The sequence below is a fragment of the Gouania willdenowi genome, chromosome 14, assembly GCF_900634775.1.
Source record: "Gouania willdenowi chromosome 14, fGouWil2.1, whole genome shotgun sequence".
In the NCBI taxonomy this organism is placed as follows: domain Eukaryota; kingdom Metazoa; phylum Chordata; class Actinopteri; order Blenniiformes; family Gobiesocidae; genus Gouania; species Gouania willdenowi.
Genome location: NC_041057.1, coordinates 11,116,406 through 11,260,584, shown reverse-complemented (window position 1 = coordinate 11,260,584; position 144,179 = coordinate 11,116,406). Strand labels below are relative to the sequence as shown.

General features: G+C 37.2%; 8 protein-coding genes across 14 annotated transcripts in view; 3 read left to right on the top strand and 5 right to left on the bottom strand.

Moving 5' to 3' along the window:
- LOC114476026 (ras-related protein Rab-32-like) overlaps window positions 1–1,572 on the bottom strand; it is a 2,762-nt gene extending 1,190 nt beyond the window's left edge. The window contains exon 1 of the mRNA XM_028467267.1: window positions 1,222–1,572. Coding sequence (XP_028323068.1) covers window positions 1,222–1,414 — 193 coding nt within the window. The 5' untranslated portion in view covers window positions 1,415–1,572. The remainder of the gene's footprint in view (window positions 1–1,221) is intronic.
- Window positions 1,573–5,635: 4,063 nt separating this feature from the next.
- On the bottom strand, window positions 5,636–20,184 carry slc7a3a (solute carrier family 7 member 3a). 2 transcript variants are annotated; one of them, XM_028467242.1, is made up of 12 exons: window positions 19,955–20,184; window positions 11,998–12,515; window positions 11,536–11,697; window positions 10,570–10,753; window positions 10,366–10,481; window positions 9,757–9,979; window positions 9,539–9,678; window positions 9,352–9,454; window positions 8,172–8,386; window positions 7,915–8,081; window positions 6,999–7,107; window positions 6,753–6,907 (listed from the first exon to the last, which is right to left on the bottom strand). In XM_028467242.1, exons 2-12 carry the CDS (start codon window positions 12,362–12,364, stop codon window positions 6,753–6,755), a joined length of 1,941 nt encoding a protein of 646 aa, XP_028323043.1. In that variant the 5' UTR covers window positions 12,365–12,515; window positions 19,955–20,184. The 2 variants fall into 2 exon arrangements, with proteins under 2 accessions (XP_028323044.1, XP_028323043.1); XM_028467243.1 differs by lacking the exon at window positions 19,955–20,184 and having other exon boundaries at window positions 5,636–6,907; window positions 11,998–12,364.
- Window positions 20,185–24,364: 4,180 nt separating this feature from the next.
- LOC114475966 (sorting nexin-12) lies at window positions 24,365–36,624 on the bottom strand. 3 transcript variants are annotated; one of them, XM_028467196.1, is made up of 6 exons: window positions 36,233–36,623; window positions 30,155–30,250; window positions 29,857–29,981; window positions 28,143–28,233; window positions 27,699–27,709; window positions 24,365–25,131 (listed from the first exon to the last, which is right to left on the bottom strand). In XM_028467196.1, the coding sequence occupies exons 1-5, from the start codon at window positions 36,395–36,397 to the stop codon at window positions 27,704–27,706; spliced, it is 483 nt and encodes a 160-aa protein (XP_028322997.1). In that variant the 5' UTR covers window positions 36,398–36,623; the 3' UTR covers window positions 24,365–25,131; window positions 27,699–27,703. The 3 variants fall into 3 exon arrangements, with proteins under 3 accessions (XP_028322997.1, XP_028322996.1, XP_028322995.1); XM_028467195.1 differs by having other exon boundaries at window positions 24,365–25,135; window positions 36,233–36,622; XM_028467194.1 differs by lacking the exons at window positions 24,365–25,131; window positions 27,699–27,709 and having other exon boundaries at window positions 28,131–28,233; window positions 36,233–36,624.
- Window positions 36,625–41,594: 4,970 nt separating this feature from the next.
- Window positions 41,595–51,768, bottom strand: LOC114475459 (cytokine receptor common subunit gamma-like). Of its 2 annotated transcripts, none has more exons than XM_028466262.1 (9): window positions 51,620–51,768; window positions 49,311–49,415; window positions 48,264–48,354; window positions 46,277–46,446; window positions 46,006–46,139; window positions 45,770–45,935; window positions 43,771–43,876; window positions 43,437–43,497; window positions 41,595–42,080 (listed from the first exon to the last, which is right to left on the bottom strand). In XM_028466262.1, the coding sequence occupies exons 2-9, from the start codon at window positions 49,375–49,377 to the stop codon at window positions 41,859–41,861; spliced, it is 1,017 nt and encodes a 338-aa protein (XP_028322063.1). In that variant the 5' UTR covers window positions 49,378–49,415; window positions 51,620–51,768; the 3' UTR covers window positions 41,595–41,858. The 2 variants fall into 2 exon arrangements, with proteins under 2 accessions (XP_028322063.1, XP_028322062.1); XM_028466261.1 differs by having other exon boundaries at window positions 45,758–45,935; window positions 51,620–51,767.
- Window positions 51,769–52,078: 310 nt separating this feature from the next.
- On the top strand, window positions 52,079–61,763 carry LOC114475458 (sodium/hydrogen exchanger 6-like). The gene is made up of 16 exons (XM_028466260.1): window positions 52,079–52,355; window positions 53,320–53,519; window positions 53,735–53,812; window positions 54,002–54,078; window positions 54,203–54,315; window positions 54,430–54,535; window positions 56,020–56,161; window positions 56,270–56,375; window positions 56,967–57,055; window positions 57,322–57,435; window positions 57,705–57,816; window positions 58,348–58,501; window positions 58,583–58,613; window positions 58,686–58,774; window positions 59,636–59,741; window positions 59,843–61,763. Exons 1-16 carry the CDS (start codon window positions 52,079–52,081, stop codon window positions 60,155–60,157), a joined length of 2,109 nt encoding a protein of 702 aa, XP_028322061.1. The 3' UTR covers window positions 60,158–61,763.
- Window positions 61,764–65,317: 3,554 nt separating this feature from the next.
- On the top strand, window positions 65,318–81,769 carry LOC114476138 (four and a half LIM domains protein 1-like). Its single transcript, XM_028467436.1, has 6 exons — window positions 65,318–65,550; window positions 76,426–76,588; window positions 76,670–76,844; window positions 79,084–79,253; window positions 80,029–80,215; window positions 81,277–81,769. The coding sequence occupies exons 2-6, from the start codon at window positions 76,433–76,435 to the stop codon at window positions 81,429–81,431; spliced, it is 843 nt and encodes a 280-aa protein (XP_028323237.1). The 5' UTR covers window positions 65,318–65,550; window positions 76,426–76,432; the 3' UTR covers window positions 81,432–81,769.
- A 1,566-nt stretch (window positions 81,770–83,335) lies between these two features.
- On the top strand, window positions 83,336–101,986 carry LOC114475855 (adhesion G-protein coupled receptor G4-like). 3 transcript variants are annotated; one of them, XM_028466997.1, is made up of 32 exons: window positions 83,336–83,448; window positions 83,614–83,699; window positions 84,189–84,319; window positions 85,954–86,191; window positions 86,459–86,731; window positions 87,420–87,517; window positions 87,814–87,875; window positions 87,990–88,035; window positions 88,567–88,595; window positions 88,714–88,862; window positions 88,955–89,116; window positions 89,189–89,262; window positions 89,367–89,434; window positions 89,524–89,566; window positions 90,833–90,855; window positions 90,958–91,103; window positions 91,216–91,345; window positions 91,466–91,566; window positions 92,867–93,071; window positions 93,142–93,307; window positions 94,381–94,527; window positions 94,614–94,739; window positions 94,817–94,862; window positions 94,935–95,038; window positions 97,163–97,284; window positions 97,548–97,816; window positions 97,892–98,003; window positions 98,776–98,854; window positions 99,046–99,247; window positions 100,392–100,493; window positions 100,625–100,771; window positions 101,667–101,986. In XM_028466997.1, the coding sequence occupies exons 2-32, from the start codon at window positions 83,621–83,623 to the stop codon at window positions 101,849–101,851; spliced, it is 3,864 nt and encodes a 1,287-aa protein (XP_028322798.1). In that variant the 5' UTR covers window positions 83,336–83,448; window positions 83,614–83,620; the 3' UTR covers window positions 101,852–101,986. The 3 variants fall into 3 exon arrangements, with proteins under 3 accessions (XP_028322798.1, XP_028322799.1, XP_028322800.1); XM_028466998.1 differs by lacking the exon at window positions 100,392–100,493; XM_028466999.1 differs by lacking the exons at window positions 83,614–83,699; window positions 84,189–84,319; window positions 85,954–86,191 and having other exon boundaries at window positions 83,434–83,448.
- Window positions 101,987–103,936: 1,950 nt separating this feature from the next.
- adad2 (adenosine deaminase domain containing 2) lies at window positions 103,937–113,898 on the bottom strand. Its single transcript, XM_028467192.1, has 11 exons — window positions 113,847–113,898; window positions 111,871–112,036; window positions 110,606–110,714; window positions 110,029–110,164; window positions 108,990–109,118; window positions 108,526–108,676; window positions 108,169–108,339; window positions 107,326–107,540; window positions 105,372–105,609; window positions 104,422–104,554; window positions 103,937–104,318 (listed from the first exon to the last, which is right to left on the bottom strand). Exons 2-11 carry the CDS (start codon window positions 112,020–112,022, stop codon window positions 104,154–104,156), a joined length of 1,599 nt encoding a protein of 532 aa, XP_028322993.1. The 5' UTR covers window positions 112,023–112,036; window positions 113,847–113,898; the 3' UTR covers window positions 103,937–104,153.
- Between the last annotated feature and the right edge of the window lie 30,281 nt (window positions 113,899–144,179).

Below are 144,179 nucleotides of genomic sequence, written 5' to 3'. Positions count from 1 at the left end.
GGACTCAAAGCACTGGTGTGTTAGTAACACCACCGTGTGTGTGTGTGTGTGTGTGTGTGTGTGTGTGTGTGTGTGTGTGTGTGTGTGTGTGTGTGTGGTGCTCATCATGTGACTAATATTACGAGCACGGGATCAGTTGAGTCACATCCAGGCACAAGATCGACATTCCTCATTCAGGCTTGAAATGACAGGGAAGGACTCAGTCGGGCAGAAGACACACATCAAATGTCCAAACAGATACAAATCTAAAACATAATAACATGTTACAATAATGTGTTACTCGAAGATCTCATCTATCTGAACATATGCTCATTTAAACCCACAACAAATCCAGATGTTGCAGTAAAATTCTCTAACTTAATTTACCTAAAGGCCTTTGTTTCAGGATTCCAATAGTTTTTGGCGATTGTTCCTAATTCTGTTGTTCTTTATTTATACTAGAAAATGGTAAATTCATTTTGCAGTGAGTCTGATTTCTGTTTCACACTTTCGACAACAAAAAGTGTCAGTACGCCAATGAAAAACCTCTATATGGTGGAAATGTGTTCAGTGCAGATTTCTGATGTTTCTAATGTTGTAAATCACTGGATCATCCATCCCTGAAACTGCTTTATTCTCAAATGAAAACATGATGGAAATAATCTGATACTCTTCACGGCACTGTGTGTTTCCATAGCGACAACGTTGATCAATCATATACATCATCACTAAAAATAATGAACTTTTAGTGTGAAATTACAATGTACACATATATCGGTGTCTTGATTGTCTTGAATATTAAAATTATCACCAATAAATCCAGATTTGATGCTTTTTCGTTCTATCAGTAAATCAGGATTTTGGCCAGAAATTAAAGTATCAAAATTAGCGATTAAATATATGTAAAATAAATAAATATATGCTGTTAAAAGTGTTCAGAAAAAGCCTTAAACAACAAACAGAAAGTTTAATGAACATAAAGACGCGTCCCTGGTTGGTGTTGATGGTAGTATGGAGGTAGAATTGTGTCTTTATTATAAAGTTAAAAAAAAAAAAAAAAAAAAAAAAAAAAAATTTTTCAATCAAAAGAAAAATCACTTTAATCAAAAAATAAAAACAAAATAAAATTTAATTATAAAAAAAGTTTACTTTTTTTTTATTTTGATTTTTTATTTTCATTGAATAATAAAGAGCCAGATCTACCTCCATATGCCAGCAGTGCTTAGTGTGTGTCAGTCAGACCTGCTATGTCCCACAGCTGCAGTCTGATCACCGTGTCGTGGTCCCACTGCAGCACCTTCAGGGCGAAGTCCACCCCGATGGTGGCCCTGTAATGCTGGGAGAAGATGTGATGAACGTAGCGCTTAATGATGGACGTCTTCCCCACTCCCAGCTCTCCGATGAGCAGCACTTTGTAGAGCAGCTCCTGCTGCATGTCTGCACCGTAGGAGACATTCACCTGTCTGTGAGCACAGGACAGACGACCACTGACCCCACGGACAACAGTCACTGTCCCAGTTTACACCACTTTCACCAGCTCAGTCTGACTCTGAGCCCTGTTTAGGGTCCAGTCTGCCACACGGTGGTGGTGCGTTTACATGAAATCGTAAATTTAGCCTCTGGTGGCCACAGTATGTAGACACATGCTTCTACTCTCAGTGGTTCCCAACCTACTTTGGATTAGGGCCACAAAAAAAAAACAGAGCCAGTAGCGAGAAAAAACGGGGTGGGTAGCGGAATTTTTGTCTTAATTATTTTTAGTCTTAATCTTAATTTATTATTATTGATATTATTATTATTATTATTATTATTACTTTTTTCCCCTTGATTTTTTAGTCTTAATTTATTTATTTTTTTCTTCAGCCACTCAGAAACACATTACCTGTCTTCACCTGCGTTTTGTGTGAGCTTGAAGGCGTCCCAAAAAAAAAAAAAAAAAAAAAAAAAAGGACTAGGAAAAAAATGAAAATTATGCAATCATTTAAAAACAAGAAGAAGAAAAAATTAAGACAAAACAAAAAGATTACTTCCAATAATAATAATAATTAGACTTATATTGGACAAAGTGAAAGTATAGAATACAGTTTTTTTGTGTGTGTGTGTGTGTGTTTTAATTTGTAAAAGAACAATAATGTAAACATTTCAAAAAATAAAAATTTAATCAGCAATTTATTAAAGTTTTTATTAATTACTATACATTTCAGGTGACCCCCATTTTACTTCCAGGCGACCCCTCATGGGGTCCCGATCCCAAAGTTGAAAAAACACTGGCTTAAATGGTTCTTTATTTCAGTGGTTCTCATCTGATCACTGTTCATTTTGACAGCAAATTATGATTTAGTTTTAGTCTCTTGACTAAGATGAAACTTGGTTTTAGTCAGAATTTAGTCACCTGTCTGTTATTGTTTGGTTATAGTCTAGTTTTAGTCAACTAAATGACACAAAGATTTTAGTCGACAAAATCTGTTACAGATGTATAACCGGTATGATATATACATTATGTACACAAATTATGTAAAGAAAGTGTATGAGATGGCAATTTGATGTAACAGAATGTAAGTAGAGGAATAGGGTGATGATGAAATTGTGGGAAAAATAAAAACAAAGTAAAGTTTAGCAATTTGAGATTTATTAATCATTAATTTTTTCCGAAGTAGGCACATTTTAATCCTTTATTATGGTCTGGTAGTGCAATTTTAAGCGATAATATTATTATAATCTTGCTATTGAAGACATTAAAGCAAATGTAATAAACCTCTGCCTGTAATAATAATTGTGGGGGCTTGTAATGTGAAAAAAAAATGCAATTTCCCTGCAATTTCTGACTAATCGCACACCATCAATTGAACAATAATAAACAGCCGAATGCTTATAAGCCATCCCTGGGATAGCCTTACCTTAATTTTCCCCCTTTATCTTCCCGTTGTTATGGAGATTGATGGAAACTAGCCACTAGGTGGCATTAAAGTCAACTTAAAAATGTTAATAAAAAGGTTTGATAAGGAACTGAAATCACAAAATATTGAGTTTTTATCCCTCGCCTCCTCCCAGTTTACCTTCAACTCTAAACCATCATCTACCATCACATTCAGACCTTCTCAGAGCTGTTTTCTGCTGTAAGTCCTTTTAGAAAAACAGAGGAGGCGTGAGCTTATTAATGTTAAATGATCACAAAACGTTTTGGTCAGATTTCCACTGATGTAAACGTGACCTGAAACAAATGTTTCAACATATTGTGATGCCTCTATTGTGCAACCAACTATAAGATCTTCAGCAGTTTGGAAAATGATGACTTTTTTTCTTTTGCAAGTGTATGTTGTGCAATTGTTTCAAAATAAAGCTTACAGACACCCAAAAACATGTCAAACTCAATAAGGGAAGGCACCATATACTGTAGTTCAGTCACAGATATCCAACATTATTAAAAATATTTAAGTGCAATCATTCATATTTAGCATTTTCTGCACTTTCCTTGATTTAAAAAGAAAGTTTTTTTTTTTTTTTTAACATTGTGTGGCCCCTGATCTAAAAACATGTTAAACACTCCTTATGTAACACATTGTTGGAATATACTTTTGCTGTTTTCATATTCAGTTTTTCTTCTTTGAATTTTCTTTGTGACTAATACAGAGCGATCTGATCAACCCTGAAAACCAATCCATCCCTTCTTGAATGTTGATTTTTTTTTTTTTTGCATCTTCTAGTATTTTATCACATAATTACAATGTTACCAATATCTAAGTTTCCCAGGTGTGTCTGCTGCATGGATAAACCCTGACATTGATACATTATGGACTTTGTTGATTTTTTCTTTTTTGCATGTATGCATTTGCTATTAAGTGTCAAAAAATTCACAAAACTATTACTTTATTTTGCCTTTTAAAATAAAGCATTTTCACTTGGTTGTGGTTAGTATAAAAGTCCATTTCTGCCAGTAAAAAAAAAAACCAAGTAAAATATAAGAGTAAAATTCTTAAGTCATCATTATGAGATACTATCTCAATTATGAGTCCTAATTAGAACTTAGTATCTGATCATGAGCATGAATAAACCCTGATTAATACGTTAAATATTTTGTGATTTGTTTTTTTGCATGCGTTTACTTATAGGTGTCAAATTTCACAAAACTAATAGGCTAAAAAATATTTGCACCCGTTTGCGGTTAGTATGGAAGCCCAGTAAAAAAAAAAAAAGCAAACAAACAAACTAGGAAAAGTAAAATAATAGTAAAAAAAAATTATTAACTCACATTTATGAGATTTCAATGAGATACTAAGTCATAATTAGAGGACGCTATCTCAAAATTATGACTCAGTATCGCATAGTAAGAAGTTGGCAATACCTACACAATAAACATGTTTCTTGAATCATTGTTGATGTAAATCAGGGGTGGCTTTCAGGTGTGTTGGAGCAGGGACACATCTAAAAGTCACAGGAACCCAGCCTTCGAGGACTGAAGTTCTCCACCCCTAATGTAAATTATAAAGCTGGTAGTGCAACTTTAGAAAAGCTGAAGCTAAATGACGCAACTTTAAAAACAACATCTAATGCTGAAATACCTGTCATTAAGGCGAGTCATAGCAGGCTTTGTTTGACGTGTTTCACTGCCCACAGGTGGAAACAGAGTTGATATCAAACATGCCTGTAGTCATGGAAAAACCTGATATGTGACTTTAGGCCTTGAACACGCACTCTGATAACAAATGCACTCAGAGACTCGACCTGAAGAATGAATCATGATTTTATTTTATTATTTTTTAAAAAACATTGACAACAGCTAATTTTATACCTGACAGTTATATTTACAAGATATAAACCCAGGGCTAGAATAGATTCTATTGTGCCAAAAAAGACAGCAGAGATGAGAGCTGGTGGGATGGAAAAAGACACGAGGGCTGACGTTTGTCCACAAATCCCATCAGCTCTCTGCTCTGAGGGACACACATCGTCCCTAAAATTTAGCTTCCACTAAAACCGTTTATTCCAAGAGATATGAAGACCTTCATGTGGATTTATGCAGCATTTTATAGCTAATGACAATAGAAAAAACCCTGATCATATTATACTTATTAAAAAGAAAGGACATTTATATAATTTACAGCATCATACAGTTTTAAACAAATACTGTACACTCTACAGTAAAGCACTAAAAACAACAACAAATGTTTGCTAGTAATAATAATAATAATAATAATAATAATAACTTACGTCTAGTCCAGAAGCTTGGGTTAAAAACAGGTTTAAAATATTGATTTAGAGACCAACTGTTAGTGGTCCTTCTTTGTTTCGGAGAGATTCCAAAAAAGAAAGTTCATTTGGCATCAAAAGATCTCAAAGAATCACAGAAGATGAGACTTTTCCAGGAAAAATGCAGAAAGCGATATCTGTAAAAGAAAACATAAAAACCAGACCAAAAATAAAACAGGAAGATAAAAAGACACGTGGAAAGACGTCAAAGGCAAAAGCAGACATCTAAATTACAGAAATCTTTGACAAAACATTTAAATATGTCCAGTAGCTCTAATGGATGAAGAGTAAATACAAAAATAAAAATCATGGGGACTCAACAGACAAAGCTGCCAAGAGTACATGAAACTAAAAAAAAGAACATTTGTAAAAACCAATACTGTATCACAATGAAGTACAGAGAACACAGTGAAGGGAGGACAATTTATTGGTTTGAGGCCCAAATTGGATTAAAACCAGTGTAACAGACTGAGATTCCACTCTCTTCTGTCACCGCTCAAGGTTTCAGTTACGATCGACGTTGCTATAACGTCTCCTCAGACTAAACACGGATAAGATACGATAACGACTTCACATCACACTGTCGCCCTTCGATGGTTCTCAAATGTTTTCAGACTTTTTAGAAGACGGAACAAGCCCAACAACGCCCCCATGTGGCTACATTGTGCGTCTAATGTCATCTTTGTTCATGTGAGACTATTTTAACCAACACATGACCATTACTGTGAATCCACCTGATCCCAGGAGGTGCTGCATTTGATGATGTATGGGCACAACTTCCTGTGTGATAGAAGATGTAGCACTGATGAAACAACAGCTACTCTATAGAGTATAGTCTGCAACACATACTGTAACTGAATCCAAGTGTTGTGGGAAGCTAGAAGTGGAAGTGGCACACTCATGAAGCTATTCTATCCATTTATCACACAGGAAGTTGAACATCCATGAACAGGAAGCAGCGAAGAAGATTGAAATCTTCTTGATAAGTGCGATTTGTTGAAGAATAATTAAATTAGATGTTTATCTAGGTTGGGGATCCCAGTTGTACACTAGCTGTACTGTTCTTCCATCATTGCCTGAAGCTGGGGCGACAGACAACAGATACACAGCTCTACTCAATGGGTTGTAAACTATCAGGTTTTATAGTTCGGAACAGAGGCAGAAGATTTAAAATATTGGGATGATAAAAAATTAAAAGGTTCATCTGATCCCGTTTGTGGCCACGTGGTTTCAAGCGCGGAAAGGGAGCAAAAAAGCAGCTGCAGCGTAACATTCTTCCAGTAATTATGAAATAACTTCATAATTCATCAGTGTTAGTCCATTTGAAGCACAGCAAATAGGCAGGTAAACGTCTGTGTGTGGCTAAGGCTAAACACAAATGGGTTTATAATGGTGTGTTCCTGCCTCTTCTCCCTTTAAACCCAGGGCAGCCTTTGAGCTCTAAACGTATTCTTCTGTAACCATGGCCACATTCTGCAGTGTAGCTGAGATTAAAGTTGCTCTCCAGGTAAATATCAGTGTCTGTATCAAGGGCTGTTGCCCGCCTCCAGGTCGCTGCCGCCACTAGCGCCCGTGTAAATGGGCGTCTTGTTCTGCAGTGTGTGCTCGTATTTGCAGGAGGGCGACCGGCTGCCGGCCTCGTTGCTGTTCCTGATACCATAGAAGAAGTAGATGGCAAAACCTAGAGGTGTAAATGTAGAGCGAGAAGAGAGTGAAAGTTAGGAAACCGATGTCTGCGGGAAAAAGAAAGAGGACGTGCGGTCAGAACTTACCGATGGCCATCCAGACGGCGAAGCGGCACCACGTGCCCCAGTCCAGCTGCATCATGAGGTAGATGTTGACGAAAATACTGAAAAGTGGCAACCAGGGAAGCAACGGGACCTGAGGACGCAGACAACATCAACACACTTATTTAATTATGTAAAAAAATAAAATAAAAAATTCTCAGGCTAAAATTCATTTGTTTTAATACATTTTCATTATTTTAATTTTTGGATCCCACAAGAGTTTTTCATCAAAAGGTTGTGGAATTTTACTCACTGCTATCATATTGATTTTACTGGTTTTCATGCCGCTGTCTCAGCATCTTTTGACTGTGTTTAAATATGTGTTTTACAAATAATGTCATTTGTTTTAATATTGTTCCAATAGGCTTAAGCTAATAAAGCCTCCAGGAAGTAGAATCATTAGTTTTGGCAGTGAGAAACAAACAACTGTGTGTCATCTTAGGGTTTTAATAAGCATTCAAACTAGTGTTCTGGGGCTGTTCGATGATAGGAAAAATCATAATCACAATTATTTTAGTCACAATTTAAATCACGATTATTCAAAACAATTATTCGTCAACCAAAAAGTTACTTATTTTTTGTACAAATCAATGTAAAATAGAATCCTTCGACCACTAAAATCAAGTATGTTCACTTTTGCACAAAACACTTTTGAGCAAAAGTGAGCAATCGAATTTTGATTAATTGCACAGCCTTAATTCCTAATGAAGTTGCAATAATGTCAGCTGGATATATTTTGAAATAACTTATTACATTTTTTAAAACGACAAACACAAATTCATGCCGTGGTTGCTCAAAATTCTATTTTCCTGTAGCTAAAAGGGCGAACCACACAGATACATGTGGATAGATTACGAAGAAACAAACTGTGAAGTGTTTGCTCTCAGGGAACAGTGGTTACCTTGAAAGTCAGAGCCTCTTTGCTCTCTGGCTGCCTCCAGATGATGATAACGCAGACGATACAGAGCAGAGTCAGGATGACACATGGCACAATCACCGCTACACGCAGTAGCAGCAGCTCCGGTAAACAATTAGCCAGGATCGCACACAGGATGACGATAAAAACAGCTGCCGACACACAAGGACAAGCTCACAATCTTTACTTCGGCCATGACGGAGAACGTCGCTTGTTGGTGATTATCTCTGTGACACACTTACAGATAATGGCGGTGGTGGCGTAGACGATGTTCCCTGAGGTCAGTGTGGGCGTGTTTCCACTTGGACAGAAAAGCAGCTTGGCGGTGAAGTGCTCGCGGAGCGGCCTATCCTCCGCCTCCGTGTATTCATCGCCGCTGTCCACTGCCTTCTCCCTCTCCACCTGCTCCACCAGCTTCTCCATCTGACTGGAGGAGTTCAGGTTTCCTGGCTGATACCTGAGGAGGAACAACAACTATGTTTACTACAATAAAACAAATATATAAACAAATAAACCACGAGTGAGAATGAAATCCTTTGTTCCTTCACTCCACACAACTTATGACAGGAATGGGCAACTCTGTCACCGCGGGGGCCACAAAATGGGCTTGTATCTGATTCGATAGCCACATCATCAACATTCATGTCAGCCTTTAGAATAATGACCATTCTGAGCATTAATACAGGGAGAAAAAAGTGCTTTGTCTTTTTCATGTCTTTATCTGGTTTTGTTGTTTTGTCAGTTTTTACTCATTATGTGTGGTTTTTGTTTGTGTCCTTGTTGTAATTGTGTGCATTTTTCTGTCATTTTGTTTGTGTATCTTTGGAGGTATTCTGTAATGTGTTGCTGTTTTTCTAGTTTTTTGTTTGTTTAAGTGGTTGCTGTGTCTGTCTTTGTTGTCATATAGTTATTTTGTGTATTTTTGTGTACTTTATGCATTCTGCAGTCGATTTGTGTGTTTTTGGGGTCACCTTCTGTACATTTGTTGTTGTTTTCTGTATTTTCCTGTCATTCTGTGTAATTTAGTTGACAGTTTGTGTGTCTTTGGAACTATTCTGTATTGTGTTCTTATAGTAATTTTCTTTGTTTAAGTGGTTGCTGAGTCTGTCTTTGTTTTCATTTTGTCTTTTTACATGTCATTTTGTGTATTTTTTGTGTGCTTTTGTGTACTTTGTGCATTTTGCGGTTGATTTGTGTGTTTTGGAAGTTATTTTGTGTATTATGTTGGGCTTTATATTCCTTCCAACTTCTTAAATTACAATTTTAGGAGATTTGCTTTGGGGGCCACAAATACATTAGACCCAGGCTGCCAGTAGCATATGATATAACATTGCTTTCAAAATGGCAAACAGTAGAAGTCCATCAGCTGCTTTGGAGAATGCACTGCATGAGGAGACGTCGGTAGAGAGAGACGCTGCATACCTGAGAATAAGGACGCAGATTGCCACCAAGGAATAAGCCAGAAGAGTCCCAATAGACATGAGGTTGACCAGAGCTCCCAGGTCAAACAGAAACGCCATCAGAGCTGAAAAAAAACAGAAATGTGAATGATCTGTGAACTCTTCCTGCAGTAAAGCTAACCACTGACTGGCAGTACAAACTGGCTCACCTGCTACAATCCCAGAGACAATGGTTGCCAGGAGGGGAGTCTTGGTGCGAGAATGCATCATAGACAGCGACCGAAAGAGCAGGCCGTCCTCTGCCATGGCATAAATTACTCGTGGCATGGGGAACATGGAGCCAAGGAGGCTAAAAAGAAAGGTCTGGGGTTTAACTCAACAAATCTATCACTCCAAGGTGCAAACAGAAACATTTTCTCTCTCCCACCTGGTGGACAGCGCGCACAGAGACCCAACCGCCACAATGTATCTGGCAGGAGCCCAGCCCACGTAGTTGAAGGCCTCGGGCAGAGGACTCTGCGTATCCAGCTGGTAGTACGGCATCATCATGGTCAAAGCGGCGGACACGCCGAAATACGCGAAGAAACAAATGAGAAGAGAGGCTACGATGCCGATGGGAATGGACCGCATGGGGTTCTTCGCCTCTTCGCCTGGACGCAGCAGATGAAACGAGAGAAGATGAGAGGGTGCATGAGAACCTCAACACAGCAGGGGAGCGCCTTCATTTCACTCAAACACGGAGCAGAGAAAGTACAGCAGATGAATTTCATTGAGCTGCGTCCACAACCACGAGCTGTCCGTGTCTTTAAAACAGTGGTTCTCAAACTTTTTTGGTTCAAGAACCCCCTTCCTCTTATTTCTAAATCTAAGTACCCCCTTTGAATCTCGATATATTGCACAGCTCTACTTTAGACCATTCAGGACGCCAGTGTTACATAAAACTTAACGTCATTTACAAAAGACAAGTAATAATGTATATATATATATTTTTTTTAAAACACACTCTGAAGATGTTTCTTTACATAAAGACACTCACTTGTTGTTGCGATGCAGTCAAAGCCCACAAAGGCGTAGAAGCAGGTGGCTGCACCAGACAAGACTCCAGAGAGGCCAAAAGGAGCGAAACCACCCACGCCGAACTCACTCTCCACACTGAGTGATAGATAGCAGAGAAAGCCACACAATGTTTAACACTTACACCAAAGTGAAACTTAAGCAGAACCTGCTGTTTAACACTGACTTCAAAGGCTTAGTGCTGTTGGTGTTGTTGGTGTATTCGATGTAGTCTTCCACCGTCAGGTTCCAGTTGGTCGTGTCTCCTTTGACAAAGCCTGAGATGATGACGAAGCCCAGAACCACCAGGTTGATGCCAGTAAAGATCTTATTGACGAGCGCAGATTCACTCACGCCAAAGGCCAGGAGCCCTGATGACAGGAAGAGGAAGGAGAGAGGAAGAGGCATTATGATCGGAATCAATGAACAGCATGAGTTGTTTTCTATGTGTGCTTCATTAGATCATACATTACACTGGCATGCTACGCACGCTGTAACGCTGGAATAACAACTGTTGTCAGTTCAGTTATTAATATTTACACCACATTAAACAAGTTACATAACACCTTGTTTAGCTTGGAGCTCAAAATTATATAATACCATTCAAAACACTTGTTAGCTAAGCTTAGTTATTCTGATTTTTAAGCATTTCAAAAGAAAATGTACAATCAGGGATTTTTGCAAATAAATATGTTTATAATTTTCTACAAAGTGGGCAGAACTTGTCAAAATTTTGTCGAACTCAAATACTGGATTTTTCCAGCCTGGTGCTCTAATGTGCAGGGCCTACGATTTTCTGTGATCGCGGAAGGAAAAAAAACAAAATTTGCGCTCTGAAACTGAAAAATCCATTTTACCCTTTTTTCTCTTCATTGGAAATACCGCACATGCATGTTTCGGGAATCTATTAACCCTATTTTGCATGTTTGGGACAATTTTAGAAGTTTCATAGCCAGTAATATAATCCACATAGGGAAAGACGATGTAAAGTGTAAGGTGACACATATGGGTATACCCCGAAATGGAGTTTTGCAAATTTTGAAATAGAAAATTTGAGGCCCTGCAGTAAAACCTTGTTTTCGCCTTCCTTATTAAGAAATATTACATTAAACATCTAAAGAACTCTTCATTTTCCTCTGCGTCTCTAACTCACCTGTGAGCAGCAGGACCAGGATGAGAGCAAACAGGTCCGGGTACTCTGCTAGAACATTTCCTGGAACCTTCATTGCCATCGAGGCCCGAAAGAAACCAGAGATCTTCTGTTCCACCAGGTTGTCGAATGTGGAGCTCCACGCCCTGGCCACACTGGCCGTTCCTAGGAGGAAACAAATAAACAAACAAACAAACTAAATGATTATTTCATTTTAGATGTTCCTTAGATTCAGTCTTTGCAGGCACAGTAACACATACTGACATTATACAGTACCTCCAGTAACACATACTGACATTATACAGTACCTCCAGTATTACACCCGCCTCTTTCAGGAATTATGAAACATTTGGTGATTATTTGACTCTAATCATTGTCATTATTCTAAAATCAGAAGCATTAAAGCAGTCCTGATGTTTGAGGTCAGAATATGGCTTCAAAGGAGAACATTGGCTCTGTGCTCACCTATGACATATGAGAGGATGAGGTTCCACCCTGTGATGAACGCCCAGATTTCTCCAACAGTCACGTAGCTGTACAAGTAGGCGGAGCCTGTCTTGGGGACACGGGCGCCAAACTCTGCGTAACACAAACCAGCCAACATGGACGACAAGGCAGCGATGAGGAAACAGAGGACAATGGCGGGCCCCGCCTTCTCCCGGGCGACTTCACCGGCCAGGACGTAAACACCAGCCCCTAATGTGGAGCCCACCCCTAAGGCAATGAGGTCCAGGGTGGACAAGCAGCGGGCGAAGCGGGTCTCTTCATTAGAACAGTCCAATGCCCGGCGACGGAGGAGGGACTTTCCGATGCTGGACAGCTTGCTGGCCATGTTTGCTGTGAGTATGCGTGGGTGCTGGACCAAGCTGTGTTCAAGTCTTCACGAGGAGATATTAAGGCTCTTCCGGTGTGGATATGCGAGGATAAGCGTCACAGGAAGCAGCGGGTCTGTGATCACAGTATTTTCTGCAGCCAATTAGGACCTGTGAGGCAACAAGAGCACAAAACATGGCACTATTCAGTAAAAACCCAAAGCTCACAGATCTCTTTATTGTACGCTGTGGGCGGCATCTTGTCTTTCCTTTAGTATTTGTCCTTTAAACATTTTAAAAATGCAGAATATTCACTGAAAATGTAAACTAAACGAATTAATAGATACAAAGCCTGAGACAGCTACAGGTCCATGTAAAGCAAATTTACCGTAGTTATCACAAGACAAATTGGAAACTTTCCCGGGATCAAACTCTAATAAAATAGTCAGCAGGAGTTTAAAAAAAAGAAAAAAGAAAAAGGCTGAAATGTTATCAGAATGCATGGGAACCTGTGTCGACTAATACCAGTTATGTAACTTCCAAGAATTCATACCTACTCCTTTAATGCTGAGTAACACGGCGTGCGACCCAGCAGGGCGTGAGTAGGGTGGTTTAGAGAAAAGATCATCCAAAGGTGTCATGCTACGCTTATAGCTGGTCTTCATTAAATCTTAAATAATAAACCTGGAGCAGTGAACACCCTGTCAAAACAAAAAAGGAACGCTCCGTCTAATTCCTACTACTCCCTCACTGGGAAAGCAGGTGCTCTACCAGTGCTGTTGTGTTGTTTCAGCAGATATGAGAAGCCTGGGAAAGGCAGAGACTGTGAGGAAACGATGGTTGGCTGAATTCAAGCTAATATCAACAGCAGGAGCCTGATAAATAGACACACGTGCACTACCTTTAGAAAACAGCTACCAACCAAATGAACTGTGTATATATTTTGGAATTTCGCTGAAAATCCGGCCTCCCACAAGTGCATTTTTGACCCAAATACTTTTCTCACCAAAAAAGCCGACTGAAAAAAATGGACCGAAACAGAAAAAAAAAAAAACCTGGGGTCAAGCGCGCACTTGGAAACCAGAAGGAATTTTAAAGAATATAATCTAAAGAAACCCCTATTATCATATATGATCTTTGATGGAGCTTGCGAGTAAAATTCACTACAGGTACGTTTAAAACAATAGCAGAGGGCATTATTGTTGGATTTTGCACCCCCGGTGGCATTTCATCACCTTGTTATTCAGTTTACCTTACAACTTCATTGTTTTCTGTGTGTGTGTGTGTGTAATTATTAGTTCTGTTTTTTTGTTTTGTTTGTTTTTTAAGATGCCACTCTTTGCCTTTTTAATTAAGGTAAGTTTTCTCTGATTCTGATTTACACACAAAATTTACAAATCAGAACACGTGACAACAGTATATGTAGCAAAAGTCACAAATATTCCTTCATTGAGAAGATTCTTAAGGGAGAAGTACTATTTATTTTGAGATATACATTTTTTTAAGTTTATTTTTATATAAAATTTATAGCAATTTTCCATTCATTTCATGTAATTTTGAGGATGGAATCCGATATTGGCATATATATTATCAGGATATAAATCTACCTATATCATGATATAAAATTTTCTCCATTATAGCACAGCACTATCCTAAAGTGACCATTAACGCAGTTTAAAGGTTTTGTTAACATTTTATTTCAAATTATTTCCCCCACACTTCACACAAAAACCTATTTATTCTCATTTTGCTAACTCACCAGTAAAAGTGTTTGATCATGTACGTTCCACATTTCAGACCAGAAGAATCCTTGAATGCAACACATTAAATTGTTCAATGCACAACCTGTAAAAAAAAAGTCAGCAAAAAAACAAAAGAAGTACTTGTATCAATTTTATAAAGTTTTTTTTTCTTCATTCTTTTAAAACCTCTGTATTTTTTCGTTTGATGACATTTACCAATCTGGGGTTTTTTTCCTCAGTCTTTTTTCCATATACCGGTACATTGTTACTGATTGGAGTTTTATTTGGGTATTATTAAGCACTGCCTTCCAGATAGCCATTTGGCCTTTTGTTATCTAAAGTATGAGAAAGAGAAAGCCGACTCACTACTAGTGCAAAGTGCAAACTCAATCCACCTCACGGTACGTATGAAACAACCATGACCCAGACCTTTTTCTGCACGTTTTTCACCTTGAAACCAACTCATGATAAGAAAAGAAAGTCAAAGACCTCTGAAGTAGTTTTTAGATAAAAGTGCATGTGTAGCAACAATAAAACATAATGCAAAATGGTGCACACCCAACACACAAACTTCTACTTTTAAAATAAAAACTATCAACACAGGCTATGCATGTGTACTCCTGTTTTCTGTTAACATTTAATAACGTGTTTATCCTACACTTTGAGAATGAAATACAAGAGAATTATCTTATATGGTCATTTTCCCACAAAACCAATCCAAGTTTTAAACAGATAAATTGTTTCTGCCCCTGAAAAAAGATTTATGCCACGTGTCATGCATGCTGCTAATTAACACTTAAGACGACAATAGGTACAAAAAGTGAACACATCCCAACACTCCTCACAAAAGATGCCATTTCACAGTTTTCTACTACTGCATTGGTGGTACAGTGACATGGATCTATGCAAAGCATGCACAAGCATATCATTTCCAGGGTGTGATAGGTTTGTGTTTATCTTATCTTCAAATACTACACTGGTTGGAATTTACTAAAGCCACAAATGCTATTACCAACCAATGGCCTTTGGAGTTTATTACAATGTTAACTTACACGTTTGTATGGCTCAACTGCTTAGGAAGTCCATAAAACGTATGGTCATGAGTTGTAAGGTCATATGGTCACGGTGTTGGAGTGTTGTATGACTGAACCTGCTGACATGTTTTACTCTGACTCAGTGAACAAATACCAACTTAAATAGTCTAGTAAAATGGAAAAACGTGTATTGTATTACATGCAGTTCATTCAGAAAAGGAAGTGCAATAGGTGAGTATTAGGCAGGGAAGTTACTTGGAAAGTGTCTCTGTGCAGATGGAGTGACACATGATTCCCTTAAAGACGAGTGAAACACTAACCCAGCAGCTACGCCTGGACCAACTGTATTTGGAACAGTATATTATGAGATCAGAGCTCACATTAAAGGCTCTATATTTACATCTATTATACTTGTTAAAATGTTTAGTTTAAACGTGAATTTCACTTGCACCGACTTAGTTTAGTCCATTTATGGTCCACAGCGTTTTGGACAAACCTTGTTAATGACACGTTCCGCTTTTATTTTATTTATTTGAAAATCACATATTTTAATCACACATCATTCAGTGCAGTCAGTGTGCAAAAAAAAAGAAAAGAAAATTATATCCTAAGGTTTAACAAATTCACTTTGTTCAAAACAACATTGAACAATGTAAAGAATTTGGGAAAAATAAACAGCTATTTCAGATAGAGGACATGTGGCGATCCAAATTGGGCCCTTTTTCACAGCACACAGGATACACTACTCTATACAGTCTGCTTTGGTATCTTGGCTAATATCCTATTATTAGCACTAAACACAAAAGAAACTGGATATCAAAGCAAAATATGCGATACTTCTAAACAGGCAACCCCTTCCGGACAGTTTAATAGAACAGAGCAACAATGAACCAGAAACAGCACAACATAATAAACATTCAACCCTCTGAGGGCTGATGGGAAACTTGTATATCACAGAAACCCTAAAAATCTCTGATTGGTGAGACATTCCACAAGAGTTTTCTAATCGTATACCAAGCCCTGAGATCTGAGGGTGTCCCTGCCATGTCCAAAACCCAAACAATATAATCAGCAGGCTGTGGTCCAATGAAGTGATGCTGATCAAACTGAAAACCCAGTTCCAGGAAAACTCTATGGTTTATCCCACATTCCCACGTAAAAAGGTGGCTAAATCTCTGATCCGAGTCCATTATGACCTCATTAAAGGTGGTTTCATTAATCTTTGCCTTGTGCTTTTCACGAGGCTGCCCGTTTGTGCAAGTGGGGCAGCTTGTGTGGAGGATGTGACGCACAGGGTCACACACATCATCATGGAAAGCCTAGTGAACCACCTGTAGTTGCGAGCATGAATAATTCAGACACCACTGAGAAGGATGCCACTCGTCCTCGCCACATTGGAAGTGACATTTACTCGTTTGGTTGTTTCTTTGTTCACAGCTCAGTCGGGACTGAATCTGTCGTGAGCAGTGGGAGCGATGGTGTTCCGGTTACAACAGGCTTTGGGAATAAGTGGCCGGTGGCTTGACTTAACACTGCTGACACAAACTAAGAGGCTTATTGTAGAAGTGGCAAACCTTCTAACATCATTACTGTGTGTTGCCGTTCCTGGTTCTTCTTATATAATGGACTAACGTGGCTTTGTTTTGATGAAAACTGTTGAACAACAACACTTCTGATTGGACACTGGACATTAGTTAATCATTTGATTACACAGTCACATTAATTTGATCAAAACTCTCAACAAACTAGGGTAACCTAAACCAAATAAACACAATCATTCCGTGATGTAGATTTAGTTTTTCACCGTGTCTGTAATCTGTGACACCAACAGAATAACAAAGTGTTCAGCAATCTGCACTCCATGAAAGGAGTAAATATGACCTTGCACAACCCTGGAAAGAACACCATGACTGGTCATTCTAGTCAGTGAACCGTAATTTTGACCACGGCTTTCCATGAGATTGTGAGTTGTGTGTTTCCACACTAAAACTGAGTCGTGGGAGAGAAGAGAACCGAGTGACTTGCAAAGTGACCTGAGTGGACTTCGCCGAGCCGCTCCTGCCAAAAAGTGCTCACACTGTGAAATGGAATGTGACAAACGGAGAGGCTGCTCCGTTTCCCAGGACCAGCATGACTACCTTTCTCTGGCACGAGAACAGGCCACCTACAACACTAAACTACACCAACCTAAACCAAGACCAGACTAGATTGTCTTCCACGTCCATGTTTAACTGCATTTCGATATTTCATCAAATCAAAAACTTTTCAGTTCACTCAAAGATTACAATAGCACAAAATACCTCATTAGACCCAACCCCAGGCTTTAACACAAACAATGAAAGCAGGAAACGCCAGAATGTTCCAGGTGTGAGTAAACGCATGCAGGTAGAACAGCAAGCCTTGGCCTATCCAGCTATAAAACAAGAAACCTCTGTCTGTGTGTGTGTCTGTTCCTCAAATATCTCTGCGAATCAGGCTCAGATTGACCTGAGACTTTCAACATGGCTGCTGCTTGGTTCAAGGGTGTGCAACGTCAGCTTTTTTTGGACTGCAATGATACCATTCACAAGTTATTTCATAAAATTGTCTTAAATGCTTGCTTTGCAGAACAGCTCAATGTTAACAGGTAGTCATAGTCACTCAGGATAAGTTGAAAGCTGCACAGAATGACTGCACAAAGGGCTTTTAAAAATGGCTACAGTGGGTCTAATATCCTTAAAAAAACACCCTGTAAAGGTGTCCTTATTGAGCAACATTTGTAACTAAGGTGAATAATAATAATAAAAAAATAAAAATAGTTCACTATATATGTGTAGCCTATATTACAGTGCTAAATATTTAGTCTGCACAGCACTAATATTTAGTCAAACACAGACACACCTTTTCTACAGAAATACGTAGTTCATTTGGGCGCAGCACTAGTATGACAAACACAAGAAAGGGAAATGCATTACGTTCATGTACAACTGCACGGTTACACATTTCCGACACTGGCATTAAGCTGCTATTCATGACAGGTATAAGACAAACCAGTTTGGGAAACATTCATCTGGTTTCACGCATTAGCTCTGTGAGCGAAATGCTCAACATCTTTTTGAAGATTAATCTTTTAGTAAAAGGACGGTTCAGAAAAAAGTTGAACTGTAACTATGACATTAAAACTGAAGTATAAGAAAATAGTATGTTCAACAACAACAAAAAGTTAAGATTTTTCTTCATTGCTTTACAACTACTGAGCACAAATAATTCCTAGAATGTGCACCTTATTCTTTAATTACTGTATTCTGTTACATTAAAGAATAGGCCTTAGGCTTATAAAAATTGATTAGTTAACAAAAAGCTAGACAAGGAATAGAAATTGAAAACATGCTAAATCCAATAAACATTTCATGTTAAAATATCATATTGAATAGGAAATGAGGGTATTTTACTGAAATATATAATTTACATATTAATGGCATGGTGGCACCTTTTTTTTTTTTTTTTTAACTTCCGATACGATACTGAAATTGCGATCTTGAGTAAATACTGATCCGATATCTGCACCAAATATACATACATTTATGACTTATTTTGTAGCGTGGAGTGTAAGAAAAGGCTTGTCAAAACAGAACAATTGTCAGCAACAGTAAGACATTGGTTAAAACCATTAATAAATGTCTCAAACATAATATCTTACAATTGAATAAAAGAGTTGCATAATTAAAGATTAACCCATCCTGTTAAGAATTTTTGGTGACTTCAGGTTTTAATCAATCGGCTGATGCAATATAAGCTCAGTTCAGTCAGCCAATGACAGTGCAGGGAGTGTGTAGGAATTAATATTTGGACGAAACCACGAGTTAAAGCTGCCACGATGGGCGCGGTGAGACGTTCAGGGGCAGGTCTCTGTGTATCTACACATGTGTCACAGCTCAAACATTCGCTAAGCTACGTGGCCGAGGATGGCTAGCGTGGAGCCCGTGATGCCTTCACAACTCAAGAAATGTAGTAAATCCGAAGTGCACGCATATTGCTGACGCGAAAAACACAGCTCGCGTCGTTTAAACCTGTGTATTCTGCTTAATTCATGTCGTCTATAATACCATTATAAATATTAGTATATCTACAATTAAAAAAAAAAAAAAAAGGTTACACGTAGTGTTAAATTGCCACACTGAAAAACGATATCACCATTAAATCTACAGCATCCCATTATAAGGTGTATTGCATCAGCTATGAAGCACCATTGAAGTGAATGACATGCAATAACCCAAAAAAAATAGCTTATTTTGCAGAGACGGACCTGTTTTAAGGCAGAAGTAGAATCGAATTGAAGTTGAGGGAAAAATCTGTATTTTTGTGTTTATGTCTTTGAACGCATCACTCACACGCCTTGATATCTTTAGCGTGGCGCGTTTTCGAATCAAACAATGAATTCTAAACACACGACGATTGTAAAAGCGAGTGTGAAAACTCCGTTTTTTGTATTCAAAACCACGTTGCTGTAATAATATTACTAATATAAATCAAACATCTACTTGATGTAGAAGGGGAAACCGGTGAAACATCGTCTTTGAACATTCGCTCAAATCACAAATTACAGCCACTTCAAAATAAAGTATTGTATTTTACACAACAACGCACTAAAACAAATGTATTTCGGTGTGTGTGCGTTAAAGCTGGAGTGTATATTGATGCTAATTTTAAACAGAGAGCCAGCCTTTAAAAACGCACACGGATTATTGCATCAGTTCACCTCAGCGTCTTGAACGTCACACGCTGACGGAAAAGCCGCTAACGCACGACTCACTTATAATAAAACAGTATTTCAACGAAGACCTCGAGTATTTACCTTTGAAATGTTCAGGAAACAGATGAATAATGGAGCTGGTGGAAGGCTGATGAAATATCCCGCCCGGTTGTGATGGTGACCGGTTAAGAGAGCCGCGAGGGGGTGTGTATAAACATAAGATGACGTAGACGGGGGCGGGGCTGAGCTGGTTGGTGAATGGAGACCCGAAGACGATAAAGTTCACTGTTTTGAAAATGGAACCACGTACAGATCGTTCACAGTTCACACATACACACACATGCGGACTGAAGCAACACAGTAGAGCACCGGTTTAAAAAGAAGAGAAACAGAGCCGCTGTAGTGAAAAATAATTTAACGTTTGAGAGCCTCCTACAAGCGCATGCGCACTAGTAGCGTAGTAAAGGCAATTCCAATCCAATAACTCTTCTGTGTTTTGTCATCAATAACTGCATTGAACATTATTTATACACTACGCTGTCATATGTATGTGTATATACAATATATGTTTATGCAGTTTCATAAATACTATTTTTTTTTTCCCCTAACGTAAATTTGTTTTAAAGATGAGTGTAAACAGCCAGCTTACCTGCTTTTTTGACGTAATTAAGGCCAACATTACTTTAGTTAAAAACCGTGTTGGTATGTATTGTATACAGGTTGTATTGCTTTGAATTTCCTTTAATGTATTTAAACTTGTATATTATGACGAGCAATCACTTACTAATCTCTAAACGGCACTGATTTGGTCTTCTTTTAAATTTCAAAGTAAAATGTTCTGAAAAAAAAAAGCTATCTGAATAAATGAAACCATAACATATTAATAGTAATGCCTATATATGGAAATCAGGCATCGCCCCAGCTTTGGATGCTATGTTTAGATCAACCATACGGTCCGTGGGCCTAAAAAGGCCTTTTAGTTGAGCCCATTGGACGACTTTACAACAAACTCACATTTCTACTTTGTAACTTTTAAATTGTTTACTGGGATCTCAAGTAGCATTAGTGCATGTCCACAGCTATTCCTCCTGGGATCCAGAACATCAAATAGTTTACATGCAAAAATAGTACAAATACACTATTCAGTGAGCAAAGTAAAACATGCAGACACCACTCCCACTCAGTACAGCAAAAAACACATAAGTAGATAGCAGAGGTGGGACGATATTCAAAGTTCACAAGACGAGACGAAATACGATACTGGGCTCACGATAACGATACAGGACGTCGAGGAGGTCATATCTTCCTCAACCAATTATTTTTAGGTCATTTTTTTTAAAGACACTCAGTTGTTTCATGCAGAGGACTTGGTCAAAGATGGCGCACAAAGTTTTAATCGATTAAAGATGTATTTTAAGGGGCTGTGGGGTAAAGTCTGACTCATCTACAGACCTGTTTGAGAATTAAAGTCTGCAGTTTATTTAACAAAGTGTAGCGAAATGTTGTAGCAGCACCTGGGGAGCTTTTAGACCTTTTATACTTTAATTATACTTGTATGTGTACAGTACAACTGCTTGGATTACATTTAGGTACTTTATCATATTAGATTAGAATAAGATTGCTTGGGGGAATAGGATTGCTTTCTTAAATTTGTCCGCAACTACTCAAACAAACTGGGAGATTAGGTTGCACACACACACACACATGTACAGGGGGGGACTAACAATTCCACTTTAAAAAGTCTTGCTGTACCCAATCTTTTTTGATATTTTTAGAAAATAAAACGTTTTCAATGTAAAAAGTGTTTAACGTATATAATGTAGCTGCATCAGATTTCAAAAACCATTACTGTGTGTCACATCATGAGTTAAATTGACTAATGGTTTTATCTACAACCTTCTTTGACCTTTTTGTCACTGTGATAAAGGTCACCCAGTTCACTCTACTGTGTGGTTTTAATGGGTTGAAGACGGCCATTCAAGGTTTGTTGTACATATACTTTCATACATATACAAACTGTTACTTACAACTTGCTGCTATGGCTCCAGATGTAGCTTACCTCCACCAGTGTGACTGGGGTTTCAGTGAATAACATCTAAGGTCTTCATTTATTACTATTCTAGTTGCAGTTAGGGATTATACAGTAATAATGATAATCTATTTCTGGAAATGAATCATCTAATTTTCTTACAGTTCTTTACACCAACAATTTTTGTAATTTATTCTATTTTAATGGGTATATGTAAACTTATTGGGGTTCAAATACTGTACAAAAATGACAAATGAATTAAATCTTATCCTATACGTATATACTGAATATGTTAGGTTTATAAAAGGAGATTCAAGACATATTTGCACATTACTGAGGTGAAATTATTTGTGTATATACAGTATATCAGACTTTTAAATTGTGGCCCCCTCTGTTCAGGGATCTGCCCCCCCTCACCTTTTGTCCCTGCCCGCTCACACTGCTTTGAGATGCTCTTTTCATTTACTTCCACTTTGTCGAGCAAACCCCACTATGTGTCTCTATAAACACAACAAACGTCACGGTTGCTCCACAGTTCAAATTTTAACAAAACACATCCTAATCTACTGTGGCCCTACCTGCTATAGCCTGTCTGCCTGCTGTCTGCACTCCGGGCAAGGCTTAAACATCAAAGTTCACAAGTGTACAAAGGTCACAGGCAACAAGGTCAAAGTGGGTGACGAACAGTTCCTGCTATAGAGTTTTCTACAAGTATCTAAAAATTAAAAAAAAATGAAAGATCATTGACTTCTGCAAGAAATGCAGGGATCATCGATCAGGTAAATTGAAATTACATAAGAAACTAAAGATTCCTGATGTGACAATAAACAGCTCTCTAAAGTTGAACCACTATTCAGAAAAAAAACCCAAGAGTTTCCCGTGATTTTTAAAGCACTGTCTTTCTGTGCAATAACAGAGTGGTTTGATAGTTTGTCTCCAAGGACAGACCCAGCTATAGAAAACAGTGCATATCCACTATAATTACTGGATGTGATCTAAAATCTACAGGATTCATTTGTAGAGAAACAACCATGGTATCTTCTTTATGAAAGATCTCATCAGTTTTACTTTTTCCTCTCACTAAAGACAGAGAAACACATCAACACAGCACAAACCCTGAGGCTGTTTGACTTCTCAGCTTTTTATGCATCTGACTAAAAACAATCAGTAAATGTTTGTGTCTTCATACTTCACATTATTCCCAGGTCTTAGATTTTGAGCATTTTAAATAATTTGTAACACAAATGTTTTAGCACCTTTTATTAAATTGTTCTGTGTGTTTTGAGCAAGTTTAACAAAATAAATCAATAGGCACATGAAAAAAAAAAAATCAACTAATTTACCTGATTTAACTATGTCATATGCAGAACTGCAGTTTTCATATATTCTAAGCACAATAGATGCTCAAGTTTCACACTTAAACCTTTGCAATAGAAAATCTTTTTGACTTAAAAGGGTTTACCCAACATATTTAGGCAGCATTCAGTTTATTTGGATTTAAAAAAATATTTTACAATAAAATCAAGACCCTTTTAAATATTCATTTATAAAGTAATAAAAAGTCAGTTTGTAGGATTACAGACATTGATCCAATGATTTTTTTTTTTGTTTCATTCACAATATCTTTAGCTAAATCTTGTAAATTAGATTATTTTACGAATGAATGCATTCTCAGTAATAATGGAATATAGAATACTGCTTCTTATTGACATTTTCAAACAATAATAATAAACTCACAAGTTAGTGATACCTGAAATGAGTTTGAACCCTTTGGTTTAAAAGATTCTTAACCTATTCCAGCAATATTGTTTTTGTATAGTACATTAAGGATTTTTTTTATTCAGACAACTGTTACTTAGGAAATCCAATTTGAACTCCTGATGTATTTCGACTGTTAACTGCCAGTCTTCTTTTGAGGCGTTTTCTGATCGCTTTGATGTTTCCTTTAAAGTTTCCTAGACTTCCGCATAGTAATTCCAACAGCATTTCCAGTAACATCTGAAAAAAATGAACCATAACATACAGGTACTATTCAAAATGAATCTTGCTGGAATTACTACAGATAAGTCAAGGAAACATCAGTGATCAGCAGACACTGACGAAAACTGGCAGTTGACAATAAAAACACGTCACAAGATCAAAGCTAATTTCTGAAGTAAAGGTTGTCTGAATAAATTCAACCTTAACATACTAATCAAAAGGAATCTTGCTAGAATTACTACGCAGAAGGAAAGTTCAAAGAAAAAATCAAAGCCTCAGCAGACGCCTCTGACAAAGACTGGCAATATATCAGATCAAAGTGGATTTCCTAGGTAACAGTTGTCTGAATAAATTAAACCTTACATACAAGTTGTAACTTTCATTTTTAAGTTTTCATGTACAACCATTCAACCTGTTTGTCTTCGTCATTCACAACCTGCAGAATAAGTTTTAACTCGTCTTTCACTGATTCGGTCGAACTACAACAAGAAACTGACACAACACAGCAGGCAGCAGGAAATTTAATTGATGGACAGAACAAATAGGAAATTTCCTCATCACCCATAGTGGAACTGCAATGATAAATGTTACACATCACAATAATATTGATAGAAAAAATCAAACTGCTGGAAATAAACAGAAAATGCCTAATCATATAGATCTATAAACCAGATGCTGATGCACGATTAAAACAATGAGTTCTTGTTCATATAACGAACCTCTTCACAGTGCTTAGATATGCTTATTATTTGCCTAATGTAACATTCTCAATAGCTGATTTGAAAAGATACAGCCAGAGTGAAGGCAGGATGATGCTGTGGAGTTAAACATGAGCCGAAATCAAACCTTTTCAGAGGAATGGAATGGTGTGTCGCTGTCTCAATGATGCTACATGGTGCTAGACTTTGGGAGGTTTTCATCCACAATTAGAAGCAATTAAGCTGTTTTTAGAAATTAACTAATTAAATCAGCAAAGACAAGTTGAGAAACATATATAAAAAAAAAATCTCTTAGATGGCTGAAAGAAACAGATATACGATTCTTTTTAACAGACCCTTTGATGAAATCATAATAAAAAAAAAAGATGCAGCGTTTGGAATGGCTGAACAAACACTGAACATCAAAGAATTTGTACATTAGTTTGTGTTTTGTCCAGAAGCGATTAGCTGGGTTTTACAACGATGACATCAGCGCTCTCTCAATCCCATCAGCTTTACAAAGAGGTGATGTAGAAATAAATGTACATGAGGGGCAGGTGCAGCTGTCGGGCCTGTCTTTGCAGGAAAACAGAGAGAACACAGGATAAAATAATGCAGTCATATTTAGATTACAGGTCGACTTGGTTAGCATTACTTTAACAGAAGATGTGAGTGGATGATGATGAAGTTATACAGAAAGTTACAGAAAACATCACATTTAGGGGGGTATCAAACTCATTTTGGTTCAGGGGCCAAATTCGAACCAGTCTGATCTCAAGTGGGCCGCAGATTTGAGGTCGGGGAAAAAGAGCAATTTTATCTCATTGTGCCCTAGTTTTCAATATCAGTCCTTGTGGGATCTTCACAACTTGTTGACTTTGTAAACCAACTTTTGTGTAATTTAGAGGAATTTTGTGGAGTTGTTTGTGAGAAATTCCAAGATTTATGGAAATAGTTAAAGTTCTTTCCACAATTTGCAATTAAAAAGGGGAAAATTGTGAGCTCCTCAAAATATTGTAGAGTTACATTAAAATTGTGAAGTGAGGTATCTACAACTGATTTATTTGGTAATTTACATAATAATAAATGTTTACTCAAATCTCCCCTCGGGTAGACGTTACAAAGTGCCAAGGGCAAATCGTAATATTTTTAAAAATTCCTTTATCCCTAAAGCAATTTGGGTACTGAACACCATGTCCCGTTGATGTGTTGTATACTGCCACTGCTGTCCTGCTTCTTGCCCTGAAGATGTCTGTGTGTAAGCGTTGTTGTTGTTGCTGTTGTTGTTGTTGTTGTTGTAGTGCTGTTCTGCTGTTGTTTTTATATGAGACCAAAGATAAATCTCCACAGTGTGGACAATAAATTAATTAACAAACTAACTAACTACTGTCTCCTGCAGGCCAAATTGGACACCCTAAATGGCTGAATTATGCCCTCCTGGCTTTGAGTTTGACATGTGTATTAATATAATAATATATTTATTATTTCTTTGCAACTGTTTTATTTAGATGCTGCCATGTAGACTGAAAACATTACTGTTCATTCTATCAGATCTGAAAGCACAATAGAAAAAAAAACCGATCTGTAACGCATGACTGACTTTCTGCATTAACTCACCTGCAGTCTTTGAATAAAGGTTAAGTAACAAAAAAAATAAAAAATGCCCACCCTGTTCCTTGTGTTTAACATTAATGTTTGCATATTCTTCTTTAGTGTGTGAGTGGTCCAATTTGATAACAACAATGTTCCAGTAATAATTATTATTTCTTCCAGTAATTAATTACCTCGACAGTGACTGTCCTGCTAGTTTTGAAAGTCACCTTTCACCATAAATGTGAAAATAAGTCCTTCTGCAGAGCTGGGGCCAATAGACTGGAGTGTGCTGGCTGTCTTTGAGGTGCCCTGCTTTTAATTCTGAGTCAATTAAGAAAGGCTTCTACACAGATACACTACATTTTAGCTAAATAACATATGCACTGTTGACACTATGCTATTGCTAGCATTGTATGCTAACTTTTTTTTTTTTTTTTTTAAAGTAAAAGTTTACCATTATGATTGAAATGGGTACTAGGATTATTCTATCCAGAGAGGTTAGTTTTACCCTACAAAGGCACTCTTTTCTCCACTGCGTATGACAGAGATTGTTTTTTTTATCATATTGTTGATTTAAAGTTTTTACTGCTAATTTTAATGTTCTTATTGATTTTTAAACTGTTGTTTTCTGTAGCACTTTTTATTCATGTAACTTGAATTGCCTTGTGTATATAATGCCTTGCCTACAGATGATATGTTGTTGCCTTTCTTAGAATAACAGATCCTTGCATTTCTCAATGTGTCATTGGAACAAGCCAACACATTACTGAGCTTCTAATCAGTGGAACTGGTGGTTGTATTTATTTAACTATTTTAAACACAGAATATGAATTCTCTTTGCCTCCAAGAACTTCAGTACCACAGGTTTGGCAAATTTTACGCAACACTGAGTAACACTGGTCGAACGAGTGTGTCAAAGGTGTGGTCACAAGTTACCGGGATGTTGTGCCTCCATTCTTAATGACGCTTCCATTAAACAATGGTGTTCTTTTCTAATCACAAAAGGAGATTAAAGATGCGGATGAAAGTGCAAATTATCGATCAAAGATGTGAAAAATATCTGAGAGATGGAACACATTATTGGCAAAAAATCTTACAAAGTATGTCATGCAGCTGATGGTTAGTGCAGCTGATAATGACAATGTGTTAGAGTAGAAATGTCCCCGAAGCACTAGAATTATGGCTGAGGTACAGTACGTATTCTCCTTTAAACAATGGTTCACAAAACCTAGAACATGACTGATTTGACTTTTTATTAACTTGATTCTAACAAAATGAGAAATTTTGTACACCTTGTGTTACCTAAAGTAAATTTTGGCTTTCCATGTTTAAAGTGGGTGAACTAATACTAGCAACACTTTTCCTCTGTCATTCCACTGCAAAGGTCAATTATGTTGTTTAAAGTAGAACAGAGACCATCTGTGATCCAGTGATGTCCAACGTCAAATCTCTATCATTCAAGTGTTTTGTGAACTGCATCCTTTGGTTTTTACAATTACCAGGTTGTGAAACAAAGTGTGTGGAGGAGAAAATAAAGCAAACTTACTTCATTCATACCTAAGAAAAACAACAGAAACACAAAGAACAAAACAGGGTCAGTACTCTCATTTGCAATCTACATGCATCACAATTGTACACATTAGCACACACATTTAGAGGTTATTCTACTTTATTCACATTATTTTACAATCACAAATATAAGACACCAAGGAAATACTTTGTTTAAAGCTGAAAACTCTTGATATCGAGTCAAAAAGTAATAATACGATAACATACTAGCAACATCGCATTGACTTCCTTATAGTACACACAAAGAAACAGAATAAGATTACATCATGTATATAATGAGAGATTAAAAAACAGAGAAAGACAAGACAGACAGAAAGACTCATGAGGAGAGGTTGTGAGGAAAAAAAAACGCTACAGGCAGTTGGTTCTACAATCCCTGCTGTTAGACCCGCCACCTCCCCCAGAAACCCTAGTGCCGTACTTTTCCAGGAATGTAGTTGCGGTCGATGCTTTCGTCTTGCAGGAACATGTGAAGACAGCGCTCGTTTTGGGCCAATGGGTGGCCTGCAATTCTGTGTGAATAGACAAATAGTTCAAAAAGCACAGCATTAGGATGAAGTGACAGGAATGGCTCATCAAAAACATGTCAGGTTACACACCTGCTCAAACAGTCCTAGTCATTTAGGATTGAAAGAATAAAAACTAGCTCCCTGGTAGGCTTTCCTAAAGCAAATTGTTCCTAGGGGAAGAGGTAAAAAAAAAGCCTGATGATCTGGACCAAAACGTTAAGACTAGGGATAATACAAATTGATACAAATAAGAGCACAGTATGAGCTTTGATATTCGGCTTAAACAACAGGGGGTGCTGTGACTGTTTTAGTCACTAAATAGGAATTTAGGCACTAATAGTGCTGCTTGTTTTACCAAAGCAGCAACGGGAGAAGATATTTAATCAGGCCAAAAAAAAAGAAAATCCGACCCGAGCCCGACTGAACACAGCACGAATGAAGTCGGTGTCTCTTTAAGCCTGAACCCGTTTAAACTCACTACTCACATCTGTGCACGTGCATGTAGAGATGAGTCAACACCCATTTATGCGTCGTTCTCGCACGAATAGTAACACATCACCTATTTTATCGCACAACGTTCCAACCTGGTCTGCGCCCGTTGTATAACAATCGAAATTAAGCCCAAACCCAACCCGGCTCGTTGAGGCAATTTAGTATGAAGTCAGAGCAGATGTGGCAGCGTTTTGTCTTTCTGAAGTCGGAAAATAAAAAAGGTGAGAAATTGACAGTTATGACAAAGACTGTATGCAAGTATTGCCAAAAAAAAAAAAAAAAAACAGATCTGCACACGGATACTATTTTTTCACTATATTTATGATATGAAAACTTTTTTACATTTTTATTTTTTATGTTTTAAAAAATATAAGCTACACAGAGCCATTGCAAAAGAGTCAAAGAGCCACATGTGGCTCCTGAGCTGCAGGTTGCAGTAAACCCGAGCTAGCCAATCTGTTGCATTCCTGTGTAAATGCAAAACTGTGCCTTTTAAATCTGGTGTTAAAGCTTAAGTTCAACATTTTGTCTGCAAACACGACTTGTTATGAGCTTAACATTAAACAGAAAGTCAGCGGACACTGAGTTGAAGTGTAGGCATAGCTCATATGTTGTCACACGTTGAATCGCAACAGCGTTTGCTAAGAGGAAAGGCTGCTGTCATCATCTATGATGATGCCCGCCACACGAGCAGCGCTGGGAGCGGGACTCACTTCAATTTGTCCAGGGGGGCCGACGCTGGCTGCTGCTGTTGCTGACGTGCTTGGCTACGGGTCATGTAGGTTATCAAACACGGTGCATGGGTCGGCTTTTAAGTAAAATCCATGTGGTCTTTAATCCTCTTGCTATCAGTGTGCTGAATCTGATGGGTAGCGGCAGTGATGTCACGATTCACAACCGGAGGTGGGGGAGTGCACCGAAATGTTCGTTCTTATTCGGTCTGGTTACTACCTATATGTCAGAACCAGTGCCATATTGGTACCGCGTTTCGGTACCCAACCCTAAATAGGGGACCCAATTTCAGGATTTGAACTGTTGGTTGAGTGTATCCTCACACTCCTAGTTATGACAGATTAAATACATTTAATAATGTAAGTAATAAAAATATATGTTCGATATTTTCACATCTCTAACCTGTTAATGAACTGCTCCAGGCCTGATCGCCGCTGTTCAATGAAGGCCTCGTCAAAAAGGCCATCGTCTGCACGGAATGGCAGCTGTCTCTTTAATGCTTTGCCTGGCAGAGGTGGTACTACAATCTGAAGGAGGAAAAGAGATAAAAGTAGAAAAACACAATGACCAAGCAAAGCTGTGGAGTAAAAACATTTAGAAGGGTAGTGAAGACGTATGTGAATACATTTCAAGACAATAATATGAAGAACATATACACAATTTACAGGTAGACTCCACTCTTCACATAGGTTGGACGTACCTTGCTGTCTCTTTCCAGCTCTGTCTTTAACCACTCAAAGTCGCTGTATCTTCTCCTCACAACGGAGTCCTTCAATTTGAAAATGGGAAGGTTTGTCTAAACAGATAAAAGATTATCTTTCAGTTTAGTTCCATTTTTGAGTACTTTACTGCACTAAGCAGATAACATCTATGTCTGCAGCAAGATTTAATATCTATGATATCTGTCCTAGAAAAATGTTATCACACGATCAGTTTGTACTAATCAAATTAGTTGCATAACTCTGCATGCATGCAGTCAGGGCTGCAGAAACACTTTGTCTTGTAAAGTTTTTTAACCTCTGAATCAAAGTTACTTGAAAATAACCAAGGACTGCAGAAGCTCCAAAGAATAAAAGCTTGATGCTGGTGGCTATGCAGTTTATTGTGAAAGAGGAAACATAACAAGTAAAATCAGATAAAAATGAAAAAAGATCATTTTAATGGAAAACAAGCAGCACCAGCAACAAAAGTTAGACGACAGCCAAGTCTTAACTCTGAGTGAGATTTATTTGTGGAATAAAAAAATATAGGATATCATGTTTATCATAATGGAGAATTCGAATCTATGTCTACAACTGTTGATGATTTATATAGAAGTAGTGAGAAATCCAAAGTTGAGACTTCCAGGACAGTGTAAAAATCCCTGATGGTGAGAATTGGTTTGATCCAGTAAATATTTTATTTATTTTTTATTTAACATGACGTTTTGATTATTTCAATTAGGGATGCACCGAAATGAAAACTCTTGACCGAAACCAAAAATGAGAAAACCAAGGATGAAAACTGAAACACCGGAAGAATTTATTACGCAAATTAAAAGTCCCATTGTACTAACCTCACTAAAACATTGCAAATGCAATTGTATAAACTGATATGAATGCTTCAACTGATCGACATTTTTGCCATTTGCGCATGGGTTTTCACCTTTGTGCACAAATGTGAGTGAAATAAAGCCGTGTCACGTAAAGCAAACAGCTCTTTGGTGTAAGTGAGATGATAAAACAATGCAATGGAAGCCTCAACAGAAAGTTTCATCATGGCAATGACGTCACTGATCAGATTGCTGAATTAAGATTACAGCCGATCACATTAATTGCATAAAATGCTAAATATCGGCAGATCCGATATAGCCGATCAGATCGATGTAAAGCCTAATTAAAACACAAAGCGCATTGAAGTTCTTGATGAAAATCAGCTTCTTAGCTTTATTTATTATCTAAGCATGTTCTAAGTGATGCACACAGTTTAATTTTAATCCCATCTAAGTAATGATCTTTATAACGCAGACCAAGTACAGGTGTGATAAAGTAAAAAATAAAGGAATTTCGGTGGATCACTAATTTCAATCAATAAGTCATCAATCCATCCTCTCTCTGCTCCATCCTTCATTCAGGGTCACAAAGGTCTACTGGTGCCCGACTCCAGCTCACACTGGGCTCACCCTGTGTATAGTATACATTAGAGGTGGGAGAAAAAAAATCGATTCTTAGATGCATCGAGATTCGGAGGTGGACGATTCTGAATCGATTCTTTAATTTCCAGTTATAGAAAATCTAAATTTTAGAGGCCGTTTAAAAGTCTGAACAAAAAGGCAGCGGAACTGTGGCGAGCGGTGCGTTTCCAGAGGGACACTTTAAAGAGAACACCACAAAAATGAAGCATGGACATGCGGGAGTTAAGACCAGCCCCGTGCAGCTTAAAATCTGATGTTTCTTTAATGTCCACGGTGGAAATGAAGTGGACAAGAGCAACACTGTATGTAAGCTCTGTTACACTAAAATTAAGTACTTTGGGAACACGACGAAGATGAGAAGCCCTATAGCACGTTTTCACCCGGAGGATGAGTCAAAGTCGGCTACTGCTGTGGCTAAAAGTTCCTCTGCTAACCAGAGAACAATCGAATAAGTCACAACAAAGCTTCCAACCTCTTCGAAAAAGGTAAAGTGGATTACCAAGTCGATTGCAAAGGATTTACGTCCTTACTCGGTCGTGGAAAACCAGGGCTTTCGTTCGCTGCTGCATACTTTGGAGCCTAGATATGCCATCTCTTCTCTACGATATGTTACTGATACGACCATCCCGAAACTTTACAACCAACCAAAACAGAAGTCATAGCATCGCTTCTGCAGAAAGCGGGTAGGATAGCAGTGACGTGTGATGCATGGACATCTTATTTCTCTCTAATGACTGGAAGCTAATGTCATACGTTATTTTTATTTATTTTTTTTTCAATTGAAGTTATGTTACAAGGAAGGCTGCTACTACCTTTGTTTCAAAAACTTGTACATTTTCAGTTCACATACTTTTTCCATTAGTGTAATAAAGGATACTGAACTAACTACAATTAATATATATATAATATATATATTTTATACAGTGCGTGGACACAGTGAATACAACAGATATTTTGTGAATAAAACATGCATCAAAATACATTAAAGGGGACATATCATGCTAAATCCACTTTTTTAGCCCTTAAATGCATTTAGTTGTATATTTAGAGTGCTTAGAAGTACAGAAAAAATCAAATTAGTCTCTTCAGGTGCTCCGTAGATATCTTTATATTCTGTTTTGCTCATATTTTTCAATCTGTTTCGATTTTTCTATTCTCTATTACGTTTTTTGAACTACTACATCACAGTATTTGCAGCGGAACTGCCAAATTAGGACATCAACTCCAGGTCCAACACTTCGAGCAATCCGCCATTTTTATTTCTCGCTTTTATTTTGTAGTCAAAGCTCAAGGATGCTGAAGTTACGAGAGGATAAGTCAAAATGTTCGGTTGTTGGATGTAGTAACCCACACGCTTCATTACACCGTCTCCCAGCATCAGAACCTTTTCAAAGTGCCTGGTTGAGTTTTATTTTTCACGGAAATGTACCCACATCTGTGGGTAAGGTCATTTATGTGTGTGCGCAGCACTTCAAGGATGACTGCTTCAGCAACCTCCGCCAGTGTAAAGAAGGATTTGCCGAAAGACTTTGTCTGATTGAGGGTTCAATTCCTTCTATCTTTGGAGACGGTGAACAGAGCACTTCGGTAAGCTGTAAATAACGCTAAAAAGTGTGATAAGACGTCCCTGTCATTGTTTTGTTAGCATTAGCAGTTGCACCGTCTTCAGACTTCATATGTTAACGCTGTGTGCTCGTTTTAGATCCTTGATGATATGGCCTACGCGATTTAATTTAAGTCTAAAGTTTTCATTAGTCATTTCATTTTGCCGTTTTTGTCTTTGAAAAGACTGTATTAAAATGCATTTCGTGACGTTAGCTTGGCGCTAGCATTAGCTCGGTGCTTGTGTTAGCTCACTTGTTAGGGTTCTGCAGGTTCATCATCTTCATTTTCATCTCGCTCCGCTGGGTCCGACTCTGGCTGTAACATGTAAGGCTGGATGGACAAGTCTTCCGTTGTTGACATTTTGTAAATAACCTCTGAATAAAAAGTTAATGCGCCGCTACATAGCCGTATCTCTTCTATCAAACTACAAAAATAGCCGAGCACGGTGGAGTTGAACCGAGTGTCACCTGAAGAGGGGGCGGGGTATGGAGTGTCTCATTTGCATTTAAAGAGACCGCACCAAAACGAGTTGCTCTCAGAAGCACATCAGAAAAGGGGTAGAAAAGGGGCCTGTGGAGCTATAATAATGAGGAATTCAGACCCAAGCATTGCAGTTCCGCTTTATATAGACCACAACTGTATGATTTATATGTAAAAAGGAAGGATTTAAAGCCATGATATGTCCCCTTTAGTAATCGATTTAGAATCGAATTGAAGCCCCTTGAATCAAAAACGAATCGTGAGGTGCCTAAAGATTCCCACCCCGAGTATACATGTAAACAAACAACTATTCAATCCTACAGGAGACTCCAATAAACCTGATGGTCTTAGCAGAACATGCAAACTCCACAGAAAAAGGTCCCACCAAAAACATCCCGCCTGAAGAGAATAATATTGATATAAAAGAAAAACCATAATCAAACGCGACGCTGAGGTTAAGGTCTGTTAACAAGTTTGGGTTTCTTTGATGATGCAGACATGACTTGCTTCATATACTACAGTAAATATTGAAAAACAAAAAAAGAAACCAAAAGGTAACAATGTGATATTATGCAGAATAAAAGTCAATCCTTCTCTTTCTAAACAAATGCTTTACAAATCTGGAAGCCTTAAAGATCAAGCAGCCCAAGCAAGTGGAAAATTACACAATTCCTGTTAGTATCAGCATTTGTTTACAAAAAATGTTTCTTTTGAATGAGGGAGTAAGGCGAACTTTAAGTCTACTAAACGAGGAAGCAGACCCTAATAGAACAAGTACGTCAGCTGATGCACACCAGTTGCACAATCAGAATTCTACCTAAAATATAAAATGTAACCACGTGAGTTCTTGTGTTTGTAATAAACTATTTTATTACTTTAACTGTGAAGTTGATAAAACTCATACCAGGAGTATTGTAGAGAAAGGTTTGCAGCATCTCAATTAAACTACTATTACAGATTATCATCATTAATTATCATGTGGGTGGTTTTTAATGTCACTCTTATTTACTGCGGCAGTGAAACCTTCAACGATGTACAAAGTGTAAAGGAAAACAATATTTTTTATACTTTAAAAAGGGTTTGCTTTACATTATAATAAACATGATAGGATAATAAAATAAGGAAGTAAGAAGAAGAAGAGGGAAAAGAAAGTAAAAACTGCAAAAGAGGAACTTGAGGATGTAGAGCAGAGATTTATAAGTAGTAACACGTTTATTTGGTATTTAACAGGTGCAGCACACAGTTATGATCTGACTGATGGAGATTATGTTGAAAGCCTAGTAATGATTTTATACTGTGAACTAACTAGATTTTTAGATGTAATCATGTGCAGCAGAGAGAATAAGATATGATGTGAAGTTAAGCTGGTATTTCTGATTAAAAAAAGTAATTACACTTTAAAGTAGGCCCAACTGTAAAAGGAAGGCTCACATTCAGATGTGTACTCATTCTTATTGCTTATTTATTGCATTTGGATAATTGTTGCAATGACAATAAAGATATTTTCTATACTCTACTATTATCTGAAGATTAACCTGAATCAACTTTATGACTACACAGAAAGTAATGCAAGAACAACACAACTGGTGTTACACCTTAAATGCTGACTGGGTTTGGTTTACTCATCAGGTATGTCCAAATAGGATTGCAACATCAGCAAGAACGAGTTAAGACAGTAACCAATCATAGCAGGGAGAAGTTTTTTTGTTTTTTTTTAACTTAATAAAATGTAAGTGAATACTGATACTACTGTGACACCAAATACACAGTGCATTAATAGGGTCAACATAAAAGTACTTAAAAAATAAAATAAAAAAACAATACAATACAATGTGTAACCACAAGAAAGAAAAACTTCGTGCATGTGAAACTAAATTAAAATGTAAATAAAGCCAAAATATGAATAGATTTGAACTATGATAATACCATTAATGTAATTATTAAACTCGTATAACACACGAAAGCTCGTTTATAGTCACATAAATATAACATCTGCACTCCAATGAGTAAACATGACTTTAACCAGTAACGAAGGTGGGGGAAAAAAATCAACACAAAAAAAACAAAAAAACAATTAGACTTCTAATAAAGACAAAGAAACTACATGACTTGAATGAAATCCACACATTATTTTACAATGGAAAAGTGGGACTCATGAAAGAAGTAATTATGTTATGTAAGAAAACGAATAAAATGTAAATAATTAAAACAGCAAAAGTATGAATTTAACTACTTCGGGGACTGTGGAGTTCAATCATGTTTTACTGCTATAATTCTTTGTCCTACATCTCCACTGGAGAGTATTACATAGAAACTTATACATGCTAACTTGCTAATAACACTGCGGCCCGCTAACAATCCTCGGACCTCGAATTTTACACGCCCGCCAAAACAAGCAACCTCGTCGGCCTACCATCGATCCCAACCGTAGGGCCCCGTGTGCTAATCAGCTAACTGACCGTCATTAGTAGTTAGCTTAGCTAGCACAAGCCAGCATAGAAGCTTGGCGTAAACACTTACCCTCATGCGAACTTCGTAAGTTGTGTAACGGTTCCGTCCAACTCCGGTGACTTGTGGGTCGTAGACGTCGATTTCCAGAAAGTTGCTGGGTGGCCCATAGGCGTCATTCAGGTCCTGAGGCCTGGAGAGCAACCGGCGAGTGTCTGCCACCACAGGATCTGACATTTTGTCGGATTATGTTAGGTTTCGGACTGCCAACGTTGAACCAGAGCAACTCAGTACACCCCCGGGCCCCTGCTCTCCTCCGAAGGCATCAATCAGTCGCAGTCACCGTGAGGTTCCACCGGAGGGAAGGCGACTCGATTCGTGCGGTGATGCGGGGGCCAGCCGCCCTGCCCTTCGGGAAGCTGGAGAATGTTGACTCGCTTCAGTGTGTGCGGGACATCGCGCTCCCTCTAACGGACACGGAGGTAAATGAACAAGCACAGGAACAGGAACGGACTGAGTTTTACGTTAATTTATTTTATTTTATTTTATTTTATTAGACATTTTATAAGAAAAAAATATTTTTTCAAAATTACGTTTCTGTATTAATAGACACTTCTTATTTTTCCGATAGAAAGTTTAAACCATTTTTTATTTTATTTTTTAAATGTTATATATTATTTTTACAGTCTATGGTTATCCCAGGTAACCCCTTCTTCAATATGTATTTTTTTTTCTTTTCAAATAATAAATGTTAAATCTGTTTATCACAGGCAGGGGCGGATCTAGAAAAAAATCAATGGGGTGGCAAGAGGGGGGCAACATAATAGCAGACGTACATAAATACTGAACTATAGGGCTGGGTATCGCCAGGTACCTTGCAATGCAATATATCACGATGTTTTTTGTCCGCGATCACGGTATTATTGCGATAATCAATATATCGCGGGAAAATTAATCCACAATACATCACAATAACTGTCACTGAATAAATTCTGAATTAACTGCTGCACTGAATCCATTTCACAGGAATTACAAAACATTGTCAATCAATTTCACATGAATGAAAGCTAAAGTGTATACAACACAGTGGCTCTTCTTAACACACACTGACCACAACTAGTCACATGTGCTTGTTATGTTGAAGTCTTTAAGGGAAGCCTGATAGAAAATATTGTTTCACCAAAAATATTGTTATTGTTTGTGCAAATTAACTTTAAACCATTAAAAACAACATGAATGCAGAAAATCCTCATTTCAGTGCTAATATTATCAACTTCTTTGTAAACATGGACACATATCAGTGCTGCTTAACAAGCACAATGATTATATCCTTTTCATTTCTGTAAGATTTTTTATATTTATGAATCCCAGACAGTGCTCACCAAATATGTAAACAAATAAATTAATCAATTAACATTATTAATGCACACTTTAAATTAGTTCTTTCCTTACTTTTACGAGCAAATATTAGTTTTATGGGCTTAAATATGATTCATATTTTTGCTTAGTTAGAAAATGCTAGAAGGCTGCTCACTAGGGGTGGGAACTACGAGTGTGACGATATCTCGATACGTCGATATATCGCAATATATTTTCGCACGATCAGTTATCGATATGCTCACTCTAAGTATCGATTATTTGTTTTTTGATTTTTTTCAAAACCTTTTCTGCTTTTTCACTAAAATGTGCAGGTAGGTTTTCACAGAACTGTTGTCACTGTTTGTTGAAGTATGAAGTAGTTGTATTTTTTACTGAAATATTGCATAAGGTACCCAGAGGTTCCCACCCTGGGTACCTCACAATACGATACAATACGCGATACAAAGCGCACAAAAACGATTATCTCACAATATGACGATACTGCGATTATTGATATATTTGTCAAAAATCAATCTACGATAATCTACGTCATAAGAAAAAAAAGATTAAGTGAAAAAATACAATTTTTATTTTATATCTCTGAAAGACAATAAATAGAAAAAGTGTCCTATGAACAGTGACACTATTTTAGTGCAACATTTCTGTAAATAAGTGTCAACATACCAATGTAAACGAATAAGTATCTCAAATAGTGCTTTCTGTAAACCAAAAATAGGGTATTTCTTACCAGTGACACCATTATAGTGCAATATTCCAGTAAACAATGTATTGGTTCCTTCAACAAACAGTGACAACTTTTCTGTGAAGACCTACCTGCACATTTTAGTGAAAAAGCAGAAAAGGTTTTGAAAATAAATATATATATTTAAAAAAATAACACTTAGTGTGAGCATATCGATAATCAATCGTGCAAATAATATCGCGATATATCGCTGTATCGAGATATTGTCACACTCCTACTGCTCAACTATTGGAACAATAGGAAATCAAAAAAAAAAAAAAAAAAAAAAACTGTACTAATCTTTATTATAATTTTTAGTAAAGTTTAACGAGCACTTAATTTATTTATGTTTCAGAACATTAGTAAATTGAACAAATGTCTCCTCAGCCTCCCCAAACGTGTGCACATTCAGCACACACTGGACACACCCACATCAGTGCACACTGCCTCACACACACTCAAACTAGCAAAACATGTGCACAAACACTCACCGATGTCTAAAGGCAGTGGTACGTCAGTCACGAAGGGAGGGAGCCGTTACTCTGTTTTGGAACGACTTTTTTTCTTTTTGGAGTGATACAAATGCGTGAGGGTTGGCAGCTATGTTTTTAATCTCTTTCCTCTCGTGCGCCAATGTAAACAACTCACTTCCGTGCCGCTCTCGCGATATTTCCGCGTCTTCTTTGTTGGTGTTTTACAACGTTGGCTCCGCAGTCAGGAAGCGGCATCGGGGCGTTAATGGTCGGCGGCCGCCTAGGCCCGTGTGTACAAATTGGGGTGGCAAGGCTTTGTTGTCGGGGGGCATTTGCCACCCTATGACACCCTGGTAGATCCGCCCCTGATCAGAGGCATTAATATGATAGATTGTGATGTTTTTGGCAAATGAGAGATTTTCCCCTTAGAAGCAAATCATTATCTCCCACTTTTGGGTAATAGTGAATTCCCCATTGTACCATGGTATATTCTTTTTGAACAACCAAACAGCATTTATTTGTTGTATGAAAGTTTTTTTTTTTTTTTTTTTTTACAAACAAGAAACGACGACTGATGTATAATCAAATTAAAATCATATAGATTATTAAATAATAATAAAATGCCACATTACCACTAGCTATTAAATGCCTGCCTAATTAATTAATATTTGCTTCAATATTATTGATTTGCAATGGATATGCAGTATGTGTTTATTTGTTTATAAATGCATTTCTATCAATACGGTATGTTCATTATCAATGCTGTATGTATTTTTATTTTTGATTGTGGCAGTTTGTGGGGCAGTTTTTTCTCCTGACACATTTTAAAAGCATGTCTCTGTTTTTTGTGATGTAACTGTATTGAAGTCGTTTTTGAATAATTAATTGGTCATTATGCATCATCTTTGTTGGATGTTAACACTTAGTAGGTCTAATTGTTTATCATAGGCAGGGGTGGATCTAGAAAAAATTCAATGGGGTGGCAGGGATTTTTTTTTAGAGGTGGCAACATATAGCAGATGTACATAAAGCATATTGAATTTTAAAGCTGGGTATCGCCACGTACCTCGCGATGCGATATGCATCTTTGTTGTAGGTCTAATTATTGTGTTGCTGTGTCTCATCTTAGCACAACAACACACAACTTTCAGCTTAGATGTGTGTCACATCTGTTCATGGTCATGTGTCTCAGTGGTTATGTCATGAAACAGTATTTTACGCTTTGTGGTTGTCTGGCATGTCTGTGTGGTGGTTTTGAATTCATAATTTTCAAAATTGTTACAGGTAAAAAAAAGGGGGAAACTATAGAGAGAAGCAATTTTATTCCTTACACAAAATACAAGTTTGTTTTCTTTTTCTTCTCCACAAGTTTTCATTACAGGTAGGCAAAGGTGGTTTTAAAGCAAAAGTCCATTTTATGATCATACAAAACTAAAACCAAACAAACTTGATCTACTGACAGAAAAAATAAAGTATAACCTTAATCAGACACTAACCATATAACCGAACAAAATCATAACCAATAGAATCTCCTCGACCAAAATTCAAACCTTAAATGTAAGCTTAATGTACAGTATGCATTGTACGATTATGTTTGACTTGTTAAATCAGTAGCTTCTAATAACAGAGGTTACAAAAGTCAGAGTGCAGGTTCAGATAACATAAAACTCATCCTTAATAATGTCCTATTGATGGAGACAAAGGCATAGAAAAAAGACATTGATACGCTTTTACAAGCACAGAATGAAGCGATCAGGATCATGCCTTCTTTGGCCCCCAATTCCCCCTCCCTCCCAGCAGGAGGGGCACTACACGTGTTCGCCCCCAGCGGCCGTCTGCAATCCTCCCCTCCACAAGTCCCCTCCCCCCGACCATACATGCTGTGTCCTCGAATTTTGTTGTAACTAATACAGAGCCCGTTGGAAGTATGCATTCATGTTGCAGCATAAGTACAGTTGTCAATTATGGCCAAATGAGAATATGTTTGAAGGTTGGATGTACAAAGAGATGTACATAGTCTGTACTCTGTACTGTTATAAAGTGGTTATTTACGGGTGCAAAGCAAAATAGCGTGTGCAATTTCCCAGGTTTAATTTTATGGGAAATGCGCATGACAAATGTTTGTTGTTTTTTTATACTCATTTTCATATTTTTTTTCTTTGATGTATTTTTCTGTAATATATGTTTTTGAGTCATTATGTGTATTTTTGTATCTTTCTGTTGTCTTTTTGTGCATTTTTTGTATAATTATTGTTTTATTTGTTGCCATTGTAGTGATTCTGGAATCATTTTGTGTATTTTTGTGCATTTCTATTGTTATTTTGCATAAATATTTAGTTTTGTGTATTTTTGTATAAATATTTAGTTTTGTGTATTTTCAGTCATTTTCATATGTTTGTTGTTGTTTGGTGTATTTTTCTGTAATGTTAGTTTTTTGGAGTAATTTTGTGTGTTTCTGGAGCCTTTTTGTATATTTTTATGCATTTCTGCTGTTATTTTGTGTACTTTTTGTATAAATATTGTTGAGTTTTTTGTTTTATTTTACTCATTTAGTATATATTTATTATGAATACTGTGTGTGTGTCTACATCCATCTCCTCCGTGCGTTATCTCTCACACACGCGCGTGTCTTGCACATAATTCGTCGCAGGTTGTTAGGAGAGACACGGAAGTGCCACGAAAAATAAACGTTTTGCAACATCAAAGTAGCAACTCTCTCTAAACGGCTCTGTGTGAGTTCAGCATTTTTATCCTGGTGTAGTGCACGCACGCGCATCAACTGTGTGAGTGTGTGTGTTTACGTTGTAGCTGCGACCCACAGTTCTCTCTGCTCCTGTACTCCCATGTTATAATGTGATAGTCTTTTTATGTTTCTTGAACAGGGATGTAAACGAAATGCAAATTTCCCCTTGTGGGACAAATAAAGGATATCTCATCTCAATAGGATTTCATGACAAAAATATAACAATTGTTTGATATTTTTGTGCAGCTTGTAAACAAGAAGATAACCCCTAAATTATATCAAAGTCTTAATCTTTTTAATTAAACAAAGCTTTGTCAAGAAAACAAAGTTGGATTCTTACGATTCAACAAATGCTGCAGATTCCTCCAAAACTGGAACATGCTACTTATTCTCTTTATATGAAGCAGTAGAAGCAGAGGAGGATGAAGCATCCAGAGGCTCATTCTCAGACATGGAGACGTGGCGCTCGGTTGGGTTGAGGCTGACGGAGGAGGCCGTGCTGTTTGAGCGTGAGACCGGGAAGTATTCACACACGGGGCAGGCGTGCTCGTTGTAGTTAGTTTTAAAACTCTCCTTCAGGCCTTTGGAGATTTTAAACCAGTCCTTTGAAAAAAAACAAAAAAAAAAACATGAACATTTTTTTGGTCACCTTTACCTCCTTAATTCAAAGAAGCTGCAGGAGTGTCCTTATTTTAACTTGTGTGTCTGCGTGTGGTGGACGAGGTTTGTATGGGTGGGTGTAGTTTTTTAACTATGTAAAAGCACTTTGAGCTGCATCTCTTTGTATGAAAAGCACTATTTATAAATAAACATTGCTTTACTGATTTGCTTATTCAGTGATTTGAATAGTTGGTATTGAATTTTAAAGTAACAACCACTTGATATTGAATTTACCATTTTGAAACTGCATTAGGAACTTGAAACTGTATTTTGGCCTGTTGAAAAAAAAAAAAATCTAAATATTTCTGCTTCTCAAATTCAATTCCACTACACAGAGACACACTTCTGGTCCACAAGGTTGAGCAATTAATCACTAATTCATGGAATTCCTTTATGTCTACAAAAACTCTTTAATGGCCCGTTGAGGGTGTGACCATATATATATATATGTACACAGTCCATTTGCATACAAGTAATGTTTAGACTTTGCTAATAATTTATTGTTTTAATTTTAGGTGTGTGTTTATGTCCACCTGTGTATGTATGTATTAATGTCCAATCGCCCCAGATTTGCTAGTTTTTGTTTACATGCTGACCATTTGTTGATATATTAAACCCTGATCTCCTCCTGATGTGCCCATGCTCTGATTTATATTTTTATATTCATACTGTATATGTTTTGTATGCCCAACTAATATGGGAGCCCTGGTGCACCTTATTTGTTGCTTTGCAATGTTTAGTTTTTTTATTTTCCTTTATTGTATCTCATTTTGTTCAGTTTTTTGCTTTTGAAGAAGTTAGAAGTTGAGTTTATTATTCTCTTTGAGAGTTTGTATTTTTGAAAATGTTTAATAAAAAAAAAAAAAAAAAACATATCTATATATCACACCCTCAACGGCCTGTAAAGGAGTTTTTGTAGACGTAAACAGGAGTTCCATTGATTGCTCAACCTCGCTGACCGGAAGTGTGTCTCCGTGTAGTGAAATTGAATTGCTGCTGTGATTCTGAATTTGAGAAGCAGAAATATAATAAAACAATTGTTTTTCAACAGGAAAAAATACAATTTCAAGTTACTAATTCAGTTTCAAAACATTCAATTAATTTTCAAGTTGACTTTCATATTCAATACCAACTATTCAAATTCAGTTTCTAGTGGCACAAATCTCAGCCCATACCAAAACATGACCTTAGAAACTTATAAGCAAGACTGTACAGTACATTAATATTCGTGACATTTGTTCATTCAGTATTAGAATCTTTGGTGTATCATCATGCGAGGGATCTCTGAATGTCACTTACCTCGATGTCATTAGGAATAAGAGATGGTTTGGGAACCACAGGGATGAGGATGACTCTGAGCCTGTGTGAAGATATAAAAGATGTACATTTTATAAATGAATGACTGTGTCAAAGCTTCCTGGAAGAATTGAATGGGGGATATGACACAGAGAGTCACCAATGACCAATGGGTGAAACAAAAAAAAACAAAAAAACAACTGGTACCATGCTTTACCAATGTAAAATAATAATCGCTGTGCAAAAATACAAAACAAACTTTTTGAGAATATTTAACAAAGACAGCTAAAACCTAAATGTAACAAACCATATCTATACAACACAGAGAAGTACTTACCTTTCGTGCTGCAGTAACATCATCAACAGCAGGATGAAGGCGATGGCGCCAACAATGTACAGCACAGGTGTCCACACAGGTATTGAATCCATCTTTTGGTAAGCTTCTAGCAGTAGAAAAAAGGTAGATGTGGTTCAAAAATTATTTTTTTTCCCCTAATGACTAGGGGCAGATTCTGGGTCAGTAGGTCCTACTTTCTAAAAGCAAAAGTCTATTTATGTATACACGAAGTGGAGATTGATCTCACGGTACAGCGCCAACAATTTAGTCGTGCTGGGAAAGGACAATTCCCATCCTTGATTACTAGGATTTTATGCCTATTTGCTGCACCAAAGTGCATTTGTTATGAACAGACACACTTTATTGTTTACAGGAGTTAATAATATTTGCTATTTTTCACACAAGTATAATATAAATGACATGATGCAGTGTTCATAGAGTGAAGAATAATCTAGCTAGAATGTTTTTTACACGTCATGCATCTGAGCCTTCGTATAAAAAATTAGAAAAAAAGAGTTTGACATCTGCTATTGACCTTCTACTACTTCATGCCAGACCAATCACCAATACACACTGTAATGCACAATTCACTGTTTTGGCAAATGGCTGGAGTTCTTTCAGGGGAAAGAAAAAAAAGCTATATTATGGATGATAATTTGACCATTTTTGAGGCCAATATATATATATATATATATATATATATATATATATGTATCGTGAAGTAATTAGATAAAAAAAATATTTACAGGTGATTGACACTGATTGACACTGTTGACACTGTTAAAATCAGTCAAACTCTACGGAAGCAGATTAGGGCTAATTTTGATTGAGAAAATAATTTTGGGCAAATCATGAATAAAGTCGAAATGTCAAGATTAAAGTAGAAATTTCGAGAATAAAATTGAAATTTAATGTCGAGATTAAAATTTAAAAAATGAGAATAAACTAGAAATTTTGAAAATAAACTCAAAATACAATATCGTGATAAAAGTTGACGACTGTACGGAGATGTGTCCGTGGTGCGTGTAGCTGTGTTTACTGTAAGTGATATGTATGTATGATTGCACATGTATAGATATTTATATGGTACCATTCAGGGTTGCGATCAATCATAATTGTAATCGCGAAATTGATAATTAAATAAAATTATGACAATTATAATTGTAACTGTAAAAATCTGTTGCTCATCATAATTGAATTGTAATTGAGTTCAGATAATTGACTTTGTAACTGTAATGGCAATTATATAAAAACTAATTTAAAATTTAATTAATTCAAAACCGGGGAACCATGTTATAGTTCTATAGCTTACACATACGTAGTTAACAGTTATTAAACAAGTTTACCTGTCAGTTCTCTTGAGGAACTATTTACCATTTAAAAAAAATGAAGTCTAGGGGTATACTGACAGAAAAATGGCTCAGACACCCACACCAAAAATATTAAAACCAATATTTTCAAGGATACAGAAGGTAACCAAGGGATGAAAAACTATTTGATGATAGATAATATTTATAGTGTATTTTACAGCTGATTTAAGACATGGGTCAAACTGACCCGTTATCATAAGAGATGCTAACAGAACGCTAACACAGGAGGAAGGTTACGTTTTATAGGCTCAGTAATTGTGTTTAATTGTAAGTGAACATTAGTAATTCAGAATGTAATTGTAATTGACTTTTAGGGTAAAAATAATTGTAACTGGAAAAAAACTGTGGTCACTGTCATCATAAATGAGTTGTAATTGAACATGGATAATTGAAGATGTATTTGAAATTGAAATATGTAGTTGACCCCAACCCTGGTACCATTGTTCCCTCACTGTACCAAATATTGTTTTAAAGTATCTGTGGTCACAGTGGTTGAGTTTGTAATGTTACAGATTGTTCTCTGACATACAGAGACTTGTTGAATTAAAGGTCACATGTCGCTGTGGCTTGACAGTCACCTTTACTTTCCTTTTACTCAGAACAAGATAAAGACTTACTGCTTTTCCTACCAGTGCCGTTGTTGGAGCCCCAAATCACAGGTTCACTCCAGTCACTCCAGAATTCAGACTCTCCACAGTAGTCTCCCAATTTGCTGCGAACCTGCAGCTCGTACAGGTTACTTCTAGAAGGTAAGTTGATGCTGTAATTCTGTCTCCCCCTGCTAACTTGGTGGGACTAGAAGAACACAGAAATCAGAAAAAACATGGGGAAAAAAGGAGAACAGGTGTGCGTTTGCTCTCTTTACCGTCCAATTGCTGTGATTTATTCGGTAGCGGACCTGGCTTTTCACACAATCTCTTTTGGTCTGGTTCCAGTAATACCACAGATTTAAGTCCGATCCATACGTGACAGTCAGGTTTGTTGGTGGGTTTAAAAGCACTAAAATCACCCCAAAAAAGACATGGGTTCAACAATGCAACGACCCAGTGAAAAGTTAAAACAAAGATGTTTTCATTTCTAATGACCACTTAAGCCTGTGTCAGAAAGTTTGAGTTTTCTCACTCCAAACTGCATACCTCGTGATTTTAGACTCTGATTGCTAAATGAACGTTGGCCGTCGTGTTCCAGTATGGTGTAGAATGTGTAGAAACGATCTATGCTCTTGTAGGGACGTCTACATCCTGTGATCACACTGTTCTCTGACAGATAGGTGGGGCATTCACTTTCAGCTTTTTCACTGCCAAACCTGATATAAAAAAACAAAATAAAAACCCAACATTTTTTTTTTGACATGGAGCAAAGTAAACCACAGCTGTAAAGATTGTCTGAAAAATACTGAATCTGTCGACTGAATATCGAACGACCAGACTTTTAAAACTTAACAGAACATTTATCAATTCTCACTTTGTAATAAAGACTTCTTGTATTGTATTTTTATAAGGAGTGAATGCAGTTTGGACATCTGCTACAAATTATTGTGTCAGTGTATTAGCCCTGAGGAGGACCAGTATCCGGCCTTGTGGAGAACAAACGTTGTTAGGAATTACCGTAACTCTGGTTGGGCTGGAACATTTTTAATTATAATTGAGGAAGTAAATAAATTCGAGTAAAAAACAAAGTGACAAAGATAAAAATGTGGAAAGCTCTTGAATCACTTCAATTGCTACAACTCTTAGAAGTGCAGAACATGGGACTTGTGTTGTTCTTGTGTATAACGTTACACCGAGTTGGCTCATACACAATCAACTGACTCCTTACTATAGTAGCAACACCCATATAATATGTAGGTCCTCCCTTTGATGTCAAAACGGCTCTGAGCTGTGGACAAATAAAATCCATTAGACTAAAGGTGTGCTGTGATGTAAGATGTGCTTTTACTTTGCATTGTTTTCTATAGAATGACTAGTGCAGTGCCCGTAAGAAGTATGTATTGCTATAGAAATGTGGGAGGTTAAGTAGCTTTTTCATGGATGTCCAAATGAGGTTGTGTTTGAAGGTGGGACGTCAGCGACATTTAGGTTTGTAGTGAAATGTGTCCAGTGAAAACAATCATTTGCCAAGCAGATATTAGAGCCACTTTAGTCATTTTTAAAAGCCCTTTGTGTGTCACTCCTGTAGATTCTACACAGCTGTCAAATTATCATGACTATCTGTCAACATTTGAGCTGTGTTACCATGACTACCTGTCAACCCTCCTCCTTTATCCAGTCTTGGGACTCTGAGATAACCTATGACATCATCATCAGCATAAGAACTTGCTTTATTTGAGAGAACCTGTGACAACACATTTGTTAACATTGAGCTATTCTGCAAAGCTGCATTTATGAAATCATGTATTAACGGTATCATTGCAGTCTAAACAAATCTAACATTGCACACCTTTGAACCAGGCAGCAGCCATGTTGAAAGTCTCAGCTCTGTCTGTCCCTGAACTGCAGAGACATTTGAGCCACACACAGACAGAGACTCCTTGCTTTATAGACAGATGTAACTTCCCTCAGAATATTGCTTTCAAGAAAGGCTGTAAATCTATGTAAAGTCAAACAAAATCTACGACTAAAAATCTGCCATTTTTGCATTCCTTTTGCAGTGCATGTTGGTTTTGTTGTGTAGTTCTCAGGTAAACTGCATGCTCATTTGCCGATTGTGGAGGTTTTTTTTTTTCTTGTGGTGGGCACACTGGGCAGTGGTCAGGCTTTCCAGTGGGTAGTAATATCAAACTCACTCAAATCCTCAGTCTTGATTGTTGTTACTTCTAAAATAAAATCCACTTTGAGTGCAAAATGTTCACTTTCTGCTTTATACTGTATATACAATCTATTGACAAGTGTAAGAGATAATCAGATTTAACCTACAGTATTTCATCTGTCAATTTTATTATGAATGTTCCAGATAGAGTCGTCTGACCCAAGTGTTTAAGTATCCCTCCTCAGACCTAAGCGTAAAGAGCACATTTGACTTTTAAATTCAGTCTGAAATGATAAGTACAAATGAAAGAATGTATATATTTTGAATCACTTTGTGCTGTGTCCAAGCTTCATAATAAGTGTGGCCTTTACAAACCTGCTGTAGAAGGTGTAGTTGACGTCAGGAGTCCCACCTTTAGCCCATGAACAGGAGACATGTTCCAGGTTCAGCACCAGACAGTCGATAACTGACACAAACACAAAGGCAGACTTTACAACATGAGATGAATCAAAACGTACAGCACACGCCTATATGTGCCATGTGGGTTCAGACACACAGACACCATTATAATTGAGCGGTGCTTTTACACAGAAAAGGGAAGTGCTCTGATGTCACAAACCAAGCAATCACTGTGGGGTGTTAAGAAAGTCCCTTAACCCTGACTGCTCGTGTTCTGAATCGCTTTGAAAAAAGCATCTGGTAAATGAAACTGTAATCTTGTAAAAAAAAATGAGGAGCGATAATAAAAGGCCTCGACATTTAAGTGAAGTGGCAAACTTTTCATTCTTTTAACTCAGTGGTTCCCAACCTCTTTTGGGTCGTGACCCCATTTTCATATTTTCAAATTTCTGGCGACCGCAGGGACATTTTCTCTAGAATCAGTTTTAGATCATGTTTATTATATTGTGTTACAGATACACAGTCGCTGTGATTAGTGCACAAAGATGTGCCCGCTCAGATATTTCTATACTAAAATGTATTTGAACTAATTACTGTATATTTGAGAAAGTGAAAGTATAGAATACTATTCTTTAACATTGTGTGTGGTAAAGAATAACATTTCAATAATAGTAAAATAATAATTAAAAAAGTACAAAAATATTATTTTAATCAGCAATTTCTTATCAATTACTAGACATTTCAGGCGACCCCATTTTAATACCAGGCGACACCACACGGGGTCGCAACCCCAAGGTTGAAAAACCCTGTTTTAACCCAAACTGTACCAAATATCTAAATAAAATCCTCTTCATAAATATTTTGGTGTTTTTTTCTTTGACATACATTATTGCGGAATATGCAATATAATATTAACAGATCTGCTTAAGTGATTCAAGCTAAATTTTCACCCAAGTAAAATAATTATAAATGATTAATGTTGGGAGGGATTTCAGTCAAGAAAAGTATAGGTATTCGTCTTACCTGGAGGTGATTTAGTAAACACGTATCTGAACACACAGAAGAGACACAGCAGTCTAGCGGTCATCATGGCTCACAGAAACAGGAGTTTTGTTTCCTGTTTGATGACTAGATATGAGAGAGAGAGAGAGAGGGAGAGAGAGAGAGAGAGAGAGAGAGAGAGAGAGAGAGAGAGGTGTTTAAGTTTCCCTTCATGTTCCTATTCTGTATTTCTTGTCTTACAGGCTATAAATGCTTCATATAGTGTTCACATAAAACATGGGGGGGAAGTGTTCATCCACTCAAGCTTAGTATCTGGACGGTGGATAAATACCACCTAGTGTTCAAACAATTGGCAGATTGTAGATGATAATACATGTCAAAATTAAATGCAATCTTTTCCAGTCATTTTCAATATGCTCTAAATTTGCTGTCCTTGTCGTTATAAAAGAAGCAAAACCATAGAGAGGTGTTCCCACACCATAGCAAAAAATGTAGTTGCTTTAAACGCCAGTGCACCTTATGTGTGCAATGTGCATGTTCTCCCTACAGGATTGTATGTGAAATTTCTCCAGGAAAATCGGGTTTTTCCCAGTCAAAAATGCTATCTAACTGAAACACAACACCAGTCATTAAAGAAGTTTACTGTGTTTACTATGATAAAAATGTTTTAGATTTCAGATCTACAGTGATAAGTCACAGATGAACCTAAATCCATCTGGTAATACTGCATGACTTAATGAGGTCTTTGTATTTCATAGAATAATGGAAGTAATTCTGATCATAAAGGAGAACTGTCGCTGGTGATGTTTTTAATGCAGACAATAGGTCACATGTCAGTGTCACTTTCTGTGTGTGCAGCTCAGAAAACATCATACTGGTCTATATCCTGTCAGAGGAAGTGGTTTGAAAGTTGTACCAGTTCGTCTGATAAACAACATATATATGAACATATTACGGAGCCCCAGATATGACATGGTAAAAAAAGAAATACTAATTTGTGCGCACAAAATAAGTACAACATGTGCACAAAATACTAATTTGTGGCCACAAAGTATTAATTTGTTGCCAGAAAATAATACCGTGGCTGTTGTAAACAGGAAGTTACATGTTTCTGCCCGTTGTCAACCCTGTTTTTATTGTATCTTGTACATTTCTACAACCGCCCCGTTGACTGAGTGGTTAATGTAGTGGTTGTTGCTTATTTTCTTTCTCAATCGAGGAGGATGGATCGGTACCATGTCCTGACCAGGTTAAACAGACAGTGTAGGACCCAGACACAGAAGGTTTGATGCAGGTTTTATTCAAACAATAGTTCGTAGGTTGACTGGTATGAAGAAAATTCCCAGAGTTGAGCCTCCTGAGCGCACCAACATGGGATACGAATCCATGGATCCATGAATCCACTGTAGTCAAGAAGTAGTTCACCCATACTTAATATTCAACCCACAAATTACATCAAACAAGGAACTGGGGCACACAGCAGACACCGTCCACCGTCCTGGTCCCCCAAGGAAAACGAGCGCTCCTCCAACCACACCAACAGGTCCTCCCTTTTCTCCTGCTGATGGACTCAAACGTTCATACAACACACGATCACTCTCTAATCTACCGATCACTCACACCCAAACGACCCATAAAGAACACAAGATGCACACAGACCAGCAGGGACACGTGTAGGGGTGGGAACCTCTGGGTACCTCAAGATACAAAGCTCACAATAACGATTATCTCACGATATGACGATACTGTGATTATCGATATATTGGTCAAAAATCAATCTGCGATAATCTATGACATAACAAGAAAAAAAAAAGATTAAGTGAAAAAATACAATTTTTATTTTATATCTCTGAAAGACAATAAATGGAAAAAGTGTCCTATGAACAGTGACACTATTTTAGTGCAATATTTCTGTAAATAAGTGTCAACATACCAATGTAAACAAATAAGTATCTCCAATAGTGCTTTCTGTAAACAAAAATAGGGTCTTTCTTACCAGTGACTCCATTATAGTGCAATATTCCAGTAAACAATATATTGGTTCCTTCAACAAACAGTGACAACATTTCTGTGAAGACCTACCTGCACATTTTAGTGAAAAAGCAGAAAAGGTTTTTTTTTTAAAAAAAAAAAAAAATCAATACTTAGCGAGACTATATCGATAATCGATCATGTGAAAAAAATATTGCGATACATCGCCGTATCGAGATATCGTCACACTCCTAGACACTTGCACACACAGGCACTGATAGTGACACGCACGGAGACAGACGGATGACACCCACACATACAGACTATATATCCAGTTGAGTATTTTATGTATTACTTACTTGTACTTGAGTACATCTTCAATCAAGTAACAGTTCTTCTACCTGAGTAGGACATATTACACCCCTGCTGACATGGAGAATATAAAAACTGGCCTTTGTAAGAGCTCATTTCCAGAGGGTGGCGGTAGTGTAAGTATAAGTGTGCAAACAAACAAACTCCAACAGCACAGGTTAAGCAGCACTTCAGACATGGTCTACATGTGGGGAAACACGGGACCTGTGGAGGGCAGCAATACGCCATCGATGAGACTCGTCTGCCAGAAATTAAAACGAAGAAGAAGGCAGAAAAAAAAAAAAAAAAAGAAAGAAAAAAAAAAATCCGTAGAAGAAGAACTGCCCAGTGTTTTGATAGCGGCTAAGGAAGTAGCTGTCATTTGTATGAGCAGCTTATCGGCAGTTTTTTTCGGCGTAAGCCGCCATCATTTACCAGCAAATGTAAAACCGAAAATTTAATCCAACATGGGAACCCCACTGAGACGCTGTCTTAGTGCCAGGCCATCGAAAAGCGCCCTGCTGCTGCCGTTTATGCTCACAGTGCTGCTCGTTGGGAGCCGAGGCGACGGCAACGCAATGAACAACGTCGCCACGGAGCGGATGGCCGAGGAGAGCCACCGACAGGACAGCGCCAACCTGCTCATCTTCATCATGCTGCTGACCCTCACCATCCTCACCATATGGCTCTTTAAGCATCGCCGCTTCAGGTTCCTGCACGAAACCGGACTGGCCATGATTTACGGTCAGAATGCGAGCGCTAAATTGAGCCGGTGTTATAGATCCACTGGTGTCCGTGGTAACCGTTGACCAACCTCCTTTGTATCAAATACTAATCAATATGTTTTTAAGCTTGATTACAACAAAGAAGCCAGTGAATGCCCATTATAATGTTTCTGCGTACTTAAATTAGCTATAAACAGCAAATTCACAACCTCTCAGTTACTCTTTAGTTACTGATATTAGCCATTTGTGAGACATTCGCACAATATTTATTGATAGAGAAAAAAAACTTCAGTTTTTAGTTATGGTATAGATTATTAGTTAATACAAATAGTTTGACATGCTTCTGACCTTTGCTGTTCTTTGTATCCGCATTAACTTGTTGAGTCCCCAGGTAACGGGGCAACCAGTGCATTTGTTACACCAGTGCTCAGTGACTTATTTAGCTTCCTGCATGTATCCAACTAAGTGATTTGTCTTATCATTGCCCTAATCTGTGTTAGTTTGAGATTTTCGCCTTTTCTTGTCATATATTGACTATTCGATCACACTTTGACAACTTCACACTAGCACAGTTTGTTGATTTCAATTCATTTGTTAAGTTACAACCAAGATTCTATGGGTTTGTTCATTGTCTTTTGTTTGTCAATAGCAGATGTGACGGATGTGCTAACTTTTATTTTAATTAATATTGTATTAGAGTTGACAGATTGTGTGGTTTTTACACAATAGCAGCACAAATTAGAATTTTCTATTGTTAACGGTGCACATGTCTAGGCAATATAAAGGATTTTGTTGTAAAGAATTTGTGAAATTACTGAATAGTGTCACACAATATATTTAGAATTTAAATACAGCATGCATAATTCCTCATTTGTGCCTTATTCCTCTCGTCTTTATACGCTATGCATGACCTTAAATCGATTTCAGAGTCTCTACTTACCAACTGTTCCTCCATCTCTTTTGTTTTCACCTCCATCCTAAAGGCCTGTTGGTAGGTGTGATCTTGCGGTTCGGGGTCCACGTTCCTCAAAACATGAGCGACGTAACTCTCAGTTGTGTTGTGAACGCCAGCCCGGCCACGCTGCTGGTCAATGTCAGCGGGCGATACTACGAGTACACCCTGAAGGGAGAGGTCAGCCGTGGGAAAGGACCCCAAATGCAGGATGATGAGATGCTGAGAAAGGCATGTTGGAGAGCAGGGGGAGGTCTTAAAAACATACATGTACAGATGTTTTCTGTCACAATATGCATCTCAATATAGTTTCATCTGGAAGACCTGCTAAAAACCTCTTCCATCTATGTTAACTCTTTACACATAACTACTACCTTGATACTTTTTACAATCATTTAGTTAAACTGTGTAACATCTAGTAACGACAAATGTACCTCTTTCTGCAGGTGACCTTTGACCCTGAGGTGTTCTTCAACATCTTGCTCCCTCCAATCATCTTCCATGCAGGATACAGTCTGAAAAGGGTGAGCAAATAAAGCAAAGCTTTTAAAAGAAGCCTAAAATAATTACCGTACACATTTCCTAAGCTTGGCTTCACTTCAGTAGATAAGAGAATTTCACACACTTCTATAGAACACTTCTTTTTAAAAACACGCCTGAACTCCAGTAAAATCCCCTTTCCCTCAGTTTTGACAGATCTTTTTATTTCACAGAGGCATTTTTTCAGAAACATTGGCTCCATCCTGGCGTACGCTTTTGTGGGAACTGTTATATCTTGCTTTGTTATCGGGTAAGCTATTAAATCTTCCCTGGAATCAAAGTGTGTGTGTGTTTCTGCCTTAATTTGATTCCCTAACAGATTTGATTGATTGTTTATGTTTAACTGTGTGTTATCCATGCATTCTCTCTCCCAGGCTGATCATGTACGGCTTTGTCTCCTTCATGAAAGTCGTGGGGCAGCTTGGAGGGGATTTTTACTTCACCGACTGCCTCTTCTTTGGTGCAATCGTCTCGGCAACAGACCCTGGTGAGTGGTGCTTCTTTGAATCTCTGCAGCCTAGTTTACATTAAATGCTTTAAAGTCTGTCTTTAACCAGCGCTTGTGTCTGTTCCTGATTCGATTTGTCTTTTTTTGTTTCAGTGACAGTTTTGGCTATATTCAATGAGCTAAAGGTCGATGTGGACTTATATGCGTTGCTGTTTGGTGAGAGCGTCCTTAACGATGCTGTGGCTATCGTTCTCTCCTCGTAAGTACACATACACACGCACGTTTAAGTATCTGCTGTACTACCTCACACTTATAGTCCAATAAGTACCTTTTGCTGGATATTGTTTCATCTATTGGTCCATCCATTCATTGGTAATTCTTATTATAGTAAAAGCATGATGCTTTCACATGTTCTGTCATAGCAAAAGTAGTCACAGCTCTCAGCAGTGCTTTTCAATCTTGGGGTCGTAACCACATGTGCGGCCACGCGAAATTCACATGGGGTCGCCTAAAATGTCTAGTAATTGATTAGCAAAAAGAAACAAAAATACTGATTCCATTATATTTTTGTAATTTTTTAGATGATTTTTTTCAAATTAAAACACCACACACAAACTACTGTTTTCTATACTTTCACTTCCTCAAATATAAATCTAGTTTAAAAAAATACAGTAGGCATTTATTTATTATTATCTAGTTAATTAAATAATAAAAATTATATTTTGTTAATTTTTAAAAATAATTTTTTATCACACAATCTCAAACAACTGCACTCTATACTTTCACTTCCTCAAATATAAATCTAGTTTAAAAAACACAGTATAGAAATATCTGAGCTGGGGCATCTCGTCGCTATAGTGCTACTCATTACACCATTTCAAACATGATCAAAAAGTCATTAAAAAAAGTCTCTGGGATCGCCAGAAATGTGTGATATCAAAATGGGGGTCACGACCCAAAAAAGGTTGGGGACCACTGTGTTACAGATTCCTGAGTGTTTGTTTTTTTATGAACAAAGTGTTTGATTTGTACCACATGCAGAGATTTGTGTTGTAATGAATGGACATTAACCGTACTAACATCAGTCCCTGTCATTTCACTGCCTGCCTTCCTCCATTCACCTGTGTCACTCATCGCCTGCCTAATACGTATGTATGTAGCGTCCTCCTCCGCCTGGAAAAGCAGGGCTTACAAAGAGCCGAGCGCTCCTCAGGGAATAGAAGTGTGACGTGGCCTGAGGGCGTGAACGAAAGGCTTGGGAATAACCAGACAGTAGCCCAGCGGTGGGTGGACTGCTGTTGTAGTATTGATTGATATTTTTAGCCCATGTCAATCACCTTTGCCTTCCCTTCATCACTGCAGCTCCTTTCCATCCTTCCTTTGTGTATTAGTCAGTTTAGGTTCTTTAGTTGGAGCAAAAATGATATTTTATGTGATTTAAATTAAGACAATTTCTTTAAGCATGCAAGTCCTCCCTAACTTTAAAAGACTGTAAAACCCAACTCCACTCCTTTGGTGTTAAGTCCTAGTAACTCTCTTGTTCCAACATAATCCTCTAAATGTGCCTAAAACGCAGCACACTGAGTTCACAAACCATTGTTGGATTTGGGTTATTTCAGATTTGATTTGTTGCTTGAATAAAATCCACATTTTTTTTGGTTTCTATTGGTTTGCAAGCATGAGTTTGACAACTTGGTTTACAGAAACAAGGTTCATTACTCTTCTTCTCTCCGTGGCTTTAAGCTCCATCGTGGCATACCAGCCTGCAGGTGATAACAGCCACAGCTTTGAGGCCATGGCCATGCTCAAGTCCTTCGGCGTCTTTCTGGGGGTCTTCAGCGGCTCATTTGCTCTCGGAGTGGCCACCGGAGTGATGACAGCGTTCATATCCTGAGAAATAATGTTTACAAATATGCATCAAATTTGGGAATTAATGTCATTTATCGCAGAGTTTTGTTGTTTGTTTATCCTTGACTTTATTTTCTCCTCTCACGTGACTAAATTCACTAAGCTGAGGGACTTCCCTTTGCTGGAGACAGCTCTGTTTTTCCTCATGTCCTGGAGCACGTTCCTATTGGCTGAGGCCTGTGGGTTTACAGGTATAGCTCAACGCAGCTCCGTGCACTGTTTGATTAAATAAACAGTGCTTTCTGTTTTTGCATTTAAGATGAAATCTTAACTAGTCTTTAGTCTGACACTGCAAAGTAAGGGTGTAAGAAAATAGATTTTGCAATATAACGCAATATTTCACAGCGCGATTATCGTATTGATCCAGAAAATGTCCAAATACATTTTTTAACCATGTTTTTAATGAAAACATTTAATTGCGCTAACATGCATTACACATAAATGCCCGGTCACTAGGTGTCAGTGAACCACATCAGCCCTTGTTAAACTACGTCACTCCTCAATGTATTTTAGCTTAAAAGTTGATTGCACTTTATTTTCATTAAACATTCGGGGCACTTTAATAGATGTGGTTCCTTTTTTAATTTTTTTTTTAAAGAACTTAACAGAATTACCATCTGTCGTTGAAGCAAAATGTAAACTTTTTTGAAAAATGTAATTTGACAGTTTGATAAACTTACCACTTGTTTTTGATATTGGTGATTGTCCTACAGTTAATCATTTACTTGTTCTTGTTTTTAGATATTGAGATTAAGTCTAATTATTGTGTCTTTTGAATGTAGGCGTCGTAGCTGTGCTGTTCTGTGGGATCACTCAGGCTCACTACACATATAATAACCTCTCTCCTGAATCCCAGGAGAGGAGCAAACAGGTGAGATGCACTCATGCAGTTCTACCGCTTCCTTCCATTCTGGTTAAATTGCTTGTTTTCAAGGTGAAATGTGTCGCTATTTTGTTCAGTTTCTTTGTGTTGTCAAAGCTAAGGTTGATTTAGCAGAACATTAAAATATGAGAAACAGAAACTCTACCTTTTACTCACATAGGTCTGCTCCTTCATGGGTTTAGATAATGTTTCCAGTGACTGTATTCCATCCATTCAAACTGACTTGTGGCTTTTTTTTTTTTTTTACCTTTCAGTTGTTTGAGTTGCTCAATTTCCTGGCTGAGAACTTTATCTTCTCCTACATGGGTCTGACTCTCTTCTCTTTCCAATCCCACGTCTTCAATCCATTGTTCATCATTGGAGCTTTTGTATCCTTCACTGGGAACCAGTTAAAGAACTGTCCCCTAAATGTTTACAGGTTCAGCTCTGAAGACTTGTTGCGGGACAACTTTAAATAATCCAAAAAACCCAAATTTAGATCATGGTAATGTTGTAATTATTGAGGCATTGACTCAAACAGATTAAAAATATCAGATTATGGATGCAGCAAACATTTTGGATCATGAAGGGGCTTAAAAAAAATATAAATCATCTATTATTATGAATGTGTTGATCCTTAACCCTGTGCTGTGTGTAGCTCGCAGTGTTTCTGGGCCGAGCAGCAAACATCTACCCACTGTCGTTCCTTCTCAACCTGGGCCGAAGGAACAAGATCGGATCTAACTTTCAGCACGTGATGATGTTTGCAGGTACTGAGTTATAGTAGTTACTGTAATGATGTTAAATCTAGATTTAAAAACCTGCTGTAGGGTGAACTCCCTGTTCATGGTCTTGCAGGTCAGCAATGTCCGCCGTAGCGTGATGTTGCACTCTGAAAATATTTTTTTTTTGTATTGGATGTTGGACATCAAACTAGCTAACAAAGTCAAACCAGTTACACAAAAACTCAAACTTTGCACAACAATTTTCACCTACTTAGTTTGTTTTCTCTACTTTCTGTATAGTTAATATATTTGTATTTTATATTTTATAGCATGCCACTGTTAGTTATTATAGTTCTTATACCTTTTGATTTTATTCTTTTATTACGTAGGCATTCACTGGCGGTCGGCAAAGTAAGAATTTCATTGTACAGGGAAACGTGTTTCTAACTGCACATATGACAAACACTTTGAATCTTGAATCTTCATCTTATACAGAATGTGGGATGCGTTGCCTGTTGTTTTTAACTGTAACTTCATTTAGTTTTTTCTCACACTTTCCATCATCTTCTGCTGCAGGTCTACGCGGGGCGATGACCTTCGCTCTTTCCATCAGAGACACGGCGACGTACGCCCGTCAGATGATGTTTACCACCACACTGTTGATCGTTTTCTTCACTGTCTGGATCTGTGGAGGCGGCACCATGCCCATGCTAACCTTTATGAGCATACCGTACGTCTGTGTGTTGGTAGTTAATGGGATTCTATATCATCCATTCTTTTGGGTAACCATAACTGCTCCTTTATTCCACAGGGTGGGTGTGGACTCTGATCAGGAAAACTCGGTAAGTGAAGAGGATAAACTGAGATCTTGAGCGTCTTCTTTTTTTTTTAACCAAACACCTCCTCTTTGACAGAGTTCAGCAGTGTTAGAAGGTTCTCAGCGGAGGAACACCAAACATGAGAGCGCCTGGCCCTTCAGGATCTGGTACAACTTTGACCACAAGTATCCTTTCAGTCCTGAAAGCCCACAATACACCAGCACTAAGGATGGATTAATTCTACAAAGGATAGGAAGGTTGCTACAGACAGAGTAGGGTGACCATATTTTGATTTCCAAAAAAAGAGGACATGGGCCGACCTCGGCATACTCAAAAAGTACTCAACGTTTTTCTTGAATCTACTTTGTAATGCAAAATACAATATAATAAATAAATAAGTTATTGTCCATAAGGTTTAAACATGTATTTCTCTTCAACAAAGACTTAAAAAAAATCTGAAATCAGTGGTGACTCAAGTTAATCACCTTTATTATGCACTTTAACAATATCTCAAACTTTCAATCATTGAAACATCTCCTAGAAATTACAACAACAACAAAATCTCATTGCTTACAGAACAGTAAATAATAATTAAATATACAATTCAATCCACTGCTATTTGGTCTCTTTCATTCTCTTTTTTCCTCATGTGACGATTTTGTCAAAACAAAGTTCCATCTTTAATGATTATGTCACGTGTGAGTAAAACTACCGCAATGAACCATATTGGCTCTAAAAAGCAACTCTTTAGCTTTCCGAAACTGCTGGAATTTCTTAGAGCAAATATTAGTGGAGTTACAGTCTTTTATATAAAAACGCGTTCCCCGAAATGCGTTCAGGGTCCCTGGTAAAATATCCTTGGAGCGTGTAAAAAGGACATGTCTGGGTAAAACCGGACGTATGGTCACCGTGCTCCAGAATTCAGGGGAATTTATATACATTTTAAAAGAATTGTTGGGGTTGAGTCCTGATATTTTTAGAGTTTTTCACTTTTTTTAAACTAGAGTGAGAGAGTCTTTTCCTCCTTGACTGAATGCGTTCCCAAGCTACCTGAAACCCCTCCTCACCCACAGCGGCCCCCCTCTCACAGCCACACTGCCTGCGTGTTGTGGTCCGTTGGCGCGTTGCCTCACCAGCCCACAGGCCTATGAGGTCTGGACACACGTCACCGTTTGTTACCAGAAGATGTCAAACTATAGTTTTCCTTTAGCTCTTCCATTATTCACTCAATTTCCTGTTTATTCCACACACAGAATGAAGGTCAGCTCCACAATGAAGATTCCGACTTCATCCTGAACGACGCTAACGTCAGCTCCATGTACGCCGACGTCACCATCAGCACGGACGCGTCCGGATCCCGCACCGTCAACCCGAAGCGTCCCTCTACAGGTGGAGGCCCGTTCGACGAAGGTCTGGATCACGAGCTCGCCATGGCCGAACAGGAAGTGGCCATCAGAGGAACACGCCTGGTGCTGCCCATGGACGACCCGATGGAGCCTCCGACCACCGTCACCCTGCCTCCGCCTCCTTCTCCACCTCGAACCGAACCACGCAGGCACAGACTGTAAGCTAGCTCCAGATGTTTGTGTTCTATTTCCTTTTATTTCAGATTGAGGCAACAAAATCCTTTTTGTGGTACAAATCACATACTCGAGTGTACGAGGTCTCCTCTCTGTCCAACGTGGAGTTGTAAGAATTCCAGATGCTTGTGTCTGTACTCGTTGGTAATCAAACAATCTTTAAAAGATATTTAAAGACCCTAATAATAAAAAGTTGAAGTATCAGTCCTGGAGGGATGCAGTCCTGCATGTCGCAGATGTTTCTCAGCTCCAAACAGAGTTTATGCATGACGCCATGTTTATTAAATCCAGGTTTGGGGAAGTAAGGAGATGATGAAAACTTTAGAACCCTTCCAGATGTTACTGACATCAGTGAATAGAGGGTTGTTGTTAACGGTGGTGCAAGTGTCACTAATTTCATGGCCCATTTCTGTATAGTGATAAAAAGTTGCATTCTTTTATCCAAACATACAAACAATAATAATATTAATTTTGTCCATATAAGAATCAACTACGTCTTTATTTAAAGGGCCTTTAAAAGTGTGTTTGTGTGTTGTTAACGTACATTTACACAACAGATTTTTCTTTTTCTAACAAAATGGATCAGAAAACGTGTGTGTAAAGACTTTGATGAAGTACTGTCACCAACACGTCAAACTGAACTTCTCGTATCTTGCTTAGAGCTGATTGGAGAAGAAGGTTGGAAGAGGAGGGACATGAGGTTTTGATTGATATTACAGGGAGACGTGATGTTTGACTACTGAAAGCACTGCCTGTCGTCTTTATTTTTTTCGAATCAAATTATTTATGAAGGAGTAATTTATTTATTATTTAATGTTATTGTTTTTTTTAATAGATTGAAGCACCATTAATAATTAGTTAAACTGTGTTTACTGATTTTGTTAGATTTAAAGGAGTTTGTGTACATTTAACAAAATTCCTCCATCCTGCTTTACACTTACACATGGACATTAGTGCTTCCCTGTATGTGCGTGTGTGTGTGTGGGTGTGTGTGTGCATGTTAGGCCTGATGTTCTGATGCGGTTTTTCAGGGTTCAGGTTTGTTTGTGACTTCTGAGAGCATCTTTCCTGAAAATAAGTCAATGGTGTCCTTTGCGCTGACCGAGGGCTGGCTGAACTGTTTTGAAGTTAAAGTGCCTATTCAAAAAAAAGAAAAAGATCTCATGTATATGTGAATATTTTATTCATGTGCAGTCGGATGATTTTTGTAAATGGATGTGGAATAACGACAGAATCCGACTAATGAACTGCGAGTAATAGTTTTGTTGCGGTCGTTAAAAATGAAAGTGATATTTTGGCTGCGTTTGAAAATGTTATTGAGATGATGGGAGTGAGTGAGCACAGTGGATGTGCTTGTTTTCTGTCTGAAAACTTTTCTTTTTAAATGAAAAAAAAAAACTCTTATTTTTGGCTGCCTAACCCAACCAGTTCAAAATTGCATTTTCATGTATGTCATGTACGTTTCAAGCTGCTCACATGTTGTCGTTTGGACTTTCAAACAGTGTTTATTTTGTTCTAATGCTTGAGTTTTGCATATTCATGTTGGAACATGAGGAGCAGATCTATGTAAAAAAAAAAAAAAGAAAAGAAAAAACTCTAAACACTGAAATCCACATTGAAACATGCAAACTTAGTATTTTCCTGAGGAAGTTCCTGACATTTCCTCTGATGGCAGAAATGTTTAGTGCAACCTGCGATACGTTAGTCTGTGAATGTTATTTGTGAAAATGTCAAGAGGGAAACAATCACATTTTCCTCCTTGTGTTGTTCTGAAGTGATTTAACTGTGTCTACACTCTGACAGTTTTGCAAGTGTGTTAAAATATAATAAAAGAACAATTTTGGAAACTGATTGTGTAACATCAGTCAATCATTGTTTGCACACATCAGATCTGAGAGACAAAGCTTCATGAATCCTCTGAGCACCTCATACCTGGAGATATTTTACTTTGAGGTTGAAAGAAAACCTGTAGACTTAAATCACCTGGAATATTCTTACAATAGTTTTCAAAGTTTGCTTTTTAAGATTAAATTTACACATAGGCCATAACAATAACTGGGTTCTCATCCCCGTTAGTGGTAGGAATACATTCAACACAATGTTAATATAGAGCTTCTTCTGATATTTTAGTAAAAATACACCATGACATCATAAATAACGTGACATTTTACAGTGAGCTTCAAAACAACTTGGATTATTTCTTCACTTATATTGATTTTTTTAATAAACCACATTGTCTTACGGTACTTTTATTTTTCACTCACATAAAAACTATTTAGATTTTTTTTTTAACTAATATAAATAGCACTCCTATTAGTAATGACTGATAAAGAGAGATTAGATCAGTGGTTCTCATTGTGACGCTATTTTGAAATCAAGAATTTCTGGCGATACTAAAGACTTTTTTTTCCCTTGATCAGTTTTTCAAGTTTGTTATACTGCATTATAAATGGAATTGTGCCACCTCTGGTATTTTTATGCTGCATTTTATTATTATTAATAATAATAACTACATTTATCTTTGAGAAAGTGATGGTAAAAAAATAGTTTGTGTATTAATTTGTTATAATAATATAAAAAAATAAAGATTTAATCACTAATTAATTACATTTTTCAATAATTACTTGATTCTTCAGGCGACCCCACATGGGGCCCGACCCCAAGGTTGAAAAACCCTAGATTAGATGGTTCCACAGCGTTCAGGTCAGAGATATACTGTATATATGGTCTCATTCATGAATGGATGATGGGTTGCATTTGGCCCGTGGACCACAGTTTGGACACACTATGTGTAGACTGGGAATTAAAATGATTTTTTAAAAAGGATATAATAATGACTAAACATTATCTGTGTGGTCCTACCTTTAGACTGGCATGAATTGTCAGTGTTTAGATGGATCATCCCACACCTCGAGTCAATACCAAATGCATTGGATGATTATGAGTTAAGTTGTGTCCCCAGTACCCACATGTACCAGTACAGTAAACTTGTATAATATAATGCAGTTTTGCACATACCTGTCCTTGAAGGTGTCGTACTATGGCAAGCCCTTTTAACATTTAATAAGTCTGGCGGACATGTAGCAATTTAGTTTTCACTAGTGGAAATTACATTTGAACATGTAATTTTGACATGTTGAAATGTTAATTCAAGATATCTGTAAAGCCATTTTCACACGTAACAAATATATTTCAACATGTCAAAATGTCATTTCGACATGTAGAAACTGAATTACAGATATCTGCAATTCAATTGTTACATGTAAAAATGTGCCATTGACTTCCATTCAAATTGAATTGCAGATATCTGCAATTCAATTGTTACATGTAACAATTAGATTACAGATATCTGCAATGTGAGAACAATTGCAGATATCTGAAATTCAATTGTTACATGTAACAACTGAATTGTAGATATCATGAATTAGAATTGCCACATGTCAAAATTGAATTGCAGATATCTGCAATTACATTGTTACATGTAACAATTGAATTGCAGATATCAGCAATTGAATTTCAGATATCTTATTAAATGTTAAAAGGGCTTGCCATAGTCGTACAGGTGTGTTGGCTGGGCTCACGTGTTCGTCCAATGAATGGTTGAAACTCCAGCATCCAGCAGAGACCACCATTCCTCTGAAGTTACAGTTACCTGCTTACTAATGCAGCATAAAAACAGCTCTGTAATAGACACCATTATACTGTACATTACAGACACAACACGACACGATCTGAACCTGTTGATTTGCTCCAATCAGCAACACCTGTGAGTCTCACCTGGATAATCATGTGATGAGCTCACAACAGGGACGCCCTCTAGTGGCGGGAAGCTCACAGCACACATAAAATAAACATTAAAAACATGTATAAAATGGATCTGACAGTCAGATTATTGCGTAAAAAAAAAATTAATAACCACGTTTTTAGGACTGTGTTGTAGACTATTTTTGGTTTATTTATGCTAAGATGAGAAAAGATAAGATGATATATATGATGACAATACAGAAGGTTGACAAGACGAGACGATATACGATAATGGTACGAAGTGATATTTTTGGAAAGGGGGGAAAAAGACAAAAGAAGTTGCAGTTTGAAAAATAACCATGCTTTTATTTGACTAACTCTGTGCATACTTACATATATTAACCTTTTCAACTCAAGTGAATAAGTAATAACATAAATTAAACTAAATTGTTCCTATTTAAAGTGTAAAACAAGCCACTTTGCATATATAGAACACAAAACAGGGACGAATCATGTTGTCGATACCAATTTTTTTTTTCAAATAAAAGTATTCCTGTATGTTAACTTTGAAAAACACATATTTTAAAAACATTAAATCACACAATGTATCATCCCACTCTTATACTTTATGCAGCAGCAGTAGAACAGTTACCACCAATGTGTGATTAAAAACAAAATATAAGAAAGCACATTAAATAGAATTAACCATTTTTACAGATATAAATACAGCTTTACAAATCTAATATTTTTTTCTTTTATTTGTTGCCCCATTTTAATAACATTCTGTACCATTTAATTTTTAAACTGCTCCTTTCCCCCTTAACCCTTAGACCTCAACACACCTTTAAAACATCAAAACAAGCCCTTTTGGCTTGTGACCATATTAGTATTATGAGTGGTGTATAACAGTGTAACACCAAAAATACTGACAAATAAGCCTGTTACCTATGGAGGTAAATTTCCCTCTTTATTATTCAATAATATTTTTTTTTTTTACTATTATCCAATAATAATAATAATAAAAAAAAACAAACAAAAAAAAACACTTAAATTCCCAAAAAATAATCACATCAATAAAAAACAACCTTTTCAATCAAAAATAAATATTTTCAATCAAACAAACAAAAAAATTGTTCAAATGAAAACAACATATATATTTCAAACCCAAATAATTACATTTGAACACTTTTTTCTTTGATTGAAAATATTTATTTTTGATTGAGGTAAACTTTTATTTTTTGTTGAAAACTTCATTTTTATTAATTAATAGACACAAATATACTTCCATAAATACCGCTTCATTTTAAATCTCCCCCTCAGAGCTTTATTTTGAAGGTCTAGATGGAGTTGCCAAATATTTAAATTCCCGCCTATTTGACGACTCTTTAACATGCTCGTAACTCCTTTTCGGAAGTATCTGAGCGGGAAATCACACTGTGTATCTGGCAACGCTGCCTCCGGCTGTGCACATGTCAGTATTCCTAAGGTAAGAGAACCGTCAGTTCAGCGGAGCTCCGTCAGTCCTCAGCCGGAGAGCGTTCACTGTGAGCCGGGCAGACAGGCTGCCGAGCACCGCTCCTCTTCCACCTCCACCTCCACCTCCTCCTCCTCATCATCATCATCATCCAAAACGCACCGTGAGTTACCTGAACTAATAATGACTGATGCTCTTACTGTTTGTATGAAGGAAGACAACTTGTGACATGTTTATTTATCATGCAGCACAAGCTTTTATTATTATTATTATTAATAATAATAAGGTTTTGCAGAACACAATGTTGTAAAGTTCCTCTGGGGCGTTGGCTGCCAGTGTGCGCGCGTGTGCTAGAGTTACACGATCCAGACAGAAACTGTAAAACGATCCAGACTTGTAAAATCTGTTTCCAGTTAGGAAGTCTTTTTTTTTTCTTCCTTTCTTCTAATGATGGAACCAATGAGGCTCAAAATGCATCACAGAGGTCCATTAAAATTCCTGCAGCTTTTCTTGCATTTATGTGTGTTTTTCAGGATTTAAACACAAACAGATGACGTGTATAGTGTCAGTACAGACAGTAACATTTGCTTTTTTTGACTCTGACCTCCTTTCATGTATTTATTATTATTTATTTTTTTTTATCACAGATTAATTAAAGCACAACATTTTCCACAGAATTTCATGCTTAAATTAGTTTTTTTCTTGCAATACTACTATTTTATATTTAAAATGTAATTTGGTGAAAGCTTGTGTTATAAATATTAAATAGTATATTATTAATATCATGTACATGCATGTGTGTGTGTAAATATGTTTGATGTGCATCATGGACAAACCATGTATCACTGTAATAAATCATTCTGTGCACTGACATGTGGAAAAAGTTATTACACTGTAAAATGCTTAGAGACAGACGGTACGTAGCACAATGTCTGACCAACACACACACACACACTTAGTGGGAGTCTGAGCCGGTCCGTGCATGTTAAAGAAATTACCATGAGCTCATCCCTATAAACTATAATATGGCCTCATAAAACTTAATTTCTCTGCTCTGACTTCATGTCAGGCGAAGCCTCTGTTGTGATTTTCACTTTTTATTTCAAAGCACTGCATGTAAAAAGATACAGACTAAGGTTTATTTCCCCTTTCTGTCGATGCTGCTGCTGAAGTTTAAACAGAAAGATGAATAGTCTGTTTTAGGATTTCTGGAGGTTAAACGTCAGGTTCTTTCACTGCAGCTCGTCACACAAACTGAACTTTGTTGAACAAGTCGTAAAGACTATTTTAAACGTTTCTGACGGCCTGTTTCCTACAGCTTTCACGTTGGATTTGACACAAATATAGGTTAATTGTGTGAATGTGAGGAAGGAGTTTAACACAGCAGCAGCTTCTGGCTGAACTCGTGATGTTTTTGTTTCTGTGACTTTCGTTCACATCTTCTCTATCAGCTCCTGGAATGAGGACAACCTGCCAAATAAAACTGTTCTCTTCCAGTAATCTGAGCGAGAGACGAAAACGATTAGGCTGAACTCGATCTGTTGTGTGTATTTGTGTGTCTTCATAGCAGAATTAAAAAAAAAAAAAAAAAAAGAACTTTAATGTTACTGAAGTCAAATGTGAGCCTGATGTTTGTCGACTCATTTACGCACTAAAGTAGTGTTTCTCAAAACGAGGTATGTGTACCTCCAGGGGTACTTGAAAGAGAGTGGATAATAAATAAAAGCCTTAAAAACCTGGAGTTTTATATTGTTTATTTTTAGTTGAAAATTAGGGGTGTCACGATCCAATATTGATATCAGATATCAGTTCGATATCAGCCTGAAAACGAATATCGGATTCAAATTTCCATAATAATGACGATGCAAATGATCTTGATTAGAGCGGAACTGAAATTCAAGGGTCAGTTTTAGTCCCAAATCTATAGAAATAAATCTATTCTTTCCACTCTTTTATATTAAAAAAACGTGTCATCATTCCATCATTATGGTCTATAGGTGGTATTCTGAGTAAGAGAAAGGGGGTACTTGAGCAAAAAAGGATAGAGAACCACTGATATAAAGTACTACAGATGACAAGAAACTACTTTTGATTTATTTAAAACTATAATTTTGCTGCTATTTAAAAAAAAAAAAAAAAAAAAAAACAAATAATCACTGTGAAATGTACAAAACTGTCTGTACATGATTAAGAATTTATCCACCATTCATTACATGTTTGAAATATTTTTTTTTTTATTTTTTTTTTTTTTTTACTGGACACATGATGAGATATTTTCCTCCAATCAGAATCAGAAATACTTTATTTATCCCAGGGGGAAATTACTTGTGTTACAGATGCTCAAGAAATATTACAAATAAAAAGAATAAACACGAAAGAAAGAAAGAGAAAAACATACCTAGTGAAGTACAAGACTGTTAATTAAATAAGGATTGACTACAAGGGCACAAATTACAGTAGAAAAAAAATAAGACAAGATAAATAATAATAATTATTATACAAATGTAATAGATATATACAACAATCAAAGCAGTGTGACAGAACTTCACAGAAGGGGTTGATCTACAGTTGGGAGCAACATAGGGTTCTACTGGGACTTTGATTTACCTAAAAAATGTGCAATTTCTTTAAGCCCGTGCTTGTACTCTTTATTTTTCCTGCACTTTAGTTTTTAATTCTGTTTGGCAGAATTTTGCTCCGTCGTCGCGGGTAATGCTCATAAGACTGCACGTCAAAGTATTTAAGTTTACGACTGTAATCGAAGTAGATAAACTGTCTTTAATATGAATTCATGCTTCATTTTCCTTTATCTTAACATATGCATAGCCTATAAGAAATAACTATTGATGTATAATACATCCGATTGTTTATTAGAACACATTACATTGATTATGTTTGTTGAAAAATACATGAGAGAAGAGGATCTTGAAAGAAATAATCGCAAATTCAATCGCAATCGCAATATCGAGGAAGAAGAAGAAGAAAAAAAGAAGGAAATTAGATTTTTTTTCCCAAAATTGTTCAGCCCTAGTTAAGCGTCTTGCTCAAGGGCACTCCAACACACAGATGATTCAGCCATAGGATTAAAACCATAACGTTTTAAACATATGACGACCCCTATAGTCGCCAATGTTTAAGCACAAGTACAAAGTGCTTTCATTTTCTTCAGGCACAGGTTTTTCCCGGCAGTCGTAGAAGTAATGTATGTTCAGCTGCATGTGATTGGACGTGATGGATTTGTGAGTTGATTCACCTTAATCTAGATAAATCTGTTATAGAGAAGGAATGACTTCCTAAGCTTCTACAACCTTTGAAAGAAGCTTTGCCTAAACGCTGAGCTCAGCTTTTCATATTTGCAGAAGTGATTTTTTTGTTCCTTAGTAAAAAATCCAGCTTCCTGTTGAAGTATCGTTTTCTGTCGGTGATTTCCACTGAGCTCTAGTGATCTCACACCTGCAGTCTACGTGACGACGAGCGCTCGGGCAGGTTTTGCAGCTTTTACGACTCTTTTTGGGTTGTGCGAGTCTCAGTGTTCCTATCCCTCTATTCTTCATCACATTCTTCAGCGATAAGCTCATGCCAACGCAGTGGAACTCACACATGGCTCAGATATTCAAAAACAATTCAGTCGCTGATTTCTCACCTTTTCACCTGCTTTTTGTTTTTCTCTTTTTAATCAAACCACTAATGTGTGGCTGACCTTATTGTTTTTCACCTTCTTACCCAATCCATGTGCTGCACACAATGTGGGGAAACCTACTATGGGAGATACAAATCATGTGGCTCACACTTTAACAAAGAATGTACTTTAGAATTAACATATAAAGAGTTATTCAGTTACATCTCGTCACAAAACTATTAACCTTTGCAATAAACAGGTCAGAACCAACCAGTGGTGCCAAAAAAGAAAGAAATAGGTGCCAAACTGAACCAAACAAGTTGGATTTTAAGTTGGTCAGACTAGAACAGCCCTAGCATCTTTGTAAAATGTTAATAATACTAATACTAATAATAAAAACAACTGAACAATGGGATTTTATACTTGTAATCTATAGCTTTGTTTACATTACACTGTTCAGAGAAATACCTGGATTTCGAAAAAACACACAAATCACCTAAAAAGTTGTTAACGCTTTCATGAGGAGGAATGACAGATGTTTCAAAAGTGCCATGGAAACACTTTTTCAGCAAATACACGTCACAGAGCGTGACGTACCTGGTCACATGACCACTTCTCACTGAAAAAATATGGTGCGGTACATGGAAACATTTCTTAGCATTAGACTTAAAAGTTAGGCAGTGGCTATCCGTACGCAGCGCCCCTCATTGGCCAGTTTAGGTCACGTGACTAACCCTGACCCTAAAAATTGTTGCGATATAGGGTCATAACGCTACGTACGTGTACTTTGGTAAACATACCAATAGCCCCGCGGATTGTCCGTATGGCAACTGTACGAATAGAAACTTTCTAAAAAATATTACTGCCACATTAGACGTAAAAACAACAAAGAAGGGTTGGAGCGTCCATCTTCCTGCGGCCAAGTCTCAGGAGTTACAAGGCTCCTGCCCAAAACAACCTTCAATGGAGACGTTCAAATCGCAATTATACTTTGTCGATATATAGAAATATCAATTATTTTGCGAAAATCTGTAATGGAAACCCAGCTTATGTCTTCTGTCATTATTTACTCTACAAAGTCATGCCAGGGGCCTGATTGGATGTGAGCCTGAAGGTGCGTACGCACCGAAAGCAACTTCACATCTCTGGCAACTATATTACATTCAAAATCAATGTAAACTACGCAACGTCAAGCGACCTCCTTTTAAATGACGCGACTCACGCAATTCCAGAGACACGATCACGTGATCTGAGTTGCTGGAAGTTGAAAATGTCAAACTTTTCAAGCGACTTCGAGTGACGCTGTGTTGCAACATCCAATCGGTAATGACTTTCTCCCTATGTCACGTAACTGGAGACACATGGAGGAAAGAGTTTCTGGATTTTGTACAAGTACATTGTGGTAGGATCAGCCATGTTTTTTGTGAAAATTAAAATTGAGCTAGAAATTGCTGGGGTAGAGTGAGCAAAAAGCAACTATAGTCAGTTAAGTGGAGGTTTCGTTTAGACAAGTACTTTTTAGGCAACTATAGTCGTGTTGCGTGTGAACGTACCTTCAAGTGGAACCTTTCTTCTAATGATGATGATAATTGTGTAATTGGATGCATGGTGAGTTGTTAAAAATGGGTGTATCATTGGTAAAGTGTTAGTTCCAATTCTTTGTTTCAATGTTTTTTTTATAGATCTACAATCATATGAACCGTATGTATACGATAATATAAGAGTCACTGCTGCATCATTATAGTCAAAGCTGGCTCCTGTTTATCAATAATAGTTTGGAAAACTGGGACAAATGTAAAATTGACTTCAACTATTTGCCTTGTTTACTGCATGCATTAATGCTTGACTATGTACTAAACAGAGTCATGCTCTCATTCTGCACTTTGACATAGAAATCCGTTCTAAGGAAAGACAATGGGCTCTTGTTCAAGTGAGAAATGAGAAACATCTTTATCTGTAAGTTTTATCCTGACGTTAACTATTAGTCTCGGGCGAAAACGACAGGTTTAGCCTGGAATGGTCAGATTCTCTTTCACCATCACATGTGAAGGTTGGGTTTTTTTTTTGGTCTTCATTGGCGCCAGTGTTGCCATGTTGAGACATCACTGTTGCCATGGTGATCAAACATGTCTTTTGAGAGAGAGAGAGAGAGAGAGAGGATTATTAGGCCGAAACATTTTTTAGCAGGAAAACATGCAGCGACAAAGTCGTTGGAACCACTTTTGTTTTGCTCTGACCTGCACGGATACTGGCAGGCTTCCTGTCCACCATTGTTCCGCTACCATCAGATAGCGCTTTACGTGACAGCGCTCGCATTTCAGTGTTGTACTAAGTATCCATGCTTGGTGTAGTTGTGATCTGTGTTTGGAATAAAGGCCCAGGCCTTATTTTGGAATCCTCAGACTCTTATCTGAAATAGTTTTCTGTTTCCCTAAGGAGGCTGATGATGGCTCTCATTCAGTTCTTCCATAAATACATCATAAATTATCAGGTGACTAACAGGAAGTGTTGCTTGTACTCTACATGACATCAGCCCCTGTTTGCAGCCTTATTGTCCTCAGAGGAGACACGAGCACAAAAGATGTTGTTTGATTCATTTTATAAGAAGGAGGACTTTGACCTTTTGTTCGCCAACACTTGGCAACCTCTAAAGTTCAAGTAGGTCATTTAAAAAAACCTCAACTGTGCCGTTACACCTTTTAAATTAGTATGTACATTTATACAAGCATAGAATAAATACGCTTTACAAGACGTGTCAAACTCATGGCCCAGGGGCCAAATCTGGCACTTTGGAGCATCCAATTCGGCCCCGCAGGAGCAAGTAAAAATAACAGGAAAAACATGAATCATTGTGTAAATGATACTCAATGATATTTGCAGGGCTCACAGTTTTTCCTGTGCTTATATCGCATGGTTGTATTCATTTTTAACGTTAACGTAAAATTCTTACAAAATCCTTCAATTTTTTTGGGGGGAATTATTACATATTTCCCTTAATTAAATAGAAATCTAGAAAATTTAAAGTGAAGAAAGATCCTATTGGGACTGATATGTATCACTTTTTGCTTGGTTTTTGTTGATATTTTGCATTTTATGTATACACAGAAGTGAAACTAGGGCACAATTATGTTGAAATTACTCATTTTTCCACATAAATTCCGAGGCCCTCTTGAGATTAAACTGCTCCGTATTCCATTTCTAAATAAGGAGTTCAGTTACAGTACATTCAAAAGATTAACTTGTTAAGATCCAGATCAACAATGGGTCAGGAATTGGAAGTATTTTTCTCAAGATATGAATGTTTTCCTTGGTGGTGATCTCTAAAAATAGAGAGTTGAGCAGGAACCGTTTAAAGAGCGACACTCCTAAAGTCGGGAGCGTTCAACCAAAAGCCAACACAAACCATTTCTACATTTACATGTAGAAAAATATCCTTTAAAACTATCTGCAACTTCCATTAAAAGTTGAGGCAGATTTCAGTTTCTGCCAAAACTGGAAACTTCCTCTAGAATGTGTGCCAGCATGCCTCAGTAACCAGGAGGCCAGCCATAGTTTGTGGTTTCCTGGGGAGTGGTTCTTGTAGGGTAGTGTGTGTGTGTGTGTGTGTGTGTGTGTGTGTGTGGGCAGGTTCTGTCAAAAAAAGTTGTCGAACTTCCAGATCTCACCACAGTACTCATTCCTGGCATTCCTGTATGTGCTGGCTGTGCGCACACACACGTACAGAGAAGTTTGAGAGAATTTCTTGTGGTCAGTTATCGTGAACCTGATATTCATGAGTGCATGAATCTGATCCACATCTGTAGAAATACTGTGCTAAATAAATGTGATATTTACTGCTAAAATGCTGCCTATAATCCCACTAGTTCTGTTTGTTTGGATTCAAGTTCCTTAAGTTTTAGTGCAAGTCATTATTGTAAAACAGCCATTAACGCAGTAACTGGTCGGCAGAGCCTTAACTTCTGTGCAAGCTGATAGTGACGCACCAAAACTTTCCTCCTCGGAATGGCTATAATATCTGTGCAGTTGAGTGCAGGTTGTAGCAGCCTCCAACAGATATAAAAGTGCCTCCACATCCATATAATAGTAAATAAAATAATCACAAGGCCCGTAAGTAGAAACAGCATTTGAAAGAAATGTGATGAAAACCACAGTATCTAAATAAAGATGAAAATCAGTGAAAAAAAAAAAAGATTGAAGCAAACGACGTAAAACACTGTCACAGAAATCAGTTGTATTTCAACTTAAAACACGGTGTTTATTTATTAAACAAATACGCAAACTTTTAGTTTTTTTTAAAACAATCAAGTGAAGAATGTTCTTTAGGAACTTTTTGTATTTAATTTTGGTGCAAAAAGAATAAAAAGGCCAGTGGCATACAGTATTTCAGGAAAAAAGTAAAACCAGCAACAGAACCACTTCACTATATGCCAGGGTTTTTCCAACTTTGGGGTCATGACCCCATGTGGGGTCGCCTGGAATTCAAATGGGGTCCCCTGAAAGGTCTAGTAATTGATTAAAAAAAAAAAAAAAAGACGAATTAAAAGCATATTTGAAACACAATCACAATCTTAAACAACTGTATTCTATACTTTCACTTTCTCAAATATAAATCTAGTTAAAACAAGAACACAGTCATCGACATCTCCTGCCATATTGGTTCTCATTATAACTCGCAACCTTTTCCTAAATGTCCTAAATCTAAGAACTTAGATGTATACATAAGAGAACAGACCTCAAACCTTTATCCCCATTCCACTTTGTGGTAGTGAGATGATACATTGCAGTATAATAATATCTGCGCTGGTGCATCTTCTCACTTGTCACTTTGTGAACTAATTCTGGCTAATGTGTATTTTTAACAGTGAAATAAACATCAAAAGCTAAATTCTAGAAAAAAAATCCTCTGTGGTCACCAGTAATGTGATGTCAAAATAAGGTCACAACCCAATAAAGGTAGGGAAGTGAACCACTGCTATAGGCTCAATGTCCATTTAAAAACAACTGTTGTGATGCCAGCAAAGCATGGCAATGACTGAACTCTTTATTCCTTTACACCAGTTCAGTCCAACTGGTTTCCAGCAATAAAAGTTACACATTAATCAGAGCAATGTAAATAAGGGCTTGTCTGTGATTGCTGAATAGAAAAATGATCTGAGGCTGTTTGCCCAGAGGCAGAGTGTGTGAGTGAGTCTCAGAGAACAGAACGCTTATTAAACACAAACACGTGAAAACTCACATCGGAGCTCAAATATGTACGATTGATTTCAGCTTTTACACTGAGAAAATGTAAACCATTGCTTTGAACTCAGAGGTTAAACCAAAGCATCAAAGCAGGAGTTCTCAACATCTGGTCACAGACATGTTCTCAATGGGTCCTGAAAAGTTAAACTCTACGTGTGGTTGTTTATATCCATGTGTTTAGAAGCCCTGGTTTCAATATTCTGAGTGAAATATCCAGGAAAAACTACAAACATCTACCAACGTGGCTTTAATTGGTGCTTAGATGATCTAAAACAACAATGTGATAACTGATATTATTGAAAAAAAAAATCATTAATAGCAGTTTTTGTAAATAATAAAATAAAATTGTAGGGTATCTAATGGACTATTTGACGATTTCTCCTTTTAGGAGAATATAAACAACAGCGCCCTCATGTGGCCTGTATAATAAACTTAAATGTCATTCAGGATGAACATAAAGAATTAATGTTACCAATACTAAGGTTACCTATAAAATACAGGTCATTTTTTTATTACAATGTGAACATTTTTAAATCCAATTTAAAGGCTCTCTTTTCCTCTACTGTGTATGACTGAGAGGGAGATTTTTATTGATATTGTTAATTTTAATGTTTTTACTGCAGATTTTAATGTTCTTATTGATTTTTAAACTGTTAAATGTTTTCTGTTGCACTTTTTGCTCATGTTAAGCACTTTGAATTGCCTTGTGTATGAAATGTGCTATACAAATACATTTCCTTTGCCTTACAACCAGCAGTCAGAGTGACAGTGGTTAAATTACGTGTTAATAATAATAATAATAATAACTCTTTAATAGTACGTATTTCCTCCATCATTATGTAAAAAAGATCTAGAAGTATAATGAGAGGACTTTGTTGGTGCTGTAACAAATATAATTGAAGTTAAGGTGCGTTCACACCAAACGCGACTATAGCGACTCACCAGGGAACAATGTGTGTGTGTGTGTGTGTGTGTTCAGCCGGTGACAGGGTAGTGAGAAAGAGAGAGAGGGTTGATCACTTCTTTTGCTTCTTGCTCCGCTTTTACGGTTTAAATGATCAACTTACGGAGATACTAAAGGTTAAGTTCACTCAGAATCTGTTATGATCAGTAGTTACTGTGGTTTTCAAGAAGTTAACCACTTGAATTTTGCCCCGATAAATTGAGGAAGTTGTACAGCCTCTGCTGCAGCCGTCTGCACTGTAATGGAGGGACCAGGGTGGGGCAGCAGCCTCCGCTCTACAGACAGTGAAGGACGAGAGAGTTGTTGTTGCTTGAAGTCGCTTAAAAAGTTCATATTTTTCAACTTTGAGCGACGAGGTCACGCTCGACCTCATTGTTGAAATTACACAAGTCACATCGCTTGAGGTCACGTCATTTACATTGATTTTAATGTAATCGAGTCGCTTCAGTCACTTTTGGTGTGAAAGCACCTTTAGGCTTATTAATATAAGGTGCCAAGTCTATTTTATTCAAGCTGTTCAAACATTTTTCAATAATTCCCAATTACTTTTATTTTTTAGGGGCGTACCGGTCCGATATCAGCCAGAAAACAAGTATCGGGTTTTATCGGACTGCATGTGAAATCTCTGATATATATTATATTTATTCAATTGTAGAATACTGTGGATATTAAGTTGAAGGTTAAAATGTATGTAACCAATCAGTTAATAATAAATGGGTCAGTTTTTCCTCACACCTACTGTTGCTGACTATTGTTCTCTGCCACTTGATGAAGCCTTTTCTAACATTTCACACTACAAAATAAGTACTGGTAATAAAAAGTATGCATGATTCATGCTGATATCGTATCAGGTCGATGACGGTATTGGCCAATGCTCAAGGCTGCAATATTGGTATTGAATCGGAAGTGAAAAAGTTGTATCCTGACATCGCTATTATTTTTTCTGCATGCTAATGAGATTTATCGATGTTACTCAACTTCTAAACCCCAAATATGGCCCTTTATATCAAATTTTTTGACTTGTGCGATTGCGAAACTTAGCCAACAAATCAACTCCTCAGCTGCTTATAAATTGATCCCTTTTATATATTTTAATACCATTTCAGGTTGAGGTTATTCTCTGTCACTGTCCTGGATAACTGCAGGTATAGATGCATTTGTTCCCACAGGCAAACATGAGGCTTATCTTTCTACTCTCTGGTTTCTCCTCACAGTGAAACCATGGCTGACAGCGCAAACTGTTTCTACTGCCGTGAGGACCTCGGAGGGAAGAGGTTCGTCCGCAGCGAGGGACGGCCCGTGTGCGTTCGCTGCCACACTAAGTTCTGTGCCAACTCTTGCGCCGAGTGCCATCGTCCCATCTCCGTGGAAACAAAGGTAGAACTACATCATTGTCGGCCATTGTTCTCTTTAAACACATTATAATTACGTAAATAAAACCCTGTGTTTTTCCTTCAGGAGCTCAGTCATAAAGGCAAGCACTGGCATGAAGAGTGTTTCCGCTGCGTAAAGTGCTACAAGCCTCTGGCCAAGGAGCCCTTCAACATGAAGGATGAGCGCGTCATGTGTGGGAAGTGTTGCTCCAGAGAGGACGCTCCACGCTGCCACGGCTGCTACAAACCCATCCTGCCAGGTCTAATCACCTCCACATGAATACATACTTGCATCTCTAAACCAGGGGTCACCAACCTTTCTGAAACCATGAGCTACTTCAAAGATACTAATAATCCATAGGGCTACCAGTTTGATGCTCAGAAATACTACGACAATTTCCCAGTTTCACTTTAATTAGAGGAAAAGATCATGAAGAAAGACTTTACATCTACTTAAAAAAGTTAGGAAATATTCATTGTTTCATTTTGTAATTACCACTTCTGAAACATTTAATAGGGAATCATCATGTTTTACTAGCCACTAACTAGTCCTCCTAACCGAAACATGTTCTTACAATGCAACAATAATGTAAGATTTTATAAAACTTCCACTCATTTATTTCATTTTATTATCATCATTATTTATTTTTATTCTATTTAAAGGTACACTGTGTACTTTTTGACCTAAAGAGTTTCCTCAGGCCAATATACAGCGCTTGACAGTCTCAATGCTCCGAGCGGAGCTTCCCTCTTGAAACAGCGCCATGTAAGTTTGGAGAGACAGAACGTCTTTCACCAGGTCGTGACCTGGAAAACATTTCACTTTACGGCAGTCACGTGACCACAGGCTCGGGTACTGTATATATAGTTCCCACGTGACGGCAATTGCTGTGGGTAGCTGAAACAAGTTTAGCCTCTGTCTGGAGGGCGGAGGTGGCGGCTGCTTCTCCAGCCCATAGACTGTAGCTGCAGTGGGAGCCCAGCTCCGCTTCACACCCCAGCCCTTAGAGCCAGTCCTTATCCCAAAATTACAGGTCAACTTCTGTCTGCATACACAATCATAAGACAAGGGAGGCTGGCCCGACTGACTGACCGTTGAATTTTGCGACAGTGCTGCGGTGCTTGTGGCCACTTGCGTGAAAGTTACCAGTCTAGCGCCCCCAGTGGCCAAAAGTTACACAGTGTGCCTTTAAAGAAAATAAAACTTCACAAGCTAAACACCAAATCTGCAGCATCATTAATTAAATCCTATCTGTGGTTCTTGAACACATTTGTCTCAATGTTTCAGTGAAAATAAACATTTAAAGATGGTTAATTTCAAAAAGAAAAAAACTTATCAAGTCCAACGGTTTTCAACTCAAGTAAGACTCTGACTACATTTGTCATCTGAATTGATCTTTGTGAGTTTGAAGCCTGGTAAATCAGATTTTAGATGGAGTTACTGTAACTGGTGACTAGAGCTGCTGTTAGAACAGGCCTGAGGGCCCCTCACATGTAAGTAAGTATATTTTATTTATAAAGTGCTTTTCACAGATACAAACCACAAAGTGCTGTACAAATATTAAAGTTACATCCCGTCCAAAGAAACATGAAAAGACAATCACATAACATGGGAGGACAAGAATGTGGGTCGCCATGGGCATGATAGGCGCCCCGTACTTAGAAGAATAGAAGAAAAATGGGAAAACAACAGATGGATAGGGGAGGGGAAAAGGCAGGTTTTAGACGGTGAAGGCGTAGACAAAATAAACCCTTTCTTTTCCTCTGATACAGTCAGATGATGGTTCAGAAGACAGAAAGTCCAGATGGTGATGGGGTGAGAGGAGGGGGACGGAGCGTCACTCTGTACACAGCCATGGTGAAAATAGAGACAACCTTGAGCTGGCGTGTGGGGGTCCATGAGGGCACCGTGTTGGTGACCCCTGCTCTAAATTATCATGTCAAACTCATTTTAGTACAGGGGAAAAATACGGAGCAGCTTGATCTCAAGTGGGCCACAGATTTTATGCTGGAAAACAAGTAATTTCAACAGTATTGTGCCCTAGTTCACATTTCTACATATGCATAAAATACAAAATATGTAAGAAATTGGCCATATCCAAGCAACAAGTGATAAATAGTCCAAACAAGATCTTTAAATTTCCTAGATTTTGTGACCAATTTTTATTTAATTAAGGGAAATATGTCAAAATTTAAGATTAAATTGTAGGATTTTTTAGTTTTTTCATCTGTTTAAAATTAAAAATGACTGTAATTATGAGATATAAGCACCGGGAAAACTGTGAGCCCTGCAAATGTTGAGTTTTATTACTGTAAAAATTTTTTCTGCTGCGGGCCGTATTTGGCCCCCAGGCCATGCATTTGACACGTGATGTAGAAGGCGATCACAGATATGTGTAATTATGGCTGGTCCATTAGGTTTCTATGATATAAACATTTCCAAACAGGCGTCTATAGCTCTATAACCTACAGCATCTGTCCCTTCCTGCTGCCCCACAGGTACAGAGAGTGTGGAATACAAAGGAAACTCATGGCATGAGGAGTGCTTCACCTGCTACAACTGTAAACGTCCAATAGGATCGCAGAGTTTCATCACCAAAGGAAGTGACACGTACTGCAGCCCCTGCTACGACAAGAAGTTCGCCAAACACTGCTTCAGCTGCAAAAAGGTAAAGGTTTTTAATTAGTGATCCTGATCAACTTTAGAGTAAACGTGTGTCAGAGTTAATCTGGGATCTAGTGCTTGGACAATAGGAGCCCTGCTGGTTAGTAGTACATCTGTTTTTCATTGTGTTGGAGGAGCAATAATCGCCATGGCAACAGTGGTAGAAAATTATTATTGTAATGTAACAATTTGTTTATTTATTTTTTACAATTGTTTGGTCTCTAAATATGATGCAGATCAATTAGTTTTGCTATAATTGCAAAAAGATAAATTATCTACGACCTGACGTTCAAATTTGTTTAGATACATGTTAAATAAAAAACTATTTTTAAATTTAAAAAAAATTATGAAATATTGATATGTTTGACATTGTCTTGCTTTAATCTGAAATAGTGTCATCTGTTCACTTACATTTGGATTTAAAAACCACTTTGCATACATTAAGCCAGTTCTGCTCATTTATTTTCATTACATTTATTCATTTATTAGGGCAGCATACAAATACATGAAGTTATAAAAACAGAGATGTTTGTACCACTCTAGCTTAAAAGCTCATTTCCATCTCTAGTCCTTGGGGCGAGGGGTCAAGAATCAATATATACCGTGCAAGTTATGTACAAGAAATACAATAACACTTCATGTTGAAATTCAACTTGAATCATTTGTGAATAAATATCATTCATACATACAATTAGAGGTGACTGATTGAAAGAAACTTCACGTATTATTCCTGGAGCCTGTATATGATAAAACACAGTCGTTAATCCTCCCGTCTGCAGCCGATCACCTCTGGAGGCGTGAACTACCAGGACCAGCCGTGGCACGGCCACTGCTTCGTGTGCAGCTGCTGCTCCAAACCTCTGGCTGGGACCAGCTTCACCAAACACGAGGAGCAGGTGTTCTGTGTCGACTGCTACAAGACGTCTGTGGCAAAGAAATGCAGAGGCTGCCAAAACCCCATCACAGGTAGCCTCAAATGTTATTATTTACACCTCACAATAACAATAGGCTGTGGAAAGATTACTGGGCGGAGCTTCTGATAACAAAACACGGCGTTACCAAGACAACCGCAGTGACTTTTTCACGTGTAATAAAAACTGAGGATTTTATGCTTTTGGGATGTTGACATTTTAAAAAGTATCGTTGTCAACTCCTAAAGATAGAAGAATATTAAAGTCAAAGAACCAGTCCTATAAGACTCCAATAGAAAAATGGTAAAAACCCTAAGGCAAAGATGGGCAACTTTTATCACAGCGGGGCCACAAAAATGTGTTTGTTTGATCGAAGAGCCACATTATCAACATTAATGTCAGCATTCAAAAATAATGACCAATCTGAGCATTAACACAGGAAAGAACAAAGTTTTTATAGTAATTTTGTGTGTTTTTCTGTCATTCTGCGTTTGTTTTCTGTTGTTGTCTTGCTCTTCATGAGACATTTTGCACATTTCTGTTGTGCTTTTGTGTATTTTTCTTGTAAAATCTATGTTTTTTGGAGTCAAATTATGTATTCTTGTTCTCATTTTGCGCTTTTTGGAGTAATTTCTGTGAATTTCTGTTGCTTTGCTTGTTCGTTAGTACTGTGGGTTTGCGGAATCATTTTTTGTGTTTTTCTTGTCATTTTGTGTTATTTGGAGTAATTTTGTGCAGATTACTGTTTTGTTAATTTTTATTCCAGTTGTTTGTGTTATTGGAGTATTTTCTGAGTGTTTCTTGTCTTTTACTGTATTTTCCTGCAATGTTGTAATTCTTTGTATTTTTTAAAAATGTTTTCTTGCTTTTGTTTTGTGTTTTTTTTCTGTCATTTTATACGTTTACTTTGGGGGCTGCATGAAAATAGACCGAGGGACTCATGTGGCCATATCTGCCCTAAAGAATGAACCATCACATAAGCATTGAGCGATTCTTTGTCTGCAGATGGATACAGGGTTTAATTTGCTCAAAGATATGCTGGATGTAAAGTTTAACCCCACTGTCTGAGCCATGCATGATGTTACCAGATGTGTCTCTCCCATCGTTAACTCACAGGTTTTGGAAAAGGAGTGAACATTGTCAACTATGAGGGAAGCTCCTGGCACGAATACTGCTTCACCTGCAAGAAGTGTTCCCTCAATCTGTCCAACAAACGCTTCGTAGCCAAGGGAAGAGACATCCTGTGCAGCGACTGCGCCGACAAACAGTGATGGAATCCTGTTAATGGTTGTCCGACATCATTTTCATAATTCTAGGAGATTACACACAGGACGTGATGTAAACTTTGTATATTTGCTCTGATGCCAACTGCGATGCTAAAAGTATAAACTGTACATTTTTACTGCTTTTTTTGTTGCTGCAAAAACTGTAAAAATATCATTAGAACCTTTCATTAAGTACCTAATAGATAATAATTCAAGTTGTAGAAACCAAGTACGTGGTTTTGTATCAGTCAGAAGCACTTTCGACTTTATCTGAAATGTAAAACAAAAATTAAGTATATGATTTGATATGTTGCTTATGTGAAATAAAGTTTCTACAAACCTCATTGCTTCTTTTGTTTTAATATAATAAGCTTAAAGTGGTGCCCCAACTTTTACAAATATTTAGGACCACCCTGCAGGAAGTATTATTCTTATGGAATTATTTATTTAAATGTTCAGTAGGGTTGCTTTAGCAGGCTAAAGAAGCGCTCACAGCCTCTATTTATACATTTGCTGTTAATTATATTTGTGGGCAACCCCTTTAGTTTTAATTTTATTTTAAAATAATGCTTCATTAGTCTCATAATGAGAAGATTTGGGGTCACAAAAGCATATAATGGTACAAGGATAGAGAAGTCTGTGTATGTGTTAATGTCAATAAACATTCTGATGAAGGACCAGATGAAACCCTCATACGGAGGTGGGGGTTCACCTTAGCCCACTTACACCTCTCACTTTCACCCCACCACACATCTGGATCCTGGAATCCAGTAAATCCATCCTTTCCCTCTCTGTGACTCAAACAATAAATGTGCTTTTACAGTTGTTTTGATAATTTAATACAGCAGTGACATTTAAAGAAGAAAAGTAATTTTCCATGTTGCAATTTACATAAGAAGTCAAAGTGTGTCATAAATGTTGAATTCTGTGTTTTTATGTGTTTGAATGTAGCTCTGTTATTGTTGCAAATGAGCCAAATGTGTTTTTATCATTTCGATTTTATAGAATTTAATTATTACATCTAATGAGTCTATTAGTTTTTGTACTTATTGCTACTATGGCTAGAGTTACGGGAACACAGAAAGAGGAATCATTTCCATCTGTCCTGTACAGTTCCAAATGTCATGGGATTGTCTGTATTATTAGCTTTGTGATGTTATGGAAAGAAAGTATTTGGAATCGAACATAAAAGTGTTTTTCCTGTTGAATAAAACTATTTAAGATCCATAGATTATTTTACAATTACCAAAAGTTCAACTTATGTGTAAAAGAGACTCTACAACTAAACTAAACTAAACTCTGTTGTTCTGAAGCTGCAGACTGAAAGGAAGCACGCTGATTTATCTTCCCTTTTCCAAAAAAAAAAAAAAAGAAAATAATTGTCATTGTTTAACACTGCACTCAATGTCTGACAAAAAAAATAAAATAAAAATGCCTTTAACAGCAGTTCTTCCCGGACAGACATCAGTGCTGTTTTGCTGCCATCTGCTGTTAAGTTTTCCTTTTTCAAACTTGTGTATAATTTGTTATTTGTTTTGATTTTCTCGTATTTAAAAAAATAATATTCATGTTCGGAAAAAAGAAATAAAAAGTTAATTGATTCAAGTTCTCTATTAAGTTACTCTAACACAGTGGAGCCCTCAGTGGTCATATCAGTTACTTTTATTAAATAATTGCATGTAATAAGCAAACTGTAATTTTAACACAAGAGAAATCAAGCATGAGAGTAAAATTAATCACGTCAAACAAATGACAAAAATCCACGATGATGGATTATTCACACATTTAAGTTTCAGAGATTCAGTTTAGTTTCACCTTTTCACCTCTAAACTTTCACTGACTTAATGGGAATTGAACTTTCAATTTGTGCACGCACGGACGCGCACACGCACACACACACACGAGGCAGACGAAGCTCGTCACCACACAGCAAACACTAGTTCAGTCTCTGCTTATGACGGCGGGTTAAAGAGTGCTTTCTGTCTCCATCCCTGCAGAAGTGAGTGAAGCTGCTGCTGAGAGGGTGAGTGCTACTTCTTCTCATGTTCACTTTGAATTATATGGATCTATCATTATTATATAGACATATTTATACTCAATTTAACTTACATAGTCATATTTTGCATTTTTTTTTTTAAATGTGACTAACACATGGACTTTAATTCACTTGCTCGTTTGGAATTTTCAGACTGAGAATGAGTCGCCTTCTAAAGTGTCTGAACGTGTTTACTGTTGTGTGTCTGCTGAGCGGTCCAGCTCTAACAACAGAGATAGGTGGGACAAATACACAAAAGCAGAACAAAAACTATATAAATGAACATTATCTGACTTCATAAACACCTGTTCAGGATGTCTAATGCATGTGATGCCATTGTGCTGTTAATAAATGTGTGTAACTGTGAGAAATATCTAAAACAAATACCACTGAGTAGTTAAACACTGAGACGACACCGATTTATAATGGCAGCAGATCTGTTATAAAGGATGAAACGTTCAAAGGTTGGTGGTGTTATGAAGCAGTAAATTGAAGCCTTCGCCTCCTCATTTTTCAAGGAAAACGACGATTAGTTTTAAGGAATCAAGATACAAATAATCTGACCAATAAAAATCTGATTATTTAGATCTGGATAATTTGGTGCTCTTCTGTTTGTTTTAAAGAGAGGTTAAGGTCAACTCTACCATTCGTTCATCCAACAGATTAGAGATAAATGAGATGTTTTTGGAGAAAAGCTTTTCTATTAATCATCTGCTTGGTGTTGTCAGTTCCTTGGCACAGTCCTTGGGGGACTGTAGCTGACTTCACCAGGGAAGGATGCTCACACTGGGAGCTAAAGCCTGAGTTTTCTCTTCCTGCTCTGGACCAAACCACCGTCTGCCTCAGCCTGAAGCTCCAGGTAGTGATGCTTCTAACTTCTTTCTAACGCAGAAGTGGAAAAGAGCTTTTAATCATTTAGAATTATTGACAAATAGAACGGTATAATTAATAATTGTCATTTTATACAGAATATTCTGATGATTAGACCTTGGGCATATCACTTTGTACACCAACGACGCTCTTAAAGCAGGCATGTCCAAAGTCCGGCCCGGGGGCCAATTGCGGCCCGTGTTCAAAATTCCATTGGCCCGCAGCCTCTGTCATGAAATCAGTACAATGCGGCCCACAATTGACCACAGTAAAAAAGTAAAAAAAAAAACAAAAATGTTATATTTCACTGAATGAAACATCTGAATAAGATAATTGTTAGTGTTTTAAATTTAGACGTTTACTGTGAGCATTTCATAGTGAATAATTTGTAATGTTGCACATGAACGTCGATATGTTTAATATTCCAGAAAGTTTTTTTTTTTTTCTTCGTTTTTTGTGGTCTTCACATATGAAAGGTTTAGATTTGTTTTCAGCGTGAATACATGAGAAGTGTGCCATTTTGCCATTTGCGATAAAAAAATAAAATAGATTATTTGCATTTGATGTTAATGGTTCAAATAATTTCAGGGTGAATGGTTGGCCCCCCGACACATTTTCACCTCGCCAAATCTGGCCCTCTTTGCACAAACTTTAGACACCCCTGTCTTAAAGCTATGAAATGTAAACACTGACCTTCTAATGTCAGGAAAACTTTAAAAAAAAAAAAAAAAAAATCTTGACCTTTGATAAAACTAGTTTGCAAAGGGAGCAAAATTTCCAGTACATTTCTACAGGAACCTTAAACTCAAGATATTGGGAAATTTTTTAACATGGTAATATTTATTGGAATTAATTGGAAATTAGGAGTAGTTCTAAATAACTATATTATACCTAATCATAAATATTTGCATCCATGCAAATAAATATATTAAAAAAACTAAAATTATTTCAACTAGGCAATTCAGGCAAGTTTATTTTGTCTTTGTTTCTGAAATAATATGTTGAGGTTTTCTTTATTCAGACAACTACTTCCAGGAAATTGACTTTGATCTCCTGACATGTTTCGACCGTCAACGGTCAGTCTTCCTCAGAGGCATCTACTGATCGCTTTTTTGTGTCCTTATGAGTTCTTTCTGGGTTCCTGAAACTAGTTGTCTGAATAAATGAAACTTTAACATAAATTAACAAAATTCTGGGAATTATCGAAGTTCGAAACTTTCCATAGGAAATAACAAAAAAAACCTGGGATTTTACAAACTTGAAGGTTTGATTTTAACAGAAATGTTAAATATATAGTGTAGCTGGAAAAATATATTTTAGATAATATAAATAATAAAAGTTCATATTTTTTAATATTCCCAAAATTCCCACAGAAATTGTTCACCTCTTTAAAACACACATTGGTTACAGAGTGGATCTCTAATCAAATCTTTCCAATTATATTCAAAGCATTGAAATGCATGTTTAGTTATTATTTATTGTTTTATCTCCTTATAAAAATGTGACAGCTTTTGATGTGTTTATTTACTACATTTCTATAAAAAATAGCTAATTTCTTCATTGTATACAGTAACTGCCTGCCTAAGTTGTTTCTGTGATTCATGATGTCATCGCTGTGTGCAGGACTGGGGTGACTCACCTTGGACGGCCTTCATGTACCGTCACCCTGAGAAGCAGCACGCTGAGCTGGGTTTGGGGGGGAGAGACGGCCATTTGATGGTCTTGGTGTTTGGTGAGCAATGGAAAACGGAGCAGAATGACATTAATCTGTTGGATTGGTCCTCGCTCTGTGTCACCTGGTCACAGAAAACAGGCAGGCCTGTGCTTTACGTCAATGGAAAACCAAAGAATCTCAAAACAGGTGAGTTTAGTGACAAACTGACGGAGTAAACACGTGGGAATGGGATTAAACTTCCCGTACATTTAAAGTCTTTTCATTTAAACCGTGACCATGATTTCGTTAAAAAACATGATTAAAAATATCGATATGGACATTTTTTTTGGATTGATACGATACTCGTGCAATGAAATATCGCGATACATCACCAAATAAAATTTTTTCTTACACCCTTAGTTAACATCAAAGTCTTTGATTTAAGTTCAAACTTTCACTCCTTTATTGATCCAGACGCTTCTTCGACTCCTTCATTGCGAAGCCCAATTGCCCCGAATGGAACACTCACTCTCGGTGCTGGACACTCCATCAACAGTGGGAATATTCAAGTCCTTCCAAACTCTAAAATGTTGGGGAAAGTGTCCTTGTTTCGGATGTGGTGGACGGAGCGCACTGAAGAGGAAATATCATCAAAGAACTGCATCGAGGGGAACCTGATAACGTGGGAATCACAAACCTGGGACACAAGGCCCTGCGCTCCCATCCCTGATCCCAGCCTCCAGTGTGGTCAGTGTCCTGTGTCTCATGTTTAATCAGCTCTTTATTTACTTTCAGCGACCTTTTGTTCTCACTCTGCCTCCATCAGTGTTTCCACAATTGATTCACCTTCATGTCGCAAACGGTGTCATTTTCATCACCAATGTTTTGTAGCTTTTTATCCAGGCTCTGAGGCAGCCTTTGGGTTTACAGCCCTCATCTCTCACACTATCCAATGACCACCTGTCCTTTTCACTGTTGGGTAAATATAACCATGCCTTTGGTGATTGATTACAATCAGACTGGGAGCATCAATCATCCATGTTGTCGGCTTTTGTTTGCAATGCAAACCAAAAACATCCAGTGGATTACGTAAATCAAATAAAGAGATTTTATGACGTGTAATTCAGTGTGCAATATTCTCATTAGGACTGTAAAGGTATAAATAAATACTGTGAGAAATACAATGACATGGAGGAAGTGTTACATTTATGGTAATAAGGTACAAGCTTGTTCCAGCCGAACTTTGTGAAATCTGTATGAATCTGGTTCTGCTGGAGGTTTTAAAACTGAATTTTATCAATTTAATCAGTTTGAACATATAAAAATATTGATTTAAAAGTATATTAAAAAACAAACACACTTTTTGTCGTGCAAGTTACATTTGTTACATATAAATGCAAATATGCAACATGTTTATTTTTAATTCCTTTGGCAGAGTGGTCCTTATTTCAAGTGAGGCTGGTGTTTGCCATTCTGCGTCACGACGAGACAAATACTGATCTCTCTACAGCCAAAGAAATGGCACTTAACTTGGTAAACACATTTTATCTACATTTTCTTTTTAAAGAATTCTAAATTAATTTTCGATAGCACTTGGAGATGACCATTGTTGTAATTTGCGCCATTAAAATAAATGTACTTAAGTTTTGTATGTTTCCAAAGATATTTACCCTAAAAGCCATATTTTTAAAATCTGTTTATCTACTTCCTTTTTTTGTTTTAACCCAAAGCATTTTAAATATATTTACACACCAAAATTAAACAATTAACAGTATTTTGTATTAGTACCGTACTTGATACTAAATATTGCATTTGTTTGTTGCTCTCAGTTCACACATGTGCTGCCATCTCACTTCAGTGTTCACACATTGACTGTATATGAAGTAAACCGGTAAGAAAAGATTGATAAGTATTTTTTTTTCTTTTTGGTCACATCTATACTAGTGAGAGAGAAACTATATCAACCACTGACTAACTCATTCTTTTTGTTTGATGTTTTATGTAGTTTTGATGCACACGACCAAGTAAAGAGATTACATGAAGACCGACTGGTGAGCAGCAAAGTCTAGCTGGATTCAACATATATAGTATATATTCTGTGTGGAATTAAATGTAATGAAATATTTAGAAAATAGGACAGTGGTTCCCAAACTGAGGTACATGTACCCCTAGGGGTACTTGAACACCTCTCAGGAGGTACACGAAAACATTTGTCAGTTTATTTATTTTTTTTATCATCCATCAATAATAATAGCCTGCAGACACAAATAAATAATGTATTACATGAGCTAAGGGGTACATGTGATAAGAAATAAAGGCTAAGGGGTACATGTGATAAGAAATAAAGGCTAAGGGGTACATGTGATAAGAAATAAAGGCTAAGGGGTACATGTGATAAGAAATAAAGGCTAAGGGGTACATGTGATAAGAAATAAAGGCTAAGGGGTACATGTGATAAGAAATAAAGGCTAAGGGGTACATGTGATAAGAAATAAAGGCTAAGGGATACATGGGAGGGAGTTTGGGAAACACTGGTCTAGGAGAAAGTTGCATTTCTAAATATTGTGTGTTTTATGCTTTAGACGGGGAGGGCGACCCCCATCATTGACAGGTAACAAATATGCAAGTTTAGTGGTTTCTAAACACTGTTTACAACAACATCACAGACTCCAGTCTCTCCAGTTTAAGATGAGAGTAAAGGCTGGGATAACGCTCTCTCTCTCCTGAAGGTTTTCTTCCTGGGTGTTTTTGAGAGTCGATCCTGCTGTAAATGTAGCAGCGGTGCAGGCTTTAGTCTATACCAAACTTTGCAAACCCTACAACGTGGGAAACCTTTCTCTGATATCACAAGAAGAGAGCATCCGTACAAAGCCTGTTGGTGTGAAACTGTTCCTCACAAACACACAGTAGATTATTATGTTTGCTAAATGTGTGAAAAACAATGTTTAATGCTTTTTTTTTTTATTTTAGAAAGTGTCCCAGCCACCACCGCTGACCCATCAACACATCCCATGACTTCTACACCCTCCACCTTCGCTCCAGCTTCTAATCCAACACCTACGCCTGAAACTCTGACCCAGAGGGTCACCACAACTTCTTCTGCAATTGTAACGAGCTCTGTGCACATCGCTGGTCAGTTTGTTCATTCAACAGCTGCAACATGAGAGTTTGATACTGGCTTCAATCGGACTGTTATCTCTGCAGATTTATACTTTGAGGTGAGAATAAACGTGACCCTAAAAGGAAGTGTTGACACAGAGGAAAGCATCTCCACCTGGGTAGGCCACACGCCCACACTAATTAACTGCTTTAACGTAGAAGCCACATAACGTCATGTAACACGCAAAACAAACTACAAAACAAACTACAATGCTCCTCACAGCTCGACAACCGGCTACCACGGGACCAGATGACGGTGCTCGACCTCGAGCTGCTCCCAAAAACAAAAAGGTAGACCAGCCACTTTCTCGGATCACCCATTTTCTGACAAAGTTACTCTAAAGTTAGCCTCAATTAATGCTTGTGCTTTTCTCTGGCAGACAGCATTCACACCTGTACTCAAAAAAGACCACATCACACAAAGTAAGATTTTCCTTTAAAGAATCCACTCATATTTAATAGTAGTTTCAAATTCACATGTGTCAAACTCAAGGCCTGGGGGCCAAATCAGGCCCTTTAGAGCAGGGGTTCTCAACCTTGGGGTCAGGAGATACTGGGAGGGGGTTGCCAGATACCTTCAAGAAACTAAGAATATTTTTTGAACAATTTGTGCCCAAACTTGTCATATTTTAAGCTATTTTCATCACTTTTTCTTGTCATATTTTTGCTCCTTTTAAAGCATTTCTGCCACTTTGCCATAAAATTTCAAGACATTTTCTGCACTTTTAAACCCTTTCCACCACTTTATCACACATGTTGATCTATTATTGTCACTTTTATCCTCTTTTCACTATATTTCATGCTTATTTTGGTCAATTTAACCATAGTCACGATTTGTCATGTCCATTATTTGCCAGTTCAAACTAACTGTTCAAATATTGACACTTTAAACCCTTTTTTACTACTTTTACTGTCGGTTTTATAGATGGCCCTGTCTCCACATGACTGTTCTTCAATGTTCATGTCTGTGTTCAACCACCTTCAGGCACAGTGGGGGTCCCCGGTCTCTGGCACCTTTATTTGGGGGTCGTGGGCTGAAAAGGTTGAGAACCACTCCTTTAGAGCATCCAATTTGGCCCGCGTGTGAAAGGAAAAATGACAGAGAAAATATGAATTATTGTGTAAATGACCAAATAATTCATTTGTAGATATCTGGGCCCCTCCAATGATACAAATTCAATGACATTCCTCAATATAATGCATATGTCACATGATCACAAAAAATTTTTCATCTTAAAATGTTGAAAGAACTTTTTTCAGAATCTTTCAATTTCCTTCAGATTAGTCCATAAAATTTACCAAGATTAAATAAAAAAATATGTACAAAATCAAGGAAATTTAAAAAGAAATCTGTAATTTATTGCTTGAATATTATAGGTTTCTTACATACTTAAAATATCAATTATATGCAGAAGTGCAAACTAAGGTACATTATGGTGAAATTGCTGGTTTTCCCATGTGAAATTGAGATTAAACTGGTCCTCATTTTGCCCCTGAACTAAAATGAGTTTGACACCCCTGATTGTTCTTCAACATTGCCATTGACAACATTTTTACTTAAATACGTAACTAACTGATCTGAGAGAAACAGTTGACAAAAGTTGTCAAATGCAGAAGCCTTTTAACGTGATGCTTAACCACAGTGTATGTAACTGCCTGGGAATATCTCACGCTTTCCTTCTTCCACAGGTGCTCACTGACAGAGTTTCCAGGTACAGATCAAAGGGATCCCGCTAATGATCAACCAAAAATAAAAACAAAAAAACTAGTGTCCAGAAAACAATAAAGTCACGTTCCTCCTTCACTGTTTGCAGAGAAGGTTGTGTTTTCCAGCTCCAGGTCATTACGCCGTCATTGAACGCACAGGAAATGGAGGAGCAGATACGGCAGCTATTGATGGCGCCTTACAAAAATGGCTCCGTCTCCATAGTAACTGAAGGCATAGAGATAAGCCGCATATGTGAGTGAGGTTCAGTGAAAAAACAAAAAGAAGATAAGTGATTGAAGTTCAACACATGGCTGTCTCTGTGTGTGTGTGTGTGTGTGTTTGCTCTCTTGTGTCGTGTCCGTAGTGATGGCGAAGTGCTCTGCAGAGTCACATCAGACCAGGAGAGGTTTGTTTGTGTGGCCTGAGACCCTCGGAGGGAGCAGTGTGACTCACGACTGCCCCAAAAATGCAAGTAGCAAAGCCAGCCGACAATGGTAAGAGACTATAGTCAACAAAGAGACACAGGTGTGATCATTAAAAAAAATATCAAAGGATCAGCAGTCCATGCTGATCTCTTTTAAAATAAAAACCAGTTGTAATGTTTTTTCTGACAGCAAACTGGGTATAAGTACTCGTTGGATGGATCCAGATATGGAGGACTGCCCTCGTATAGTGGAAACAATCCTTGATCTGGATCATATTAAAGTCACTTTAGGTCTGTTGCACACTTGCTTCTTTATTTAATTGTACTGATTGAAAACTATAATCGGAATAAACAAATTGTTAGTAAATTGATACTTTTTTAACACTTAAGTTCGGAAACTTAGATAAGTTTATACTTCTTCCTACACCTTTTTGTTAATGTAAACTAAGATGCTAGATACTGTTTTGTTATTTCTTTATGTTATTTTATTTTAAATTGCTTTTAAGTTGTCATTTCTCACAGACCTATTTCTCACAAATGTTGTTCACAAATGCGTCTAAATCTATGTTAGTGAGAACTTCTCCTTTGCAGAGATAATCCATCCCACCTCACAGGTGTGGCATATCCAGATGCTGATTAGACAGCATGATTATTGCACAGGTGAGCCTCAGGGTGGGCACAATAAAAGGCCACCCTGAAATGTGCAGTTTTGCTTTACTTGGGGGTGGTGGGGGGTGTTCTTCAGAAAACCAGCCAGTATCGAGTGTGACCATCATTTTCCTCACGCAGTGCAACACATCTCCTTGTCTCCTTGACATAGAGTTGATCAGGTTGTTGATTGTGGCCTGTGGAATGTTGGTCCACTCCTGTGCATACGCTGGGCATGTAATCGGAGGGTTGCCGGTTCAAATCTCACCCGGGCCGTTGCTATGGGATGTTGAGGAGCTCCCTTAACCCCTAACTGCTTATTATCTCTGCAAAGGAGAAGTGCTCACTAACACAGATTTAAATATATTTGTGATAAATAGGTCTTTTGTGGATATAGAAAATGTGTTAGATCTTTGAGTTTAGCTCATGAAAAATCGAAGCTAAAACAAAAGTGTTGCATTTGTATTTTTGTTCAGTATATATTCAAAATTAAGAGGCAACTCATGGTGCAAGATACAAAGAAAGGAAGATAGTGTATTAATAAAAGGAGCCACTAAGATAATAAATAAACAGTGGGAACAAGGATAAATATAAATGAAAAAAATTAATACAATTATAAAATGAAATTGTGTTTTGTCTGCCCATTATAACAGATTTAGTTGCTTATCTGCTCATTATACCTGAGCTTTGCTCTCATTTAGAGCTGATAAAAACCCTCAGATGTTTGCATGATCAAAGCACAATAAATGAATATAGTGGGAAATAAAATCGCTGCTGCTGTGTTTACCAAACCGACTGTAATAAAACTCACTATAGCAGTATAAAGGATCCACCCTAAAATGTAATGATGTTTGTTATTCAATGATCTTCTAACCTTTTCCTCTTTTTAATGCACTTCGTGTTTGACTAATTCAATTTCTAATTGTTCCATGATATTTCCCAGATAACGCCATGGACATGCTGGAGATGATTAAGGATTTACTGAGCAACCAGTCAATGCTCGACTACCAGGAGCTGAACATGCTCCTCTCCAAGCTGGAGGACATCATCGAATGCAGGGAAGTGTCACAAATACTGGGCCAGGCGTTAATAAACGTCATATCAGACATTGTGAAAACTGACAGCAACCTGGTGCCTTTCATAAACACGTAAGGACAAAAAGGTTAAACAAACCAACCTGACATCAGAGTGATCTGACCTCCTCTTCGTCTGCTGCAGCATCCTCAACCTCACAGAAGCAGTGGGAGACGAGATGGTCGTCTACAACGGATCCTCCACCCTGCTCGCTCCAGCCATCGCCGTCTCAGCCGTAGACGTAGTTCCTGAAGAGTTTGAGAGTTTGACATTTGGAGTGTCGTCAGATCAGACGGGAACAAATCCCAAGGTTTGGAAAAGTCACGCAAATCGTGGGACTTTTAATTATTAAATGGACAACAAATAAACTAAGTTATGTTGCTCTTTTTCTGCTGCCACATTAAATAGAGATGAATACTGGTATTCTGCAGAGATTTAAAGAAACATTTAAGGTTAAATAATTCAACTTATTGTGTTTCAACATTGGGTTCGTGACCCCATGTGGGGTCGCCTGAAATTTAAATGGGGTCATCTGGAATGTGTCAATAAATAACTGATTAAAAATCATCACTTTTTCAAACTAAAACAATCTTAAACATCTGTATTCTATACTTAAATAGATAATAAAATGCAGAATTAAAAAAGATGAGAAAAAGAAAGAAAAATAATAAACAAAGTTAACAAATTTGATAAAAAAAAAAGTAATTATACAAAAATATTATTTGTGGTTGCCAGAAATTTGCGATATACAAATGGGGTCGCTTTCAAACCCTCCCTTAGAACTCATCGGTTCACAATGACATTCAACCTTTAAAAAATCCCAGTTACCCTTTTTACTGTGTGTGTTTGTGTGTTTTTTTTTTTTTAAATTGATTTATTTAACATGCTGTGACATGCACAGGTCCCAGATGCACTGGAATAATTTTTAAAGGGTTTTAAAGTGTGAGGATTTAAGAAAAACTAGTAAAAGACACAGACACCTTAACACAGTAAAAAGTTGAAACATTAAAGACAAATTAAAATACAAATAAAGTAAAAACTCTATAATGGTTCCTTTAAAATAGCTGATATTTCAGCACTTATTTTATGTATTGGAATAAAAGTGTAGGAGTTATTTCTGTATAGTGGTTGTTGTTAGATCAAACTCAATGAACAGAATAATCATCTGTTTGGATGTTTATTAGTAAAAACTTTTTGTTCAGATTTTAAAACTTAAGTTATTACAGTTAAAATGTATTGATACACTGTTTTTATTCAAAAAGCTTAAAATGACTTAACTTTTTCTGTGATTGAAAGATGAAAACTGAATAATTTTCATTCGTGTTTTCATTTAAAGACTTCACCACCATAAACTTGATATTGTATCATATGTTTGTGTTGTAGGTTTACATTAACAGCAGTCCCTTCAACGAGACAGTAGCCTTCGTCTCTCTGCCGTCAGCCCTACAGCACAGCTTTCCACATTGGGATCCGCACTCCAAACCACCCAGAGTCCAGTTTCAGTTCTACGGTCTCCCAGTGCTCTTTGGGGTACGTTAAAGCATCTGATCACTCAAAGACAGCACATAGACTCCTATGCCAACAACATTTTAAATACTTTTTGTGAATTTTATCAGAAAAACCCAAACGGGTGGATCCTAAACACCTTTGTGGTGTCAGCCAGTGTGACTAATGCCAGCGCTCCAGTCAAAGACCTTTCTGAGAAAGTCAAAGTCACACTTCGTCATCTCAAACCAAACACAGTAAGTGTTAGTAAGTTGGTCTAAATCTATATTTTATTTTAAGCCAGGTCTTGTAACAGTTTTTCTTTCTGTTGAAGCTTCAGAGGAAGGTTTCCTGTGTGTACTGGGACTTCAATAAAAACTGTAAGTGTTTTTAAATGAATAGTGATGAGGTCTGGGTGAACTGAGGTAATGAAGGTCAGTGTTTCCATGCAGACGGACACGGAGGCTGGGATGGACGCGGCTGTCAGAAGTTCAACAGCTCCTCAGACTCCACAACTTGCCTGTGTGACCACCTCACACACTTTGGAGTGCTTCTGGTATGTAAACCACTGATCCACTTTGACTCCACATCACATGCAAACTAAGAAGCATTGATAACACAACTGTATTATCACTAAACCAGTACAGATATGGCAGGAATAAAAAGCAACAGCAGGATAAAACTATGTGTGTCCAGCAGAGGGCGATCAAACTACAGTTACACTCACCAATAGATTGGAGTGAAGTTTATAGGACTCACTTCATCAGGTCATTATGTTACTGTGATAATAGTCAGTCTGTTCTGTAACATAAAGCGTTTATTCATGGTAAAGGCCTAAGTCTGGTCCTAGAGAGCTGATATCCTACATGTTTTAGATGTCTCTCCATGCTCCATCACACCTAAAGCTAATGACGGTGTCATCAAGCAGCTGTGCAGGAAGCCTGATAACGAACCTTTACAATCAGCTGCGGTGGAACAGGGCGGCATCTAAAACATGCAGGACAGCAGCTCTCCAGGACTCAGCTTAGGAAACCCTGATCTAACACAACAACACTTTGTTTAAAGCAGTGGTGTCAAACTTATTTTAGTTCAGGGGCCAAAACAAAGTAGTTCGATCTCAAGTAAGCTGCAGATTTTAGGTAGGAAAATTAGCAATTTCAACATTAATGCCCCCAAGTTTGCACTTAAAGAGTAACTAATCGCCAAACCCACTTTTTTCTGCTGAATACACATTTATTTGGGTATTAAGTAGTGCTGTTGACTGATCCTAGTCCAACTTTTAACATTTTAGTAAAAGTATTTAAATTTTGCTTATTTAGTTATAAAATGTCACATATCCTGGCCTTTAAGTGTTGAATGCCGGCCATTACAATTTAATTTTGCTATTGGCTGAGACAGATTCTTTGGATTGCCCTGCATCATCAACTTTCACTGTTGGCCCCGCCCCTCCTATAAAAGCTGAGAGGAGGGAGGAGGGTTTCCTCCAATCACAGCCCTCAGTGAGCATTGACTGACAGCCTAAATGAATAAGTTCACTGTGTTCCGTGTGAAGCAGCCCACAGCAGCGGTGATGTTTTTGACTCTGTGCTTCTATAAAGAGCAGATTAAATGGTAGGGTATTAAGGAAACTGCGGGGGACGACGTTAGTCTGACAGTCAAGGATACATGAGGTTTGTTTGTCACATACATAAATACTACTACTGAATAGCACTTTATGACATGTAGTGAAATAGCATTAGGGTGTTCAGCTTTTACTGTGTGCACAGTGTGCAGCAGGGGTGAAAGAAAGAAGGTAAATAATAGTAAATGAGCATTTAACAACAACCTAATGCTATATAAACACAGCCATAAAAGCAAAGTTAGCTCGCCAACATACCTCTGATGAAAGTGGTCGCTGCAGACACGGGCATCAGCAGACTCTGCTCCTCCCGACTGCAGACGTAGGTTTAAAATCCACTTTTCACGGTGGTGTTCTGTGAGCTTTTTACATTTCACACCTTCGGTACTCGGTAAAATCTTTTTTCCTTTACTTGACTAGAACAATTGGATCAGCCGTAAACTACACAAAACATGGGCATTTTGATTATTTCAGTTGGCAGATTCTCAAGCTACTTCACTTCCTGCCCTCCATCTCGCGATACAGCAATGTGAGTGACGTCACGTGAATCAACAGAGCAGGCGCCGTCCGCGCCGTCAGTTGCGATAGCCAATCAGATCTCTGAGTAATAAATGTTCCCCTTGTTTATAGCGTAGGAAGAGTGCGGTGGGTGGGTGGGGACACAGTAGGTCAGCATGTGGGGGCACGGCCCGCGAATTCCTCCCCCATTTCCTACTTTGTATGTACTCATTTCATAATACAGAGGCAAAGTTTATACCTAATTTTTTTTTCAATATATTTCGTTAATAAATATTTTGAGTAATATAGTTGTCCGTCACATTTTATTTGGCATTAGTAAATAATGATGCACATTTACAGATATTGTACATATGAGTGATGACACGTGTTATAAAGGCTATTTTGCACAATAGGTGTGCCTTCAGATTTTTACTTGTACATTGGGCACAAAAAGTTAAGGAACCACTGGTCTAAAGTATAGAGATTTACTCAAAGGCAAACTTTCAAAGTTTTTCTATTTGTTACTCTGTGTGTGTGTGTGTGTGTGTGTCTGTGTGTGTGTAGGATGTCTCCAGGACTTCTTTGGATCCTTTCAATGAGCAGATTCTGACCATCATCACGTATGTGGGCTGTGGAGTTTCATCTCTGTTTTTGGGAATCACAGTCCTCACGTACACAGCTTTTGAGTAAGACCCTGAGCTCTCTGACTAATAGCGCACTGAGTTTTTTTTATACACAGCCTGTTTGATTTCAGCTGTCCACTTTATAAATCTAAAATATATGATTTTACAGCTTTTAGACGCATTTAAACAAGTTAATATACTGTAGCTCTTCTTTGTCTTTAGAAAACAGTTCTGCTGTACAATCTATTTCACCTCTTGTTGAAATTATACATTAAAGCTGTTTAAGACACTTAATCTCTCACCTTCTCTCATCTCCGTCACCTCAGCAAGCTTCGTCGGGACTATCCCTCTCAGATCCTCATCAACCTCTCTCTGGCCCTGCTGGGTTTGAACCTGGTCTTCCTGGTCAACTCCTGGCTGTCCTCCTGGGGTCTGCACGCTCTATGTGTGGCTGTAGCATCATTGCTGCACTACTTCCTGTTGGCGTCGTTCACCTGGATGGGATTAGAGGCCGTTAACATGTACTTCGCCCTGGTTAAAGTATTCAACGTTTATGTGCCCTCGTACATCCTCAAGTTTTGTGTTCTGGGATGGGGTGAGTTCATTATTTTTACTTTAATAAAGCAGATGAATATAGTGATAGAAGCTGATAGTGGAACTCTTCCATCAGGGATTCCTTTGGTGATCTGCGTTCTGGTGCTAAGTGTGAACAGAGACGCGTACGGTAGTCAAGTTAACACAGACAGCTTCTCTTTTACACAACTGGACCAGTCGGACCAATTGTAAGTGATGCCATCCTTTTTCTATGACACTAAACCCATTTCACACAAAATACAGTCAAAACCTCCAAAAGACACAATCATAATTTATAAAACTAAAAAATGGATCATTTAAAATTAAAAAAAAAGGAAAAACTTATTTTTGAAGCTACTAATTCAGTCCTGAAGTCCAGTGATGATGTACAATAGTGTAATATTTGTTAAACTACAGAAAGCTGCACAGATTTTAGATTTATTTATATAAAAAATTGACATTGGACATTAATAAACCAAACTATGTAAATGTTAAAGATTATAGCAATAGCTTATGTCCAACTTTAGTCCCCCGGCCAAGAAATGCACAGTGCAATAATACACAGTGCATCAAAATACAACAATAAAAGTACCAGCAGATATAATTTTTAATATGCAAGCTTAACACTTTGTCCAGACACAAGACTAGAAGCACCAAATATAACTAGGATGCTAAGATCAATGCTAATATTGCTAAAGTGCAGCACAATATCAAAATTGTGACATTGCACAATGCCCAAATACTATCATTGCACATTTCCTTGTTGTTAAATACTTTAAATTAATTACTGTTGATTGCACAATGCAAGCATGTAAAATATATGAATGCATATGCAAAAGATGTATCTTAGATACCTCTGAAAGATGAAAATTAATAAACAATACTAAATAAGTAATACTATCAAATGACAATAAATAAAAGGTTTTTTTTTGCCTTACTGTATGTAGTGATGAGGTTTTTGTCCCCTTTTTTCCTCCTCAGCTGTTGGCTCCAGGACAATGTGACGTTCTACGTGTCTGTGGTCGCCTACACTTTGATAATCTGTCTCTTCAACATTGGGGTAAAAATCATTTCAAATACTGTTTAAGGTTAAAACAATACATCAAAAACAGGCAGAACATTACAATATTACAACCACTAAACCACTCCAGTAAATCTCATTGAATAAAAACCACGACCAATTTTATTGAGATTCTTAAATAAATATTAGTGGGCGGTAGATTAATATTTGTCTTTTGAATCCCGTCTCAGGTCTTCGTGGTGGTTCTTATGCAGATTCGCCAAATGCATGCAAACAGCCCTGCAGGGAGCCATAGTGGACTGATGCAGGACCTGAAGGGGGTCACGAGCATCACTTTATTACTCGGGCTGACGTGGACTGTAGGATTTTTTACATTTGGACCAGCTCGAATCTTCCTGCTCTACCTGTTTGCTGTGCTCAATACTCTGCAAGGTAGAGATTTATTTACATGGACACAGTCACATCCATGCACTGCAAAAACTGTTAATTTACAACACGTGACTATACCTTGAAATTTGAGGATTTAAGAAAAATATAAGACAAAAGCAACTTAACACAGTGAAAAGTTAAAACATTAAATACAAATAAAGTAAGAAAATGTTCGATGGTTCCAACAAATGTGTACAATACACTATTTATTTAAAGTAATTCAGGAAATTAAATAATTTTACACTGGAAATAAGATCCAGCAACACAATTTCAGCATTTTTAATGTATTGAAAGTTTTTTTTTTTTTTTTTTTTTTGAGAAAACTATAATTTTTAAAAAACAATAAACTTAACCAAGTAATAAATAAAAAACAAACAAAGATACGATCACCTTTATTAGTCCAACAAGGGGAAATTTCCAAAGTTTCAGAAGCAGATAAATAAAATCAGCATAATAAAAAATAAAAGATATATACACACATGGGCCTGAACGCAATAAAACAACAAAATGAAATTATTATAGGATAAATTACCACTGAAATTTAATAGTGCAGTTCTGCTCCTACAAAAGAGTGTTTGTTTGCTGTCCTGCTCATTTCAGATTGCCAGGATTCTTGTAAAAAAGAGACTTTTAAACTCAGTGGAGCCCGTTTGTGGTTAAGTAGAAGCATAAATCAATGTCTTTACTTTAACGCATCAAGATCTAATGAGTGTCCAATCGTCAGCTCTGCATAGGCTCCAATGACATTCATTAAAAGTCGTGGAAGAAAGGAAGAGCACTTCTCTAACTCACAAGTTGATATATTAAAAACTATTAATAAATAGGTGTGTCAGTTATCAGTTTGACACCTTAGAGGATTTAGCACTTGCGGTTTTATTTATTGAGCGCATTTTCCTGTGTCTTGTGAGGCTCTCATGCAGCACCTTACTTTGTGGTCCAAGTTCAAAAGAAAAAAAACAAAACATAAATGATGTAATATTTTCACCTTGACTTTTACTTTCTTTTCTATCATGAAGTGATGTAACCACCCATGTTTGCTTCTAGATCTCACAAGAAATTTTTAATCCCAGACTGGAATGAAAAGGCAAAACTGTAATCTGGTTCAGAAAAAGCTGTGGACGGTTTTGCATTTTTCTGTTTATTCCAGGGCTTTTTATCTTCATCTTCCACTGTCTGATGAAGGAGAATGTCAGGAGACAGTGGAGGATTCACCTGTGCTTTGGACGTTTTCGGCTGGATGAGTATTCTGGTACAACAGTCGCACTTTTCCGTTAAAATCATCAACTTTCACAAATCTGTCCAAGTTGGTTTCTCAAGAGTTCTCATGAGGAAAAGCTTTTATTTCAGAACGGGTTTTTTTTTTTTACCTTTGTGACGCAGAGTGGAGCCACTCAGTATCAGCTGCAGTCGTGGCCAAACCCAAGACGAGTCCGTCGGTCCATTCGATCAAGTCCAGCTCCACCGCGAGCACGTCGGCTTCTTCTGACTCCAGCCAGAGAGAGTCAACGTGCACAAGACCAAACCTGGGTGAGGACATCTCTCTCAGTGAATAGGCCATGTTGTGACAAACTAATGAATGAACAGTTTGTAAAATTAAACCTAAAAAAACTAACTGTGGCCCCAAAACAAATACACAAAATTACTCCAAATACACACAAAAATGACAAAAAAAAATACCCAAAACAAGAGCTAAGCCAAATATCATTCACACTTTAATGGCTTGGAAGAAAATTCTATTCCAATTAATAACGATAAAGAAGATTCAAATGTGTGGTGCTCCCATTTTTTGGAAAAACTGCAGTGAAATACATTCATTAATCTGGAGCCCCTCTAAAATTTTAATGGAATCTTACAAGACGTGAGGTCTATTTTTAAGTAAAATTTTTATCAAAATCCGCTAAGTACTTTTGACGTAAACTTTCTACCAGAAACAAATAAATAAAAGCCATTACCTCCTTGGCAGAGGTAACAAAACAACATAACAATGTAGAATGAATAAATAAATCAATCACAGGGTTTTTACTTTTTTAATACAACACCACAGGATTTTTAACAGAATAAAAATAATAATTCTAGCAAGTTCACTTTGTCTTCTTTTTTTGAATAATGTTTCATTTATTCAGACAACTTTTTGCTTGAAGAAATGAAACCTTAACATAGGACAAAAAGAAATAAATACAATTAATTTGTATTTTCAATCTGGATATTTTGTACTCAATAGATTAAAGCTGTAAAATAAATTTCAATGTTTTTGTAAAGTTAGACATGCACGTTTAAAAATCACCTGTAAATACGCTGGTAAATAGTGAAACCGTTGTTAAAAGGGTTATTTCACCATTTGACAGCTCTGTTTGTTATTTGACCCCTTACTCATAGTTTTTGGCAACTTTAAACTTATCACAGATGTGTAATTATCTTGCAGTTCTGTTCGTGAACTCACTGAATCTTCCTCGAGCCCAGAGACGCCCCTCCGTGACGCTCACCCGGCCATCTAACGAAGAGGTGACACCAATATCTGGATTGAGGAACCAGTTTCTGGACCCCGAAAACTGGAGATACAATCACCAAATGACCAAATTTGCTTATAATCAGAGAAACAACCATTAACAGGTTTGATAAAAATGAAGTAGCAGCCGACAGAATGTGTCTTAACAACAGTGAGATGTATCGTGTGTGATTTGTAAAGCCCAATATTACTCCAAGGCATCGTGGCATTCGAGCTTCATTAGGTGATTTCTCATGCGATCCCATTGTTGTTTTTGTTTTAGCTAAACACTGTGAAAGAGGCTGTAATTACAAGGGCATGAGCAGCTGAATCAGTTCCAAGGAGTTAGTTGCCAAGCAACTGGTGAGTGGAGCCATGGCGACAACTGTACAGGGTCCCACACAATCTGTGGAAGAAAATAAAAGATGGCAAAAGTCTCCGTGTTCCCTCTTTGCAGCATTTTCAGTCTGAAATCTATGATTTACTATTTCCAAAATAAAACTATTTTATTGTTGTGAGAGTGAAGAATGTTTGTCCGTCCCGTGTCGTCTCACTGATTAAATTTAGGCAATCTGAGGGTCATTTTCAGACCTCTATGGTTCTGATCTCATTATCTTGGTTCTATCTGCATGAACCCAATTTCACATGAGTTTAAACAAAAAGAAGGAGGGCATTACAATGGGTAAACTGATTTCAGTCCAATGGTCACATTTGGCCCAGTTTGGTCTCAATGTGTCCTTATCAAAACAGTATGTCAATTTCTAAAGTGCATTTTCGTCATTACTGCATCATAATTGTAAGGCATTTTGTTACAGATATTTAAAACAGAACTGATTTACTTCAGGATTATCATTTTCCCTGTAATTGGCCAAATTGGTTGCTTGGTGAGCATGAAGAGATTTGATCACTGGGCTTTTAATCGGCACTGAAGATCTGCAAGAGATTCAAGTTATGATATGCATAGAATCTTAATAAACACGGGACATAATGTTAAACCATCCTTTGTGACAAAAGATGGTAGTCTCATGAGGTTTACCATTTCAGAGTGGCATACAAAATAAAACAAATATTTCATGGTTTTGAACCGATTGCCTGGTTAGAAATTTGCTTCGTGGACCAGTTGGTAACTCCTACTCATGAACTTTAGTTATGTGATCAGATACACTATAGTCCACCCAGAATCAGAATATAGTTTCCACTAAAGAGGTAAGAGGTCCATATCATGGAGGATTTAGGCCTTTAACATTCCAGTGCTTTCACATCACATGGCCATGAAAAAAGGACGTAGAAGCAGGAATCTCCACCAGGTCATGTTTTATTAATTAGGTGAAATGTAATAACAGGTGAGCATCAACCAATTATAAAGGCGACGTAAGCAGAACGTGTGCTAGTGTACAGCAGTGAAATGAGTGAAGGAGGGAATCAGACCTTTGGCAAACTCACGTAAATCTTTAAGTTTGTCTATTTTGATTTTAAAATTCACTCCAAGGACAAAATACTCACCCTTCATCAATAACACCCCACCTACTTACAGGTGACGTGACAGTCACGTGTCTCATTTTTCTCATTGTATTTCTAGTTTATTCTTATGGAGCTGTGAGGAAAACCTCAAACTAAGTAAAAGATGCTCTCTACCAGATCATGGCGTTCTCACTTGTTTCTATCTGTAGACCCTGTAGCAGGCAAGAAGGAAATTAAAGCAGAAACTCATATACACTCAGGTTGTAAAGCACAGTTAGTAAGGTTTTTTTGGCTCTCTGTGGAGATGTCATTAAAGTGTGCAACAGTGAGAAGCTTCTTCCATTCTGTTATTACTTTGCTATGACAAAGCTCATTGTCAAAAAGGCAGTTTTTGCATCAGGGGTGCAATGGTTCCATTTAGACGATCTCCTCGTCGTTATAAGACTTTGTTCAGACTATGGTCAGGCATATGAATACTTTTAAGGGTGGAGGAGCAGAGCCAAGAATATTTTTAATCCCAGAGATTTGCACAAATTTTATTGTATTTACTTCATTTAGCATTGATTGTAATGTTTTATGGCAGAAAATCTATATCCATATTTTCCATATCCGACATCTTAACAACATTCAAAAAGCTCAACTATTTTTTTCTTTCATTCATATATCAAAGAAAATTCCATCTGTATTATTTTTTAAATGATTTATTATATTTATCAGACCATTACTTTAACAGAATGGTGGCAGTTCCTAAAGAAAACTAAACTAAACTCAAGGACATAAGTTGCTCGAGGCAAAAACACACAACGTTAAATTACCTCCAAGTAACACTTCACTAGAATACAAATAAAAACACACCATTGGTTGTGTTATGTACCAATCAAATATGGCTACCAGTCTACGGTATCCAAACTGCTTTACTGATGTAAAAGCTTCTTTAAAATCAGCAACATTAACATGAGAACACTAAATTAAACCAGATGAGGAACTTGGACAAACTGGGATCTGGCCTGTGAATGTTTCGGAGCTAAAGCAATCCACCAGCTTCTTGGAGTTCCACACGCCTGCGTGGATGCTCAGGAGATGCTGTCTGAAGAGCTCTTTGACTTTCTGGTAACTGACACCTTCCTCCTATGAACCAACAGAAGGATGACAATTTCATACGTCTCACAATCCCTTCACTGTGTAGATCTTCACATAATCACCAGCTTCACGGGCTGGGCACAGAACCTACCTTGGCAATGCGGCAGGTCGGGAGATCTACCAAGTTGGAATGTCCTCGAAGTTGTGCTACTTTGAGGAAATAACTGTAGAGTGCTCGCTTGCAAAGGCGACTGGAGAAGTCAGGCCCGTTCATAGAGGGAGAGCTGGGGAACAATTAATCAGAACTGTGCATTAACACTTAATTAAATTGGTCATGTTTTGTAAGAATATGGAGGATTTTGCTCCAAGAGCTTGATTTTATAAATCCTTAAAATTGCAATATCATTTAAATTTATATTCAGAAATTTGCAGGGCTTTTATAAAAAACTGATAGTACAAGAAGACTGGAAACTTCTCAGGGAGATTCCCATCAGGTGATTTTACACACTGTTCTAAAAAAAAACTGGAGCACACTCATAACCTCCATGTCTGATCATACTTGTGGGAAGATTTCATGATGGGAGTGTGAAGAGCATCAGCATACTAAAGAAATATCATGTGATACAAGCAGTATCTTTTATTCCCATAATTTCAGCTGTGATTTAATCTGCCAGTTTTTTCCTAAATTATAACAGTGTTGGAAACTCCCCCTGAAATTCCAAATAACACCTGGCTACAGAACAACAAGCTCAGAAAGGCTGCAAACTGAACACTTAGGAGAATCTCTGATCTATTTTTGGAAGTAGTCTCTGCTCAAGGACAATGCAGCCTCTAGTGAGAGCAAAGTATTTGTCCTTCTGTGGCTACAGGACAACAGCAGCTCTCTGAACAGTGAGAACCCAAGGGAACACAGAGGCTGTCAAACCTGCCACATGCATTAGACTCAACTTTCTCAGGAAGTGGCTTGTAGAGTTTACATTAGGTGAGCGACCGCCAGGTCAAGACTTTTTGCAAGAGCACTGCACTGACCAGACATGCCAATGTACTCAATATGTTCAACATAAAATGAAAAAAACTAATCACTTGAACAAAGCATCTCACCCATCAATGACGGTGCCCTGGCTGCTGTCGATCACTTCCACATCCCTGTCTCCGAGGCACCAGTTGATGCTCAGGTTATCGCAACATGAAGACCCAGTAGTGGTTCCGTCAGACTCACTGAAGTGGAAGATGACGCTTTGTTTCTTATACGTTGGAGGCAGACGGTTGTCCCATTTATCACCCAGGCGCATGTTGATAGTGTCGAAAAGGGATTCACGAAACATCATCTGACCTCCTCCTGGTTAGGGAACGAAAAACACAGTGTAAATAATCCACACAACTTAATAAACACAGTGGCAAACAGTGAGTCAGTGTTAGGTGTGTGTTGACCGATCGTTCAATGGTGGAAGTTGCCATGAAAACAAGTTTTTTGTTGATTGACAGATTAGTCATTGCAGCAAAAAAAAAAAAAAAAAATGCATCCAATATAATAAACACTGGATGTTTGAGATTTGGGCAAAATAAATGAACAAACTAAGAAAATACCGTACATTGTGTAGGGGTTGACTCATTTTTCTAAGGCTATGTTCACACAAAAAGGTCCATTCCAATTTTTTTCCCATATCTGATTTTTTAATGTCTATGTGAACAGTACAATTCCATTTTTTTTTTTTTTTAAATTCTGACCCAGTTCACTTTCATATGTGGATATAAATCTAATACGTATCTGATATTTTGCAATGCGACTGCTGCCTTAACAGCCAGGTCGCATTCTATTCAACATTTACGTCATCAAAATGCGATAGCGTCATAATTCTGAATCACAGACGAAGCTGCGGGGGAGGGGGAAAACACCGGTGGAGGACTCAAGTAGAAAAGTAGGCGGTGAAAGATGAGTGAATTCTTAAAATTAATAAATATTATTGTAAACATTATCAGTGCCACACACACGCCGAGACAAGATGCATTTATATCTACTTCTGTAAACAGTGTGTGTACTTTTATGCATGCAGGGTACTTCAGGTTCGGATTCTGTTTACACTCCAAACTGATAGAAGACGCATGTAGCGAGTCAGTGACTACCAATGTGTGTGTGTGTGTGCTCCCTGAGCTGGTAAAGCCATAGCCATCATAAGCCTGCTAAACATGTTAAAACCTGGTTTTTCTGGTGAGTTTCTGCAAACATTGACACAGGCCTGTCCATCCTCACTGCTTCATGTTTGCTGATTAGACGGTTTATATTTTTATGGTTGTTTTTCTTATTTACTTTGGCACTGCAGTGCTGTTCTCTTATGTAGTGCAACATCCAATATGTGGTGCAGTTTGATTTTTTTTTTCGGTGCTTTTACACCAGGATCCTCTGCTTCAAATTAACCAGTGTTACATCTCTCATCTTGTTGCTTCTTTAGGGCAGTTGTTGGCAGAATTCTGGTGAGCACCACATGAGCAAACTCTGTTCTGTTTGAAAACAGGCCCGCTAATGAAACCTGTTACTATATACTTACAGGGTGAACAATGGGATAGCAGCACTATCCAGCTAAGCAGACAAAAGTGCATCAAAGAGAGCTTAGTGTCTGCTGTAACCATAGTAACCCTCAGTTTCTCACTCTGCTTCATTCTCATTCATGTAGAAACTTTTCTCTGTGGTAATCTCTGCTGCCATCCAGCAACTTCTTATTAGTGCGAACAAACCAGTGATAGGAAATTTAATATAAATTTGCAAAATAAGTAAAACGGGTGATTAGTTTTTTATTCTTATGTTATCATTCTTTAGTATTGGACCTTAAGACATGTAGGGACTAGAATAAAACTCTGTGGCTGTTTTTGCTTTAAAATGTTTACTCCAACACAACGATTCAAAGTTAAACATACACAAGGTTAGCAAATCAGCAGTGTAAATATTGCAGACAATTTTTTTTATTAGATAATCACCCTTGTTTCAAAATGTATGTGAAAAGATTGCCCACAAAGTAAATTTCCCATAGCATAAGTTATGATTAGCTTCTTTTCTTACCTAGCACCATGCTGGTGATGTAGAGTGGCTGAATGAAGTGGCTCAGGAGTGCACCCTGAACCCCAGTGACTGTCCAGCAACACAACTTGTCACTTTCAGACATGCAGCAGACTTTTGCTCCCAAGACACTGGGCTCCAGGTGGACCGCAGGGACCCCCTGACCTTTAACCAGATACTGCAGTTTCAAATGAGTCCAAGTTTCGCTCCCATAGCCCCTAAACAGAGAGACAGAATTTTTCAGGTTGATTTAGAATAAAATAGAATACACCTTTATTAATCCCCAGAGAGAAAATTCACATTTTCAGCAACACTGTATATACAGTATAAGAGCAGAGAGTAAGAACAAAAATAAATAACAGAACATTAGTGGCCCTTTAAAACACTTCTTAAACGCTCAAATAATATTAATGGTTTAAATGTATATAGCACTTTTCATGGCACACAAAGCACTTTACAGAAACCAATATTTAGTCACACCAGTCATTCCAGTGGTGGCAAGCTACATTGTAGCCACAGCTACCCTGGGATATACTGACAAAAGCGTGGCTGCCAATTTGCGCCTACACCTCCTCTGGGCACAACTAACATTTATGCACATTTCATGCACCTATTCAAACGAGGGTCTGTGGGTTAAGTGTCTTGCCCAAGGACACAAAAGCAATGACCAGGATAAAGTGGGATTCAAACCGCCAACCCTTCCATTGTTGGACAGCACACTATCAGTCAAAGTCTCTTTTCATCCTATTTTTATTCAGCTCAAGTGTTTTTAAGCAGGCTGAAACTATTACAAAAGTAAATAAAATAAGAATAATCCAAAAGCAGTGAGTTCCTAAAGGGCTGTACTTGAAGTCGAAGACGTTGGCTGCTCCTTCTGGACACTGATTGGTGTAGAGATGCAGGCTAGTGTTAGGTTTGAGCTGAAGCCGGTGGCCGTCTGTGCTGCTCTCATAAATACAGCTCTCCATTGCCTTTTGGTCGCCATCAGAGAACAGCAGAAGCTGTTTATACAGAAACCTGCACACAAGCCAGAGAACCAGGTCCGTTTCAAACCAGTTTCAGAAGCAGCTGAAAGCAAACAGATGATGAATTTCTCATGGATGTGATAATTCCATCCTTTACTAAGGATATTTGAGAGTTTCATTATTTACGATTACAAATTTGGCCTCTACTGGACTAGGACTTGATGAGAGTTGTTTGCACCTGAGAAGGGCTCGTCTGGCAAGGACGATGGCATGGCTGTCATGAACCATCATCCCATTGTAGCAAAGCCACTTGCTACAACTTGAACGGCCTGCTCCCACTGCAACCACTTTGTACTGGTGAAAAGGATTCCCCGCTGAATCCGACAGCTCTGTGAGGACAAAAAATGTACCCGCTTCAGTTGACAGCGAGTAACGTGATTACAAGAACCCAGAATACATTATACTGCAAAGCTGGGTGACTCAAATCCTAGCACGTCATTGATTAAAAAAAATTCAAATAGAGATGAAAACTGACAATAATTTCAGTTTACACACATTATCTGATAACTGAGCAGTTTAACAAATTCCTTTCAATTTTGTTGTACAAGACTTTCTTTCATCAGTCTTCAAACACAGCTATGAAAGAAAAAAACAATGAAATAAAGGCGTTCAAAATATAGACACATTAGGTTCAACGTTTACCTCTTATGAAGACAAAAGCTGCCATGTGGCTCTTGCAGCCACGGAAACTTGGGCACATATTTAGGAGGCTGTCAAACTTCTCAGAGCTTAAAACAATGATGTGATTCTTATGCCACTCAGTTTCCCAAACTGTAAAAAAAATAGATGAAAAACAAACACAAAAGGCTTTCAAATAAAGACCATGACATAAAGGTCGGATAAATGCAGTCGCATTGCAAAATATCAGACACATATGGAATTTAGGACCACATATGGGTCAGATTTGTGCTGTTCAAAGTGTCTTTAACAGATCAGTCACAGGCTACATATCGGGGGTGGGGGGGGATAAAATAAGATTTAGGTCACAAGTGTCTCAGATTTGGGTTACTCTCTGGCTTTTATTTTGAAAACAGTTCACCAACTTTCCATATCCTAATGCAAACACAAACCTGACAAATCCATGTGAAACAGCCACAACCTGGTGCTGGTTTGCCCTCAAGAACAATTTGCCAGAAATGCAATTCATGTGACACGTTGAAAAAAATTCATGAATAATATCTGTCAATGGTCTAAAGCCCATGTGTCAAACTCAAGGCCCGAGGACCAAATCCGGCCCACAGCATAAAGTTGAAATTACAGAAAACATGAATCATTGTGTAGAAATACCAGCAAATGCAGTTGTAGATATCACAGCATTTTCAAATAAATAATTTCAATTAAAGTCCACAGTATTTGCCAGGACTTACAGTTTTCCAACGCTTTCATCAAATGATGGAATACATTTTTTTACTGTAAATTAACAGTAGAAATATTTTAAAATATATACAGAATATAAAGGGTAAAAATAAAAGGACAGATTTCTAAAAATGTCCAGATACTGTGGAAAATGTGCATTTAAAAAAAACTACAAATGTGGATGGACTTGTATTAACCGCAAGTAAATGAATATATGGCACTAACTTAGCCAATTAAATAATTGTTTGTATTTTAACACACAGAATATATCCAATCGCTGATTAGAATAGCAGCCAGTGATAGTGACTTGCTGCTAATGCTGTACCTTCAGGGTCACGGCTTTGGTCTGGGAGGCTGATGGCTTTGTCTTTGTTCATTAGGGGCTCATCTGAGGAAGGAGATTCAGATGCTGATGCATCATCAACAGAACAAGGAGCAGGGTCTTCATTGGAAACTTCACTCTGAGGAATAAAGGAAAATCATTTTCATATAAAGCAGAATATATAACTTTAAATTTAACTGAGTGAATGTATTTAAGAGCTGAAATGCTGTTGACAAGACAGTACAAATAATGCATGTGATTCAACCGACTGAAGTTTTAATGAAAAAGATGGCTAGAGTCTTACCACACCACTGAACAACAAAATTTAACGCCGCTGAAACTGCAATTTAAGTGAAAACAAAAAAAATAATTTTTTGGTTTTTTTTATAGCAAAGCTTAAAATCAGCTTCAGCACTTCATTAAATCTTTTAAAGGGTTTCTGGACTTGTCATGTTTACAACATTAATCATGTTTTATGTATTTCCTATTAACCAAATTCTACACATTCATAAAAAAAAAAAATTCTAAAAGTAATTTACTGAATCATTTAATTTCCTGAATAATAACTGATTCATGTCACCTTCTCCTCCTCCATTTTTTCTTCGCATTTGGGGATGGAAGTCACCTCCAGACCACATTGGTCTGAGTCCCCTGGAGAAACTGGGTCTTTGGCAGCCTTCACATTTATACTGAGAAGTTAACAAACATTAATCAAAATGTGTACATACGCATACTCATATACTACTGTCCCATCACAACATGAACTAGAATCACGTGTAATTGAAAACAACCAACTGCAGTCAGATGTTTAGATACTCTTTCAGAAAAAAACACAACACAACTGGGTGAAATGTAACTGTTAAGGGTTAAAAAAAAAGAGGTCACTGAAAAGCATTGCAAGAGCTTAAAACTGTTCCTCAGGCTCAAATACAGATGTTGAAAAATCACACCGCTGCCTCTATGACTTCTGAAGTAAAACTTTAGTTAAAATTGTGGTTAAACATGCAAATGTCAACAGTTTATTAATTTTTTCCAGAAAACACCAGAATTTTATGGGGCGCCTTTTGTAAAATTGCACTTAATAAAATAAACAGCAACTTTTTTGCAACATTTATCAACAAACCACATTTAAAAAAACATATGTGAATTTTGACCAGATTTACAGTAATATTTATGAAATTTGTAATGTCAATTTTAAAACTAAATGTTAAATATTAAATCTAAATGTAACATTTATATTGAAACATAAATGCTGAATGGTAAAATTCAAATGTTAAACCTAAAGGTCACATTTAAATATAAATGTTAAATCTAAAAGCCGAATGTTAAATTTAAATGTTAAATCTAAATGTCATATTCAAACATAAATGTTAAATCTAATTATAAATGCTGAATGTCAAATTAAAATGTTTAATCTAAATATCACATTCAAATATAAATGTTAAACAAATATAAATGCTGAATGTTAAATCTAAATGTTAAGTCGGATGAAACTGAATATTTAGCTAATATCGAATATCACAAATATTACTATAAATCTTGTCAAAAATAACATAAAAGAATTGACATGTTTTTGAACGTGGTTTGTTGCAAAAAAGTTGTTTATTTTACTTTATAATCACAACCCCATAGAATTGATTCTTTTTTTTTTTTTTAGAGCTGTTGTGCACATTTGTAAATATACTTTTAACATAACCATACACTCCTGCTGTGAAAACAGGAATGATATATTACTAGACGTATGTAATTCACTAAGGTTCAAAACAAGGTTATTTTGTGTCAGAGTCAAGTCAAGTCAACCAAAAAGTGACAGACTGGGTGAGTCAGTAGTGTCAAAGCATCCACCTCAACGTGGCAACATCGCTGCTAAGCGTTGCGTCATCTGTCGCCTGGTCATCCTGCTGAAGCTTCGTGTCTGTCTCACACTTGGACAGAGACAGAAAACAAGCAGCACGTCTTCTTTTTGATTTACGCTTCATTGCCCCTTTACCCACCATGTTTTTCACAACTCCTGATGAGAAACACAGGTTGGTTAACTTGAGAGACACATTTTGTTCATCAATATATCATTTCACAAATTGAGAAAATTGTTAATGTAACCTCTATAATTAGTTCTATATAAATAAACAAAAAGATCATATCAATAGAAAAAGAGTCAAATGAACTGGATTGATTTTAGTGAAGAACTAATCCTACGCGTGAAATTTACCTATGGGTGCATGCCCACTAATAGTGTAGTAAATATTTACACGTATTTGTACAATATTTTGTTACCGTAAAATGTTCCTACTATGATAAACCATATATTATAACCAGTGACGTGCTGTGAGCACAAGGGTTGGGTGGGCAGGGCGTTGGAAATTGAGAACACCAATGTCAACACCAATGACAAGTACATGTGTTTCTGCTGGCAAGTGTTAATCTAACAAAATCAAGATCGTAAAACACTATTAAAGAAACATAAACAATATTTCAATAGCAGCCTCCACACTCTCCCAAAAAGAGCTGCATAAAGAGCTGCCTTTTAACGTAAATGATTTTCATCTTGGGGAACTGACTGCGCATGCACAAACACACAAAAACACACTATGTGAACAGAAGCAGAGCAGCGATGTGCTTTTGGAGACGGGGCGTGGCCTCCTCCTGCCTTACAGCGGAGTGAGACTCTGCAGCATCTCTGCCCTACCAGGCAATAGCGATGTTTAGTCATTTAAGCTATGAAAAGCACAAAATACTGACACTTTCAAACTTATAGGTACTGTAGGCTATCGGAACTGGAATAATAAAAAAAAAAAAAAAAAATTACAATTACATTATAATTAAAATAAACAATCAAAATATCAATTCACCCATGGGTAGGCACTGCCTACCTTGCGTACCCTGTCTGCATGTCACTGACTATAACTACGTTTGATAAAGGAGAATAATGAACATCAAATTTTAAAAATATATATTATAGGGGTGTAGCATTATTTCACAAAGGTAATTAATTTCATTAAATTCACTTTTTCTGATTTAAATGACATATTATACAAGTAACAATTCATCTCATCACTTCAAATCAAACAAACATTTTTGGGACAAAAATAATGATTCTATTCCTGGTGGGTAGCTACTAGCTTCCATGTTTGAAGATAATAATTACCCCTGGAATCCATCTTTGACACCGAAATTTTTCTTTTTTTTTTACGCGGCATCCAAACGGACGAGCATGCGCAGCTCGCCATGTGCATGCCCATTGTCGACCGTAGGATTATTTTGACGGTAGGGTTATTTTACACTACACCGGATCTATTAAATGAAAAAGATTAAACAGTAATAGATAACTTAAAAAAAAAAAAAAAAAAAAACTAACAAGAAACCCTTAAAATGAAATCTGATGGGACATAAATATCACATTGTTGAAGTTATTTATTTTTCTCACGTGCATTCGTCATGGCGAAATCTAGCAGTCACAACATATGACGGGTCACAGATTTTGTTACAACACCGTGCTCAGATGTACACCCTTAACTGCTAAGGTGGCAACTCCATGGCTGTATAATTGTTTGTCTGACTTCGTCTTAATCTTTGACACTAATAAAGTTCTTAAAAACAAATTAAAAAGTCAATTTTGTGTCATTATTTTATCATTTATAATTAGCTAACCCTAGTTTAGCTGCTAACCCTTGCAGCTAAGCTTGGGTTAGCTAATGCATATGCTAACGAACAGAAGGGACGGGGTGAGGATTAAAATTGGAAACGTCATAAAGACAACAATTAAAGAAAGCAAACAATGTATCTTGACACATAAACGTCTAAATTAAGTAATAAAAACTAACTTCTTAATGTAATTTGGTACCTGAACGTCTCTTCGTTGCTGGTTGAAATAGGAATCACTGACGCCAGTCGACACGTGCGGGGAAAGCTTCAGTGTTGCCAGATCCAGGTGACGACTTTCTGCCTTAAAAACGAATTAAAAATACTATCAGACTAATACAAATGTATTTATTTAAATCTTTGTACAATTATTTGACTTATAAAGCAATGTTTTATTACCTAGCCTAGTAACTTTATGTGTCAAATCTAACCATTTACAGCCACAAACCTTTTCAAATTATTCTTATTTAATATATATTGGAAAAAATGTGAATGCAAATTGTTGAAATTGTTGTTAAAAAAATAGTCACACAGACAGCCTAGATTTGAGAAACTGTGACAATAACATCATTTTTTATACAGTCTCATTTTTATACTGAGTTCCATTAGCAGGGCTTGTACTAATGAACATGGCTCATGAGCTCTAATATGAATTTTAATGCCGTTGGCTTGTGATAAATTGTTCCGTTTTTCACATTTCAGCTCTTTTTTTTTTTTAACTTTAATTATTTTTTATGTACCATTTTAAGCAAACTGGAGATTTATAGTCTCATCATTTAGCATCAAAGGTCTTTAGTTTAGGAATTTACACGCATACTGTAACTCAAATTTTAATAAAATGTTGGACTTGTGGCTCACAGAGATGCATACTCACTGTGTGTAATGGAATGTTCCATGTGTACTTGTGTACCATACATAGTTGAGTAAATATAACGTGCATGTGTGGATGTCATCATTTTTTGGTGATAATTCAGAATAAATGTGAGAAGTTGTAGGCAGATAAAAGGACAGATCTCATGTTTTATTTATACTCAGTAAATAAGAAAATAGTCAGAGAAATGTTTTGCAGTTTCAATGAATATTAAATTTAAACTGCTGTCCACACAGATAACCATGCACAAACAATACCAACAGACACACAGAAGCTCCCATGATGAAATGAGCTTCCAGTTAAAATTATATCTCACTTTCTCTTGTTCACACATGCTTATTTTTGTGGGAGAAATGTTCCCCTGATTATTGTCAAAGCCAACACTGAACTCTATTTCCCTTTGCGTCACCTCCAGAGGAAACCAAATGAGACTTTGTGTGTGCGTGTGTATTGTGTTTTTGTGTGCGTGTGTCGCTCAGGCCTGCGAGAAGTCACTCCCATCTCGTGAGAGTCTGCTGAGGTGCAATACAAACCATCCCATGTGTCATTTGTTTTGTTTTAAATACCATCTACTTCCTCCCGCCTCCTCCTTTTCCTTATTCTATTCCCTGTTCTCTCTCACACTCCTCTTCGTTTCTTCTCTTATTTCACACTCGCTCACAGGCTGAGAGATTTCCCTGTTTATATTATGATTAAAACATAGTGAGAGGGAAGCTGTGGTGGCTCACAGTGCTCAATTCAAGCTTCTGTTGTTTGGGTTTTTCTTTTTTTAAGGCTAAGGGACACTTTCTCGAGAATACATTGTCACACTTTTTGTGTTTTGGATTATGGAAAAGCAAAACTGTTTTCTTCCCCCGCTGTTTGTCTTTGAAACTTAATGTAATATTCATATTTTTAAAGCTCTTATTTTGTACCATGAGCGACAAACACTCTTGAAACTGTTTTATAAACGTAGCATGCATTTGGCTTAAAATCAAATTCCTCTAAGGGTGTGTATTGCCTGGCATCTGGCCATACGATTCGTATCCCAATACATAGGTCACGATACGATACGATACGATATATCCCAATATTAAAGTATCAGGTGATTATTGCAATTTTTTTTAATATATGACTTGAATAACAACTGATCTGCACATGTGTACACCTTCATGAGAACATTATGTATGAAATATATTTTATTGGCATATTTTACACTTAAAACATTGGCTTTAACATGCCATGTGCCAACAACTTATAATAAAAAAATAACATACAATCTGCCTGTGGCTTTAAAACCAACTTTGACTTTAGTGCAACTTAACTGAAGTATATGCCTAGAACAACAAATAAATGTAGAAAGTTAGTACTTTATTTTTCGATTTTTTTGAAAAAACACAAGATTGTCAACATGCCCAGATTTCAGCGCACTTCTTTGTGCAGTTACAATGTCTCCTGTAGTGGAAAACACTTTCCTGGTTTAAAAAGTAAAAAACTAATATAATAATAGAGAAGCGATATGGATGCATTTTGAATTGATCCGAGAATCGTAATATCACGATATATCGCCCGAACAAATTTTTTCAACCCCCTTAAATTCCTCTATCTAACAATAAGACATGATGCAAATATAGTATGTCCATTGTGCTGATGTTTCATGCGCTTTCATTTTGTAACCAGTAAGTATGGAGGACACTAAAGAAGTCAGATGAATCAATGTGAAGAACCCTCAGCCACAAAGGAGTGATATAGCAAACGGTGTTGTTAGAATAGAAATGCAATGTAAACTCCAAGCCTGACATTTAAAAATCATTACAGATGATTCGTCTTGCAAGATGTTTATTGTCATGTTTGTGCAAAGATCAACATATTTTCACAGCATGCAGACATAGGTAACATCGGTATGTGGCCTTTTAATTTGTTAGGCCTGCTATGCACTGATTATCTTTCTGTATCTTTGTAAAAAAAAAAAAAAAAAAAGAAAAAGGCTAAAAAGGTTTAAAATGTAAAATTTATTTGTCTGTTTCTGTTTGGACCCTGAAAACAGGAGCTGGATGGATGTTTCTGTTTGGGGTTTAATAGCTGTAATTTCTTTATTTTTTTAATATATTTTCTCTTTGTTTTTTGTTTTTTTGCTCTACATACAAAGTTATTGTTGAATATATTATTGTTCTATAGCGGACTGAATCTAACGACGATGTCATGCAGCGCTACAGAAAAACATTTCTGTGAAATATTTCCAGTGTATTGATGATATTGATAAATTTGGCCCTTTTTTGTGCAATATTTGTTATTTCATGTTTTTTTAGGATACTTAACTGAGTTGTTTTGGCTGAGCTCTCCAAGATTAATCAATTTGTGGCTCCTATGGAATAAATAAATAAAGAAATTTTGAGAGCGAACCCGTGCATTTTTCTCACAACAAAGACTTTTATTATTTTGACTTTTTACTGAAGATTAAAGTCCGCATATTTTAAGGGCTACTCTTTATAGCCCGTGCCACGTGCTGCCCTCTGACTAATTTTGTGCGAATAACGCACAGAATGACTCCAGAAATACACAAAAATTACTATATAAAAACACACAAAGACCATATAGAAACACACAAAAAGACCATATAAAAATAAACAAAATGACTGTATAAAAACACACAAAATGACCATATACAAATACACAAAATGACCATATTAAAATACACAAAATGACCTTAATAAAATACACAAAATGACCTGTTAAATACACAAAATGACCATATAAAACTACACAAAATGACCATATTAAAATACACAAAATGACCATAATAAAATACACAAAATGACCATATTAAAATACACAAAATGACCATAATAAAATACACAAAATGACCATATAAAAATACACAAAATGACCATATTAAAATACACAAAATGACCATAATAAAATACACAAAATGACCATAATAAACACACAAAATGACCATATTAAAATACACAAAATGACCATAATAAACACACAAAATGACCATATAAAAATACACAAAATGACCATATAAAAATACACAAAATGACCATATTAAAATACACAAAATGACTATATATAAACTCAAAATGACTATATTTAAACACAAAATGACTATTTAAAAAAAAAAAAAACAGAAAATGACTATATAAAACACACAAAATGACTATGTAAAAACACACAAACTTACCATATAACACACAAAGTAACTAGACAAAAACAAATTACAAAAAAATACACAAATGACAACTAAAATACTCAAAATTACAGAAAAAATATACAAGAATCCACAAAAATAACAGAAATACATAAAATAACACTACATTATGCAAGATGGCAACAAAAATACCCCAAATGTCTCAAGAAACATAACACAAAACACAAAATGAGAAATAATATACATTAGAACTAAAAAAAAAAAAAAAAACCCGTTATTTCTGTCCTGTATTAATGCAAATATTGGTAAATATTCTAAATACTGACACAAATGTTGATAATGTGGCCCTGGGATCATAAAATCACATTTTTGTGGCCCCCGCTGAGATAAAAGTTGCAGATCTCAGCTTTATAGCACACCTTGGGTTTTACTGTAGTCTAAACTTCTAACATGTGACTTTGATCTTAAAAACAAACAAAAAAGAGCTGCAGAAAGCGAAAGGAAGTCAGACTGTGATGGCGCACTCACACTGAGACTTTGACATATTACAATGATCCCCTCAGTCACTCTGACAGACATGCTGGTGAATAAAATGAGAAATTTGCTAAAATGAGATCTGATACTAATGTCCAACTGGGTCACTGTCTCTATGCTCAACTGAACAGGAATAATTGTGCATTCAAATGTGTTCCTGCTAAATATATCTGACAGGCTTTTCTCCTGGCTCACCACTAGAGGGTAAATATCCTCCTCTTCCTCTTCCACTTCCTCTTCCACTCCCAGCTTATTTCTGAGAGTCACACATGACCTACAAATCAAAGGCATCAGTCAGAGAGAGGGAGAACAGGCTCTCCCCACACACTCTTGTTCTAAGAATAAGATTTGGTCCAGCTGCTTTGTTTTCCCTTTCAAGCAGCGACCCGCTGCATTAATCCAAAGTTACACAGGCCACAGATGATGATGTCAGCTGAGAGGATGAAGACAACACAGGGTTTTTCTTAATAGCTGTTATCATAAAACAATAGGCATTCAGTGTGGTTTTCCAGCCCTTCTTATTAATACTGTATGCCTTTATTGAATATGATCGTCTATCAAATGATTTCTGTAATTAAAATCTATAAAATTCATCATCAAGACGTCATTATTAGGGAAATATACAACAATGTTGCACATTTGTGCACCCTAAAATAGAGTTAATGGCTGTGTTCGAAATGGAATACTCTACCATGCGCTACAAACTCACAAGTATATACTGTTGACTATTATACTATAACAGGGGTTTACAACCTGCGGCTCTGGAGCCTCATGTGGCTCTTTGACTAATTTATAATGGCTCCCTATAACTTAAAAAAATAAAACAAAATAATTGAGTGTTATTTCTTACAGAGGGAATTGATACAATTATGATAAAACAATTGGTTAACCAAAAAATAAATCACATTGTGCAATAACTGTGCCACCTTCCTACTTCACCTCCTGAAACTGCTACAGACCATTAACTTGCCCTGCACCTGTGGCTAACCTTAAGTTTTAAATCCCTGGTAAAATAACTAACAAAAAGACTGTTCTGGCAGAAAATAGAGATTCTATTTGTGTGGAGAAAGATTTTTTTTTTTTTAATTTATTTAATTTAGTTTAATATGCATGCTTGATATGTTGCAAGAAATGATCAATTATCATGTGTTGACCAACATGATCATGTGTTATCAAATTTAAGTTATTTTTTATAGCACTTCAAATACAATAACTCGAAAAATATTGTTTACACAAAATGATTTGATATAATTTGAACTGTATAGAATTTTATACACTATATTGTCTTGATTGTGAAAGTATTTTTTGGCTCTGGAAGGATTTTAATCCAGGTGAGATTAGGCAAAATGGCTCCTTTGAAAGTAAAGGTTGCAGACCCCTGTACTATAAGTATGATTAGGATGATGAGCGTTCACACTGAAGTATACTTCCAAGTATCCCAAGATGCATTTTGAATCGTATTGCTTCAGCTGAGAAGAAATGGAATGAGATAAAAAACCGTGCTCACGGATCGTCGGATAAAGCTGTCCACTCAGGTAAAGTCTCTTATGGCGTGTGTGCGCAGCCGTTTTACGTTCTCCTCTTTATTTTCTGCAAAAACTGAAAAGTAAATGATGATTTCTTCACAGTATTCTAATTTTTTGAATTCCTGTTTTCATGAGTTTTAAGAGCTGGAAGCCCAAATTATGTAAAAATCAACAAATAATTTCTTGAAATCTTTTAAATTTTGGGCCCTGAATCTATAATCTATGAAAGTATCATTTAAATTTTTTGGAAAAAGTCTGTACATCTGGTTATTTCTCGCGTACTCAATCTTTTCATACTGTCTAATGTGAATGCACGACATACTTATTTTGAAGTCAGACTTAATACGAGTAGTACGTCATTATGCGATTTTGAACACAGCCAATGATTGAAGACTAGAATAGAAAATGATGCTATATTTACTAATGTTTGCATTGCCTGTAGTCTTCCTTGTCACTAATGAACCCTCGTGTGAAACAATAGAACAGCTAACTTATATACAGGCTCAGGTTGTAAAACTATTTTAGAATAGACACTGAGGTTATATATCAAACCCCTCTCATTAGCAAATAACATGTTTTACTGTACATTGTGTCAAATATACAAAAACTATATGGGACAGCATGCAGGTAAGACAAAACAAATCAGTCAGTTAAATACTACCAAGCGACTGACTTCTGTCACGTTCATCAACTTTCCCTCCTACAGCACAACGTCAGTATTAAAATGTGCTGCCCCATCAAGAACAAAAAAGTAAAATAAAATGTCCAATTTAACCCCTTTGAGCTCTATAACGCCACCTAGTGGAGCGTTTTGTCTAGATCATGATTCATTCGTTCATTTTTTTTTAAACAATTTTTTCTTCTATCTTTGTATTAGTTTCAGTAGAAAGTCACCAAATATACAAGTGTATTTATATCCTATATAATGTATAGTGTGTATGTAGAGTGGAGAGCACTTCTTTCTCGTCCCTACACTCTCCACCTGACTCTCTGGAGCTTCTGCAACGCTTCATCTTTAAAAGATGAGAGGGAGGCTCTACTTTCTCACGCCATGTATGACGGCGAGGGAGAAAAAAACCCAAGGCAGATGAAGAAGAAACCACACGCTGAACCCACACAGCGTCACACACCCACTGTGCTAAAGGATATTTATACAAAAAAAAAAAAAAAAAAGAACTCCACCACATTTTATCGTGCTCCTTATAACGAGTCGTGAGGTATTCCCCAAATCCTACTGACTCTCCATCGGCCTCGTCGTGCCTACATCGGTGAATCTCGTCAGGATGATTATCCGTGCACAGGCATCTGAAGCACGAGCATCTGCCTCCCCTTCTGTCATTTCTCTCTGTGCCTCCACAATCTTTCCTTTCCCCTCTCATCCTGTTATGGCAATAATGGCAAGTGATAGTATGAGATGATATCAATTACACAGCTTATTTCACAAATCACGTCTCAAAGAACATGTACTTGAAGTTCATAGAAAAGTCAACCATCAAGGAAGCATTTTCGATGCACCTTTATCACGTAAAAGCCGTCATTTCCAGCTGTTAGATTTCTCTACAAGGCAATTGCTTGGCAGATTTGGGAGAGTAATGATAGAAATAGTGGGATCCACAGTAGCCTTGGTAAACTGGAGCATGCGTCATTAAAACATCTGCCTATTCGAGTCATCACATCATCTCGCATGTAATTCACGGCAGTGAAAAAACCTCCTAGCATCACACGTCCATAACATCTGTGAGAAAAAGGAGGCTTTATTTGTGTTTTTTCTCTCAGTAAAAACCAAAGCTTGACGGATATTACCACTAGACATACATCTCACCACAATCATAAGCTGCTGACCTTGTGTAATCACATTTAAAGATGATGTGTGAGTATGTAAGGAAAAGCCAGCATATTAGTAACCGAAGGCACTGCCAGGAGTCACACTAACATGACGTGACTCACACTTACAGAGTCACATGCTTTTAGCAGCGCGGGAGAAAAGGAGGAAGTTGTTCAATCTACTGCCATCTCAACGCAAAAAGGATATTTATATAAAACAATCAACCAATGTGTTATGACACTGTATTCACTAAATTATTCATTACAAATCTGGCTCACATGTCCACCTTTGTCCTAGTCTAGTGCAGTGGTTTCCAAACAGGGGTACGTGTTACTGTATGTGCAGGGGGTACTATAGTGCTACTAGGATACTAGGTATTAGGAAATATTTACAACAATTCAATTATAAAATAATTGGAAAATGTTCCTAGTTACTTTTTAGGCTATTTTTTTTAAGACAAAATTCACTACAAACTAACAGTAAAACTGCTCAAAAAAATACTATAATTTCTTGTAATTTATTGAAACATGATTATATTACGTTGTAGAGGCCATTTTACCACTTCTGACAATAGGAGACAATAATTAACTCAACTCAACTTTATTTATATAGCGCAAATTACATCAAAGTCATCTCAGTGCGATTAACAAAATATAAAGTTCATAGTAAAAAAAAAGTAAATAGTGATGTTTAGTCATTTGGTTTATGAAACACACAAAATGCAGACACTTTCAAACTTATAGGTAGGCTATTGGAAATTGAAAAATAAATAATTTAGAATTATATTATAATTAAAACAAATAATCAAAATATCAATTCACCCTTGGGTAGGCACTGCCTACCTTGCCTACCCTGACTGCACGTCACTGGAAATTAGACACATTTTGCATAAGGAGACTGTAATGACTTATTATTGAAGTAATCGCATTAAAGTTGCTTGGTATTTTTTTTAAATTAGAAAAATTAATGAATACCACTTTAAATTCCACTCATTCTTTTAAGTTTGTGGATTAAGCCTTAGGGAAACAATGTTGTGAACCAATGAGAAACAGGGATTTAGGAGAGCCCAATGTTCCACAAATGAAAAAGTACATGAAATTATGGAGAGGGTACTTATGATATGAAGGGGGTACACATGATTTGACAAAAATGCAAAGGGGGTACACGGGACAAAAAAGATTGGGAACCACTGGTCTAATGCATCACTTTTGTCCATACTTACATACCATACAATTTATTAATCTGAGATATTGTGTTATGTAAAGGTTTTCCACATATCTCTTCTTGTGTAATTTATTTTTGTTTTTCCTCTTTCTGTAAAATGTCCAAGATTATTGTGAAAAGTGCCTTTAAATCTACTGTAATATTATATACTGTATATTATTATTTGTGCTAGAAATAAATAATAGAATTTAAATTGAAGTTGCTAATCTACTATTTTGGTGCAATGAAACATTTTTGATCAACACACCGTTGCTTCTACCATATGAGTAGTTTGACCTCAAACATCAGACAAAGAAAACACATTTTTCATTTATCATTTAGCCATGTTTAGAGTTGATATTTTTTAACCAAATCATTTAGTTCATCATTATGGTGGTGATGGAAGCAATGAGTTATGTAGTCAAATAACCGTTGTCAGCCTTTAGCTATGCTGTAGCAACACTTTATTGTTCCTTCTTTATGCTTTTAAACAAGGCAGTGGCTATCCGTACAGTTGCCGTATCAATATACCGTCATTCTATCTGTACGCAGCGCATATATTTGGCCAGTTTAGGTCACGTGATAGGTCAGTCATTGGCCAGTTTAAGTTGCGTGACTAAGACTAAACCTAACCCTAACCCTAATCCTAAAAAAATTTGCGATATTCAGAATCAGAATCAAAATTACATTATTAATCCCAGGGGGAAATTGCTTATGTTACAGCCACAGAAAAAAACCACGAATAAAAGAATAAAACGTTTAACAAAGACGAAAGAAAGAATAAACGTTAAATAAGTGTATAATTAAGTAAAGGACTGTTGAAAAATAGGGATCAGGTACACACACATTACAGTAGTAAAAAATAAAGTATGATAGATAACAATAACAATAATAACAACAACAACAACAACAACAACAACAACAACAACAACAATAATAATAATAATAATAATAATAATAATAATAATAATAATAATAATAATAATAATAATAATAATAATAATAATAATATACAAATTATATGATAGAGATATTTACAAAAATAATACAAATATACGAATATGATTTACGTATGTACAACAATCAAGCTATGAGGTTACAGTGATGCATTATACAGTTTGATCGCCACAGGCAGGAATGATTTCCTGTGGCGTTCTGTGGAGCACTGTGGTTGGATCAGTATGGTGCTGAAGGTGCTTCTGTGACTGACCAGCACATCATGGAGTGGGTAGGACTCAATGACCAACCCTAATCCTAATCCTAAAAATTGTTACGATATTGGGTTATAACCTAACCATAACCCTAAACCTAAGACTAAGACTATGTACTTGTGCTTTGGTAACTGTACCAATAGAACCGGGGGTTGTCCGTACGGTAACCGTACAAATTGACACTTTCTTTAAACAACTGCAATGAACTAAAGCATTAAGTGGTAATGCTCTGTAATGAGTAAATAAGCACCAGACAGCTCCGACGTCAGATAAAAGTTGACAAAACAGTGGAACCATATGTGATTAATAGATTTATGATGTTAAATCAGAGTAGTCATGTATCATGAAGAGCAACATGTTATCTGATAGTTTCAGGACAAAAAAAAACAAAAAAAAAAACAACAACATCTGTTGTGTCTCTGGTTTGACATCTGGACAAAACAAGATCCCTAAGCCAATATACTTGGTTAACCTCAATCCACTCATGTGATTTACTCCTGGCATTGGAAAAGGCTGTAAAAATACAGTTAAGCATAAATATGTATATTTTATACAGTTTGGTACACATTGTGCGTCACTCATTTTCCGACATTGTGAAGCATCAGTTAATAAGATGAAGGTTAAAATGAGATTTAGTTATTATTGGACCATCTAATTATCTACCAGTGAAATTAACACACTGGTGGGTAACTTTACAGGATCAGAACAAATTCAGAATGCACTCTGGGTGAAATGTGGGGGATGGGGGCTCCTCCCCATCTCCTCAGCATGAGATACAGTATGCATATGGCAAGTGTAGTGCATACAGTAAGGTTTGCTGTGAAGATATATGGAGGCATTTCAAGGGCAGGCTCACAGCAGCGGTATATGGTCTAGTTCTAGAGCCCCCGTGTGGAACTCTGCAATCATGTAAATTTAATGTAGATACGATCAACATAAAATCCAGGCCTGCTGATATGAAGCTTTTATGAATTTGAAAGGTGCATTAAAAACAAAAATAGGTTTAGATTAAGATGTATCCATGAAAGTGTAAAGAGTGAGAATTTACAAAAGATTTTCACATCAAAGCTAGACTTCACCTCTAAAAATAGAGCGTGCTGTGTTGATGAAACATAAATGAGTGTGTGACTGATGAGTTTGTTGTGTGTGTGTGTGTGTGCGTGTGCGTGTGTGTATGCACATGCACTCACTGGGTCTTTCCCAGAGCGGTTCTGTTCTGTTCCTCTCCAAGGTGATGCTGGTTACCATGGCAGCTATACCACCTCTGTATCGCTTCATCCCCATCCTCCCAGTGTCTTTCTCGCTAATTTCATCCTCTCCCTACATCACCCCATCTTTTTTTTATTTTTTACTCCATTTTCCTTCCTTCCTTTTTTCTTTTATTCTTCTGCTTCTCTTGCCTTTATTTCCTTTCTCCTCTCCCTCTCTTTGAAGCCTCTTTCACAAAGCACAGTAAGCAGGGCACCAGCCATCATTTAGCTACTTGGTACAGTTGGTCCTCGTCCAGCCTTATTTGCTTCTGGCAGATAAGCATATGCAAATTATTTAAACGTGACACATATTACCACGGCACGTCTTTTCCCTTTTCCTGCACACCATGATGCTGAGCATGCAACATTACGGTATATACCACATTATCGTCCTATTTGTTGTATCACGAGCAGGTTTGTGACATGTAATCTTCCTCAACCATCACTCGTACACATCCTCCTCTTTCCTACTTAGCTCGAGCAGCAAATCAACATGCATCAGAGTGAAGACAAAAAGAACAGAAGGAGCGCGAGTGGAGGAACGGGGTAATGTTGGAGAGTGATTTCCATTCCCAGCAGAAATCAATACGCTCGAGATCAAAAACAGCTCGGAACTATGTGTGTGCGTGGGATCTGTTAGGTTTTCTAGTGCGTGCGACTTTGAACACTATAAATATATAAAATACATGCATATACGTTGTTTGCTTGAATGTGCGCAGATTTTTCTTTGTTCTACTTTTTGTGTCCAATGTCTATAAAAGTGAAAGCTGCATACAGAATCCAATCAATACAGGCTTTAAATGATGGATGTAATAAGAGCAGGCCTGTGGTGAGACTTTGCAGAAGTGCAATAGATGGAGTGTGTGTTTGTGTGTGTGTGTGTACGTGTGTGTGTGTGTTTGTGTGCATTTACTCTATAGCACTAATGTTTGATCCTGAAAATAGTGTTTTCCTCAGTACAGGGCAAACAGAAAGGGTGTGGTTAGTGGGCAGACGGGGTCCCAGTCTCAGTCCTGGGTGTACAATAACGCTAATTCAATTTAGCTGGCGAGCCAGGGCCTCAGGGATCCACTGCCTGTGGGTAATTTTTTGAGTGTGTGTGTGTGTGTCAGAGAAAGAGGGATATATAGATAAAGAGGGAGAGAGAGAGATAAAGCAACCTGATCCTTCTGCCTCCCTTCTCAAGTCTGAATGAATAAGTGATCAATGTCTGCTGTTGTGTGGAGATGGGTGCTGGCGTGTACTATTTTGTGCATGTGACTTTGCTTTTACTATTCCACGGCCTTTTCTGGATTTGGCATTGTGGAGTTTTACTCAACACGCAAGTTTTGATGGCGACTTTATTCTAGTCAGATTAGTAGCCACAGGAAGAAAATCCACAAAAGCAAATGTAGTTTGGAAATGTGAATATGCTAAATGGTACAAATCTTTTCATTTGTGAGTGAATATTCAGTCAAGAGGAAATCTAACAGTAGCATATACAAAGTACAGTGTGAGTATTACATACACCCAGTTATGAAGGTATAAGCATAGGGATGCATGATTAGCAGGTATTAGACGGTTGTCCTCCTGTACAAACCAAGTGTACGAAGAAATGCTGCAGAAGTTAAGAGCAATTATAGCTGCTGTGCAGCAATGGTTGGGGCCAGGCAATTTTTGGCATGAGCTCATAATCTTCAACACCAAGAAATGTCCCCAATGTGACTGAGCATGGAAATGTCCCGTGTAGCATCCCTGATTGACTAAGCCAGTCACATGTGTGCAAAACCGCAGCTGTTAGCATATAATGACATCTTCAAAAATTCTGGTATTAAGACAAAAATCTAAAAATACACTAATAGATTCTAGACAGCAAGGAGATGTTGCTCATTTGTTTTTTAACATTGATTTATTGGCTTCATAAGTGAAAAACTGATGTTTAAAAATTGTATTTTGCATTGACTACGTTTTGTTAGCATAAGAGCAAAATTTAAAAAAATGTAACAAAAAAAAATAAAAATTTTTGAGATCAAATTCTGATATTTTCCAAACATCATCTACTAAGACTCCAAAATGTCATCATTGTTTTGAATCAACATTGGATTTTTTGATTGATTGATTTTATGTGCGTCATGCACAAGCGTGCCCAGCCCACGTGGCTTCCTTACAAGACACTGACTCAACATAAGCAATAAAACAGATGGTTACAGGCCATTTTCACAAACATCCTGCACAAAACTTCTCAAACTGGATACAAAATTGTTTTACAAATAAAGCAAACACAAGCAAAAGTCTCTTTTCTATAAAGCCAACTCATAATCTTCCCCTCGGGCTTCCAAAAAAACATCTGGGTTAGACCAATGTACACGTTCAAATATAATATTTTGTATATCAAAATAAAGTGGACAGTACAGGACAAAATGTGACTGGTCCTCCACCACCTCCAAATCACACACAGTACAGTGGAAATCTAAAATCGTCGTCTGTTTTTTGCAAAAATTTAAATCAACTTTGAAAATGTATTTAGCACTAGTCTGCAACTACATGTTTACATTACCGTTTACAGTTAAACATTTTGAGGCACTGAAAACTCATTGATAAATCAAAAATCTGTGTGAAGAGTTTTTGTAGTACAGTCTAAAGATCGACTGTAGCAAGTTTGGTGTCAAATGAGCAAAAATGATGGAAGGAAGTAGGTTTAATAGGTTTTAGAGTTTTTGAAAACAAATTAGTGATAGTAATTGTTCATAATTTGCAGTATTGGGGCGATATTTTGGTGCAAGTTGCAATTTTCTAGCACGTTATGATTGCTTGCTATAGTGCCACGTTTAGGGCTGTTGGCCTGTTTTTGCAGCTGAGGTAATCTAGCATGGGACTGGACCTTTGAGGAAAATTTGGTGATTGTTCATGAATGTGAAGAAAGAAAGAAAGAAAGAAAGAAAGAAAGAAAGAAAGAAAGAAAGAAAGAAAGAAAGAAAGAAAGAAAGAAAGAAAGAAAGAAAGAAAGAAAGAAAGAAAGAAAGAAAGAAAGACAGACAGACAGACAGACAGACAGACAGACAGACAGACAGACAGACAGAAAGAAAGAAAGAAAGAAAGAAAGAAAATGCAGGATAACAATAGTTTCCTGGCAGCTTAAATGCACTTATTAAGGAAGTGATGAGGCAATCGACATGTGGTCAAAAATACAGGAATTGCTCAATGAATTTAAGATGTAAATCAAACAGTGACAGTGTAATCTATTCATCCATCATCTATTTATTTATGCGCATTAGGCACAGAGACTGACCGTCAAGGGTATTAAGTTTCACTTCTACTCTAACACTGCACCACATACTACTGTATGTGGTGCAGTGTTGGAGGATAATTCCATAGACCAAAGCCAGGATTTAATTGAAAAAGAAAACACAAATATTCCCATCAAATGGATTCTTCGTTTTCATTCTCTCCCCATGAATCTTTCTCTCTCTAGTGAGACAGTGTTTGGCATATGATCCTCTGCTTTGAGCCAAATACAAACAAATGGCAGCCTATCTCTGCATTGATGCCCGATGCTCTATGACACACACACACACACACACAAGCATAAGCAAGGATAGACACAAGCCTGCAGAAGCACATACAAGGCTGTAAATGCAGTGTGCCTGCTGCATACACCAGCGTGAAGCAGAGTGGACAGAGGCAACCATCCATGCATGTTTGCAACAGATTCACAGCAACACACACAGAGGTAGAAATGCAGTATGGAAACACTTGTGCACTTACTGTAGTTGCTAAACCCTGTGGTGTTATTAAGGCTTAATCCTTGATTAGAACAAATTTAGTCCAATTATTTCACAGCAGAGGCTGCCACAGTCGGATTTTTGGAGGTGAAAAGTCACTGAGTAGAGAGACACATATTCAGGGTAGGATCAAACTGAATTTGTGCCAACTAGTCCCAGATTGGCTGTTGGTGAAAACGTAATGAGTGCATAGCAATATGTCGCCTGCCCTACTGACGGCCTGGTGTTTTTTCAGGCTCGTTGATCATCGGGATCCCCTGTTTCTTCTTTTTTTTTGACGCCTTGGAGCGTCTGACAAAAATTCCCACTGAGCTCACTTATGTGTCTCTGTCTCCTGTCCTACAGTCTCACAAAGCATACTTATTTCAAAGAGAATTTCCTACTTCTCTGTCCAAAAGAATGCAAAGTACATTCCTTAAGTGTGTGAAAAATGTTTTTTTTTTTTTTTTTTTCCTAAAAAAACGTCAACAACTTTGCCAACAAATGCAATCATATCCACCAGGGAAGCAGTGTGATTTCAGAATAAGGTGCGAAAGTGTTTTAGTCACACATTTCTTGATTGTTACTATGGTAACATCAGTCAAACATCTATAATTATCCATATAAACTTAACACGGCCATAACCAATTCATTTTTACGCAGCGTGATAATTTTTTTAATTATAGAAATTCCAGAATCCAAATGTGCGTTCCACTTTCCAGCCTACGTGGTTTCTCCTGTTGTGAAATTGAGCCGTGCTTCATTATAATTGCTGTAACACAGTGGCCTCGCGCTGATCTCTTCCCGTGTTTCATTACTTGAGATCAATGATGCCCCAGTGACAGACTGCACCAGGAGACTTCTCCATCATTTAGGTTTATAATTATTCTCTTAAAGAATGACACTCGTTAATTCAAAGGGACCTTTTGGGGAACTGAGTAGGAGCTATATTATGTTCAATTACAATTGTATCACCGTTGGACTTGCTTCTGTTCACTCAATCAAAAATGTACATTAAAAGCAACGAGTCAAAAAACAATTAAAGACAATGATGGTGAAGTATACCACAGAGGAGGAAAAGGGGAACTTGAACAAAGTCACCACACACACACACACACACGCGCACACACACACACATCCTTTTCCGTGTCCTTACAGTGAAAAAGCCCTTTTCCTTCCTTCTTTCTTTCTCCCTTTTGTTTCATAAATCTGCTTGATGTGGCTTTCACACGGGCGCAGATTATTGCTTTCCAACTAATACCAGAGACATTTCATGCTCAAGTATGAGAAGCGCTTTAAGGACAGAAATCTAATCTACAGTCGGGAGCAATGATGAAATATCAGTGTAATATCTAGTGAGAAGCTTGAGAAACCTCAATGTGCCTGACATCATGGAGCATTTTTAATCCTGTTGTGCTTTTCTACTGTCTCCTTCCCATTCCTTTTCCTTTCTTTTCCTTTCTGGGCTGCAGAAGCAGGTGAAATTTTGAGATCACGGCATCTTTTCTGTAGCCATTTATGACACATATGCAGTAGCATGGCTGAGAGTGAATTAGGGATTATTGGGGAAGCCTTAAAGGGATCCTCCACTGTTTATACAAGTTAAGCCTAAATATATATATATATGTCTAACAAAATGCATTATTATGCACTATATTTATTTAACTGGCTTTAAAAAATAGTACTATTTTACAGTTTAAGAGCCTGTGTTCCGCCATCTTGAAATCATGTGATTAATGATGTCACATGGCCCACTGCCTGCAAAATTACCATTAATTCCCATTATCTGCTTTTTAGATAATGCAGCCATCTTTTTGCCAACTTGTGCTGCTTTAGGTTGCTCTAAAGAATCAGGAAAAGTTAAAGATGCCGATGTAACTGTTTTCATCTTTTTTCGTAAACAAGAGGTTTAAATCGGGTCTTTGTCTTTTCCTGGTTTTTTTTAAAACAACCAAAAGCAGCACAAGTTGGAGCACCAGAAAAGCTAAAAAAATGATCTAAAAAGCAGGCTGAAGGCTTCATTCCGCTAACAATGGGCTGTTTACAGGCGGTGGAGCTGTGTGACATCATCAATCACGTGATTTCAAGATGATGTTTAAAAAAAGGTTTGTCCAGGACCATTTTACGTTCCACTTGCAATGCATCATGGGGCGGTTGAGTATAACTAGTGTGCCCACCGTGCATACTTAAAAAATGTCCCAAAATAAGTATACATCCGGGTATTTCTCATGTACTCAATCTTTCCATACTATCTAATGTGAACACACTACATACTCATTTTGATGTCAGACATAGTATGAGTAGTACGTTAGTATTTACAACGCAGCCTTAAACTGTAACGTAGTCCAATTTTTACATTTCTACACTAAACGGTGAATGACTAAATTATGATTTTTTGTTTTAAAATGATCAACGGACAGAGTGAAACTACAACATATGAAATGTCCAGACAACAATCAAATGCATCACATCATAGCCGACCGACCAGATTAAACGTAATGCACGGTGCCAAAACAGCATTGCATGCTGGTTGTTTTTTCAGTTTTAGAGTTTATAAATGTAGCTATAGAGCCTGAGATTTTTTTTAAATTTTGAATTTAATTGATTGGTGTTATTTTATTTATTTTTTAAAAGTACTGTACATTTTGTCAAACCTTTTATTTTAAAAAGATGCTTTTGTGGAAAATAATTTAAGTTCCAATTCAGTGATATTTTGTCTCTTCTTCCTTATTAAGTTTATACATGAGATGTTTACTGTATGCAAGTGAACCGTGGCAAGATTTATTACCAAAAATAAACGTGGAGGGTGAAAGTAACTCGTAACTTTTACTTTGAGTACTATTTTTGAGCTAAGTTCTACTTGTACTTGAGTATTTTATGTATGACTTATTTGTACTTTTCAATCAAGGAACAGTCCTTCTACTCAATATATCAGTACTCTTTACACCTTTGGTGAACTGTACTATGGCCTGTGCTAACAGTGTTGGTCGCTTCTTTCGGTCACAGTGACCATTAAACCCAGAGCCTGTTTGTCTCTCTCTGCCTCTGTAACGTGTGAATCCCACCAGCCACTCCTTAGCTTTTGCTCTGAGTTTGTCTCTAGAAAAATCAGGTGCAATCAGGTTGAAAGCATTGGGGCTGGTGCTATAGTTCTAAAAAAAACATGGTCCAAACAGGGTCAGACAGCATTCCTGTGCACCACCAGGGACTCTGTCTACTGCCTCACAGGCCATATTATCTTCACGGCTCCAGCCATGCATGTCCCTTCAACCAACCCTGGAATGGAAATAGCCTCATCAGCACTTTGTCGTGGCGGTTGTGCATGTGGTGAGAGTCCGACGTAGCGTCTGATCACGGGTCGACATGTTAACAAAACGTTGTGCACCCCCCTCTCTCTCTGTGCTCTGTGTCTGTGCTGCTGAGTTTGTTTGTGTCCAGCCAGCAGTCCTGTGAGTGAAAAGCTTCATCAGCTGAATTATTGGAAGTTGGCTGTCTCATTCAATTAGGTCTGGCTGTCCAGGACACGTGGAGCTGCTGCTGCTGCTCCACACATCCTGCCACATTGCCCATCCTCTCTCCTTTCGCCTTCTTTCCTTCCTTCATTCCCCCTCTACATGGTGTCCCCTTTGGAGGTGCTAATGCCCTCACATACTGTATGCAGCACATTACATTCATTATCCATGCAGTGCACATGTCAGCCTTTACAAGTGCTGCCTGTATTTGCTTTTCAGTCGTCCGTCTATACTAGCTGTAGCTTATACTGAGAGAGCAGTGATGCAGAGGGAGAAAAAGGGCTTTGAGCGCATGGAGACCCTGAGGTCCACAGATAGTGAAGCAGTGATCTTTCTTTTTTATTCTTCACATCCTGTAAAAGTTCTCACAGGATCCCAACGTCAACCACGCTATCGCACCCACGCAGACGTTGCCCACCATTTTCCACTATTGGAGATACTTATTCATTTACATCGGTATGTTGGCACTTATTTACAGAAATGTTGCACTAAAATAGTGTCACTGTTCATAGGACACTTTTTCAATTTATTTTCTTTCAGAGATATAAAATAAAAATGTTATTTTTTCACTTAATTTTTACGCTTTCACGAGGAGGAATTTCAGACGTTTCAATAGTGAAATGTATCACAGAAGCGCGATGGAAACAATTTTTCCGCAATTACCTGGTCACTTGAAGTGACGTACTTGGTCACATGACCTCTTCTTTCTGAGAAAACATGGCACGTTACGTGTAAACAGAAGGGGAGACCCAGAAATTTCTTAGCATTATAATTAAAAATGATTACACAGCAAACAAAGGAATGCAGAGTGTTATAAGGAGTGTTTAAGCATCCATCTCCCCAAAACAACCTTCAATGGAAACACGCTCAAAGCGCAATTATGCCTTGTTGACATTTAAAAATATTGCTTTTATTTTGTGAAAAACCTGTAATGGAAACACAGCTATGGTCATCATAAAAGTGACAGCTTTTTGTAAGCGCACAGCAATGGTGTTGCCTATGATGTGTGAGCTAGCTTGATCTTTGTATTCGTTGTATTTATCTTTAATTATATTAATAAAAGATTAATCCGTCCACCAAAGAATAACAATGGCTAATCTCACTGATTTGAGCTAACATTAAAAGTGTAATGGACTACTAGTGCTATTGACCTTAGAGGGCAGGGACTATCTTCTACCCATCTTAATCGTAGTCACATGGTGATACAGCCCCACCCAGATTACTCGGGATGCACACACAGGCAACAAGCTCAGTGTGTGCTCTTTCACGCCTATGGTCAATTCAGACACTTGATTTAACCATCTTTACTGTGATCTCAGAAAGCTGGGGAATCAACCTTTTCAACTAGCTGAGATGCAGGTTTTCCTGCCTAAAATACTTTATTTACAAAACATTTTCAAATACTCTGATAATGATACAGTTAGAAGTGCAGGGAAGAGAGAGTGGATGATAATGTATTATTTATTGAACAGAGGATTCTGTAGATGTGCCAGGCAAGAAGAAAAAACCCCAGAGAGACAGTTCATGGGTAAAGTAAAGCAGGATTTAAAGATGGGTTGTGTTTATTGTAATAATAATAATAATAATAATAATAATAATAATAATAATAATAATAATTTTCCAATTTTCAGATTTTCCAATTTCTTTTCTTTTTTTTGTTGAAATTTCTTTAATTTATTTATTTTTGTTCAATTCATGTAGAATACTGTAGGTATTATGTTGAAGGTTAAAAATTATGTAAGCAATTGGTTAATAATAAATGGGTCAGTTTTTCCCTCATACCTACTGTTGTTCTCTGTTTTCTAACATTCCACACTAAGTAATAAGTAATTGTTATTTTTTTATTAAAGGAGAGAGAAAGAGAGAGAGAGAGAGAGAGAGAGAGAGAGTATGTGTGATTCATGCTGATGTTGGATCAATATCGGTAATGAAAAAGACAGCCTAATAATAATAATAATAATAATAATAATAATAATAATAATAATAATAATAATAATTTAAAATAACATTTCATTTTGAAAAAATCTAAAAGTGCTACATCAGGAAATAAAACCATTTAAAACCATGAAACCAAAAAAGACATCTACTCAAAGGCCTCCTTAAAGAGTTAAGTCTTTTAAAAAGATATAAAGTAGGAACTCCCTCCCAGAAGGTCTGAGGGCCCCACACTCTTAAAAAAAAAGAAAAAAAAGGGTGTGCGGCCCTCGAACTTTCTGAGAGGGAGTTCCATAGTCTGGAGTTTGGTTCTAGGGATGTGGAGGAGGGCACTGGATTTGAAGCGGAGAAGTTGTGTGTGAGAAGTTCTTTGAGGTAGGGTGTAGTGTTGCCATGAATACAGTGGTGTGTGAGGAGGGCGGTTTTATATTTAATCCTGGAGGAGACGGGCAGCCAGTGAAGGGAGTGAGAGTAAGAACGAGGGGGGACTGAGATAGATGTGCCAACTGTTCATCTTAAATGATTATGTTGATTTATCATTATGCTTGTGTAGATTGAGTGGCCTTCTTTCACAAGTGTTCTTGCACTGCTAAGGCAGTATTTCTGTTTCAATCCAGGGTTCTCTCTGTGCCTGCCATTTCTTTTAGCCAATTATCAAATTTTTTCTGAGATCATGTTTCTAACTTTCCATCACACAAAGTTCGTCACCTTGTTGAGGAACGTGTTCATCAAATAGCTTTATTAGTTGGCCTCCTGTGTCTAGGAATCAGCTCAAATTGCTGTTAGTGTCAGTGGAGAAACAAGTCATTCTGAAAGCACTGCAGTGCAGTAATAGATTTTCCATATACAGTGTGTGCCCTTTTGCGGTGCATGTCTTACATGTTTTCTCGGGCTTGTTGTGGTGCAGATGTGCCCTGAAAGACAAAGGGTCACATATGCTTCCCATGTGCTGCTGCTTTGCTCCACAGCTTTCATACAACAATCTTGTATATTTGCCAGCGTGTGCATCTCTAGTGCATCTTGTTTATGTTAAATGTTTTATTTAAAAATATTTTTCATTGGAGTAACAGTGGATAACACACAGATATTTGAGGCAGATGATGAACCTCGGGTTGAACCCCGTGGAAAAGTGACCATGTCTGTTGTGTAGGTGTTTTAATGGGTGAAAGGGACAATCAGCTTAAAGCACTTTGGACTACCAATGTAGCAATAAAAGCACTATAGAAGGTAAAGTCCCTTTTCCATTTACGGCTCGGAATTGCTGATGATCGTTACTGCAGAAACGTGGCCTTTCTTCTCACAGATACCGATGCATGTCACGTCCAAAGTCAAAGAGAGGTCATAATAATGAAATGTGATATCGTATCTATACCTCTAAGGAATGCAGCTACACTACGGACAAATCAGCTATAATAGTAGAACCACCTTTAATTAAGTGTTCTTATTGTTGCCTAAAAAAGTAATTGTTCATACTGTAATGCTGCATCAAGGACTTATTTTAGCTTTTCCTACTTTGCAAGAACTTTCTAGAAATGGACCATGCACAGATTCCTTGCTGTTTTTCTTCATTTTCCTGCCTGAGTGTAACAAAAGAAATCTTTTCATTCTTCATGTACTGGATTGATTTAGTCAGTCCGCCTGCATCCTTTCAAACCCGACTGTGCTTGATTGGATTAAATACAACAAAGTTTTTGGGCGCATTTGACAATCAAGGCAGTATTGTAAAGCCACAGGAGGTTCTTGTGGTTGTAATTCAGTTTATAGGGTAAAAAAAAAAACTTGCTACCAAGCTCAAACCATGAACAACCCAGTAAACGGACGAGGCCCAGTAGTTGTATTCCTGTTTTAAAGAATCTCTTGGTTTAATGTTTTTCTGAATACTTTTCTGCAGTCATTTTTGACATGATTGGACCGTGAGGTTTATCAGTTGACAGTTTGAAAAATCTGTCAACTATGTCTGGAAATGTTGAGTTCCAGAGGATCCCAGACTTTCATCACAAACCATTAAATTGCTGTTGTGCCAGTCACTGTCCATTGGACATTCTGATAAAGAGCATGTTAAGGCAAATTTAAGCCAGAGTCACTGCAGAGGCCCTAAAGTTATTGAGAAAAGCACAACTATACGGATGTGAAAAAGGGTATATGGTTACTTTATTACTTAGGAATTCCTCTTCCACAACATAATGAAGAGCACTTGAACTTTATATCGGATCAATGAATCAGAATAGGACCCTTCAGTTGGCTACAGACGGTGCATCAGGTAAGATCATCTATAAGATGCTCATCTGCCCAGACCTCGTTCTTCTGTTTTGTTGGTTTTGGTTGATGGTTGTCAGCGGGATGTATCACTTCCCCTGATTATTGGTGGATGTTATGTTCTCACTGTAAACAAACCGCTACAGGTGTTGAACAGCAGCGAGCCGAGACCATCCCTTCAAGGCTATCTCAGGCCATTTGTTTAATTCCGTTACCGAGAGCGATTGCTGCGTTTGCATACAGTATGTCCAAATGAATCAATCTTTGGAGAAAATGCTCTCTGTGTAGCAACAAACAGGCAGGTGTGAATACGCCCTAAAACATACTTTTACCAATCAAAACTCCAGTTCAGAAGATTTTCAACTCCTCTCAATTAAATATATCTATAGTTGTTTGCTATAGACATCCAAAAATAGGTGTTGATTAGAATAAAAGACTCACATGAATGGGAAAAATGAAGTAGTATGCGGAATAACGTTTGAGATATCTGTGATGTTAGCTTTTTGCTAAATTATGACACCTTTGGAGCTATGTTGGCATTTTTTAGGTGAGGTGGAGGGATCTAGTGGGGTTGAGTAGGGTCAGGGTTAGGGTAAGGAACGACACATAATGACAGCCTTCATGATATGTTCTTCATGCTAATGACAGGTGTCATGTCATGATAATGACAGCGTAATGTCAGCCTTTATGTATAAAACTTCAAGTAAAGTGTTACCAAAATGTATTTTAATATTCCTTCTATCAAGAGGTGCGCTAATAAAGAGACTGAAGTGAACTAAGATGAGCACAAATTTTTTCATACAGACATAAAATGGATCTGAAAAAACCCAAGCCTGCAGCATTAACTCTTCATTTTTAAGGGTACGTTTTGAGTGTTTGTGACCTCTTATAAGTGTTATCCTTTTTCTTTTGTGCCGTTTCCCTTTATAATTCCTCTCTGTCTGCTACAGAGACTGCAGATGGAATTTAGCATCTTTATTCTGCGTTTAATATTTTCTGTACAATGTCCTTGCCAAATTAATTTAACTAAAACAGTCATTTTTAAATTGCCTGTCATTGCTCATAATGTTATAATGACTGGTTTGTATGATAGGTAAACTTTTTGTACCACAAAATATTACAGCATCAGACTCTAAAAGTATTATATTTTCCTAACTACAGATATGACGTGTTTTCTTCAAAGGAGACAGCTGCAATAGACCACTTGTTTACTCTGGCCCTGTGCACAGCACCCAGGTTCAGACTCAGAGCTCTGGCTATATATGTGCATATTTTAGCCTTTGTGTGTGTGCCTCAACGTGTGCCTTTGTTGTTTCCCTCTGTTGCTCTGACGGGCCCAAAGAGAGGAGGGAGGAATAAACAGGAGATCACAAACAGCAGCTGGGCCTAAAGCGGCCACAGAGTCCGGTGTACCTGTGAGCTGATGTTCAAAAACTCACTCTGAGGTGACGGAGGGCAGCAGGGAAGAGAACAAGCCTGATCAAAGCTACAGGAGTTTGTTTAATGTATGTATTACAGGCACATGTGGTACAAAACGCTGAATTTACACAGACAATTTTAATATATTGCAGTGGTTCTCAAACTTTTCACAGTCATGAACTCCTTCAGACATTTAACCTGAAGCCATGTACCCCCTACACTTGCACTCTTAATAAACATGATAATGTAATGTTATATACATTGTAGCCCTACAGTGAATTTTATCTATTCTGTTGAGAAATAACATAATCAGAATCTAGAATATTAGCATTTCCTGAAAAAAAACAGTGAGGATGCAGGTCCTGGCCCGCGTCACACTGCATTAGCTTATCATTGGCATTAGCATTATCTAGCATTAGCCTAGCAACAGCAATAATTTAGCAATGGCAATAACCTAGCATTAACATTAGCACAGCAATAGCCTAGCATTAACATTAGCCTAGCATTAATATTGACCTAGTATAAGCATTAACATAGCATTATCATTAGCCTAGCAATAACTTTGGCCTAACATTTGCATTAACCTAGCATTAACCTAGCAATAGCAATAACCTTGCAATAATATTAGCCTAGCATTAACATATCAATAGAATTAGCTTAGCATTAACCTAGAATTAACATTAACCTAGCATTAACTTTAACCTAGCATTAGCATTAACCTAGCATTAGCCTAGCATTAGCAATAACCTAGCATTAGCAATAACCTAGCAATATCAATAACCTAGCAATAACTTAGTAATAGCAATAACCTAACATTAACATTAGCACAACAATAGCATTAGCCTAGCATTAACATTAGCCTAGCATTGATATTGACCTAGTATAAGCATTAACATAGCATTATCATTAGCCTAGGAATAGCTTTAGCCTAACATTTGCATTAACCTAGCAATAGCAATAACCTAGCAATGATTTTAGCCTAGCATTAACATAGCAATAGAATTAGCTTAGCATTAACCTAGAATTAACATTAACCAGCATTAACCTAGAATTAACATTAACCTAGCATTAACTTTAACCTAGCATTATCAATAACCTAGCATTAACCTAGTAATAACAATAACCTAGCATTAGCAATAACCTAGCAATAGCAATAAACTAGCAATAACTTAGTAATAGCAATAATCTAGCATTAACATTAACATTAGCACAGCAATAGCATTAGCCTAACATTTGCATTAACGTAGCGATTGCAATAACCTAGCAATAATATTAGCCTAGCATTAACACGGCAATAGAATTAGCTTAGCATTAGCCTAGAATTAACATAAACCTAGCATTAACTTTAACCTAGCATTAGCATTAACCTAACACTAGCCTAGTAATAACAATAACCTAGCATTAGCATTAGCCTAACATTAGCCTAGCAATAGCATTATCCTAGCATTAACATTAACTGCTGTATTTATATTCTAGTTTCCAATGTAGTCATTGTTTTAAATTTTCATTCATGTACCCCCTATGACAATTTTCATACCCCTGGGGGTACCTGTACCCCACTTTGGGAACCTAGGCTATATTGTATCTTTCCATGTTATCTGTCCTTTCAGGATAATATAGAAAATGCTCAGTCATCCTGCTTTAGTGTAAATCTGATGGCACTGTCTGTAAACGTCTATTTCAACAGATTAATTATTAATGACGTGCTTTCCGAGATAATTCATCTCATCTGACACTTTGAGAGCAGAAAAACAAAAACAAGAAAATTCTGTTAAAATGAGTTGTGTTTATGACACTCATCTTATTCCTGGTGTTGCTACTTTAGTTATGATTATCAGCACACAACAGGTAGAACATGAGAGAATTGTTTACTTTTCGTGCATTTGTCAACATAAGCTATTTTTGTAATGCTGTAAGAGTAAATTACATTTACTAGAGCGTTGAACCTTATATCTTTGGTCTGAGTTTAGTGCGTGCAGCAAGAAGCCTCTTTATTAACCTAATGAAGCTTATTTCATAAACTGTTTTATCTGTTTATCAAACAGGAAGTAGAATCCCCAGGATGAGGTCAATATCTAATTTACTTTCATAAAAAAGCTCCTAAAGCTGTATGGAAAGTACAACAATATGTACAGACATTTTTTATGTAATTCCAATTCTTCATTGTTTAATCTTTAAAGGTTTAATTATTACAATAAATAAGGAAAGGTAAAGTAATCGGATTCACAGAAATGTCAGACGAAAGAAAGAAATGGCCTCTATGATGGCGTCAAAAACTGAGCCAAAGCAGACGTCGTTGCCACGACAATAGTAACCAGAGATACAGGGCGCTGGTGTTCAATCACACGGTGAGGTCGTTCATTGCCCTGGAGAATTAGATTATTGGTTACAGCCGCTCCTCTGTGCGGCATTAATACATTAGAGGGAATTATTGAATAAATCTCACTGCTTTGCAAGACATGATGTTTTCTCTGGAAACACAACATATCATGTAATTAATATTTATCTTTATAGGTTAAAAAAGAGATAGTGTTAAATAAGAGCTTTTAATAATGCACAAAAAACAAAGAAATAAAAGAATGATAAAAAATACACAAAAAATAATTTAATAGTTGGAATAGTTAAAACTCTATATTGCCAATTGTGTGATAAGTAGTTTTACTCTTTTAAGGGTTTTACAATGCAAATATTTACGAGTTGCTCATGCAGAAGTCAAGCACATGCAGATTAGTGTGTCAGCACAGCAGTCATCCTATACTGTAAACCCAGTTACAGTACCTACATACTGTATATCCAGAGATCTAGCACTGCCCCCGAGGCATGTGTCTGTGGGAATAAGGTTAACGAAAGGACTGAGCCTCTGCGAGGTGAGATTATGGAATTTAAGCATAATACAAACCAAGAAGGTGTCTTTTCACATCATATAAGGTGGCTTTATTACATCCTATTACGGCTGAAGGAGATGGTCTCAATCAGCCTCTGCTGATGGTGACAATGGAACACGGTTGTCCTAGATATAAGGGAAGGGTTGAGTACAGGGGTTGTTTCTCGGTGCAAGGCATAGGTTAGAGAGAGAAGGATAATTAAAGGAAGCGCTTTGTTGATAGAGTCAGAACACATGTCCGGGAAAGGATTACTTTGAAAGGTCACTGTGGGGGTGTGACATTGACAGTGTTAATGGAAACTTTGTGCATATAGATGTACAATATGTACTTCACTCTTACTTCCCCCTGACCTGATTCTGTTCAATGATACAACTAACAATAAATGTGTTTGGCAAAGCTGTCATTTAAGTAATTTCATTTCACATTCATATATAAAATTTTTCATAAATAACAAAATAAAACATAACTTTGGGGCATATTTGCATGGCTAAAAACAGGGGTGGACTGGCCATCTGGCATACCGGTCATCGTCCTAGTGGGCCGGTCCGGTCCGCTATGTATTTTTTTTTTTTTTTTTTGATGAGCGAGTGGAAGCAGACATGGCAACAGGTGGCCAAAAATGGTCCAATAGTGGCAAAAACGTGGCACGAAAAGAGTGTAAAGTAACTAAAATGGGCCAAAAGCAGTCAAGAGTGGGCATAAAATGTGCACATAAAGAAGAACCAGGTGGTATTTAATAGCAAAGGGTAGCTTTAATGGGCAAAATGTGTAACAAAAAGAGGGAGAATGTAGGAAAAAAGGAAATAAGTGGTATTTATTGAGCAAAAGTTTACTTATTTGGCTAAAAAGTGTCCCAAAAAAATTCTAGAAAGGACAAAAATTGGATAAAATTGTCAAAATGAACTTGCAAAAATGAAGAAAGGTAGCTAAAGTCTGAAAAAAGTTTTAGAACTTTTTGAAAAGGGGCAAAAATAGGACAAAGGAAGTTGCAAAATGGCCAAAGATAAAAGGGGTTAAAGGTTTTCTGGGGGAATAATAATTGAAATTAAGATGTAAAGAGCCACATGTTGAGCATCACTGACTTAGTAACGGCTTCTACGTGATGTCACTGATGATGTAGTGGGCTGGTCTGAACACAAAATGTCCAAGTCCACCCCTGGCTAAAAAACATTGGTGTTTATAGCAAAAGGATAATCCATCAAACTTTTGAATTAAAGATAATCGGCTTAACCACTAAAGATCTTGCAGTTTTTAGTCAATATGCAAATATAAACAAAGAAAAAACATTATCGATTAGTCACATGCAACAAAGACTAATACGTTTATTTATTTTTTTGATAATTGAGTGTAATAATGTACAACTTTTGTACTAATTCCATGTATAGCACCTAACAACAGTTGAGTTGTTAGCTGTCAGAAAATATTTGCTAAGCTAATTGCTAAGTTGAGTTGGCCACAGTTTGAGCCTATGTACTGAGCAGAACAAAACAAAAAGTCAAGACTACAAATAAAATATCTCAACAGTTGCTAAACTTGCATCTGATGCTACACTAAGCAAACACCAGGCTAACGCCAAGCTAACACCACGCTAATGCCACGCTAATGCCAAGCTAACGCCACGCTAACTTTTTAGCAGACCTTGAATAGGATAACAGGGAGTTGAAAGACAACAGTTTATGACTTGAATTGATCTATGCTTCAAAACAAGATATTCATAGATAAACCGATATGTCATTTGATTTCTTTATTTTATGTGTGCATACAGTTCTTAGGACACTGTTTTGTTTATTTATTTATTTTTTAGTAAATATGCAATTGCCTAAACAAGCGCTATTAGCAATTGTAGCATATACACTGCGGACATTTACTGTATTTGTTCCAAATGGATAAAACCAAAGCAAATGGTGAATATGATGTGATGCTTCCACTCTACCATCAATTCTGCTAAGTGTTTAATTAAGTTTATGTTTATTTCTGAGCTTGAGGGAGGAGTTGTGTAACAGTGCATGACCTTGGAAGATGTTTTTATTATTTTTATCCATCTCATCTCAACTATGTTAATAGATTTGCCACCTCGCTGTCACCACACTGCAGCTAAAGAAACAGTTTTCCTTGATGGATTGGGAAAAAAAACCAAAAAGGGTGTTTATGTATTTTATTAATGCGTATTTGTGTTCCCCTACTTTTTTATTTGATCTTAAACATAAATGACATGAATCACGGGAGGAAAAAAAAATGGCATGATATGTGTGGAAATGGCCTTGGTGCTATTTACTCCTCCCCTTTTTTCCCCCACCACCAGATGTGACCTATCACCTGTCCCATCTGTCTAATGCACCTCATATCTTCCACTCTTCCTCATACCGCATACATGATCGTAATGACTACATTTGCCAACAATCACCTGCCCAGTATCTGCTCCCTCAGAGAAACTTCAGCCTTCTTTAACATCTGCGTCCATCACTGAAACTCTTTGAGTCACTGTGATGCTTTACAGTGATAGCGAGCTGACTTGGTTTGCCCTTAAGAAACCCCACTGGGCTTCTAAAAACAGAGATAAAAAACTTAAAGGACAATAACTGTCTCCAGCACAGTACACACAGATCAGTGGACCTTACATTTCTGGCTTTCCCACCTAAATGTTGTTTTTATGTTTTTATTCCGAGGCTGCCTTCAATAATATATTCATGAGATAAACTCAACCCCCGGTTTAGGACTGACCTACTTATCTTTTTAGAAACTGAGGCTTGCGTTTTCTTCGCTATCTTTAATGAAGCGTTTCCTCTCGTCTGCCCACTTCTTCCCCCTGTTTCACCTTTTCTCCTTGTCTCCCTGATGTGCAGAGTCGCACAGTCACATCTGCAGCAAGGCTGATGATGGGTGAATGCAATAGTGGAAGTTACTGAAAAGGGCTGGGGAAAAAAGGGGGATGATGATGAGCTGGAGGGGTATTAGGGAAGCTAAGAGGGCATCTGAGGCAGCACATACTGAAGAAATCAGCAAGAGAAGGAGAGGAAAATACACGTGGTAATGGGAAAATATAAAAACATGAGGCGTGTCATCGTCCAAGTCATGACATATCATTCATCCATCCATCCATAGCAGGCGTCACCAATCTTTCTGAAACTGTGCGCTACCTCAAAGCTAGTGAATAGTCCGAAGTAAAGGTCGACCAATATGGGATTTTCAAAGGCTGATGCAGATTATTTTTTTAA

Bases quoted from the DNA above. Each gene is read 5' to 3' on its own strand.
- LOC114475458 (XM_028466260.1), top strand. From the start codon at position 52,079: ATGGGAACCCCACTGAGACGCTGTCTTAGTGCCAGGCCATCGAAAAGC. The intron at 54,536-56,019 runs GTAAGTACACAT...CGTGGCTTTAAG, and splicing joins GTGGCTATCGTTCTCTCCTC to CTCCATCGTGGCATACCAGC. The intron at 56,162-56,269 runs ATATCCTGAGAA...TTCTCCTCTCAC, and splicing joins CCGGAGTGATGACAGCGTTC to GTGACTAAATTCACTAAGCT.
- LOC114475855 (XM_028466997.1), top strand. From the start codon at position 83,621: ATGAGTCGCCTTCTAAAGTGTCTGAACGTGTTTACTGTTGTGTGTCTG. The intron at 91,567-92,866 runs GTCTGTTGCACA...GATATTTCCCAG, and splicing joins TCATATTAAAGTCACTTTAG to ATAACGCCATGGACATGCTG. The intron at 93,308-94,380 runs GTTTGGAAAAGT...TTTGTGTTGTAG, and splicing joins AGACGGGAACAAATCCCAAG to GTTTACATTAACAGCAGTCC.
- LOC114475459 (XM_028466261.1), bottom strand. From the start codon at position 49,377: ATGATGACCGCTAGACTGCTGTGTCTCTTCTGTGTGTTCAGATACGTG. The intron at 46,447-48,263 runs GTTTGTAAAGGC...TTTTTATATCAG, and splicing joins AACTACACCTTCTACAGCAG to GTTTGGCAGTGAAAAAGCTG. The intron at 43,877-45,757 runs GTAAGTCTTTAT...TTCTACTGCTAG, and splicing joins CGGCACTGGTAGGAAAAGCA to AAGCTTACCAAAAGATGGAT.
- LOC114476138 (XM_028467436.1), top strand. From the start codon at position 76,433: ATGGCTGACAGCGCAAACTGTTTCTACTGCCGTGAGGACCTCGGAGGG. The intron at 79,254-80,028 runs GTAAAGGTTTTT...TCCCGTCTGCAG, and splicing joins ACTGCTTCAGCTGCAAAAAG to CCGATCACCTCTGGAGGCGT. The intron at 80,216-81,276 runs GTAGCCTCAAAT...GTTAACTCACAG, and splicing joins CTGCCAAAACCCCATCACAG to GTTTTGGAAAAGGAGTGAAC.
- slc7a3a (XM_028467242.1), bottom strand. From the start codon at position 12,364: ATGGCCAGCAAGCTGTCCAGCATCGGAAAGTCCCTCCTCCGTCGCCGG. The intron at 8,387-9,351 runs GTATGCAGCGTC...GTTCCTCCTCAG, and splicing joins ATCTGCGTCCTTATTCTCAG to GTATCAGCCAGGAAACCTGA. The intron at 8,082-8,171 runs GTAAGTGTGTCA...GTGTGTCGGCAG, and splicing joins CGCCACCACCGCCATTATCT to CTGTTTTTATCGTCATCCTG.
- adad2 (XM_028467192.1), bottom strand. From the start codon at position 112,022: ATGGTGGGTAAAGGGGCAATGAAGCGTAAATCAAAAAGAAGACGTGCT. The intron at 107,541-108,168 runs GTACAGCCCTTT...CTCTCTGTTTAG, and splicing joins GCCAACGTCTTCGACTTCAA to GGGCTATGGGAGCGAAACTT. The intron at 104,319-104,421 runs GTAGGTTCTGTG...GTTGGTTCATAG, and splicing joins CGACCTGCCGCATTGCCAAG to GAGGAAGGTGTCAGTTACCA.
- LOC114475966 (XM_028467194.1), bottom strand. From the start codon at position 36,397: ATGTCAGATCCTGTGGTGGCAGACACTCGCCGGTTGCTCTCCAGGCCT. The intron at 29,982-30,154 runs GTACGTCCAACC...TTCCTCCTTCAG, and splicing joins AGCTGGAAAGAGACAGCAAG to ATTGTAGTACCACCTCTGCC. The intron at 28,234-29,856 runs GTTAGAGATGTG...CTATTCACACAG, and splicing joins CTGGAGCAGTTCATTAACAG to AATTGCAGGCCACCCATTGG.